The sequence below is a fragment of the Oreochromis niloticus genome, linkage group LG10 (genome assembly GCF_001858045.2).
Source record: "Oreochromis niloticus isolate F11D_XX linkage group LG10, O_niloticus_UMD_NMBU, whole genome shotgun sequence".
Lineage (NCBI taxonomy): Eukaryota > Metazoa > Chordata > Actinopteri > Cichliformes > Cichlidae > Oreochromis > Oreochromis niloticus.
The window spans coordinates 8,158,453-8,302,631 of NC_031975.2; the positions used below are offsets into that span (position 1 = coordinate 8,158,453).

Below are 144,179 nucleotides of genomic sequence, written 5' to 3' on the forward strand. Positions count from 1 at the left end.
CTCCTTTGGTACCTAAAATGCACTGTGTAGTTTGAAGAGCGGATTCAGAGGGTGCAGTATTATAGCCTTACAGAGCTGTTGGCATTACTATGAACTATTTGGAGCTTTTCACTGTCTCATCTTTAGGGCAGTCTCTTGTCATTCTATATCATCCAACCCCTCTGGTAAATTCAGTGATTTTGTAGGATGTGGGCTTTCTGTTTTCAGGTGAAAAACCCCCCCAGAAGAGTAACTAAACAAACAAAACAGGAATTTTTTGCTGTGCTGTTAGACACAATACTGTGTTAAACCTTTCTCGATTAAATTAATTATTAACTAATATGTATCAGATCAGCAATTGTATGGAAGTAACATACACTGTAGGTACGCATAAAGCAAAATAAAAATAGGATAGTATATTTTTTTTCTATTCTCTCTGACTTCAAGCCATGGCATATAAATGTCTTTCAGTCACATGCATATTAAAAACACAGCAGCAACCTTGTTATCCTTGCACTAAATGTGTAGCAACAAGCAATTTGAATGAATGTTCCTTGCTAAGTGCATGACTGGGTCTGTGTACTTCTGGCACGTTGTTTTTCTAGTTGAAGTAGTGAACACAGGTCCTGAGACTTTCCTACTTCAACCTCCGAAATCCTTCCCTCTCAACATTCAGGGGCTTCCTGACTGAGAAATAAGGCGCCTGTTCCCGCATGACAAGAATACTAGTTCTTCTTAATGAGCCCAGGTCCTGGAGTGAGATGCATTTTACACAATGTATCTCTAAGGCTGCAAAACCTTTTACAAAAAAGCAAAAAAAAAAAAAAAAACCCCTAACATCCAAACACTTGTTTAGTTATCGGAAGTGATGAATAATGACGACAAACAAAGAAAACACTGACAGTGTTCATTTTTCCCTGAAGTGATTTTATTACAAAGTTCATGAGGACTTACAGTATTACAAGAGAATTTGTCAACATGCTGAAACAGAACAAAGCAGAACACAGGATTTAACAAACTGGTAAGATAAGACAATCCACTGTTCACGATAAACATAAAAACTGATTAAGTCCTCAGGAGGTGGGAGCCGGTGAATGACTACAGTGCAGGCATAGAACGGCCACATTCACACTGACTCAGCAAAGGTCAATCCAACCAAGGCAAGATGTGCACATCTCAAGAAAACATGTTACAATTTTTATATGCCATCGGCTTTTCTCAGTACTTTTAGAAAGCTTCACTTGTATGTACATAAAACTGTACAAAAACATGGCATCACAAGCATTTTATCCTATATAAATATACCAACAATTAGGATAACAACTAGATTCTCTCTTGCAAAGACGTATTTTCAAGGCAATTGTCTTTGTTCTAGATGAACAGTGAAAAAATGAAATGTTCAGATAATTTCAGTTCGTTTGGGAGAGGGCCTTCTGAATATGAACCAGCACTGACATTTCAGAAAGTTAAAAAAAAAAAAAAGAGTAAACAGTATCTACCAATTATCTTTGGAATTCATGCTAAAATCATTGCCTGCCTGACAGCAGGCACAGCGTTGTGGAGATCTATGTACACTACACCACCAACAGACTTCTTTATTTTTTTCACACAACCAGTTTGCTAAGAGTCTTTGATCAGTAAGAAAAAGAAAAAAATCTCTTGCCAATTTCAGAACGGTAATTTGTCCATCTGTCCACAGAAATGATCACCATACAATACACACTACAGATAGGCAAAAGATACTCAAGTGAATTCAACATTAAATCAATGTTAAGTACAAATTAAACATTATTCAACATAGTTTCGAGTGTATTTAGGTGCTCCGTGATGTCCTCTTACTTGGATCAAGGAGAACTGTTCTGTGTTTGAGAAAGAAGTAACCACAGTTCATTCAGCATGAGTTCAAAAGAAAGGTCAAACCTGGTGATGTATTGTTCCAGAAGTGAGTAGCAGGAGGTCATTATTGGCTGGAGCAAGAGAGTCCAACTTATCAAGAGAGTGGGAAAAGAAACCCAGGCTTGTTTTTGTTTTGGACTTAAATCAAACTCTCGCCATCCATTTGGATCAGGAACCGACAGTTCTGACACATCTGCTAAAAACCTATTTATTCCATATATATAGATATTTTTTGTGATCAAAGACACAAATCAAAACATGTATTCCAAATTTACATCGTGACACATAGGCTGGAGCTGAATCTGAATCCAGTCAAAGCATTTAGACAGATCGAGTTTTGACTGAAGCTATGTGACACTGATTTTATCCCTCATTGGTATCTTTCTCACTTGTTATTAATTCCAGGTCAGTGATCTTACCCGCTGTTTTCAGTTCATGGAGCAGCTAGCCACAGCTATGAGAGGGGAGCTCGGGAGAGCCGTGGGGGTTTAATCACAGTGTATCATGGCTGTTGTTTGAATTTTACGTAAGTCGCTAAATGGCTTTGAAAACAGCATAATGTGCTTTCTCCCCCTCAAGGCAGGATAATCGCCCACCTTATTTAATCATGGCCATGTCCAGTAATTTCCATATGTTTTCGCGTTAATTATTCTAAACGTGGCTTTCAATGGCAGCATGATGAGGTAAGTGCTGATAAAAAATACCCCCTTTAACTGATTGTAGCTCTGTGGGTGGATTTGCATTATCTCGTGGGTGCCGTGTCCTGGGGTACGCTCACGCATGCCCCAGCTCAGGACTTATTACTCACCCTAATTAGGAAATGTCCATTCTAGGCTCTTCCGCCCTTATTCAGAGACACAGTCTTACTGTGGAAATACTATACAGAGGTGAAAGGTATCTACAAATCGAATCAAATCAATGTTTAAATCAAAGACAACGACTAGCTCTTCGATGTTGTAAGGCAGGCTAGTGGAGTCATCATTAACATCCAATTACTGACTAATACATGGTGTCCTTCAGACACACAGTATCCTTCAGATTCACTTGGAAAATCTTTGTGAAGATAAATGAAGCCCATGGGCATGCCCTGTTTTTATTCTCTGCTCAATAGCCAGAGGAGGATAAATGCCTAATAACTTATTAAGCATGTTGTCCTCAATACAAGGAAATATATAATTAACAGGCAGTTGCGGCAAAATTGAGCCTTACTCCTACCACTGTCACTGTATTTGCAGGTATTCATTTACTGAAATGGATCAAATATTTATTTCAGCTTTTATTGTTGGAATCTTTCATGTCAGACCAACATTGTTAAATCACTCATTTCAGTGTGTATTGAATTCACCTCTGGAGAAGCATGTGTCCAGTGAGAGCTGATAATTAACATTGAAAATAGCACATACCACCTATCCAGTTCACATCATATTCACGCTCAATAAGTGCTCTATCTCTCTAGTGTCTCTCAACACTCAAGTGCCCTTTCCTGTAAATAATTCCTTAGGCCTTCATTAGATCAACACAAGTTCTCTACTAAGCCGTGAGCGGAAAGCAGTATGAGTTTTAGAAAAAATGGACTGTGAATTACACAGAGAGCCCATCTGATTGTCACAACAGAGAAGAGCTTTCTCAACCGATACACTGGTATACTGTCATCAGCAGAGTAAAAAGCCAATCAGAACGTGTCTCGCGAGTACTCTGCGTTTGGTCATTGTGACTCTGGGGTACTGTGGCCAAGTCAACCGTTTTCATGATGAACGATAGGTCACAGTGCTGCGAGTCAGTGGGACATAATGTCAGTTTAAATGCTGCCACACAGCTCTCTCCACCAAGTGGAAGAGCTCTACAGGGAGCAGAGGTAAAGGCCATTCTACTATGATTAGGGGTCGAAGGGTGTGTGTGTGTGTGATTGTGTGAAGCGGATAAATGCCTTCCACAATATTGAGCTCCACTCCGGGAGATGGTTTTTAATCAAGTTTAAACAGCAGCATAAAGAAAAGCTTAAATATGCTAAAACTCTGAGGCATTTTTTTTTCAGCTTATGCCAGACAAAAATATATGTAGAACACACCATTCAAATGTATTTACAGCACTGTACATTAAGATAGACCATTTTATTTGATTGTTAGTCAAAAGTGTTAAGCCTTTTGATATGGCCTGACTGGCTGTCTATTAAATTAGATGTAGCAATGGCACAAGAGCACTGATCACAACTTTCAGTTTCAAGAGATCACTTCACAGAATGGGACTTTGCTAACTACAGTAATGATTAGTTTCAATCTGTGTTTCCTACTCATCTGACTGAATTGTATCCCATCAAGATTTCCAATAAATAAATGACTGAGTGCATCAATTAACTTTGTGGAGTCACTCATAAATATGCTAATAAATTAATATTTTAAGGAGAAAATGAGAAAAGCAGTGATCGAATGGGTCACAGCCTATATTGTTAACTTCAGATTGGGCATTGGCTTCAATGTGTGGACAGCCTGTTTCTCCTTCTCGAGTGGGGTGTGTATTTTCTTTAATTGTGTATTGATCAGATGAATATGTTCCTCACAGGTAAATTTCTCTTTTTGGAGTGTGAGCAGAAGGAGAGGTGGGTGGAAACTCAGAGGCTACGCTCAGGGGCATCTCCTCTAAGGGGCAGTCCTGATTGGCATCATGACCACTGCTGGAATAGGCACTGCGGGAGGGCGGAAGGCGCGGCCGATGCTCCTCACCACCCAGCCTGGCGTTCCCATTAGCCAGGCGTCCCAGGCTCCCTCTCTCCTGGTAAGGCACGAAGGTGGAGAGTTTCGGGGGGTTCCTGGTCTTGCGTACAGGGGAGGGATGCCCAGGCATCCAGCAGGCGTCTGAATGGCCCAGTTCACTGCACTCGGTTGTGCAGTTTCCAGTCATTGCCACATCAGGGAGGGAGCGGATATCTATGGGCAGGAGAGAGCAAAAAAGCACCATCAGAGGGAGTTTCACAGCGACAAACACTGGAGCAATTTTCATTTAAAAAAAAAAGTTGTAAAAAGGCATTTGTGAACAGAAATGGTGTCATTTGAAACACCCCATGAAACCCACCCCCCTCCTTGAGATCTTTGCAGCTGTTGCTAAGCAGTAAGCAGCAGTTGCTATGTAGCTGTTGCTATGCACTGTGTAATGAGCACTACTGTGTGTGTGTAGCCCACGAGCTGATGTGATACATTCAAGAGACGGCATGCTGTGTCTATGTCATTTAGAAGTATCCAACAGCAGTTTGTCTGCTATGTTTGTAATATATCATCGTGTTGTTAACATGTTCAACAGCAGTGAGTTAATTTCTATTAGTTGTGATTTGCATGCTGTAACTGATGCTCCAAGCATGTGTCAACATGAAAAAAAAATACTACAGGAATGGACATAATGGAACAGCCAAGCATACTGGGGAAGTACAGTGTTTGGTTACAGAGAGAATAGCTGGATCCCTCTGGGCAAAACCATTGCCGAATGAGTTATTGATTGACAGTACTGAAATGAGTTCCCCTGCCCTTGATTCTCATCAATTTTTTATTCAACTGTTCCTAATTAAATAAATGGGTCCACGACCCAGTGACCTCGTTTTACTGTGGAAGCTGTGAAATCTTCCAAAATAAGTTTGCTTCAGCTAGCTCTCACAACTCACATGTTTCTCTCATGCTTGTAAAAGCGACAAAGGCCCCATTTATTTATTCATCGCTAATGTTCAGCTGCCAGGCAGCAGACTGGTTAAGCAGACCACCTGTTGACAAACTAAACATACAGCCCGTATTAAATTTAAATACCACTCAATTTATCTTTGTTATCCCTTCAGACTCAGCCTGAGATGGCCAGATCAATGTCTGAAGAGCAGACAGCTGAGATCCGCGTGTGCGTGCAATGTCGCTGATGTGTAAAGTTTTGATTGCCGTGATAAATGCATTACTGTAAATGCCACAATAGTGACCACACCATTGAACAAGACATACGTCGTGGGAGAGCTGTCTTGTTTTGCGGCTACAGGACGGTGTGCGAATGAAAGTAAATGTTCTTGTTGAGAAAGCAGAAAGCCCGCCACTGAAAGGAGCTGGTGCATGTGAATGATGTAACCACAAGAGGTGACGTATTAGAGGCAGCGGTTCACAGCTAACAGAGAAAATGCCAGCTTGACTGTAAGCCTGTGAGACACAACATCAGTATTGTGCTCATGACCAGTGGCAAGATAATTATCTCACAAAAATGCCAGATCTCTGAGGCTACGAAAAAAAAAAACAGAAAAGAGCACAGCATCTGGTTCAACGAGGATTCAGTCAATCAAAACCGAAAGTGGGAAAAGCTTGTGTGCTAAAGATGTTAAAAGCTCTGATGTTTACTAAAAATAAAAGCATGGCATTTAGCTTAATTCATTGTCCCTATTTGTGTCTAAAACATTCATTTCCCCTGGGTAAGCTATATACAATTACCTCTTTGTTTATTAAAATAATAATAATACTAATAATCGGGCATCTATTGTTGCAGTTAATCTCATTGTTCCTGTAATCCTAAACAGCTAGATGTTTAGGCTATTTAATACTTTCACTTCACAACTGAGCAATGTTCATATTCATGCTTAATTACATCATTATGCTTAAGTGGCAAATTCCTATATCTGTTTAGTAGGTCAGTGTCAGCAAACTAATATTATTTTCATAAGAATGAACAACACTTTTATGGTTGATTAAGAACAAGGAGACTGAATTTGGAGCTACAGGAAATGAGGAATGCGAGTGTGTACACGTTGAGGTGTGTGTGTGTGTGTGTGTGTGTGTGTTTATTGCCTCATGCAAGATGACTGGGGTTTCATTTTCTCAGTTCTGCTAAGAGCATTGTCTGTATGCATCGCTGCAGCAAAGTGGAGTCTTGCTACAAAAAGATGTTCATGGGAAGAGAGCTGGAGAGAAGGTTGAGGGGTACGTTTCTAAGCGCAGGAACAGTCGTGTAGGAATCTACCCCAAAAGGATTTCACACTTGATTAAAACCTCTCCACAGCTTCCAGGAGGTTTATGCCACACCAAGAGGGCCTCGTGTTAAAATCAGCACAGCTCCACATCTACGAATCACTGTACAGGAAAAAGGAAAGACTTCACTGTACAGGTTTCCGAGAGACTTCACATGCCACAACTGGGCATGTTCCTTATAAATTAGGCATTGCCATTATGTGTCTGCATATAGGACCGCAAACTCACAGTAAGCTCCTGAAATTCACAAATGTCCTGTTGGTCTGTTTAATTTATGATTTCTCTTTGAACTCAGTAGAGATAAGTGCCATATAGGGGAACACTGAATACTGTGACATCTTCGCTCACTGTCGGGTTGGTAATTGACTTCAGGTCGGCTGTATTTTTCATTTTTTATTTTTTTACAAAATATAATGTGGAATTATTTAATGAAATGCCAACTAAAAGAAAACATGTAATGCGATATGATGCCATGCACCACTGACAGGAATTAGAGCACATTCTGAACCACGCTCATCATCATCAAGGGCCAGAAAATCAGCAGTGACAGCTAAATACACGACTAGCTTGCCAAAGTCTGCCATTTTCTTCCGACGGTGCCAAAGTACATATCACACGTCATTAAGCGAGAACATACAGCAGATACTCTAATGTCAGATATTTTAGTAGGCCATTACCTTGACTGTTAGTGCTTTATCTAAATTTCATATGGTTTTATTTATAATCTAGCTTTGACATACAAGCTGTTCTTAATGCACAATTTAGCGAATAGCAGGGGTATATTCAACTTCAGCTCGCTGTGCTGCTGCATGCTGTCATTAGCACTCTGCAGTACGTGTCATTCCCAGCCACCCATGTCAGCTCAAAACAGTTTTTAACGTGCAATAATAATGGATTAGTTATTGTGTAGTGATGACAGAATGTTATGATAGTGTGTCTCATTTGTGAAAGCACAAATTTTTACATTTGCTTCTACTGACCTTTCTGTCACACTCAAATCCATTTTCACACACACACACAAAAAAATCAATATTGGTAATTATACTTTTGTGTCCGCCTTTTGCTGTGGCCATTAGCCATCTGTAGCTGTACTACAGTCCACTTACAGTGTGGCACAAAACTGTCCACTCTGTGCATCAAAACACACTCCCACGCTTAGCTGAAATGATCATTGTTTGAATATTTGGTGGACACAATGAAGCAAATGGGTCAACCACAGGTTGAAGGAGCAGCCAAAGGCGCAGTGGGAAAATAGGTATTTTCTCACCCACTCAACCCTGTTTTCTGCTGTACCTATACCTGAAATAAATCTGCTCACAGTCTGGAACAAACCCTTTAGAGTTTATAGTCGTGTATGTCATGGATGGCGAGCCAAGGTGGACAATGGAGAACAGATGGGCAAACCACAGCACTATTATGCCAGTGGCTGAAACAGGCTGACTGGATTTAGAGAGCTTGCGATTTGGTTTTGAAGAGCAGTGACTCAATGACATTGCTTCCTTTCTGCACAGCAGAATCCTTTTCCTCTAGACTCACAGATAGATTGCACCTGTAGCGTTCTCCTTTTATAGTGGGTCAGTCCCATCTGCTTGCTTAAAGCAATATCATGGAAAAGAAAAACAGCAATTTCTACCTTCTCCCACCTTCAGAACCACATCAGCGACTCGCAGTGAACCTTAGCCAAGCTTCTAAAAGCACCTCAGCTGCAGTAGCATAACATGTACTCCACAGTGCAGTTACAGAGTGGGGGTACACACAGAGCTTAACCCCCTGGCTGACAGATACATGTGAGGGGTGGGTTTGCATGCTGCTTGCATCAGGGTGCCAGTGGGAGGTGTTGAGTGTCTGAGGCAGGCTTCCTCATCGTCTGATCCCCTGCCCACGGGTATGGGGGAAGCTGCCTCTTCCTGAGATTTCACACTGCTCCTCTCTGTTTGATTGCAAATGCTGCCTCTCCCCACCGGCTGCTTTCCAGCATACGCGCCAGACCGCTATGATCGATGGTGAACAAATATGAGAGACCTACAGCTCACGGAGGGATAACAGGGGAAAAAAACCCAGCTACTATCGTTTGGGAGTGTGCGAGAGATATTAATGGTATATTTGTGGTACCTGCAAACGGTTTATGAGGTAAATGACTACAGAAGTTCCAACAAACAAAAGGAAGAAGAAGAAATATCCCAGATCTGAGCAGACGTTAGTGTGTGTGTGTGTGGTGGCTATCGGTATAATAACTGGGTGTGAATGCATAGTGTGGCTGTCATCCTCTGCGAAGAAAAACAAGAAACCAGGATTTTGTATTTCTTTAGCTATGACATGTCAAGCCTTGTTATTCAAGTGTTCTCAGTAAGCACAGTAAGCAGAAGCTACCAAAAACATTTTTTTTTCTCTCCAGAGGAGTACATTTTTAAAGGACTGAAACTTGCTACAAGTGCACAAACATAGTGTTGACATGCACATTTTCCTTGCTCATTGTAATGGAATCCAGAAGAACAATAACAGAGTTTGTAACCTCAGACGTGCACTTTCACATCTTGCCAGCCTAACTAGAACATGCAGGCTTGTAAGCTTTGTCACCTTAACTACACAGAAACTGATGGGTGAGATAAAGCACAGTAAAACTCTTTTTGTTATAATACTGTGGCGGCGCTCTTAACATGATGCAGATTTCTTAAAGCATCGTTTTTTGTGGAACAACCCCTGCTTTCAAGATCACTATGTTTTTCTTTCATACGGGTGCATGAAATGATGCTCTAAAGATGATGATGTTAAGCATAGTTTAGTTTCTGTTAATGAAAAACTTCAGTCTGTTTGAACTCTTAATGGTTGATTGTTTTGGTGGAGACAGGTTCAGCAATTCTCAGTCACACTGTACAGAACGTGATGGCAGGATAAGAATGTGTATTGAGTTTTAAAACACATGTCAGAACCTCCTTCAAAGACTCTTTAAGATCTGAATTCTCAGCTTGCTGAGCGGGCCGGCCTCTCGCTGACAGAGGCTGATGAGTGGACATGTCGGCCAGCCGCACGTCAGGAAAATATGCTGTAGATGGTTCATTGGGTGATGGTACACCTCCTGTCAGTTCTCTCACCATCCACCATTTTGTCTTAGAGTTCCTTTATTTGAAAACTGCCTTTTGTGTCACTGCGTCTGACAAAGCCTTAGCACCTGCTGACAGATCACGCTATGCACCAGCTCCTCCAATTGAGAAGTTGATATGTGGTGTGATATGTCAACCAATACTAAGGCTTTGTCAAACTGTGACACATACGCAAGGCGTCTTCAGATAAAATAGATTCAAAACACAGGTGAAAGGCTGGGCGAGATAGCAATACGCTTTGTTTCGTGAGTGATATAATTGTTTCTCTGTTAGTGCACAAACATGTATTTGAAATATGTGTGTGGAGAAAAGCTTCATGCTTCTGCTGACAGCTGTATGTTTGCCTTGCCGGCCAATTACGGACTGGAGATTGCATCCTGAAACTTGACAGCAAAAGTATTGATCTGTAACACCTGGGGCCTGAACTACCGAGTAAGTTCAACATATCGTTTCGTTATCATGAAACTTAAATTCAAGCTATTGCATTCCTGTAACCAGCAACAAGGTCACCAGAGACTGGGGAATCTGTTTAATGTCAAAATATTATTTGCAACTAAGGTCAAATGGATTTTGGAAGAAAGAAATAATGTAAAAAAAAATGCTTAATCACCATGTTAACCAATCTCAATAAAGAGCTTGCAGAGAGTGACTCTGGGGGCATATTGTTAGGACAAAAGGATTATTATTATACCTTTATCTATGAGACATATTCAAAAGAGTAGCATGATATAGCATCTGAAGCAAATTTTGCCTCGTTGGACATTGGAGTCTCTCATTTTCCTCCACAGTCCAAAAGCATCACTTAACAGATGATTTTAAGTTGGCTGTGAATGTGGATTTAAACATGAATGGCTATTTGTATCTCGGTGTTATCCCTGTGATAGATTATTTCTTTAGGCCACGGTAAGCTAATGTTTCACTACAACTTCTCAATATTAAAAGGTTGACAGGGATTGTTTAAAAAAAGGATTCTTGAAATTTTTTATTTTATTTTAACATTATAAATAACCTTTGATTTAATTATTGTGCTTCATATGATAACACTGTAGACAATAGCCCTAACCTCAGTCCTACTGAAGAGTTGCTGAATATGCTTAAAAGACAGGTCTGTGCCGAATAAATAAATAAATTAACTCTACCAATTCTGCGAGAAAGAGCGGTCAGACATCCAGCCAGAAGTTTTGCCAGAAGCTTGCTGATGGCTACCACAAGCATCTGACTGAGGTGAAACTTGCTAAGGGACATTCAAACAAATATTAGTGGGGGTGAAAAAAGAAATGAAAAAAATCCTTAAAAGCCCAAATTTAGCATAACGTTCATGTCCATATATATGTGGATGTATCATGCTTGTTACTCTGCATGTTTTACGCTATTAAAGTAAAAAATTCTACCTATATCACTTCATCTAAATCTTTTATTAAGGCAGTCAGCTTGGAAGCTTGGAGACTATAAACAGTATTACTCTGTATGCTGTATTCACTCTCATATTCATTCAGAGAGAGCTTCGGGGACAGAGTTGAATGTGCGCATTGAGTTTGAATCACATTAGTTAGACATCAGTGATCTACTGTAAATCTCGAAATTTGCATATGTTCTTCAGGCCAATACAGGTATTTTATTAATGCTGTTCATTTAAATCTTTACTGTGGGCTGTGCCACATTTGATGAAGGATGTAATGCTAACCAGGGAGACACTGATTGTGATTAAAATATACAGTTTCAGAAATATGTTAACTACGATGCTAAACACAGTTAAGTACAATATAAAGGGACATGAATTATTTGTCACTGTCAATACAGTCCAAGAACATCTTAAATTAAATAAGAATTAAAATGATTACATACACATTTTAGCTTCGCAGGTTTTTTTGGCAGTGCTTTTTGCAGTCTTATAATATATTTATACTTGCATAATTATATTTAAACCCACTTTGCTTCTTCCGTGCTGTGGTTCTCTTACTCCTGAAATAGGAAACCTCAAATTTCCCCATTCAGTTTTCCTTATAATTTAATTAGAAATACTCCTAGAGATGCAGACGAAATCCCTGTGGTGTGGGGTTGTGACTGAATGCTCAATAATCAAATGTTTTTCTTTTTTTTTCCTTGATACAACTATATAACATTGTGACTGTCATCAGCATATAATAACGTGATTTCTAGCTAATAATCTGATCAACTGCTATCCTTTGTGCTCCTATGTGTCTGTCTGAAGTCAGTTGCTGGAGCAAATTAATTGATTATTAAAAGAAAAATGGTTTAATGACTGGTGACAGTGCTGAGGTTAGAAGAGAAGATGAAGCCAAGATATGTGAACACCAAAAATACCTTTTATGTGAAGTTTACGGTTGGGAAATATTGTCATGATAATTAAGCGGAGCGTTTCATCACCCAAGCCATTCTCTGATTACTGTGTGACATTTACTTCAAGAGTCACTTGTCTATTCCTGTCTCATACCCAAACGTTCTTTCTTCCTCTTGTCTGAATGTCTCTTTCTTGGTTCCTGCCTTTGAAGCTTTCCTTTCCTGCTTTAGGCCCTTTCTATGGCCCCTTTCAGAGTGGCAGCCCTTCATGGCCTCATACTAGCAGGTAGAAGATGTTTCATTTTGTAAATGCTGAAAAGAAAATCTAAACATTGAGTCCCCAGCCTGCTAGTGTTTGTTGAATTCAAGTTCCAAGAAGCACAATATACTTAATAAATATTAATGTTCTGCTTTTCAAATGACAGCAAAAAAAAAAAAAAAAGCGGTTGCACTGGAAACATTTTTTTCCTCATCAATAAGAAAATCAAAGCCTTCCTTACATGTGATGTCCATGTCTAATTATCAAAGAGGAATTATTTTCTTCTCAGGATTTTCCCCTGGAGTATATTTCTATGCAGAACTTTGATGCTCACTATCTTTCGCTCATTGATCTTATTGACATGCAACACGGATGTATTCCATAATCCATTTGTTGTTCTTCCTCACCTTTCGATCAAGATGGTATCGCTTTGCTAATTCTGCCTTTGATCTCAGCAGTCTGCAGTGTGAGACATGGTTAACTTGGGAGCGCTAACATTAGCTGCTAATTAGCCTACACCTGCACAGGGCTTTGAATAAAAAGAATAGAAATGATAAAGTCACACACAGAGACTGTATCCAATCTGAGGTGATATATTTTTAGTAGGTTACAGAACCTCGCCTACGGGCATGTTCCATGATGACTTTTAACACCTAATCTTAATTCATATCCTTTAACCAGAAACCAATGTGCCAGACTTGGATTTATAGCAGGGTATCTTTTCATCTACATGTATTGAAGGCCATGTATCGACAAGTGATATAAAGCTACTACGAAAAAATTTAAATAAAACATTCACAGGAGGTACATAATTTCCACCACCAGTATGGACAAACATTGATATAATCTCACAAAATCCGATCTTTAGAATCGCATAAGCCGCCCATGTGGCAGATAAATAATGACCCAGGAGAGGCAAAGCTTTTTTCGACTATTTACTGTAGATAGAGTGTTGCTGCATGACTGACAATTCTCTGGAAAGTCAGCATACTAACGCAGTGAGATGGAAAGCTCTGTTACCACAATGCTCTCAACAATACAGCTATGTGTTTGGAGCAGGACAATTCAAATTTGTAACACAGCGGAATATGAAAATTGCCTTTTGTATAGCAGAAATGCTACAGGAAAAGAACAGCGGCAATCTCCCAGTGCTTCTCCACCAATTTATCCTCTTTTTTTTTTTTGACAAGGCTTTGATTAGGGAAAGGGGAAAAATAACACATGGAATCAAAAACATGATTGAATATGTAATTATTAAAGGAAAATGGAAATTTCAGTCTTTAAATATGGATTTAAAGAGAAGTGCAAAACAGAAGACGGCAGGGGGTCATCAAGCTTTTAACACTAGCTTGATTCGGCCTTCCCCTGTTGTTCTGATCTGTTGCATTTAGCTGCTACTGTTTGATTGACTTTTATGAAGCTTTTGTTTGGTGAAGAATAGTCAACTTTGATGTTTTTTTGACATTACTGAAGTAATCATCTAATACAATAACAAAATTAACTTAATATTTTCTCAGTGGAGAATCAGGAGTACTTGTAATGTGGCCTGTCTGGGAGACTGAGTATTTTGGTTATTAGAATGAGGACCACACCTTCACTTAAGTAACATCTTATGTATTAAAGGCACTTTAAAGAAGCGCCATAAATGTTTTATCATCTTAAAATGTCATAAATGGCCAGGGCATACACTTCATTATGAGATAATAAAATGAAAATTTAATGCACTGATGGGCAAATTGGGTCATGTACACAGCAGTCGTCTGGGTCTGTCTGTGACCCTGGGTGTGCATGGCATACAGTCCCTGTTTGGCTAAAATATGTCAATTTTTTTTTAGTATTATATTTTAACTACCATGTAATTATGCTTAGTGGGAGGCAATCAAGTGTCATGGTAATAAAAATAACTAAGTGGGAAATCAATACCTGAAGGAAAAAAACAAATACCAAAGGCACAACATGAGTAAACATCTGAAGTTTTTTTTTTTTTTCATTAAAGTGTCTTCTCTCGCCATCTGTTTTCTCAGGGCCTGTGGCGGCTGTATGTTTGATGGGTACCTCATCTCCAGGCTAGATACTGTTTCAGTAGACAGCTCATCAAGATGAGTGACAAGTGTTGGGGCCTTGCACATGGCATGACCATCCAAGAGGAAGTTACCCAAAGGGAAATTGAAAAGAAAAAGAAAAAGATATAATTTCTAAAGTAAAAAGAGGTTGCATGAAGACCAACAGTACATGTCTCTGTTCCAGCTCTGTAGTTGGGAACTAGAAAATATCAGTCACGATTAAACAGCAGAGTCAATACACGCTCTAATTAGACCCAAGATCTAACAGGAATGCATGGTGAGACCGAGCTGCGTAGTCATGCAATATTCTGTCAGAATTACTTTGCCTTGAAACAAGGACTATTTAGGGATTGTTTAAAGCCACTATATAATGTAGCTTTAAACAGAGTTTTGAAATATCCAAAGAATTTAAGAATTGATTAAATAATCAGTGAGGTGCAACATGGATCAAAAACACAGGCAGGGCCCTGGAAATATCCTGATGATTTAGTTCCGTATGGAAGTAAAATGTCAGTGATGTCACCTTAAATGCAAAACTGTATTATATTTGGCCATGAGGGTAAGCAAGACTAATTCAGGTCATTTTATTTAGCTCGAGGCATGTATGCTATTGACTGCCTGATATACCATGTTAACATAAAACTGCAAATTAAGAATTGATTCTTCCACCAGAGGAAAAAGCGAGAGATATAAAAAAATGCACTGTTCCTTTTCATTCTGTGTTCAGCGGACAGTTTCAGTTTCACTGGATGCAGGCCTCATTGAGTTTGTATGGTCCCTGAACTGTAGTGAATTCTGCGATATCTGTGAGAAAGCCTTAAAGCGAGAGTGACTCTGTCCCTGTGAGACTCACTGGAAATAAGGAAATGCATGTCAGACCCATACAGTACAATTCCAGTCCCTCAAGTGCCATCCATCATTGAAGGGCAGAACACTAGTTAGAGGGAGGTTCAGCGGCTCTCGGTCCCCATCACACTATGATGGAAAGATGACCCCCGGGCTTACTCTGATGCCGGCCTGAGCTGCCCAACCAACTGAGGTTGAAGTGGAACTGGCCCCCAGCCAGCCTCTCCTCCCCCCCGATGCATAGCACTCTACCTGCTCTATGAATCACATAGACTGGGTAAGACCCAGTGAGAGCAACAGAGCTCTACCACCACTTTCTATTTCTGCCTCCATAACGATCCCTGAAGTTTCAAGTCAAGATCCCCTGGATCTGCCGGTGGACACTCAGCTGAGAAGAAGCCACAAGCGACACCAAGCTAATTAAGAAAACTTTCTTTATGTGCGTTTATAAACTTGTAGTTTTAAGCACAAATTTACACACACATCACCACCTCCAAACCTGCTGCTTCAGCACTCTGTTGCCCAGACTCACTGGCACAGCAAGAGCAGGCAGCGTGCTATCCAATTTTTGCCTAAGTATAGGGAGCTATCCACTTTTGTTAGAGTAATACATGAGCACATCTAAAGCTTAGGGATAGTGGCTTAGGCACACTGGCTCACTCATTCATTTTACAAGCTTAGTGCTAAAACCGGACAATTTCAGTGGCAGCATGGTGTAAAAAGCACTATTTATGGAGCCTAATGTGCGCTTATATGCATGTCCTTTCCTTTCAGCACATAATTCTGAACACTTATCTGGGTTTTCAGCCATGTTATATACATGTGGATAAGAGTTGAGTGGCTTGTGTAAATCATACTGAAGAGGGCAAGGGACCTGTCCCTATAAAGCAGGGACCTTCCACAAATTCTCAAATTTATTTGCTTTCCTCTTTTGTTTTTGCAAAACAAGCAATAAAACTAGACAAATATTACAATTTTAAGAACTAAAGCCCAAATAAATTCCAGGTCCTGATAAAAACATGCCATTATAAGGGATGTTACCACAGCCTTTGAGTCAGCTGGTCACAATGATGAAACTGCAGAGAAATCACTTTTATGTGTAAAAGAAGGTAGTCTGAAATCAAATGCAAGGGCTAGATTTATTGGGATAATGGGACTTCTGTTCGGGTTCCATCTATTTCACATGTGGCTGCAATCTCTGGCACACAATAAGTCAGTTCACTCGAAGAGACAATAAGCCAACTCTGTACTTTGCTACAGTTAATGGTCTGAGATGTAATAACATGTCCCTTCTGTCACAAAGCCCCTTTCAAAGGTCTGCAGTCATTTGACAAATAGTCTAATATGTGTGGCCAAAGTTTGGGATGAGAGCACGGGGCTCATTGTTAGTGATCACACAAGCGAGAGCACATTTTCATTTTCAAATTGGGCAAAGGAAAATCTAGACACATTCAAAACTGTGACGTGTTGACACATCATCAGTGCCATTTTGGATTCAGCTGTATTGTCCCATGAAGTCATTTGTAAAAGGGTTATAGTTTACCATTGTCCATGGTGTCAAAGCCACATTCAGGTTATTGAGTTTAATTCTGCTCCAGTTAGGCTCTTCCAGTGACCTATTTGCTCTGAAATAAACCTACAAACAATCAGGGGGTAACAAAACAGCAGCAGCTGATGTGAGCATAGTGTAATGCGTGTGCTAGAATGAGCTCAGGATTATAAGCGTATTACTCATGACAACATGCCTCAGGGGACCACTTGTAAGGACTTTTTTTCTGCAGAAGCCTCCACAAAACTGCCAGTCCCATGACCTGCCCCTTCTCTGCGTGGTGGCAGTTCCAGCAGTGGCTGGCATAGGCCACAGTGATGTTGTAGGCTGGCATACTCTAGTCCACTCAATAGTACAAACAGGCAGAGACACCGACAAGGCATAATGGCATCTGTTGGAAGAAACCCACACCCCTGCATCAGCACGCTTTACTGGCACCCAGGCAGGAGCCCAAGCAGGCACTCATGGACAAACAGGCTCAGTTATTCCATCTTTCAGTTTGTTTGTTTTTTCCGTACATCTTCATTTGCTAAATAATAATTTCCTAATATATATATGTTTCGATGTCCTGAGTGGAGACTAGCAAAAACAGTAGTGCTGCCTGTGTGATAGTGATATGGAAAGCAGAGGAAAGCAAAGGAAAGCCCCATGACAAGAGTTCAAACGGAACAAATATATGACGCTTCATGCATTATCTGTGAGATCTAAGGCAGGGAAAATCAGACAGCATTTCTAAAGAGCCTTATTATCATGCAAATGCCATTTTTTGCCCATTTTATCTCAACCTTCTCAATAGCCCATATGGCAGTGAGTCCGCACAGAGGAAGACACAGGGAGACCTCATGCTGGGCAAGCGGCCACATCAAAATTCCTCCATCTGTGGTCAATTGGGTTTGTGTGTATGTGTGTGTGTGTGGGCGCATGTTAGTACCTGTCTGCAATCTACCTATGTCTGTGCTAGCCCTCATATCACAGCCAAGATCCCCATCCACTGATCCCTGGAAGAGTGATTATTGTCTAGGCTGGAGTGAACATGGCGGGACTGATGGTCAAACCAGTGTCCCAAAAAGAGAGAAGGGCTTATTGTGGGTCCTGGGACTTATTACTCAGAGGTCTGGGATAGGTGAACGTTTTTTATATGTTGTATTATGTGACTCCAGCTGAAACACAATATATTTGCTTTGCTTAAGCTAATGTTGGCAAAAATGTACAAAAACTCCAGTCATGTTTTTCCCCCTTATAGTATAAGTGATTGAAAGCAACTGAAGAAAAAACTTGTAAATTAAATCGAGTGAACTCAGGATTAAAGATGATTAAAGTTGCCTGATGCTATCTCGTGTAACTGAGAGTTTTTTGATACTGATGTCTGTTTATTTATCAAATCCCCAAAACGATGCATTTTCTTTTTGAGCCAATCAGTAATAAATACTGTAAATCACTCTGACATTACCACTAATCAAAATCTAATCAGTGGTGTCTGATATACAGTGGATAGACAGATGGGACAAACAGAGACCAGTCGTCGCTCTATCTGTGATTTCACTGTGGATGACAAATCATGCATCTTGACAGCAACCAGACATACAAGATAAGCAGTTTTCATGCTGTCTGAAGCAATCAATTTAAATGGAATTACAGAGCTCAGTGATTATGATGAGAGTCTATTAAAGTAAAATAGCACTGTAATCAAAATGATTTAGAGATTTAGAGTACGATGCAACACCCGCCACTGCAAACAAATACATCCATGTACTGTATTCAGGTGCACACGCACACGCACACGCGCCAACCCATGCCCCCACATGAGCACATGCATCCAATGGACAAACATTTCTGATTAGATTAACAGTTGAGCAATGTGCATGCTACACCGTGAAGGTAAGAGTGGAAAATGCACATGGGGAAACTGAAATGGAGTGCACTCTAACACAGCCGGAAGACAAGAATTAGAAAAAGTGGGAGGAGGGAGCAGCTGCTAAGGCATGGGGGGGAAAAAAAGGAACTCCAGAAATTAATTTCTGCAGATCAGACAGCATAGATGTCATATAGCGGAATTTTTTATTACTCGACTTTGAATGAACTCTTAATACCAAAGCCAAGAATCATAACGGAATATGTTTATGCCCACTTGAGCGAAGCTGTTACAGACTACATACACACTTTCCTTTGAGCTACTCAGCCCAGTAAACCAAGGTCGTATTACTTTGGTCTGCAAGAATCTTAGCAGACAGGGGAAAAAAAACCCATTTTGTTCATTTTAACTTTCAAAAGGCTTTTGATTGTATTTACTGAGACACCTCTTTTAAAACTTTGGAAAACTGAGCTAGATTAAAGATTTTTTTTCTTCTTAAGTATTACATGGCTATGCAGCTGTTATGTTCCCCATGTACAAACTGATTACTCAGTACTCACATTGCTGTTAACCAATTAAATTATATACAGATTAGGCTCTTGAAAGTAAGAAACCTTAAGTACACATTTGACAATTTAAGTCTTGCCATTTTGCTATATGCAGATGATATTGTGCTTCCGTCAGAGGGAATGTGTTTAAATTCTGTTTAAGATGATGGAAAAATGTCAGTCAAAGGTAAATTATTTATTTTAGGGAAAAAATGTATTCAATGTGTTTTTTAATACGATGGGACTTCGGGACTGCAGCATGGGAATATACCTAGAAACTAGCAGGATTAGTTTAGAGATCATTAGAGTTGGGTGCCAACACGATAGAAGGGTGTGAAAATCTTGGGCATTTCCACAACATTATGATGCATGTGTCAGCACCATATTAAATTATGTTTTAGTGATAAGGGAATTCAAAAATCAGCCTAAAAGCAACATGTCTTGGTTAACTCGCAAGCATTTAATCAATCAATCAATAAAAAAGCACCACTAATTATAGATAAACCGAAAAGCTAATATACTTACCTCATAAATTATTTACAACTTTAATAGCAGTGTTGAAATTAATAGTGACAAGCATAATAGTAATTTTCCTATGTGTAATTTTATTAGTAATAAAAGTGATTCTGTATTTCCAGTTTATTATAGGAATGAAAAGCCTGACTACAATCTGAATTTCACTGAATTCCCAAACTGAAATGGACTTTTGAACTACACAGTCTCTAAAAATTTAGATTCGCCAGTGTCAGAGTTCAACTTGTATAACAAAACACACATCCATGTCAATATTTTCCAAGCCCGGTGATGCAAAGGCTGACAGTCTGGGGTTCATATATTGCGTTTTATCCAACTTAAATGGAGTGACACATCGTCCTCACCTCCCCATTTTTTGCCTGTCAGTCATCTTTACTGCAATGAATAAAGCTCTGTACCAGTACAGCCTGTCACTCTGTCACTCAAAATGCTTAAAAAAAGACTTCATGTCACTATTCAGGTGAAGCTTGGGAGGAATTCCTCTGTCTCATTTGATTTTTCTGTCTAATCTTTCATTTTATGTAGGCTCCCTGTTATCTCCCTGGAGTGGGAATCACATTTTAATTAGGTCTTTCCTTGGTTAGCAGTTCATCTTCGCATCTCCCTGTCCTATGTGTTCATCCTGTGGGCTTTGCATCCTTGTCAGAGATTCCCTACACCCTGTCACAATCTAACGTCGTCCCTATCCTGTGCCACCTTTTCATTCTTTAACTGCTCTGTCTCCACTTGCAATCTTGCTCCCTTGCTGCTAAGAACAAAGGCAACCCTTTTTTTCCCTCACAAAAAAAATGTGTTTTCCAGATGGCAAAAATGCAACAAAGCCACAACAATCTAAAAAAGAAATCATACATATCCCATAACATAATTACATGGACAAGACAGAAATGTGCTAGTTGACTGCTGGCTCCTGAACCCGCAAGAGCGAGACTGTATATGGGCTGATTTAATCTGATGTTTAGTAAACTTAGACTCAGACCTGTGTAGAGGCAGAAGGAAGTGCAACATTTGGGAGACTTATCCTTTTTTGCACAACCACTACTCCAGTCTTGAATTCCAGGGTCACTAATTCACACCAACATTTGCAGCAGAGATGAATAAACTAACTAATGTGATCCAGCACAAGAAGAGGCAATGCATCACAATGCAAGATGCTTTACTAAAAATGGAACTTTATCATCTGCTGCTTTCAGGTGACAGTGACACATTTTAGCCTTTGATCCTGCAATGTTTTGTAACTTGGGAACGCTTGAGACTGAAATAGTCTTCCTTTTTTTTCCCCTCTCATCACTTAATCTTTTTCCAACCGTGATGTATACTTGCACTGACAAAAGATGCATCTGGGTCTGTTTCACCCACAGTGTGACACCTTAACTGTCAGTGTTGATCAGCAATTCATCAAGTCCTCAATGATGTATTTGCCTTTTATGGGGCAGTCAAAGGTCTACCTTTAAAATCTATATGCTAACAGAGCTGAGCCCTCACTGCTTTTGAGATAAGACCACATTAATGAAGAAAGTTAACATTCTAGAAATGCAAGCAGGAGGGCGAGGTGTTGTAGGTCAGAAGTGAAATATCAGAATTTACAAGTGTATAGACCAGGCAGCACTGCAACACAAAATGCTACAATGATTGGAAATGCACCATATGTATCACTTATCATAGACATGTAATGGATTGTGTTTGGCAGCTTAAGGCAGCAAAATTGTTATTTTGATGCACTGCTCACAGATTTGCAGATTTGCAGCTATGGCCTTAGCTACCAGTCTTTTTTTTATGTTTGTTTTTGGGGGGTTCTTTGCAATATGAACCTATAGTGAGGCCATCAGTGTTCTGCTGGTGGATTGATTATTAAACCAAGAAATTATGGCACCTGCACGCCTTAGCTGCTGTGTAACTCGTGTCGGACTAGGAGCAAGGAACTGCTATGAGTAAACATAGTGTAGTCTGCACAGATGTCATGGTTCAGATTTATTTAGAGGGCAAATGCTTCATTAGTTGGGCTTTTTAATTAGCACACTTGTGAGAGAGGGTCATTAAGGATGTCTGACAGAGGACCTGCTGATGAGGGGGATGGAGACACTGCTTACTCCAGCCTTGGTACCCCCCCCCCCTTAAACACACACACACACACACACACCCACGCAGCACAGATCTGCTCAAAAACCAATAACATTTCCACACAGTCATCAACAACCACAGCAAGTCAACGTCAAGCGTGCCACAACATTTTTGGGCTGAAATGGCCAGGGAGCACAAACAAATCTTCTACATAATGCATGTCTCAACCAAAGCCTGTTAGAGCCATCAACATTCAAATGCATATTCATAAAGAATATGCCAGAATAAAGAAGCTTGTCAGTGTACCATTTTCTGGGTGTTCAGTCTCTCCAATACTGCCATCTGGAGTGGTTCTCTCATAGTGGTCCTCAGGCAGGGTCAGGGGTCCAATGCGAGGACCAGACGATGACTTGCTGCTTGGAGTCTCAGATTCCTCCAGGCCGCTGTCATAGTAGCTGTGCTGAGAGGCATCCTGCAGGTCCTGCACAGGGTTGGTGGTGGAAAAGGTCACTCGCCGATGGGGATGCTAAAACACAGAGAGAAAACAAATGAATTTGTTCAGTATAAAGACACTTCCCCCCCCCAGAACCCTTTTTTTCTTTTTGTTTCCTTTTTGGTCTGCACAGTTACATTCACAGCTCAAAACACATCCATATAGAACTATTCTCTAGATTGTGCTGGCCATATAAAGTTCACTAATAAAAAGCCAGAAAATAGTATTAAATATTAAAGACCTTTAAATATTAAATAGTTTTTTGGTCTATTATTATTCTGAAGATTGAATAGGTCAGAATTATATGAAAGGAGTGAAGATGGACTTCAATAATAAGGAACAGAAATGAATTAACTACCACAACATTCCAATATATTCTACAGTAGATTAATAGATGCATCAAAGTGTGAAGGGGGGCATGCATTTATATATTCTGACTGTTTATGGAAAGTGATTGAAATTAGTTTGCAACAAATAAGTGCCAATTTTCTTTTCTTTTTTTTTTTTTTTAAACAAAGCATCCTTGTAGTGCAAACTGTCAAAGTTTGATTTTCCTTGATATCCATGGACATGAAAGTAAACATTTTAAACAAACATCACATGGTGTCATAGAAATTGTAGCCATGATATGTAGGATTATTGCTGTCACTGTCATTATTAGTCAGACAAAAGTTTCATTTTCTAAATCTGCCACTGCCAAATGAATTTCTGATGACAATGATTGGTACACTAATCAGTAGCCCCAGTGAGCTACTTTCTATCTCCATATTTTAATATTTCTCTTTTCCCAGCTTTTGATGTTTAACTGAGTGGAAAGCTAGACAATATTTCCACAATCTAACTAAAAAGGAATCCAAAGAAGATCTAAATAAGGCTAACAACAAAAAGGGCACTGCAAATAAAGTTTGTGACAGACATCAATTTGCCAGCGCTAGAATATTTCATTAAATTTGCTTTCAGTGGTTTATGCTGATAAGATTTGATGAAAGATTGTAAAAAGTAAATGAATGAATGAAAATACTGATAGCTTGAAGAGGAGCAGAGCAACAAATGATAAATCATTTGAGATCACACCCTTTATCAAATTGAATGGCTTGTAAATAGAGTTAGGAGACCATTAAATTTCCTCTTCCAAAGATCAGTTTACTAATGGCTACCTACCCGCCGATCCACAACAGAAAGATGACTCCTTGCAGTGCACATGCAATCTTCCCCCACCCCCACACATGAGCACCTCTCGTAAAAGTCAGGAAAGCACTGATACAGCAGAACAGGCCTGCCAGTGCTGCACGAGTCAGCCCCGATCAATACCACGGGTCTGCGCTTTCTACCGTTCAACCACTTTTCTGGCAAACAAATCCATGCTAGAAATCATTCGAACCATCAGCTTTTAGTACATACACACACCAGATATTGAGAAATGCTTTTAGGGCTTAGGTAAGTGCTATCAACAGCATGTTAGCGTGCTCCAAAATGTTTCCAGAAACCTGTTCATCTCTCCATCATCCTAACCCATCATATTTTTTTTCTCAGTGCACTGATGCATCTCTTAGACTTTTATCTGAATAATGACTATGTGAGTTCTATGATGCCTTATAGTTTTTTTTTCTCTTTTCCCTCTCAAGAAAGCTACAACAACACTACATCAATAAATGATAGTCTCATCTTGGATTCTATAGATTTATGTATATTATTAAGTACATAAGAAACATAAAAAGACTTCTATGTCTTTTTTTGTCTCAGATATAGTGTAAACAAATGAAGGAAAGGGGGGGTGGAGTTAGGGGGTGTTTGGGTTCTATTAAACATGCTCTTTGATTGTACATTGACAGAAAAAACAGCTGTAAAAATGTGCGTGCAAGCTACATTTGAAATTAAACATACAGAGCAAGAATATGCTGTTTACTATACTCAAACCAATTTTAATTTGCCTCAGCTGATCTAATTCAGTTCTGAAAATATTACTTGTATGAATAGTGGAAAGATCCCACACATTACAAACACACACAAATTCCAAATAGAGACTCCTCCATCACCCTAGCTGCCACTTCTATGGTATTTTACAAACGTGACTAGACAAACTATATATTCCAGTGGTGCATTCTTAAAATCCGATTGGTCATCTCTTCGGCTCCTTATATGTTTAAAGTGAGGGGGCGTTTAGTTGTTCAAATATGGATTCTTGCTTACACGTCTCCTCAAGGCATCACTCCAGAGAGTCAGCATGTTTCCTGAGTATGATAACCAGCAAAGACTGCAGAGATGGGAAATAGATTCCCCTTTTAGTCAGAACAAAAATCCTTTGCCAGGCCTTGGGGGCTGCAGGGATGCGGCAAGACGGAAGGATGGAAGGGGAGGCTGAGCAGGAGTGGGGAGTTGGTCAGGCAGACACGGGCGGCGCTTTGGCTAGAGGGGACAAGCAGAAGGATTAGATTCTGGGAGACTGGAGGCGGGAGAGTACGATTGTTTGGGCATTGTTGTAGGAGTAAGAAGCTACAGGGCTGAGAATGAGGGAGGGGACATTTATGATGACATCTAGAATTCATAACCCTATTTAGCTTTTGCTAAAATGGCCTTGTTCATAATAATGTAGTCCCAAAGCAGATGGAAAGATATTGCATGATTCTGTCTTTATAAGAGGACCAAGATACATTTTTACATAAACAGCAATTGTCCACTGCTTAACTGCACCCCCCGGCATTCGTAGTCAGGCTGTCACAGAACAATTTCGAGCTAAACATGGTTATAGCTGAATGAGTTTTAGCTGAACGTACATACTGATTACTAGTAAGATGATGATGTTATTTCTTAATTTCTTTACAGTTTGCTGACATGGCCATGTTCCACTCTTGTGAAAGCAGGCTGCTGTGTGCTTTCTTAAATAGGCTATTTAATTATACATTCATACAGTGCTCCTTTGCAAATACCATAATAACCAAGTGCTTTGTGATAAACACATAACAGATTAATAGTCTTTTCAGTGCATATATGACCTGACTGTAATGCCTTGGACTACAGCTGAAGACTGCACTCCTTGTTCTTCTCTGCACAGAGTTGGTACTAAATATGAGCAACAGTGAGCTAAATGGCAGGAAAACACAAAACAGACATGGACTGTCTCATTAGCAGCAAATGAACTTTCAAAATAAAAGCCAGGAAATTGTCCACAGGTAAACTGACTGTGAATGGCACCATTCCCTTGACAAAATATGGATTTGCTGCTAAAAGGGAGTTTTTCCTTCCATCTGATTATTGGGGTTTTCTCTGTATTATTGTAGGATCTTTACCTGAGGTGACTGCTGTTGTGATTTGAAGCTATATAAATAAAACCAAAAACTGAATGCTAGAATGGTCATGTGATTTGAGGCTAACTTTTACCATCTAAAGTTTTTGAAAAAATGTATGACAAAGTGGCAAATAAATAAGGATTGTCACAGAAAAAAAAGCTATTTTCAAAAGAGTTTTGATGTGATTGCATCTGGAGTTTTTATGCAAGCTGGAACTACTTATTTTTAATTTACTATCTATTCAAGTAATAAAAAAATTAATGAGGACTGCACCTTCTCTTTATCTCATCCGTTCATTGGTTTGTAGAAGCAAACATATAACCCAGTGGGGACAAATCTATGAAGTTGAATTGCAAGGACCACACTTTTATCTAAAACACATCAAAATATCAAATCAACGGAACAACACAACATTATGCGATGACTTGCCTGAAACAAGAACTGGTTACGGTCGAATTGATAAGGAGTGAAATAGTCTGGTGCAGATAATCACAAGTGATGATCTATGTGAGTTAAATCTTGAGTGTGAGGTTAAGGGAAGAGAAGCCTGCTGGTCTGAACTGAAGAGTGCATTTTAGGTTATGTTGAAACTGGCAGCCCATATTAAATTTTTGGCACACTGAGATATCAGAACAAATATTTCATTTTTCAAATCAGATTTAAACCAAATTCCCGAGCGGGTTGCTATGTGATTTAAAAGCTGGCTTTCAAACGATCCTTTACATCACTTTGTATTTGACACACAGCAGTGACGTCACACCCAGAGAACTGCTAGCTCGGTGCGGGCTGTCACTAATGTTTTCTGGCGTGATCGAAGACTTGTGCACTGTGACTAGATATTGCTACAGTGTGAAGACCGAGAGAATACATCTCCATTATTCACCCAGCTTGTGGCCTGCTGTTTTGTGTCTGCATTGGGAAAAGGCACTACCAGTTTGTGAATGTATTTACGCCTATGCCGTTTCCACAGCAACTGACGCAGATGGGTTATCGTCAATGGTTATATTGGAATAGCGTGGACAGTTTGTCCCAAGGATTGGTTTCGAAATAAAAAAAATAATAATGTAGGTGCCTGCAGCTTGAATGGAAGTATAGAAAGACATTGTGGTGGTGTACAGCTGTGCTTTATCAAAAAGGATAGCATTTTAGATCATCTCTAATGTTACTGCTGATTTGCACTACTGTTCCCTGGTGGGACCGCAGACCCCAATACTGCTGTGCTCTTGTGCTGGAGGTCTCAGTTCACTGTAAATGTCCTAGGGCTACCCAACACCATGTTGTCAGGTGCCCTGTCATTCAGCCAGGCTTCCCTGGTCATCACTGCTAGTGCTTATGCAGATGTGCAAATTCTCCATGCTCTCAAACACTTTTTAAGCAAACTCTCAGAAGAATCTCAGGTGAGGTACACTGAGTTTTTGAATGCCCATCTGCTCCAAAGTTTGTATTTGTCTTTTCATTCATCTATGAGTGAACATATGGCGATCAAGCTGTTGACTGAATTGTATGTGCTTCAAAACTTATACAGTTAGGGCTATATATACTGGATGACCAAATCTGTTGTTTCATATTATGCACTGTTGTTTAATTTGCGGTGTCACGATTGTTTACAACAATATATTTCAGCATTTAAATGCCATGTTAATCTTACACGGTACTTCATGGATGCAGATGGACACGCAAATAACAGCATGGTTGGTGAGGGTGAGACGGAACTGGGTTCTACCTCTGTAGCATGGATGTGGTTTGACTGTGAAAATCTGATACCAACCAGAAAACTGTATTCTGCCAGTCATGACAACAGGCTCAAACACCACGAACCTCTTCTACCACCTACACAAGAACTATCAGAGAGTACGGACAGAGTTTTACAAATGACAAGCACAAAAGAACCATCAAGTGCTTATATAAAAATAATTTATGTTGGGCTTGTAATCATTTGTTTTAAAAAAACTGTTTTGTTTATTATGAATTAATATTTTAACATTTTGAATTAATAATCTGAGCAGACGTTATAAATAAAAAGATAAAAAATAATCACATATCAACATGTATGATTCTTTTTTGAGCAGATCATCTAAAATGTTACAAAAAATAAACTTTTCCATTTTATAAACTTGTGTATGTACTATGTCATGATGTATTGTTATTGGGATATGGGATGACTTATACTGGGATATGAGATTTTGGTCATATCACACAGCCCTATATACAATATGGAATTAATCCATTCTCTTCTACCTATTCAGTTCAGGGTCACAGTGAGTCTTACCGTGAACAGATCGCTAGTCTGTCTCAGGTCTCACAGAGTGACAGGCAAACATTCACTGCTATATTCAGACCTATGGCCAGTTTAGAACCACCGTTTAACCTAACCTACCAAATATTTAAGATTTAGCCTGAGACTAGCATTTAATATAAGCCACATCAAAGTCTGAATTTGAAACCAAAGTGGTTTCAAAATTCTGACAATTATGCCATTCTGCATCTGACTACTACCTCTATTTAGACTACTCTGTAAGCTTGCTAAAACCTGTCTGGCTCATAGTCCCTTATTGTCTTTTAAAAAAAATTAATTTATGATAAACATAATCCTTTGAATCACTCTAGTTTTCATTTAATCCCAGGGATGACAGCAACTTGTACTAAATCAGTGTAGAACAGTGAAAATAGATATGCCAAATGCAAGAAAAAGAATCAAAATTTGCCACTACAATTCACTGCCACATTGCAACAATGCTAAAAAAAACAAAAAAGTTCAATCTCTTCTTCGCTTCCAAGTCCAGTGGCTAACACTGTATTTGTCACAGTTAGTTTGATGCCAAATGTTTTTATTTAAATTTTTTATTACACAGTGGTATTGTTCAAGCTGAGTCACTGTGGCCAGAAAAACATGCTGAATATTCAGAATTTCACTTGGAGAAGCAGAGCACAACAAGAGCCCAAGTTTCATAACTTTGAACAAGACACATGAATGGGGATAATAATGAACTAAACACAATCATTACTGGTTAATAGCATCTCGGGTGCAATTTGAAAGTGGAAAATATAGCTTTTGGAAAGATAATTAGGGAACAAGAAGAAGCACTTGTAATAAAAGTAAACTGGTTTAATAGGAGACTTCAGAAGGTAAAGAATGTGGACTATGTTTCACAAAAAGAGAGACGGAGAAAAAAACAAGGATGTTCTTTAGTTTACTGTGGCATGCTTTTAACCGGCTGTGAGGCCAAACAGCAATACTATACTCCACTAGAATACTCTCAACTTTTCAAGCTGCAGTAAACCTACAGTATGTGGCTCTGTTTATCAATCCTGAGTTGAGGTATATCGTGTGTGTACTGGTGCTGGCAGCCAGACTTTTCCTATTGAATCACAGTTATGTGTCTCTCTGATATTATGAAATGGGTTTTCTGCCCATGTTAAAGGAAACGGCTGATGTCTCAGTGCCCCTGTGATATGAAAAATTCAATTTAAAAGGATGAGAGAAAGAATGGTGCACGGCCTATTTTCATTCCCTCACACTGAGAGATATGAGAATGATGTTCTATTGTGTGGAGGAAATGATGCCAATCGTACTGCGGAGAAATTCCTTCATAATTCAATTCAATTTCTTCTAAATCCCAATGGCAAGCTCCTCTGCCAAAGAGAGGCAGAATGACAGAGACAAAAAGGGAGGGTTGGAGACTAAGATGGAAAAAGAAGCACTAAAGACTGAGACTGAAACAATGAAGAAATGGAGACGAGTCAGAGAGAGCAGCCATACTTAGTGGAAGGTAAGAGGAGAAGACAGTAATACAAAGTGGAGAGGGAAGTGGATAGAAGGGACATGTTTTAGTAATGATTTATTTTGATCACTGCGGCATTTAAAGTAAAGCCAACTAATTTTCTCTAATTACCTCTCAGCAGCATCTGACAGAAGCAGAAAAAGTCATTTTCTGTTGCGATCCAACAGGACAAACTTCTAATTTTGGTGAAGTGGTGTTCGGGGTGGTTCACAGTAAGCCTGTCGTATATGCGCATCTGATTCTAAGTGTACCATTAGCTACAGAACGTGCATCATTGATAGCCCGGGAGAGCTCTCCCGGTGCGGGACCAAGAATTTTCATTTTGTTACTGTGTTTGTGAGTACATCCTGGCTCTGGCATTTTGGGCGTGTATGCAGGAATCAATGAGCTGCTGCCTCTGAAGGCACAGAAAAAATGAGCTGCACCAACAAATATGACAATGAAGAAGTGCACCTCTCAGTGTATGCAGCAAGCATAAAACCATAAAGACAGAAGCAGTTGCAAAGCAAATGCATATGGAACTGTTTTTATTTTCCATTCCTCCATTATGTCCTCCATTCTCATCCCATCTACTGCTCTCTCTCGCTCTCTTCCTCTCTCTTTCTGTCTCTCTTTACACACACACTCACACACACCCACACACACACAGTTGTTTTTGTAGGTGCAATAGCTCCGAGGCAAGCAGCGTGGAATTGGAGTCTTCAAAGAGTCTTGGATTATCAAAGAGACACAGCTACCAGAAAACTAGGGGACACGCTAGAGAGGGGGAGGGAAGAACATAAGCATGAGGCAGGGAGGGGGGGGAAGAGTGCAGAGGAGTCAGCATGGGTTTGGGTGGAGGATGAAGTGATCAGACAGGGTATGGGTGGGGGTGAGGGGTGGTTAAAGACCAGAAGTCCCTTTGTTCACATACTGTAAGTGGAGAGGGGGGAAAAAAAAGCTGAGTGAATGCATTAAAAAACAATCACATAGTCCTTAATGGTCTTGATAGGCAAGACTGGATTTGCATTCTTCACTGTCTGTGCTGCTGCCTATTCTCTAGTAGTTTCTTTTCTTTTTTTTTCTTTTTAATCCAACACAGAATTACATTTCAATGGGAGCACTGGCCTTGAAATACCATAATGTTGTCACAGTAAAACCAAGTATTACTGCAGCAGGACCCACCAAGTGTGAATATAGCTGCCACATCTAATGACAAATCTGACTGTTCATGCCATTCCATATGACAGGATGTGGGAGTGCTGGTGTGAATGCATCACCCTTTGACAAAAAGCTCTCCGTCAGCCTCTCTGTCCCACAATGAGCTATGGACGTCTTTTTTTTTTCAAATACAAGAACACTTCTTACTACTGAACACATTTCAAGTGAACCTACAAACCTGATTCTGGTAGCTTCGCTGCTGTCAGCCGCACGGCATCATCCAGCAATGATCTTGTCCAAGTGCCACAGCTAACATAAATACACACAAATACAAACCTCCCACCGTCTCTGACCTTATTTGAAGTTAATTACAACCATTTAGCAACTGGTAGGAACATGAAAGACGCAAAATGCTGATAAACAAGTCAATTTTAAAAAGTAATCTTTTCTCGTGAAACTGGGAACAGAAGTCTTCCCCCTGCTTGCACTCATTTGGTAATTTTGGAGCATGCTAAGACTGCTTCGGTGGTGCAGTCATTTGTTCTGACTGGAAGAGGAGAGCAGTAGAGAGCTGTGTCAATGCAGAATACGTTGTTGAACTCCTCCTCTCCACACGCCGCATGTATAGATGCTCTGCGCCGGTTTATTGCAGTCTATAAATAAATACACGCATTGTGTATGTGTTGGGCTTTCTTATGTGAGCATAGACCCTAAACTGCATAAAGATGGTCCAAAAAATGAAAACTTGACTTTTCCTAAGCCACAGTTACAGATAAAATGATATTACTGTACAATACCAGCACGTTTGACTATTATATTCAATCTTAACCTTCATCTTACCAATATATTTTACACAGAGGAACTGCCAGCTGGACCCTCAAGACTAAACTACCGTAGGAACTAATCATAATAACAAAGTACCACCACCACTAGCAATAATAAAAATAATAATAATGATAATAGCAAAACCTAATATCTTTAAGAATTATTAATCTTGTAATTATCTAACATCCATTAATTTCCTTCTCATCCAATTCAGGGTCATGGGAGGACTGGAGCTTATCCCAGCTACCGTAGGGTGAGAGGTGGGGTGCACACTGGACAGGTCCCTAGCCTGTTGCAGAAAAATGTTTTTTCATTAATATTATTTTTTGCAATGTTACAATTAGTTTGATAATTTTATACAATTGAAATCTATACTTGTCTTTAATACAATTTGCAACTTTTATCCCAAGTATGCTCCATATTGTTACTTATCTTTTATCTCCCAGGTACTATACAGGCTGCCTGGAGTTATTTTGTCATTTTGAATGTAAAATTAAAAAATAATTTTCATCTTTTGCGCACTATTTGAATTTTCTCTCATACACCAAAATGGTTGAGGAGTTATGAAAATGTGGCGCTCACATGGTAAAATCTAGGCAGAGCTGATTTTTCTGTCTGTATTCAAACAACAGTACCTTGTGAATGCTTTGTGCTACCATGATGTACTAAACATCCCTGTAGAGCTCGTCCTCTCTCCTTTTCAAGAGAATACTCATGTATCTAGCACAAACAGCAATGGTGTTACCATTATTTAAATAATAAAATCAGCCAGATGAAATGAATCTGCATCATTTCTGACCCATGTATAAAATCACTGAAATAAAGACATAACCGGTATGTCCTGGATTTGCCCTGGGGCCTCCTCATCTCCTCCTCCTAGGACATGCCCAAAACACCTCACCTAGAAGAAGCCCAGGGGCATTCTGATCAACTGCCTGTACCACCTCAACTGGCTACTTTGGATGTGAAGGCATAGCAGCTCTTCTGTGAGTCCTTCCCAAATGACTGAGCTCCTCACCTTATTTCTAAGGGAGAGCCCAGACACGCTACGCAGGAAGCTAATTTCTGCTCATATCCACAATCTCATTTTTTTTTCAATCACTACCCAGAGCTTGTTACCATACGTGAGGGGCAGAACATAGACCGACCTGTAAATCGACAGCTGCTGGGTCAGCTCTCTCTCCATCACAGCAGACTGGTATAGAGTCCACATTACTATAGATGCTGCACCAATCCATCTGTCATCTTCCCGCTCCATTTTCCAGTCACTCGTGAACAAGATCCCCAGATACTCTAGAAGAAGCCCAGGGGGATTCTGATCAACTGCGTGTACCACCTCAGCTGGCTACTTTGGATGTGAAGGCATACCAGCTCTTCTGTGAGTGGGCCACTAACTCCTCCCTGACCTCAAGTGGGCACTCTACCCTTTTTCTGGCTGAGAACCACAGCGTCAGATTTGTAGGTGCTCATTCTCATCGTATCAGCTCAACTGTGAGTGGCCCAAGTGCAAGCTGAAGATATCCCTCAAAGGATCCAGCAGAACCACATTATCTGCATAAAGCATAGATGAGATCCTGAGTCATCAGACACAAAAGGCAATTATAGGATGTTGACATGTTAGCGGAGTAACAAACAGCTACTGCCTTCCTGTCTATGATTCAGGAGTAAAGGTAACATCTTTGTTGAGCAGATCTTTCAGCTGAGCATTAGACAGTCAGCAGGTGGAGTTTTCCCCACTCCCAGGAGGGGTATTGCTGCTCAGACTGGGACATGTACTATAGCAGTATCAGGTCTCCTTTTCATGTGCGGCATGGTCAGTGCATAAAGCCATACTCTGAGCAGCAGGTATACCATTGCCTCGAAATCATCCTTTGTTGTGCCGTTCATGTAGCATACAAATGACCTTACGAGACTTTCAGTTGTTTTCCCATGCAACTTATATGGTACTTGATTTCAATAAAAAATGACCAAAACCGAGTCGAAACGAGCCAAGTAGGTGTTACTGGAAAAGGGCTATATGTGTTACTTTAATGTAGGACCCATGGCAAGCAATTGCATAAAAAGTTGGACTGACAGAAAAAACATCTGTGAGATATATACCTTTGAAGAATTCATCGAACCCTTTAAGTATGATGATGGTTAATCAAATATTCAAACAATCCCTTTATTTGTAATTCAAGTCACATGGCAAACAATTTCTTTAACTTTGGGTGAGTCTAATGTGAATATTAACGTTGATATTGATATATAAAAATCACAGTCAAAGCTTTGAACTGCAAGTTCTGACTATCACATAGTCAGACCTAGTTTAAAATGCATATTATATTTGGTTAATTAGTATTTTTCTGACATAATGCCATAAGATGATGGAATGGGAAAGCACAAGTGGAATATTCTTTGGTGTCAGATTTGGAGACGGGGGGGATAAGCTTTGGGGAAACCAGAGAAAGGATCAGTGCTGAAACTTAATTGGGAAGGGCACGGGATTAAAATTTTGATTGGTTTAGGGTTTAGATGGTGTTGTCTGACACACTCATTGTCTTAAACTTCGGAGATTAAATATGCTAATATTATATGCTAATATGATTGAGCTAATAGGCAATATAATGAAGGCAGCCTTTAGTGTTGCACTTTTGCAAGGAAAATGCTACTATGCACTGGAAAAAAAATGCTCATAAAGGATGAAAAACCCGAAACAAGCGGACAGGTTAAAGCACAGGGCACAGCGTAGAAAAGACAAGAGTAAAACATAGAGATGTAAAGAGAGTCCAGAAGCTCTACCTTGCCATGATTTTTTTTTTCAAAATCTTGTACGTTTTTATATTTAATTTTTCTTCCACATTGTAATCTTTTTTTCTAAATATCTGTTTAATGAGTCACGAGCTTGTGATCTCAAATGTGCCTTTATTCATTTGTCCATTGTTTGTGTTTTATTATCCAATACACCATAAGAAAGTGTTATATAACTTAAACACACTGATTTATTTCCCTCATGTAAAGTTCTCATGGTCACACTGACTGTTCTATTTAGATTTAAACTTTAATCAGTTTCTCTTTGAGTGATTAAGCTCAGCAAGACTGTCTGTTTTCTTGGACCCAGACATCAACACTCTTGAAGTACACTTGCAACCTAAGTAATTTCCTCTAACCACCACTAATTTTGCATTTAGCCAAGAGCTGTTGTATTAAAGTGACTATATTGAGGCTAACTTGGAAGTCAGGAGAGCATGCGGGTAAGTAAGCAGCAGGGATCGGGTAGATAAATGATAGAAGCCTGCACTATTTGCAGCTCGGCTTATCTTGGTAATAAATAAAGTGAGGACATGGATGTAGACTCTTTAAAGAAGATTAGCTAAATTTGTTTTACATATGCATATATGATATAATGCAAACTGTATGGCATTTATAATGACTTCACTTTACAATGGGAATACATTATATTTTGAATTGTGAAAATTATTGACTCTTCCCATTATAACTATGGATTCACACCCTCATGCATGAAACACAGGATGGCAGTGATTTTAATGATTACAGAATGATTCATCTTTAAGCTTGACACCATCTGACCTCAACTGGATATTTTAGGAGGCATATATTTCCAGTCTCTGACTCCACAACTCTGAAAAAAAAATCACTTCATTTTGTGATGCTCATTTAGAGTAATAGCCAGTGCTCTGTTGGTATAGAGTACACTGATTTTTATGGCAGTAAGAGAAGCTGACTTTGTTTACTAGAATAAAAGTTTGACTATATTAATGTATGCAATTTATCTATACTTTGCCCCAAATCAAAAAATTGCAGGTAGACAATGTAATCAGTTGTTGTAAACATCATCCAGCACTTGTGCATTTTAATATATTATGATCTATAGTGTCAAATGCCTTTTTTAAATCTATGTATAACCCAGCTACAAATTGCTTTTTGTCTAGAGAATTTGTGATATATTGTATTGAATCTAATAGTGCCAATGATGCTGATCAGCTTGATCTGAACCTATACTGACTCTCAGTGAGTAGTTTATGTTTATCTATACATTTTTCCAGTCGGCTGTTAAACAGTTTTTCCAGAATTTTTACGAATTGAGGTGCTAAAGACACAGGCCTGTAGTTTGTGAAATGGTGTTTGTTGTAAGATTTGTACAGAGGTGTAACTTTTGCTATTTTAATTCTGTCTGGAAATAGACCAGTTTGAAATAATAAATTACAGATGTATGTAAATTGTTTTAAAATAGTCACAATGACTATTTTAACCACCATCATATCAATATCATTACAATCCAAAGATTTCAAATTTTTACATTTTATGACAATTTTAGAAACTTAATTTTCATTAACAGCTGTGAGAAACATTTAATAAGTGCTTCCATCAGTGTATCCAGTTTTTCCTGTGCTTTCCCAGGGTCAGTGATTGTTCTTGCTAAATTTGGTCCAGTAGTTACAAAAAATTCATTAAGGCTGCTTGCCACAACATCCATAATATATTCTTTATTTTATCAATGAAATACATCAGATAGTTGCTTAGTCTAGACCCCCATGTTTTATAACACTGTTCAGTATTTCCCGTAATCTTTTAATATTATTTCTATGTTATCTAATTGGTCCTTATAGTATTCTTTTTTTACTATATTTTAGTATATTTATTAACTTATTTTTATATCTTTTGTATGTCATTTCAGTATCTTCAGTTCTCTTTCTTAAGAAACCTCTGTATAGTGCATATTTCTTTTTACTTGCAGACCTTTTCTTATCCATGGACAGTCCATATATTTATGTTTGCTACTATATTGCTTTATTGGAAGGTTTGTATTCCACAATAATGATTAATTCATTATACGTGCCATTAATGTCTTGTTTCTGATATATTTCATCCCAGTTCTGTTTCATTAAAAATGTTTTAAATGCATTTATTCTTTCCTCTGTTCTTACTCGTCTGTACTCTTATTTACTCTCCACTTTATTAATCTTGTAATTCCTATCGTAGACTGTAAAAATTGGGAGATGGTCACTGATGTCGTTAATCACATCTACAATGTCATTTGTAAAAATGTTGTCTATGAGAGTTGCACAATAATAGTGTGATCCTGGTAGGTCTAGTAATATTAGGGAATAGGTTCATACAGTACATTGTGTTACTAAATTCCTCAGTGATTTTTATTTTATGGGGGTTTAGCAAATGATTATTGAGATCTCCACAAATGAAAAGTTTTTCGTGAGGTCTTTCTAAAAAGGTTTCTTTTTCCAGTCTACTACTACCTGGAGCGCTGTATAAACAGCTAATTGTATATACAGCTAATGATTACATTTTTACTTTTTTCTTTAAGAATTTCAACTGTTATACATTACAGTACCTTATCAATTGCTATCATCATCTTATCCACCACATTAAATTTCAGGGATTTTTCCACATTCAAGGCCACTCTTCCTCCACCTTGGTTTTGCCAAGTTATAAATGTGAATTCATAACCTCCCAGTTCAAAGTCTATTCCTTTTTCCATATTAATCAAGTTTCCAATGAGGCAATGACACTAAGTGGATGTGAAAACAAGACACAACAACTTGCAAACAACTGGCAAACAGGAAATGACAACAGGTTACTTGCTATATTATAGAACTATAGGAAATAGAGATGCAGGATACCCAGGTGGAAGCTGTGGCTGAATATAGTACTCAGGAAATAGGAATGTAACATCTAAAAGGTCTGCGCTCATCTGAGCCTTACAGGTACCTGAATTAAATGTCGCGGCATGCAGTATGCTTACCACTTTTAAGATGACCTAACTAGTTCACCATTGATGAGGTTTCAAGAAGAAAATAAAAGACAGATCTGAATGTTTGAAAATATTTTGTAAAAATCCTGTAAAGATTAGATACAAAATACTCAAAGGATCAATTAAGGTTGGTTTATTATTTTGTTAGATAAGTTGAAAAACAGTGAACAGAGGTGGAGGAAGACGAGGCTACATCAAGTATGGAAGCAGCAGAGTCCCTTCTCCGGAGCAAGCGGAAGCATTTTTTCTTCTTTTTCATGCATTTTTTTACAAGTGCTTTTTTTTTCCAGAATGAGAGTTTTCAATTTGTTTGTTTGTTTGTTGTCTGATTGTTTCTCCGTTTTGCTTCTCAGGTTTCTTGCATCTTTGTTCCACTTCTTCTAAAGTTACTTGTTTTTCTTCAAGCTTTTCTTTCAGTTCTTTGGATGTTGTCTCCTGTGTTAACTTTGCCTTGTGCAGGTCTGCATTTCTCTGTTGTACTTCGTTGTGCATGTCTTCTAACTGCTGAGTTCTTCTCTGGATTTCTTGGAGCATACACTGCAGGTCTTCATGTATTTTGTCTTGTTGTTTCTTTTGCGCCTGCATTTCAGTATGTTCGCGCTTCAAATTGTTGAAGGACAATAATACCCCATTAATGAGCTCTGAGTTGTTTCTCGCCATTTGATTGGCATTGCTGGCATTGCTGTCTTTCTTCCAGGTGTTTATTTTGTGGTTCCATTCGTCTGCACTTCTCCTCCAGTTGAAGTTTTTCTTCTTCAGTCTGTTTAATTTTGTTCTGGAGATGGTAGTTTTCCTTCCTACTTTTCTGCATTGCCATTTGGAGGGATAAGACGCCATTTGGGGAAACTGGCCGGCCATGCGAGGAAGGAGAGGTGGCGTAATCTTTTTGTCTTCGTTGGTGTTTTCTTGAATACATGTTGGAGTTGAACGTTTGAAGGCTGCAAACAACTGCTGCGAAGAAACAAACTAAAAATTGCTGCTTCTCACTCCTCTTTATGCAAAAACTTTAGACACCTTTAAATTTAAGATTCTAAAGGTGTCCTTATGACATCATCACTGCGTAAGCCAATGAGATTGTCACATGACATTTTGGAATGGGGGATATTTCTTTTAAAACCATTTTCAAATTGAACTTAATATTTGAGTGCTTCTTAGTTTTAGACTAGTTGGTTAGTCCCCCCCCCCCTTTAGTCAATTAAAAAATTAATTGCCACGAACATCCCTAAAGTTATTTTTGGAAAAAAAAGTGTTATTGCATATATATATATATGTTTTTTTTTAATTATTGTACTTATACTGTTTGTTTGTTTGTTAATTTATTTTGATTATGTAAACGATACACAAAGTTCATTTAGCAAAGAAAAGAAGATGTAAAATTTCTTTACAAAATAAAGCTAATACATTTCAACATTGCTTCAACTGTTGTGATTCAGTTACATATCGAAAAGGAAGGTGGGAAGAAGCAATATTTAGCTTCCTTACTGATATAATGCGGTAATAAAAAAGCACCTATTTCTGATATAATATACACATTACATCATAAAATGTGCTAAACAGAGACATTCACTGAATTTCTGCATTTTCCCTTTCTTCATATTTCATGAAGATCATATCTTTATAACCCTTTTTGAACTGCTTTATGGTTGAACATTGCTTTAACTCCATCTTCAAACTGTTCCAGAGCTTCACTGCATCCACAGAAACACAAAAGCTTTCTTCTGGTACGTACCTTCACAGCTTTGAAGTTACAAAAACCCCTTAAATTATAGCTTCCTCCTCTAAATAATAATAATAATAAAAAACATACTCTGAATATTACTTGGTAGTTCATTATTTTTTGTTTTGAACAGAATTTGTGCAGTTTGGAATTTCATTAGATCAGCAATTTTCAATATTTCAGTGTGCAAGAATAGTGAGTTTGTATGATCCCTATAACCTGCATTGTGGATGATTCAAACTGCTTCTTTTGAAGAGCAAAAAGTGAATGTAATGTACTTTTATAGTTATTGCCCCAGACCTTTGCCCAATAGCTTAAAAAGAGTGAAACCAGTGAACAGTGGAGAATATAAAGTAATATCTCATCTAATACCTTCTTTGCCTTGTTTAGGATTGCAATGCTTCTTGATACTTTGAAATGAATATATCTTATGTGAGCTGTCCAGTTAAGTTTTTCATCTATTATTACCCCCAGAAATGTATTTTCACTGACTCTTTCAATATCAACACCATTTATTTGAATCTTAGCATTAGTACATAAACTACTATTTCCAAATACCATTATTTTAGTTTTATTCAAATTCAGTGATAATTTGTTTTTATGAAGCCAGAACTTTACTTTACTTATTTTATTAGTAATCTCATCCAGTAAATGTTGCAGATCATCCCCAGAGCAGGACATGTTTGTATCGTCAGCAAAGAGTACCATTTTTAATACTTTGGACACTTTACAAATGTCATTGATGTATACGTTAAAGAATTTTGGGCCTAAAACTGACCCCTGGGGTACACCACAAGCAGTGTCCATACATAAGCAACAACCATTTAATTTCACAAACTGCTTCCTGTCACTTAAATAACTTTAAAACTACCCCCCTGAGCAAAAATGAACCCAAATTTTACATAACTATCTGGAATTGGCCCGAAAGTTTGTCAGATCACATCTGGTCATGCACTATAATGTTGCTGAGCAGAAACCCTGGCAGCATTGCAAATTGTAGTATCTGTGTGTGATTGGCTGTGGGTTCAGAGCCCTGTAATGGTCAACTGTAGCTGTATTTTTCATCTAAATAAATGTCCCTAGGGCAAGTTTCCAATTCAATCTCAAAGAGCTGTGGTGCTAAACAAAACTGAATTAAAGGCAAACAGAATTTAAAGGCAATACTTTAACAGAAAGACATGGAATGGAGTAAAGTCAAAGGCCTATTTTCCACCAAGTGAGGGTATACATATATACCCTCACTTGGTGGAAAATATATATATATGTGTGTGTGTGTGTGTAGAGAGAGAGAGAGCGAGAGAGAGAGAGAGGGTATTTGAACACTTTTAATTTGTGCCTTACCTATAATATACTGTAAAATATAAGTAACTTCCAAAGTGTCTCTGTGAAAGAAATGTAGTTAATAATGCCGGAAAGTAAAGACAGACACTGAAGAGGATGGACTGATGACAGAAGTAAAGTCAGAGAGAATCAGACATGAGAGAAATTAATCCTCAATATCCAGTCTCTGCTGGGTACCTTATTGCCTCTCAAACTTCCCATCTTCAGAGTTCATATCTCTATTGCTGCAGCATCTGGCTGAAAACCATGCACACACTTCCATTTGTTTGAACTGGAACATAATTGGATTTGGGAGTGGGATAAAAAAGCCTTCAACCATACTTAAAACTTCCTCTAATATGTGCACAAGGGGTGTGCAAGTCGGTATTTCAGCATGTGCAAGCTTGTGCATGGGCATCTATGTATTGCTATAAATAGCATCTCTCATGGTCTCGCTTGTCTTGATTTGTTACCCCGCATCCAAGATGTGCCGATTGGCAATACATTCCAAGTGCTAGGCGATTTCAGAAGTGTGTCTGCATCTCATTCTTGCACTAAAAGTAATCCTTCCAGTGCAACTGGATGGGGAGCCCTCATGTTCTGCCATCTTATCAGGGAACTGAAAAATCATGGTTAATTAGATTCATAGTGACCTTTTTCATCTCTGGCTACAAACGCCCAGTCACTGCTGAAGCAGAATGTGTTCTCAACATTGATCTTTCTGCAGACTTGGGGATTGAGAAGACCATGGCGCAGTGAAACGAGGCAGAAAAACAACATATCAAAAATCATCAGATGAAGAGATTACTCTGTTTGAGTGAGCTGCACTCTTTTGAGGCCTTTAGGAGTTAGCACGTTTTTGTGAGAAGAGCTCTGTAATCCACCTACTGCATCTCAATCACTGTGCAAACAAACTCACACAAGTCCTGCCCTCTGTCTCACGGCCCATTTGCCAGACATGCACATGTAATCCCACAGCATTTCTCATTATCAAATCCTATGTTCAATCTCTCCTCCTTTTGTATCCCTGCTCTCCGCTATCCACAACAACAGTCTGCAACTGAGCATTGATCTTCCTGGAGGCTTCAAACAAAAGATGACTTACAACTTTCATCCAGACAAAAAAGCCCTTTTGATGATGCCCTGCTGATTTCCAGGCACAGGAGAATGCTTGAGCTGTTCCAAAATTTCAACATACATACATCCAGGCAACAAATATTACCAAAGCTTGGTAAAGTTTGCAGTTATAAGAACAAACAAACAAAAAAAAAAACTGTTGAAAAGAGAGCTGCTAAAATAAATGCCTCAACTACAGCAAAGTAGAAATCACATTTTAAAATCCTGAAAAATATAAACATATTTGTGTCACACCTTCTTTACAGTTTTGGTAACACTGAGGGAGAACCCACTAGACTCTGTTGATACAGATATGGTATGATATTGATGACAGATTTGATTAATCTACTGATGAAATTTTGGTGGAGTGCTCCACAATGGGGTTTAGACAGGGCCTCAAAGCAGAATATCTAGTATGAATACTCTATTGCCATATCCTTTCAGAGCTCATTTGAGTCATATCTGACATATTTATGGCTCATCATGTCATATCGTAGCCATCAGAGTACAAGCACCATGAACCACTTAAATACTGTGGGCCATGCTGTCATCTCCTGTTAGTAACATATGTCTGATAGATGCATAAGAAGAGGCACTCAACTTGATTCTTTCACTGTGCTGCCGAGGAGCTGGAGCCCAGGCTTGGCAAATTTACAGGCAGGAATGATTTCTGCAAGGAAGCCTATTTAGCTGAATATTTAAAAAAAAGAGAGAGAAAAAAAGAAAAAGAAAGAGGGAACCCGACTGCTTTATATTGAACCGTATGCGAGAAGTGCACTGAAAGCATGGGGAAATGCAACAGAAGCCTTATCAGGATACAGAATGGTACAGTATATTTTAAAAGGAGTACAAGTTAACAGTTGCACCCCAGAAATCTATAATGATCCTTTGTGTGCACCTTAACAGAGTTGCCTGGCAACAGAACTAGAGCTCTGCAGTGAATTAAAGTGTCAAACGAAATACATTTGTAATCCAAAGGCAACATGGATTAAATTTTAGACAGTAGGAGTGCCTCTTGGACAAGATTTCAATAGGTAAGGTGGGCAAAGTGAATTGGGAAAGGCAAATAATTTTCTGCACTTTAATAACTTTCTGAGCACTGACTGCTACCTGATATGGATGGCTGAATGAGCACAAAATAAGCACAACTAATTAACTGTACAGTTTTTAAATGGACCGTCTTAATGGAAGCTGTTATTCATCTGCCTTCGGCTAGAATCTATGAACAATCATGAGGGTGGGCGTGAAGCTGATAAATCAAAATAGCATATAGATCACTGTCACATATTTTTCTATGAAATTATTGATTAACTCATACGCATAGCTGCTGTTTGAATAACACATTTCCTGTTTGCATCTGGCATTTGGCTTGATAAATATCATATCAAGAACTGGTTTATGAAAAACAACGCGTCTAAAATGCTTTATGTATAAGCAAGATGAAAAATCTGAGAAACACTTTCTACCCCCCGCACTCCGCTTCTCCTTCTCTCAAATGCAACACACACAAATAAGCAGAGTGCTTATTTTCCAACAATGTTAAGCATTTAAACAAAGGGACCCAAATGAGCCACTGATTGAAGATAGAATCAGCGCCCAAGCAACCCATCACAGAGCCTCTCAATCCCACATATGCATGATTAATACATCAAACAACATCAATTCTCCTTCCTTTTCCACTTGTCAATGAGTGCGCACGCACATACACGCCCACGTACACATTATAGGGGCAAACTTACGCACACATACATGCATATACACTCTCCCGCGTGCACAGACACAGTGTACCCAAATCCTTACAGGACTGCGCGCGAACACACAGACACTGCCCCCTCCATCATGGTTAATACATCAAACAGCATTAGCTTCCTGGATTCCTGAAGCTTAGACAGACACGGTTCTGACAGCCCATGATTCCTCACTGGCTGCCTCCCCCTTCAGCTTCCCCACTTTCTTTATTCCCTATGAAGTCTGTTTGGGTGGTTACAGAACATGCTGCCAAAATAGATTCACTTACATATTACCTTTGCTTTTTGTAAGCTTGTATAATGTCATGTTTGAAAGCCATCTCTACAATAAGATGACACTGCTGAGGAGCTTTAGAAGCTTGGGAGACGTAATAATAATAACCACAAGCCCTGATCAACAAAATCTTTATTTTATAAGAGTTCCATATAGGCTTCTGACATCAGCAGGTATTTATAACTACACATATCCAAAAGCTGCTTCTGTACCAGCATTGGCTCATGAATGTCTTAGAACAGCACCTAAACCAACAGGCCATCAAATACAATCAAATCTAACCTTAATAATTCAAATATGTCCCGTTTTTAGCTGGTAATAGCCTAAAGTCAGGGAATAGTCCTTAAATGGAGATAGCAGGTGGCTTATTGGCTCATAGTCTAATAAAATGGACATTCATTATTATATCTTTAGCAAAGAGTACTGTGTAATTATTGTGAGAGGCCTGCACACAGTGCAGTTCTGCATATGATCTCCATTTGATTTTATAGTGCTTTTAGTGGGTTATTGATTTAAACTTGATTTTAGAGATCTAAGCTTTAGTCTTTGCATAAATAAGTAAACAAGAGTCTTTTTTAAGTATCTCTTAATGAACCTCAACCACAAAGGAAGCAATGGAGATAGTTTGTCTCACCAAATACAATAAAGAAACTGTCAGATTTTGTGATGCTTTCAACATCAAATGAATACACCTTCTGTTCTCTTTAGTCTCCATCTGTTTTCATTCCCCTCTATACTAACACAAACACTATAGCAGTTTTCGTATTTCTGAGGAGAAGCCTTTAAATTTAAAGCTCAGTGTGTACCTCATTACTGTACAAACTAAAGCTTCTTTTCATCTAATTTGTTTTTTTTCTTTTTCTAAAGTGAACAAGTTATTTATGAATTATTTTTTTTATGTACAAAAGGCAGATGCAGCTCTGATACTTCTTCCACAATACTTCCACTGGCCCGAAGTAGTAATGCTAGGGCACTTAGTAGATTGCTTTATAAATTTGAATGGTATCCAATGAGCATAGCTCCTCCATAAATGCAAAGAAAGGAAAAAAGAAATAAACAAACAAAAAAAATGAAAAGGGAAAGTGTTTTTATGGATACCCTACCAGGCTGCTGATAGTGTAGCTTAAGTGCAGGGAGACTATGTGATCTGCTATACTGCAAATCCTCAAAAAGAGGATAAAGAGGCTTTAAAATCACATTTACAGCATAGGAGCAGTATCCTGCTGATAAATACAGATCATGGTATTTGACCCTGTCCATCAGCACATGGAAAGACTCGTGGCTTCTACACTACAGAGTCAGAACCTTTGTCACTAATAGATAAAGGGCCACACTTCAATAACTCTAAATAATAGCTAGCGGTTTGTGAGACCTAAAGAGCAACAGGGGTGAAATTAACTATGAGTCCAGAATTTCCCGGTATCTCGCTCAGTTATCTGACCTTTTATTTGATCTATTAAATGAAAGCATGTTCTTCATTTTAACTCTCAGGCTTGCTTTCGAATTGACCAGAGGCCTGTTATGAAATATTTTGTATGTTACACAGATCAATAGGCTTCCTAAAAGCCAGCATGCCATATTTATTTGTTCCTTCATAACATTCAACAACAACCTTAAATGTCAATACTGATCACCATCTGCTAGCATTTTCAGTACTACCTGAAAGGAATTAACTTCACAAGATTACAGGAATCCAGTAGTTACAAAACAAGGATATTACTTATCTAGCCATGAACATATTGTTAATGCTTAAGCCAACGACCTTCAGTATGTTCCTTTGACATTGCAGTATGACCTTTAGTGAGTCAATCCATCACTTTTAGCTTTTAGTTAATGCTGCAAACAAGTCACATCTTTTTAGATAAAAAATCTTTAATGACAGCTGGTGGAAAACATTTTTTTTTCTTTCTGAATGATAATTTTAGCTCCATTTTCCGGGGGACAAACACACAAAGCCACAGTGACTAAAGTTAATGGGTTTAAAAGTGGTTTGGCTTTCGTCAGACTTGACTTAGATTGGAACTATTTTATTGTCCTCACAATTTGATGTGAGTCAAGCTGTTGGCTGTCTATAAACCCACTTACTGAAGACATAAATTTGTCTGATTTTGGCAAAAGAAACAGTGTTAAATAATCAATGCCACAACTCGAAGCATTTTCAGAATGAAGACATCAATGTGGGATAAAGTTTTTAGTATGGACAATAATCAAATTTTGGCTTCCTGCAATTAAATGAACATGACTGAGCAATATTTAAAATTCTTGGTCAACTATTTAAAACACAAAGCAATAGCAAATCAAGCACTTCCTAAATCATTGTCTCACATGCTTGCAGGAGCCAGATGTTCCCTGCACCGGATAGCTTGAAGCTTCCTGAACTAATGTGGATGAGTAATAGACAGATATTAAAAGACAGATACATAAAAAAAATCTAATCTGACAAAACAGAAAGTGAAGAGCTTGTCCTTCAAAACAAATCATCATCTGTTTTTTTTTTAATACTTTGGATTTAACACAAATGTTAACTATAAGCAAATCAGATCCAAAGAGTGCTGTCTGTACTGTAAAGCAACCACCTGAAAAGACACTGCAACCAGAGTCGGGGTCGGGAAAAACAGTGCAGTGTTTGCCATCATGTCCATAACAGCAAGCCTCTGGATCTGCCAACGTGTCCGTCCAGCTTACAAAGACACAATGAAATGACCAACACAATCGCATTCAATTTGGCCAAAGATGTGTCCACCAAACAAAGTAATGAATATTTTAGGAAAATGGACAACATGCTGGACAAAAGATTTTTGATCCTATTGCAATTACTTTCACAAAGTGGCAAAACCTCTGCTGGATTCTAAACACTGCAAAGGAAATGCAGAGGAATCGCAGACCTCTATTTAGTTCTATTTATATCTATTGCATCTATTTGATTTTTTTTTACCATTTTTTTTTTTTTTTTTTGCAAAGACTAATTTGAAAAAGATTAATTAGCACAATGTAAAAGCGAAAGCAGTGTCCATTTTTGTTTAGTGTTGTGTTAGACTTCGGTACAACTTTTTTTATCTTCTAAGAGAATGGAGGCCAATTTTATTTTGAAGTCTTTGAAAGTCTTTCACACATTCAAAAGGAATGTCCTATTTGTACAACAGTGCAAAAAACCCCTCACTAAAATCAATTAATAATCATGAAAAAAACTTCATGAATAATCATGAAAAATTCTCCCTGGATTGAATGAAATAATTGTTTTGGCCACAATTGTGCAGCCCTAGATTTGAAATCTCTTCACAGGACACAGCTCCTGCAGTTCATATGACAGAGCTTGTCATGCAAGAATTAGGTAATTAAAGCGAATGGAGAAACATCATGCATAAGCTGACACTTTATATTTATTCGTTTATTCTTATTTTTTTATGTGACAGAGAACATTCACTGACCTGATGTCTAACTGTAGCGTTTATAGGCTATAGTTTGCAACTACAAAAAAATCATCTCTAATTTGAGTAGAGCTTGAAATGGAAGTGCCTGAAAGTGGTGTACTAAACTTCAAAACTTCAGAAACAGTTTTAGATTTCTTTTGAATGTGAAAGCAAGCAGTGTTGGGACTAACGCGTTATTAAGTAACGCGTTACAGTAACTACGTTATTATTGTGGTAACGAGCACGGTAACTAGTTATTATGCCAAAACCAGGAACGCGTTACTCGTTACTGAGATTTAGATAGGCTCGTTACTCGTTACTTCGTGTGGTGGATATCGCGGAGCTTCCACAGATTCAATAACATTAGCAAGTGGTGGAAGCCAGCAGGTGGATGAAGGAAACGGGAGGCAAGAGGAGAGACCCGAAGCGGCCGCCGGTCCGTGTGTCAGGTGAACTGAACTTCAGGTAAGAAGTTATGACCTGCAGTCTATCGGAGTCAGATATAAACCAAGTTTAGGTGGAGTTTATTTTCGGTATGCTGACATTTTCGTATTGCGTAATAGCTAGCATGACGGAGTTTCTATACAGCTGTGTGGGTGCTATGTTACTGATGTTGAACTTTATTTTGTTCATACGGTTAATTATTAGAGTTGCCAACCGTCCAGTAAAAAACAGAATCGTCTCGTATTCAGAGAAAATATTACGCGTTTCGTACTGAGGTGAAAAGGAACACAGTTTGTCCCGGACTTCAGCTACAATGAAAAAGACACAAAGCTGAAGCTGCACAGCTGCCTCTTCTTCTCTCATTCTCTCCTCTCCTGTTTCTACTTCAATCACGAAACTGATCAATGATCAGCTGATCGGCTTTTCTCTCTTGTTTATTTATCGCCCACTTTGCGCCAGAAAGAGGAAACCAGCGGATGTCGCGTTAAACAACAGCAGCACGTTTAAGCTTGATCAGCTGTTGTTACAATTTATTTAATATTAATTTCTAGTATCAGCTGATGTTTGCTGGAGCCACAGCTGTAAAGCTGCTGGTCATGATATCGGTTTGGTTATCTGGTGAGAGGGAAACATGCAGATGAAACCAGGAGATGTCCTTACTGAATCATCAGAGCTGAACAGGTGATGGAGAAACAGGTTTACCTTTTAGGTGACATGGATGAGTTGAAGGGAAGTTATGAACTGTTTCTGAGAGACAAATAACACCAGGATCCTTTTCTAAGTAGCTGACAGCTGGTAACTGTGCAGGGGTGGATCTAGCAAAGTGTTGCCCGGGGGCCAGGTAGGGCATTAACAGGGAAAGGGGGGCACAAGGAAATACTTTTCTTTATTATTCTCATTTAAAATGTCTCGCTTTAAAAAAAAATAATTATCTGAGTCTTACAACAAACAATTGATAGATTGATACATATATACCATCAGAACAGTGTACATCACTGTCACAACAGTGTTTATTTTCATTCAAAGGCTTTATGATTTTTCCTGTAATGGCGGGCCGGTCTCTAGTCAAAATGCCCGGGACGATTTTTTTGTCCCAGTCCAGCTCTGTATGCAGCTCATCTGCAGTCTGGTGTTACCTACATCTTCCTATTCAGAAGGCAGAATTTCCAAGTTCTGAGTACAATCAAAAGCACCACGACTGCAGTTTTTGTGTTGGATGTAAAAAGCAGGCTAGAATCATGGCGGCGGTCAACGACGGTCCAGGCGTGGGATTTCTCTCGTGGAAATGTGCACATTATTTTTTCCTTTCTATTGGTAGGTGGCACAGTGCACTTGTGGCATGTAAGCAAGATAGAAGACTGGCAATCTTGCTGGGTATCCAGTTACGGAAGCAACACATTAACAAGAGAATTCTGAGTAAAACCAAAGTTACTTTCCCTAGTAACTAGTTACTTTGAAAGTAACGAGTAACTTGAAGTAACTGAGTTACTTTTTTAGAGAAGTAACTAGTAATGTAACTAAGTTACTAATTTAAAGTAACTTACCCAACACTGAAAGCAAGTAATGTACTAACAAATATAACTACTGTTTAATTGCAGATTTTACATGTTTGTCTCCAAAAGAGGAGAACATGTGTGCCCACACAAGAGTTGATGTATACTCATCTTTGGGTATTAATGTGACTAAAAACTACAAACACATTGCTCACTATAAAAGCATAGCCACATTGAAATCACCCACTGCTTTTAGATTCTGCAGTTACCTTACATGGATAAAAGGATGGAGTGCAACTAACTGTTAGTAAGCTTTATTCTTAAAAACTACAGATGCAGAAGACACACACATACTGGCTAATTAGCGCTAAGTAAGAGACCAATAAAACACTACCTTTGTGGTCTGTACCATTCAGTCATCCATCGTATTACTCAAATATAAATCAGAAATGCTCCAACAGACACCAATATTCCACAAACACACAGTGAAGAGGTCCCATCTGCCAGTAGCTGTAGATGAGCACAGTGGCCCTGAGAAGCCAAACGCACTGCATCCAAAGAAAACACAAACAAAAAGGAAAGTTCTAAACTTTTGTTGTGTCTTGTGTGCCCTTGCAGAATTTTCCTCTTTGCTGGTGTTTCCTTAGGTTGCAGTTTCTTTGAATCCTAGCACACACCAAATGAGTCGAGGTGCTATTATCAGGATAACTGTCAATCAAGGCAGTTAGCCACGCTAACTACAGTATCCAGGTGAAAAAGTTGCAAAAACAATTCACCCCTGTCAGTTCGGTGTTGATGGAGAAAACAATCCACTGAAAGCAAAACCATAAAAAAATAATCTAAATCAACTTTTAACTTTGTGAAGTTGGACATTTGATAGGGATTGACTCCCTTGTAGATTCAGCCTCAACTGGCACATGGAGAACCTGCAGTGTTTTTTCTATGTTGGCTTAATTTTTCAGCTCCTGTTGGATGCCCCTTAAATAAGACATACTTTTTTTTCTGCAATTTGCAGTAAATTGTGTGCCGTAAATCACATTTGTTTGATTAATTTATATACCCTCCTCCCACTCTGAAAGGGAAACGCATATGCAAATACATATGCAATAAGGCCAGCTGTAAAAGTAACTGTCCGTGCCTTTCAGTTACGAAGCTGACTCTGCACCTCTTCAGTAAAGACCGACAGTAGGTTTTTGAATGCTTGGTGCAGTGTAACAAATCCAGTCCTCAGCTTTTATAGACCAGTTTGTATAGTTTCTTGCTCTTATACATGACAACAGGTATATAAAATAGCTCTTTTACATACAATAACATGTTGTTTCAGTTAAACTGAGAATTTACATTATTTTTGCTGCAAATCTAAACAGTTTTTAAAGAGTCTTACTGCCATTAAAGACCAAATCCCGTGCATTACCATTGCCATTTTATCCGATAGAGATAAACAACTCTTTTTCCCTCAGATATTAGAGGTATTTGAGAAAAATATTTCTGTTTCCCTCGTGGCATTTTAGTGACATTTCGATGTGAAGTACCTCTGGTGAGTACTTCACATCATAGTAGGCTACACACACACATATATATATTCAAAATGTTTTTTTAAAGTGTTCGATTGCTACATCCAAAATCCACATGAACACCCTCAATCAATAAAAGGAAACCTAATGTGTTTTTTGTGTCATTTTAATAGAGTTCCTCTCATAACTACAGTGTGTTTTCACATTCTGGCATTGGTGGCTAATACAACTCCTGGGCTGATGGAAACGACGGCAGTGAGGTTAAGTTTTCGAGTAAATACAGTCATGGCCAGTTTTCATGAGTGTTCGAGGTGGTTTGTTGTGCTTTTCCCCTTTCCAAAACTGAATGAGAACAGACCTGGATGACTCATTGGCACTACAGTAGTAGGTTCCTGCTTTATTTATGAGAGCTGGTGGTTTTCTCCAGTGTGTCTCCTAGGCCCAGTGATTCATGAATGGACTAGACAGCCTGAGCCTGCAATTGTGGAGGTGCATTGGGAGCAGTGGGTATTGAGGATTAATTTCTTTCGTGTCAGACTGTTATTCCCAACCCCCATCAAATCCATCTCTCTTTTGCTCTCTATCTACAATGACTCACATTTCTTAGTTAAACGGGTGAAGCACAATTATTTGTCCTCAATCTGACAAATGGTCTGAATATTACGATAGAGCAGCCCTCTAATATACTGTAGGCTATATTGTGTTGTTGGTGGTGGTAATGATTCAGACAGCACCAGTCAAATTCTAGCTTGTTTTTAAGCACATATAAGGTTTCATTACTTACACTGGGGACCAACACAAAAGGAATAGTAGGCCTATTATCCTGCAGGGTGATGCAATCAAGGGTTCAAAGAGTGAGTGAAACAGTATATCTGGCAGTGCTTAATGCAACAAAGCTCAATTATGTTCTATTGCATGCTCTGCCCCCCCCCCCCTTTTTTTTTATTCTTTTTGCCAATTAAACTGTTTAGTCCTGGTGGAAGAATGGGAATGCCCATTCCTTCCATTGGCTTAAAGGACAAAGATCAACCACATTCTGTCACAGCTGGAGATATTAGATAGATCACTTGAAATATAGCCTGTGTCTCCACTTTCAGTGACACAGTAGGTGTCCAGAGAAATTTTTTGAAATAGATGAATATGTCCTGGTTTCAACAGTGTGTGTGTCCCAAGATATTCAGTTTTTGGCAGATTGTTAAATATTCCTTTCTAAGTAATGTTCTTCTGCATCCTGACCCACAAAAATCAAACCATAAAACAAACAGCTATAACCCCATGTGGGGTTATTTCTGCAGCTGTTGATGGTTGCTCAGCTGCTGGCATGCCAGTCAATCACAACAGAAATAGTTTGAACCGTCCTCCCGACATAGATTCAGTGGGAGCTCGTACTGTCTGACAGGAGAGACTGCTGACATTTTGCATTTCACCTCACCAAAGACAAAACAATTTAACTAGGGTCTCTGGTGTGAATACCTTTGTCATTTGCTCATACTTAGTAATCTTAAGAAAGGCAAAAAGAAAAACAAAAGTGTATTTTCAAATACAGTGCGTTGCCAGTTTATTTCTTTGCTTGCTAGTTAATGCGTTTACTTGAATATGCTCCGTTTCAAAAATTGTAGAGTGTATTTTAGCGTGTTTTTTAAAGAATAACAACATGCAGTTAGTCTACAGTTAGTCTTCTGTAGTTTTGAAATCCACCAGCAAAAACAATTTCAATAAGGTCAAATGTGTATTTGCATTAATTATGAAAGAAGCAAGTGCTGCAGACTTCAAATACTGAGGAGACTACTTTCTCCTGGCCCCTTTTCTGTTGTTATTAGGCAGCTTCCTGGCTGATCAATGTGTTAATTTGATTTATAAAGAACAAGATGTATTGAACTTAGCAATTACTAAGGGTGGTACAAAATGACTGCAGATACGTTCTATGCACGCCCACAAAAACCCATTTTGTGCTTCAGTATAGCTTTGATCTATGAGAAAACATATGCAGATCTGCAAACATCCTTTACATTCTAATCCAGTTTCGTGGTATAATCTGTTCTCTCTCTTCACCGTTTCATAGTTCAGCTGTAATTGTTGAACCTCACTATTTTAACTCATGCCATATCATGGGTCTGTCTCAAATTTCAGCAGTTCAAGGTTGTTCTCCTCAGCTTCAACACATGATTTTTTGGGATCTTTGAAATGTCAAAAATTATTAACTGGAAAAATTAATTTCACAACACTATAGGATTTGAAACTCAGTTATGAAATGGAGTATTCAATCTTTCTGATACATTTCTCTTGGAGAGTAAATATTACAAGATAAGGTAGAGCCTTGCAGGAGGCTGTAGGTAACAATCCTCCATAACAGCACATTAGGATGTGCTTCTTTTGTTATGATATCCTGGTGGAAATGAATTCAAAAGGGCTTTTTTGCTGGGATGCTTATTGCTCAGAATCGCAGAATATTTCTATAACAGAGACTTAACCACTTAACCTTGTGATTGCTGCTATATTACACAACAACTTTTGATAGACAGGTTTAATTTTCACAGTCACCACATTGAAAAAAAACCAAGCTGTGTCTGGGCAATATGTAGGCAATATTGCTAACAGACAAAGGGACTATGAGAAAGAGCTCTTAAGAGCAATGCCACCTTGGAAATGTTATATCTCTGACTTAATATGAAAACTGGGACTGGTGAATATTGGTTATTATTAAATGGATCACAGCTGTCTAGACTACTTTTATAAAAATTTATATTTTGTATAATTATGAGAGCAAGAGAAAGAGAGACAGAGAGACAGACGAACTGTCTGTCTCTCTGTCTTTATCTCTCTACCTTATTTATTCAGATCCTGGGGCCTTTCTATATAGAGTCTCCATGTTCTCCCAATGTCCAGTTAAAAACATGTGTGGATTAGGTTAAATGGTGTTGACTCTAGGTGTGAATGAGAGAGTGAATGATTGTAAATCTCTCTCTGTTGGCCCTGTGACAGATTGGCAACCTGTCCGGGGTGTAGCCTACCTCTCGCCCTATAACAGCTGGGATAGGGTACAGCCCTGTAAGGCCATTCCCAAAGCCCTGTCCTCAAGCCTAAAATTTGCAGACGATGCTTAAAACCTTGGTCCATGTCAGGAAACCAACCAGTTTAAATGAAGTATTTCAGAAGCGAATGTATACTTCTGTCCCTGTATGTGTAGTTTTTTCATTGCTAACTGAAGGTATGTGTACTTGTATGGCAATGTAACATTTCCACATAACATCCATGCTCAGCTTTTAATAGTGTCATTTTTGTCTTTTTACAGCCAAGTTGCAAATAATAAACCTAATGCCTTCCTTGGAGTCCCTGATTTGTTGTCATCTTATGGAATTTCTGGAATAGCTTCCCTGATAACTTTGTTTTCTTTTTTTGCATGCAAGTATTCAAATTAAAACTTAATGTTACAGTTATGTTAGTTGTCCAATTAAATGTATGAAAACTGAAGGACTGTGTAAAAAAATGGAATTCTGAGAGTTGATGTGATTATTCTTGTTGAACTCTTAAAGCTAAAGGTCTAGAATTCAATCAAATTTTGATTGATTCTCAAATCCATTGTGGTGGTGTGGGGAAGGAAAATTGTAAAAACGGTGTCCTTGTCCAAATACTTAAGCTTGACTGTGTATGGTAGTCATTCTGTAGCCCTGGGCACAGTTGTTAAGTCTTACTCAGTTCAAACCAACGCCTTTTATGACATGGCAATTTGCAGTGTTGTAGTTCCCAAAGATTCAGACTGACATATATTGACAATAGTTCAGCTAAAACAAATTCAAACTTTCCTAAGTATCTTGAAAAAGTATTTTTCATGTGGGTAAGATAACTCCTGAGAGAAAGAATAGATTTTTTTTATTTTCATTTTTTCTTAGTCGGCAGTAGGACCTAACTAAATAGCCAGGAGGGTTATGATGAGAACAAAACCAACAGGACTTGGGTAGCCCTGGAGCTAACAGTGGGTTTATCATAAGATAAATATTAGAAGAAAGAGATGGAATAATTCCAAGCTTGATGGCAGCAGAACAATATGACCTAGCCACTCTTTCTCATCATGACATCGTCTTCTCTACAGCCAAGCAAATAATAAGACAGCAGACATTTCCTTTCTTTTCCTTTCTTTGCCTCACTTTCCTGCCCTGGTGCTCCGTCACTCACTGTCTGCGGTCTGTTGGATGTAAGAGCATGTCTGACACATTTCCATTAGTGGGGAGACTATTCAATTACTATAGCTCAAGATATTTAAACTTTGCCAATTACTGAACATCTCCCCTTTAAATTATGCATACACAGAGCTGATAAGGTTGTGTGTAGTGATTTCTCCTTTTGACACGTTGCAGAGTGTTCTGCTGTGTCAGACTTGTTTCTTCAGAGAGAAATCTACCCATTTGTCTCAGTAACATGTCCATTCAGTGCTAGTGTATCGCAATGATATCGGCCATCTGTGTGTACCAAAGTGAGTCCAAAAATGTTATACCTCTTACCTTAAAAAGAGTTTTCTGTATAAAGTGTGTGAATGATCCAATGTGATAAACTTGGCAATAAACATGTTTTTCTCCATGTTTTTAGGTGGTAAAATGCTGATTTTGCAATGGGCTTTGAGATAGTCTAAAATCTAGTAGTCTTCTCCTGAATAAGTACTAATCATTGGCTCTATTTTTTATGCCAAATCCAGTCGACAAATTGCGTATGCTCTCCAAGACCATCTAATCTCTTTCCTTGTATCCTAGCAACCCCCCTCCATTTCAAACAATACTGCAAAACTCACACATACTCCTACATAATCCCACGTACCTCTTGCTGCCTACTGTCTCTGCTCTTTGTACCTGACCCCATCCCCAGGTGAGCAGCTTCCTACGATTTCTTACTAGACTATTTCTTCACCTTTACCCTAACCCACTCATTTCAACAGAAACACATCTATGAAAGAATAAACAGAAACCTCAGTGCTCTCTTTTCTTTAATGCTACTATATGCATAAACTGTACAGTTTTGCTTTATATCTTCTGTGCAATTCAACAGTTAGAATGCATTATGGTATGTTCCTCTTAAGCTACCTCCCACTTACAGTAAATGGAGCCACTGTGGACATCTCTGCTTCAGAAACATGTCTTTCTTTTTTACAACTAAAATTAGGGATCTCCATCATTTCTATCAATCATCTGTCATCTATCAAAATGACGACACTGGTTTATAGGATAATGTGCCTAAAAAATGTAGTGAAACAAAAAGTTAGTATGCGAAAGTTGTGTGGAAGTGAAACTGAAAAAGAAAATATAATAAAATTAAATAATAAAATATAAAGAGCAAAATAAAAAAAAATCTGCTTTAAATTCAGTTAATAAATATGAACAGATTTTTAAGCTTTAGGGAAGCTGAATGATTATATGGTTTATCTTAAAACATGAATTGAAATCTCTGAAATATATATATATAGTCAAAATTATATACCCTTGATTTTATCCCAAATAAATTATATATCAAAAGACCATTTAGCAAGGATTACGTTGATGAAATGTTTTGTCTTGCATCAAATATTGTCATAAAGCCCTGACATCATTTTCACAGATTCTTTGAAAATATTCAACTAGTGGTGAAGTCTTTACATAAGAGTGATGTTCATCAAGATGCAGATTAGAAGTGTCAAGATGTCTGGAACAGGGCTGTGGCATATTATTAAATAGATGTCAAATTCACACTGAAAGTGTGAAGTGAATTCTCCTTCCCAAACTATTCAGTTGTCCTCATTGTGACTGGCAGGAGGAAAACACTATAAAGGGGTTAAAAGGAAGCAAAATTGCAGTGCACCTATTTTGTTGTCCTACAAATTACTGGACATTTTGTTAAAGAAACTAAAATCTCACCACAAACTCATAAATAATCTCATATGACTTTCATTGAACGACGTCTCAGAGAAAGCAGAAAATATGATAACATTACCCTTTTCTGAAAACCCTATGTCTTTTATAGAAACTGGGAAAATGAACTCCGTTATGCATTATTACATGTGAAATGAAGGAAATTAATTGAATTATATTCAAGTCATAAGGGTAATTGTTTCTGAGTCAATAACTGTTTCCGACAGTGAAGCAGACAAGCTGAAAGACACAAACAAGCTCCCAGCTGGAGAGATACATGCACAAAATCATAGAATCAAGCAAACTGCAAATGGCTAAAATCAAATACATATTCTAACACTATAAAACCTCACTGAGCTATACCTCTCTCTTTTATCTGACAGATTTTTATCAGAAGCATAAACCAAATGGCTCTATTATTACAACCAGACAGTGTGTCAATCTGTGAAACAAGTTGACATTTAGTCTACAAATACATTAAGAACTGAAAGGATAAGTTATCATTATAACCCTTGCTGTACCTTTCAATAAACAAAAATGGACTTTGTAAGTCCAAGCAAACAGCATAGCATACAGAGAAAAATTTAATTAAGGTGGCTTATCGATAGGTGTTACACTACATATAGAGTCAGTATTCCCTGAGTTTAGAAATAATGATATTTTATGACCATATGGCTGTAATCTTTGGTCAGACACAAATTTATCTGACCAAATACAATCGGCACAAAGATATAAGCACAATTGTACTTCACTGATTGTAACAAAATCTCTCTTCATAATATACTCAACTCAGTATAATGCTGCAGACAGATATCCTTAAGCTTCAAGTTAAATGTGCAGCGTCAGGATCAAAAACATCCTGTTAAATTCAAGAACACAAACTAAAAGGGATGGGCTTTAACTCAAGTCTATAGTTTTTTTCTTTACTATAGCCCTCAATAATACTTTGAAGCACATAGGTTAAATACATATGCTATTTCTAACATATTTCTGAGGCTTTCACAAACAGATCTGTATATCAGAATCAGGTTTCTGATATATTACCAGTGTTGCGGCAGGCCTAAAAAAAACTATCTGTAGTAGATTAACAGTGTCAAACCCTGAATAAAATGATGAAAAAATTCTACTAATGCAGGACCTTAGAGATGCATCTAGCCCAAGCTGATCCATCTACTGTTCATGGAACATGATGAAAAATGGTCTCAGAAGAAGCCTGGCTCTTGAAAAGCCTTCTTAAGGAAAGAAAACAAAAACAGCTGAAAATGAGTGGAAAAAAGTCTTACAGAGTGATGAACTCAAATGTGAAATTCTTCGTTCAACTCATTGCCAGTATGTAGGGAGGAGGTGAGGAGACAGTGCAAGTCTATAGTCATCTGTAAAAGATGGTGGAGGCTCTGTCATGTGTTTGGGCCTGCATTTCAGCGAGTAGTGTAAAGGATCTTATCTGTTGGAATTGATGAAGTCATAAAAGCAGAAAAGAACTGCAAGATTTTGGTCCACCATGTACTACCCATTTGGAAACATGTGATTAATGCAGTAAATGCAAACGTGGATAGAAAAAAAACACACAATAGAGCACTATCAGTCATGGATTGTCCTCCCCAAAGCCTGGACCCAAACATTACTGAAGCAGTGTGGGATCGTCTTGACAGAGAATGAAACAGATGGCAGCCAACATCCAGTGAAGAGCTTGGGAACGTCATTCAAGAAGCCTATTCCTGTAGACTATATAAAGTTGTAATCTTCAAGAACTGTGGTAGGCAAGAAAATTTCCCTAAGGCAATTTGGATTGTGTTGAAGAGTAAAGGTGATCCTGCCAAATATTAAATTTGAAGGTTTGAATAATTGAATATTTCTATATATATATATATATATATACAGATATGTGAATAAATTGCTGTATCTAATTCCAATTTTTTCCAAGCAAAAAAAATACTTTTTTCCCCCATATCTTCATATATTCATATCCTGGGAAAGCATTTCTGGCTTCAGCAAAGTGCATGGGGAGAACAGCAAAGCCTGCTTATTTGTTCCTCTAGCCCGTGGAACCGTTCGATAACTTACCACCTGATGGTTGCTAAAACCTTCATGCCTTTGGTAATAACTACTGTGTGGGCCGTAGGCAGTCAGAATAGTCACAAAACTGCAATTGATAAAAAAGAATGTGGACCTGGTACGATGTGTTATGTCTAAGTTTGCTGTTTTCTGCTTCCTAAATCGTAAATGTCTTACATCACTGGTATTTTTGGAGATAACAGGTTTCAAAGCAGATGATGAAATGGCATGTTCCTTGGTTTTTCAGAGCTGTGCTGTTACATTTTCAGTGAATTTAGTGTCTGAAGCATCACATTTTTCAGATTTTTTTTTAACTCAAAAGAATTGTTGAATTGTTGAAGCCATACACATCAATTGTAGTTGTTGATTGAATTGTATGGTCTAAATTTGAAATATGTAACAAATTAAATGAAGAAACATGTTATTTTATTTTATTTTTTGCTAATTGAACCTTATTTATATATACAAGACGCAATTGAAAACCCTTTAGTCAAAAAAGACCACTTGAACAAAGACTACTGGAAATTTTGATGTTAAATGAAACTTTTTATACACCAAACACTTCATTTCATTCAGTGAATGGTTGGCTTTAAGCTACATCTTTGCAACACAATAAGCAAGAAGCAAAAAATGCTGCTGCTGCAACCCTTTTTGTGATAGATTTTCCTTCTCCTGGTTCATCTCTCCTGTACTTGATTTTCTGGAAATATAAAATGCCTTCTGTGAGTCTTAATATGTTTTGCTGGAGTTATAGGAATGGTATGCTTATTATGTTAACTCTTCAACAGACACTGTCTGCATTTGACAACATGAGATGCATTTTCCTGTGACTGTATTGACAAAATCGTATCTTTTAGTATGCAACAGTGAATACAGCTGCAATGGATGCATAGTGTCTGAACTGAAGTGGAAGCTGGACAATTGTCCTACTGTAGGATGCCCTGGAGCGTAAACTGTGCAGCAATGGAAATATCAAAGTGATGTGCAAAAGAAGCTTTAGACAGAAACCTAATCCAGCTGTGCTACTGAACTGTTCAGCAGCTGGAACCCTGCATTCAAGACCTGTTTTCTCGGTTTTCTCAGGCAAAGCAAGGATAGTTTGTGAATGCATGAATTATACATTATAATTTGAAAAATGAAAAATGAAAAATGAAAAACAAAACAAAAAGATAGGGATTTGAACACCTACTGATCTCCAGTCTATGAACTAAGAGAATTCTACAGATATATTTATCACAGAAACATATCTGATCAGTACTGTGATCAGAGGATTTTCTCTTCATTGTCATACAGTGCAACTGTGAGCAACACTTCAAAGGGAAAAAAGGAAACATTTCACCATTCTGGATGCTCACTAACTCTAATGACATTGAACTCTTATAATCAGGTCAGTAAAAGTTACAAAGGACAAGTGCCTAAGGGAATGCTCTAAAAATGATATTAAAAAATAAAATAAAACAGCACAGGTTTGCTAACATCTTATAATGAGAATATAGAGATAATAAAAAAACAAGCTTGGAATTTGCTTGGCTCTGATATCAACACTGTGTTTAAATTCTTGGCCAGTGACATGGTATAATCAGTTTAATAGTATAAGAAGGCTGCCAGTTATTCTGACCTCGAGACAGCAGAGCCTACAATAATTCTTCTGGCAAATAATTAGTTTTATCACACAATGACATGGGTCAGCCGTAAGGGCCTGATTTTAACAAGAGAACAATACAAGAAAATGTGCAGTTCAGTGAAGCTCTCAAAGGGGATTGCTTCTTCATATCTTGTCAAATTCCAGATGACATTTCATATGACTGCAAACCAGAAACAATCCTTCCCTGTATGAGCTGCTGCAGCCTCTGAGAGTCATTATGTTGAGAGCTGAAATTCCACACTGCAATGCTTTAGTCCTCAGTCTAAGTGTTTTGTTTGTACTGACACTTAGCACAAAGCAAGAAGAGGCAGAAATCAGTTTTGAAAATCAATACTGTACGTTAGGTTTGCTTGAGTAGCACATGCAAAAGTATATAAATGTGAAAACAAAGTACTGAAATTGTATGACAGTGTTAAGGCCAGCTTTGTTTATTATTAATTTTTACCACTAACTGATTGACAGCATTTATGTGAGGTTGTATTATTCATCACACTTTCCATTAACCGTGGTGAGCTGTTCTCTTAATAGCATTGCAAATTGTGCTTGCCCAAAGGAAATGGTATGGCAAACATGCACATTTTGCTATTTTATTTACTCTGTCTCCAATCTGTATGGTATTGACCATATGTTGAATAATATAGCCTACTATTTGTTATTCCAATTACATTCAGTGCACTATTTTTTAGCTCTGCCTGATGGATTTGCACTCATCTAACGTGTGCAGTGTACTGCTGCTTAACAGACTCAGAATTTGCATTATAATGATTTAGAACACCAATGCATTTTTAATGCTCATAAACAAGAGTGTGTACTGTGGCTTTTTTTTCACAGAATATGTTTACGCCACCATTTAACTGTGTGCATGGTCGTAGTATTTTGTACCAACTCCTTGGTATGAAATTGCTCTTGCTTGTGCATAAGACTAATCACGATGAAAAATGTATTCTAGCAGAAATAAAAAGACGTCTGAGAAGTGAGCTGCAGCACTAAATTATATGGACTTTGGTCATAGCCATGTAGAAAATGTGATATGTTTGTAAGCTTGCCTTTGAGAGAAATTAATAGTGTGTCTCTTATCACTGTCGAGCGGAACTGTTGTTTAGAAACTGATCAGCTTTCGACAGAACTTGAGGAAATTATCCGTGTCACTGCTTTAAATTAGGTCAAGGGGGCGCTAGAGTACAGCACTTCTTCATTCCTCTAGGATCACACATAATATCTCAGTTACTAGGAAATGAATTTTTTAAAATTAGAGAAATTATGCCTGGCAAAACTGTGTTTGAGAATTTTTTAGATGTAAACAGATTTGCCTAAAAGAAGTATCAGGCTTGCCATGTGATTATCCCTATATTAATAACCTGCCACTGACGTACGCTACAGTTCCACAAATTGCACAAGGACGTAGTATGCACGATGCGTTTATCTTGCTATTAGTTAGTATGCTATATCATTCATCAATACTTTAATAGAACAACAATATAATTAATGTTGGGTACCTTACTACAATAGCAACGTGGCCACAATATGCTCAGTACGAGTCAGTCAAACTGTTATTCAATCAGTCAGGAGATTATTCAGTTTATATAAGAAGCAGCAAATCATATAATAGAATGTTTTGACAAGGTGCAGTCCACGGTGTCAAACAGCACCGTGGGGCAACTTAACTCACACAATGCAACCACAATATTGCAAGACAGAAGAGTCTCTTAAGGTACTAGGGTGGCCCTAAGCCTTTATCTTATCAAGTTTCAGTCCAATACACATGGGATGGGGGCGGGGACAAAAGGAAACCAAGCAATTAATTGTCTTCTCTGCTTGGCATCTCATTTCAACACCCCAGAAGGTCTATTACAGGAGCAGGACAGTCATTAAATCTCAACAATAATCACTGCTGAGCTATGCCTTCATCCATTGTGCTACTTCAGTGTTTCTTCGTTAATGGCACTCAGCTATGACAATTCCACTCAAACTAAGTCACATTTTAATACATGAAATGCAATTTATAGTATATAAATGCTATGTTAGTTGGTGACATGAAACTGAAGCAGGAAAGTAATTATGGTGCACTAGAATCAGTCTATCAATTATATGAACTAAATAATGCAGTAAGATTACTGCATAATAGAAGGCAGCAGGACCTCTTCAGATGCAAAAACCTCCAATACTTCTCAAGCAACAGAGCAAAAAGAGAATGGGGAAGGTAATGGTGGGAGAAGTGAAAGAGCATCACTGGGAGAACAAAAGAAAAGTAAAAATGTAGGCCAGGGGAAAGTGAGGCAGAAAAAAAGAGCATGGTAGGTGAGAATGAATAGAATAGGGGTTGAGGGCGCTCAAGAAGAAAATGGTGGTGGTGGTGGAGGGGGGGGTACAGGGAAGAGACTGAGGGTGAGAAAGGAGTTTCAGAGGCATAAAACTGGCAGTTGGGGAAGCGGAGATGGTTCATTTGTCACTGTCAGATCAGTTTGTTTCTCCTTCATAACTGCAAGGACGAGATCTGGCCCACAACCCAGCCCCGATCTTCCCCGTTCTTAAGCCAACCACCCATCACCATCTATCCTCCAACCTCTGCCAGCACCTGCCCTCTCTCCTATTACTGGTTGGAGGATATAAACTATGCTGCAGTGCACGCAATACACACACAATTGTGTCTGCCTGTATGGACAAGCTCACTGAGCTTAATCAGTAGCAGTAACAACCTATAGCCTGCAGTAAAATCCTCAATCCATTGGCATGTCTAAAATATATGAGCCCTTCAGATCTTAATAAGTCATGAGGTATAGCCATGCAACTGTAGTCTTCTATAAAAGTCACGCTGTCTATAGTAGATGATTGTTTATATTAAATGCAACATAATGCAAACGCAGAAGAGCCACTTGCAGCTCTTTTTGACCACAGTCCCTTTTTCTTCTTTATATGTACCTCCTGCAGTGCAATCGAGGCAGCATGCTGATATAGCACTCCTGGATGCATCACAGGCAGAATTCGACAACCCTTTATTGGCTGAGTGTCTACACCAACCTGGGCCTTGTAATGAGCACCATGGTGGTGCTTCCTCAGTAAAAATCTCTCAGTCGGAGGTTAAAAAACACTTTTCTTGGCTCAGAAAGCGTGATGTATTTGGCAATCATATTGCATGTTTAGTCCCCTGTGGGTAATGTGTCTACGCATCTTTCACCGGGTGTAATTAACCTGAACTGTTTGTGGCGTGTAGGTAACTCTGCAATTACTGCACCTAACTGTGAGATGTTTCTGCTGCTCATGTAGTTTCCTGACAAGCAGTTGAGTTTTAGAGGTAAAAAAAAAAAGTTCATGGTTGTTTCCATACGGATTCCATTTCTTACTTTTGACTCTTTATTTATTTATTTATTAAAAGTTTCCTTCCAGCCCTCTATGGCTTACCATAAACAACTTGTTTTTTTCCCATTTGTTGTTTGGCTTTTCATCTTTCATATATATAATTACTTTAAAATCAGTAGTTGAATGCTGTGTACCTTTATATATACCACATTAAAATGCTGAATTAGTAAAGCTACATATAACAATTTCAATCCATGTCTATGAGAAGATATTAGGTATGTAAAGGAATACAAAACATGTACATTTGCTCAGTTATCAATAATTGTATTGGAGGATCAATAAAATTGGAGGATGTATTCTGTTTGATCAATACAGAGTATTATAAAATTGCGTACCACTGAACTTATTCACTGCTTGTTCTACAACCAACCCTGTAGATCTTGGCATATATAGTATTATTCAGGACTGTAATAATCGTAATTTGCTTTCATGACTGACAACTGCCGAGTAGTTAAATGAATATTTTTAGTTCTACAAATTGTACTGCATTGTTTGACTGATGGAGGAATTGTGATCATAAACGCCAAGCAGCTACAGCTTTGAAGGTTTAAATAGTTGCTATACTATGCTATATTTACATACCAGCATGGTCAGGTTGGTTGTGCATTGCTGAAATTGCTGAGATATACTCACAGTATATCAGTTTTTTCCACAAATGTCAGTAGGAAGGGAAAGTTCTTGCAACAGTTAAGTGAAAACTTTTTAGAAATGATCATGTGATAATTTTATTTACAGTAATAATATGCACATCAAAATGAATGAGAATAGTTTATGAGTGAATCAAGCAGCAAAGTCTCTGAATGCTAACAGAAATTGCATTGTCATAATCTTGATTTTTGTCTCTAGATTACAGAAATTTGTGAACTACTACTGACTGTTTATAAGAAACTTTGGATCCCTCAAGTAGACTTGTAGAGGTACATTAAAGCTGTTTTATCAACCAATAGTAAAATCTCATCTAGCTATTAGAAAATCAACAGATTAATAAATAAAAATAAATAAATAAATAAAATGTTTCCTGTTATCGCATTTATGGGATCTGCTCTTACACTTCTCATGGCTTTTACAAAAGTTACTAACTAAATGGGACTGGAACTACTTACACCACTATCTAAATCTAAAATGAATAACTAATTACTTAATAGCTGTCAAAATATTCTCCAGTTAAAGTAAAAGATTGACATAATCAGACAGGACACACAGATTCACAAATGTTAATTGGAAAGGCAAACTTGTTCCACTAATTAAGTAAAACCTTTATGAGAAATTCTGATGTAACATTGTTATTCATATTTAAATTCTGCACACATCAAAATTAATGAGACTCTTTCCTTTTGTAAATGTTCATTCTCTGTCTTTTCTCCTTTCTGTTAAGAACCATATGAGCAGTAAGGTGTCTAAGCACATAAATGGCATTGTTAGATTAGCCCTATTAACTGTATTGATAATCACAAATCATGCTCGTGGATTACATGTTACATGAGTTACAGACTATTCAGTACAATATTTCTAGAGGTAGTCCTCATTATTCTTATATCAAAGGCTAAATACACATAAAAAATTGTATTTTCTTAAAACTCGTCAGCAGGTTTTTCCCCAATCAAATATGTACTATAAGTTACAACATGAATAAAGGTGTTGTAAATGCAAAGCAATAAGGCAGATAAAAAAGGTTTGAAAATATATATTACTTGCAAAAGACATTTTAAAAGACATATCGGGTGTGCAGGAAAAGAAGTGAAACACCAGAAGAATATAGCATGCCACTTGTAATGTGTAAAGAGAAATTTGCTCAGTGGGATACTTTAGGCAGAGAAGTAATTTCCCTTATTATGCTGCTTATCTCAATTTCTCTGGCACCAATGTAGAAATAAAACAACAATAACAAAAACTCTCAAATATATAACTATATACATAAAAGATGATGGATCTTTTATGATGAATTTTCTTTTCATAGCAAACTCCATAGTATCTTGCCCCAACCCCACCTATATTAGGATTATCCTCCTGTGATCATCACTTTAAATAAGATTTTTGTGAGATTTTCATTAAATACAGGCACACCCAACAATAACCAATACTGCATAGCAGAAAAAATAGTTGATTCATCGATTATAAGAGTGACAGAATTAACTGCCAACAATTTTAATTCTTGATGGATCATTTAAGTCACTAGTGCCCTACCTGTTCAGAACACGCCTGTTCAGATCAGGCTGATTGCGAATTGCAGTGAGTGATTGAAGTCATTTGGAGAAATAGGAAGTGTCAGCAAATGCACAGCTGCCAACATTTAACTGCAATGATTTAATAACGTTGGTCTTATCCGAACTGCATTGCAGATATATGACATTATCTAGATTGACATTATGTGCCTAGACACCATTTCATGTTACCTTGCAGAGTTTGTCTTGTGTGTGTTATTATGGTTATAAGGCACATGACAGAGCATGCATGTGTCTCTGTTAAAAGCTAAATTAATTACATAAATTATAATATTATAATATTATAATGCTAACTACTCTTAACCAAACAGAAAATCACAAAAAATATGTAAAGAGTGTCTCAGAACACAACCAAAATATGGAAACCTCTCACCAGTGACTTCATACTTGACATATGAAGCTCTAATACCCCACATAAGAGATAAGCAGATTAGACCCCAGTCATATACGCCTAGAGACTGGTTGGCAACTGCCTGGCAAACTCTGGTTGCTTGGGAAAAATTAGCTTTCTTCAACTGATCGTGAGCGTTTGTTGGCAGTTGCTAGCAGTAGTTGTGAAATCAAGATCCAGTCGGTGCTTGGTGTTGGGGGGGGGGTGTCTACATACTAAGAAGTTTAATTATCAGAAAAAAATATAAACTAGTTGCAGCTTTACATGTATTCTAAGTACCTTGGTCTAAGCAAAGTTACAAAGGACTTGTATAAAACAATGAAGGTCTTAAAAATACAATTAAACAACAGTCTATAGCAGATGGCACAGAAAATAGTTGTAAACCTGAGCATTTCTGGGGGACCCTGGGTAGTTGGCTTCTCTTCCCATTTGGTAATCAAACTGTGCCTCTAGGCTACAGTACACACTCAAAGCTGCAGCCATGCAATGGAAATCTAAGCAAGAAAAGTGCAATGAGGAGCTATACACTCTTGGATGTATAAAAAATCATATTAATTAACTTAAAAGAATACATTTTCCTTCATGCTTCCATGTCAGATCTATGAGTTAGCAAACAAAGCACGAAAAACACACAATTAATCATGACTCCACAACAGTTTGTCACAAAGAGAAACACTCCTGACGCTAGAGAAAAAAAACATTCATTAGGCAATGCTCCATATGGCAAACTTTAATGGTTAATGAGGTTGTAATACATCACATTGCTTTAAAATTAGTATACTTATTTGTGGGTGCTGATAACATTTATTAAATGTCATGAAACCCTTCGTAAAAGCGAAGTGGTAGACAGCATGTCATGGCGAACCTTTTATGCCCAATTCTATCCCGAAAGGTGTCAGAAATGGCTATTTGTGGCCCAGCAAAGGATTCAACTTTGACTTGATCTAGGATTTAAAATTTCAAACTCACTTTGGAAAATGTGTCTGCCTCTGGAAGATTTGGGTCAGGCTCATCAAATGTAATAAGCAGCGCTCTAATCACAAGAGAGGCAGTATGCTGGAACCTCACAGCTGTATGCAATTGTTCCAATCGGAGCAGGGTGAAAGAGCTGCCATTTGCTGGAGAGCTTGTTCAAGCAGTTACAAAAGAGTGAGTGAAATCTCAGCTGGGATCTGCTTGGGCTCAATAATGCTTATGCTAATTTATATTTATAGCTATACTTTGCATAGTGTACTGGTTTGCTAACTGGAAAAATAAAACACTATATATTTAACTATATTTTTAAACCAAGTGTCATCAAACATCACTGCACTTTAGGATGGTTAGAATTATTGAGAAATGAGTCTTTCAATACGATTTCTGAAACTATGTCAGAATCTTGTGGAAAAATACACAACTTTTACCACATTGCCATATGGACTGATGCTTTTATGCAACCTTATCTGACACTTGGCTTCGAGTAAATATCCTAAGGAACACATGGCATTCCAGTGACAAATCAAATTTTACACCATCTGTAACTGTGCACCTTTGTGGCTGACTGGCCTTAAAGGTGTCTGTGGACCAGAGCACTTCCCTAATGGATCTTAATGGGTTTTATGGTGAACTCCAGGCTTCTAATGGGGTAGTATGTCTGATGGGGATGCTGCTCCCTGGCCCTCTTGGGCCCTGTCTAGTTTCCTAATGTGACCTGAAGAGAAGAATACATAATGTATTGCTGTTTGTCTAAGTCAGAGGGTAATCCTTAGACCTATAGAAGAATTTTTGGGAGAAAGGAAGGTAGGTTGAAAATAAGGAAATGTGAGAATATGAGAATGTGTAAGTGCAAAATACTTTTAAAAAGAACCCCAGGAGTTAAAGCAGCGGGAGAAAAAACATGGCATATTATTGAGGGACACTTTGGTGCTAAGCTGCTTATTGATAAAAGCACTAATCTGCCTGGCAGAAGGTAAGGAGGCTGGGTTGTGTGGTGATATAATATCTCAGCTAAAGGCAATGCCATCAGGGAGCTGAGCCTCCACACAGCTTTACCTAAAGAAGAACTCATTTTATTTTATTTTTTTTATTTTTTACATAAAAGATGGAATCTGACCATGTGCCACTCACAGAAAGCATTTGAGCCTGAGGAAAAATGACAGCAACCAATAGCTTTTCATCAGATATTTCATTAAACTTGATCAATAGGGAGACCATCACATTTTAATGCGCACATGGATCACCAGCATCACTTTAATCAGGTCTATTTTCCCTCTACATCAAAGAGCAAGTCAGCACTGCTAAGCATCTTGATGACATCAAGAGAGCTGATGGCTGGCAGTCAGGATTTGCTGCACAAAAAGTTGCAATTGCCATCCATCAGGAAGAATTTGGCAATTGCTCATTCTACATAAATCAAGAACTTGTTACATTATTAGAAATGTTTTTAATGAATAATTACTACATGAAAGCTGACATAACAAATACAACAGTGTTTGTGAGAGGTATAAAAGGTTAGAATCTTGCTATGTTCTCATTTAGCTGAGATTCATAATGTTGTCGTTTTTATGTTGGCGTGCTACAAAAGCAGTGTTATAACATTTGCCTTTGTTGAAAACACTCCACATGGGGCAATGAAAATGTTGAGCTTACTCGCCATGTTGTCAGTGTACAATCCAGTATAATTTGGAAAACAAATGTAAAAGTAATATATATCACTCTCACAGATAGTATAAGGTTTAAAAGATGGACACAACCACCAAGAGATCACCTGATGGTTTTAGGCCACCACCATGGTGGTATAACATGAGTGAAAGTTACTTTATCTGCTAAAACTAGTTACCTTGGTTGTATATAGTTGTAACACACATATATCAGCTAGTTAGTGTTACAACTAACTAGCTGAAAAGTAGTAGAATTTAACTGACCAAAAGTGAAGCTCAGACTTTTTGGATGGTCTGTACCCCTCAGCAAGCCATCGATAATTTACTAAAAATACTCCAAAATGCTCCAACAGCACACACAGCAATGAGATAAGGTTAAATGCCTCAAAGTACTGGATGGGACCTAGGGCTATAGCTACCTGTGTTGGGACACCTGTCAGTTACAGTGACCACCTGACTGACGCACCTAATTCAATTATTCTGGTCCATGAGTTACAGAAATGCAAAACAAAACTAAAAACATGCAAGCTAGTCAGCATTATTGTGAAGGCAGAAACTATCTACAGAGGCCAAAACAAATTTTTACACCAGGCTGTAAATATGATTTTAGAACCAGCCTCATTTTTCATTTTGCAGCTCCCGAGGTTGCCCTATTGTTCACATTATGTACTTTGTTGGCACATTTTCCATCTTTTGTAAAACCTTGATTAAGGAAGACAGACTACCTCAGAAAAGGAGATCCCCAGGTAGCATTTTACAAATAAGTTTATCATCCTTTGCAAACTGAAATATTTACTTCTATCCAACCCACAAATGAAGTTTGCCTATTACCCACACCTGTCATTTCTGCCGCGTCATACTTCAGGCAAACCGTTTCAAAGGGCTAACACTAATAATTCAGTATAGGAAATGCAAATAAAATCAATCCCTATGTCCTTGTTGAAGTGATGGTTGTTCATTAGGACAAGCCTGCTAATTGAATGCCTCTCTGCTGTCTCACTTGCCCTTAAAGGGTTTCATGCAGAGCCTTTGGAATAAATGACTCCTTTGTAACCTACTGGGAAACTTTTATTATAATATAATTATATTACATTGAGCTCAGAGTATAATATTATCTACTCACAAGAGTGTTCGTAAAGAATTTCTCATTTCCATCACTTTTAACTCTGGTGATATGATTCACGAGTTCATGCTACATTAAGTACATCTTTTCAAACTTGTTATATTTTCTAAAGTATATTTTGTGAACAAGCAGAAGATCATTGTTTACAAAACAGTGGATGTTTTTTTTTTTTGTTTACCTCTTTCTCAATCCATCAATCAATTTAGCACATTTAAAAAACAACACAGGTCCACTAAAGTGTTTTACAATGTAAAAAAAAAGTACAGTTTAGGTGCAGAATATGTTTGATAAGTGATGTCCATCTTTACATCAACATACATGATATACAGTAATATTGTCAACGATCTGGAGCCCACTAACAAGCCCAAAATTCAATGCAAAGACAAAAATATGCATATTAAGGAGCACTGTACACAATAAAAAGTTTTCAAATAAGATTTCACCTTAGCTTACTTATAGAAACTTAAAGAAACAATGTAGCTCCGAGGTTTGACAGCTGATTGGCTAATAATTAGGATGTATCCTGGACTTTAAGTCAGCCTATAACGGTACATGAAACAGAAAGCATCAGAACGGTACATGGAGGGTGCCAAGAAACTGTAAATGTGCTCAATATGACAGGCAGCCTATACATCAGTGTTTCCACATAAACCTTGATTATTGAGGTGTGCCATCTTTTTTGCTGTGCTGAGCCAGATCGCACAGCTGACATCCATCTCCGTCTACAGTAACTCAAGGTAACACACCTTCTCTATCTTGGCAAGACACTTCAAAGGATGTCTGAGGATGTTATGTGAATATTATTGGCATGTATTTCAGCCTGCCTAGCACAATTTTTTAACATTAATTAGCAGACACATCAAAGAAGATTGTCATGGGTGAAGTTTAACGATTTTAGGCAACTGCCCACGAGCTCCATACAGTGAAATGATTGCTGGAAATAAGAAGAATAATGTAATAGTCGACACAGATCAAATTGTAGTGAGTTATTTATGTTATTAAGGTTTATTTAGATCATCAGCTAAAGCATTTGAGCCATCTTGTCAGCCGCCCTGCTTGTGCACATTTTACAGAACAAAGTATATAATTGAGACTGCACAACTTTTGTTTTTTTAGACTTCCAGTAGGCAAAAGCACCCCACTTTCACTCCCTACTATTTAGAATAGATTTTTCTCCGGTCACTGCATGCAGCCATCAAATGTGCATGCATTCACTGCAACCAATATCTTAGTCTTAGTGTTATCTATCTTAAATGTTATATTTTTTAGATGTTTAAATGTTATATTAGATCAGTTTAGGATGACTATTAACATCTATACATTTGTAAACTGCTGAGACATAATGATTCTAACCATGTTTTATTCCCATAAATCATATCATACATTGTAAAAATAAAAAAGAGAGCATACTTATTTTAATTGTAGTAGAGGAACACATTTTTTTCACCATGACTCTTTCAAAAGTGCACATAAAGGTAGATTACAAACAAAAAACACCTTATAATCTTTGTCATGGTGACAGATTGTGTTGCACTGCTTAAATTGTATTAGCCCCTAATTATTTCAAGTATTACCATCTTCATATTCACAATACTTTATTATTTTTTCATTTCTTCCATCCATTCATCAGCTTCTTGGAAGAACTGGCAACTCGTGGTGGATTCAATATCATGGCACTAATCTCAAACAATGGAAACTGACAGCTAAACATATCTGGTGGCCTTAGCTGCTGCAGTTTTCTCAACATTAGATTTTCTTCTGATTGCTATTCATTAACTTGTTTTTTTCAGGGTTTTTTGTTTGTTTGATTGTTTGTTTTACAGCTCAATCAAAAACAAGCACTTTGTTCCAAATAAAGAGGATTTCAAAGAAAAAACAAGTTGGGAACTTACTGAAAGTGTAGATGCTAGTTTAATGAACAATCAAATGGTCATGCAAGGGAACTTGCATGAGAACACAGATGTATTCCTAATAATTTGGCATTGATTTACCAATTATATCACAAAGGTTTAATCACCACATCCCAAAGGTGCTCTATTGGATTGTGTTATGTGACTGTGGAAGCCTTTTGAGTCCATCCCTCAGATCATTACATCATCCGCCTGAACCACTGATACAACAAAGGGTTGATCCATGTTATCATGTTGTTTATGCAAGATTCTGACTCTACCATCCAAGTGTCAGAGAAGAAATCAAGTCAGCCTAGCTGTTCAATTTTAATGGGTCTGTGTGAATTGTAGCTCCAGTTTCATTTTCTTAGCTGACAGTAGTGGGACCCAATGTGGTTTTCTGAAACCCACCTGCCTCAAAGTTCAGCATGTCTTGTGTTTGGAGATGTGCTTCTGCATACCTTGGCTGTAACAAGCACTTAACTGAGCTACTTCTGACATCCTATGAGCTCAAAGCAGTCTGGCCATTCCCTTCTGACCTCTGGCATCCACCAGGCATTTTCAGCACAGAAAACTGCTGCTTGCTGGATATTTTCTCTTTTTCTAATCATTCTCTATAGATGAGATGATTGTGAATGAAAATCCCAGGAGATCAGCAGTTTCTGAAATATTCACACCAGCCCATCTGGCACCAACAACCATGCCACATTCAAACTCGCTTAAAATCCCCTTTCTTTCCCATTCTGATGCTCACTTGAATCTTCAGCAGGTTGTCTTAACCATGTCTACATGCTTAAATGCACTGGGTTGCTGCCATGTGGTTGACTGATTAGATAGTTTCGCTAATGAGTAGTTGAACAGTTGTACCTAATATGCAGGCCAGTGACTGTATTCTCTTCATACTGCAGAAAATGCAATAAAGTTCTGAGATTTGACGCTTATCATTTCACTTTTGTACAGCAAACATGCAGTAATACAGAATGGTTGCAGTCCAAACCCCACATTTTGTGGCAGTAAGTTGAACTGCTGAAAAACTGCAATGTAGAAAAGTGAAAAGCAGTTGATTAAAATGTCAGGTTGTTATGTGCTGGTTTTTAAATTATTTTTTGGCAAAACAGTTATATGAAGTTTTGGTGTGAATATTCTTTTTTATGCGTACAATAGCCCTAACCATTTTTGGGATGCATGAAGAAAGTTTTATTATGCTTTAATTTAATTATCATCCCAAGGGAGGTTGCCAGTTGAGTCTTTGTGTTCACCCATCCTAAACAAAATGAAATTAAAAGCACACTGTCTCTTAAAGCAATGCTTCAGCAAAAAATAATGAACAGGCTCTGATGTCTCTGAATTCCTTCTCTAACAGCAAAGACAGTATGGCAGTAGCTCGAGTGCTTACAAAAGAACTGCTGTATGTATCTAGCCAAAAAAAACTGCAGGGAATGTGGTATTTTCTGTTTTCCTACACTAAACTGGAGTGCAACACTTTGCTTATTATTGTGCTCATTGAAATGCCAAATTCACATTCAGTCAAAACTCAGTATTTTTGTCTCCTCTGTAATACAGTAAGACCGGTGAGTCCTTACCTAGCAGTTACATAGGCTTAGAGATATATTTAATACACAGCCTTTATATATCCTATAAAGTTGTCTCACTCATACACCCACAGCTTAGCTACACATAGGAAAAGTCATAGCACCTTTTGCATCATCTCATTCTCTTTTCAGCTTCAGAGAGACATATTCAGACAAAGCCTCTGTTTCTTGCTTTTCCCAAAATTCTCCTATGTTTGTCAATTCCAACTGTACATCGCCTGATGCTGTCACCTGTTTGCCAGGCTGTTTCTCATCAGCACTTAGTCACAGAAGGCTGCTTGTTACCTTCCATGTTACCTTCCTGCCTTTGACCATTTTTATTGTTGCGTGTTTGCCTTACAGTAACTGCCCATTGAGTTGGGCGATTGGACGAATATATAGACTATCCCTATCGTCGATCATTTTTACAAGGGCGATTTATTTATTGATTTGACCGTGAGTACGTTTGCTAATAATAATGGTGCTAATAGAAGCAGTCAACAGAAGAAAAAAAATAATAGCGCTGTTTTAACAGCACCCTCTTTTATCTGCGAGCAAATGCACAGAGTGCGCCCAAATGCAGCGATTCATTTACTCAAACTCATAACAGAAACAAAGAAAGGCAGTACCCTATGTTCAGAATAAAACATTTGGATGGTGGACACGTACATGCTCATGCAAGTTATGTTTGAGTCCTTTGCTCTCACTATACCTCTGCACAAGCAGCACACTGCTTTGGTTACAACCTTAGGTTGACTTCATTCATCCGGTTTAAAGGAAAAGAAATCCCAAATTGGCGACTTTATATAGCTTTTGGTAATTAGTTCGTCCAGCTTTGAACTTCTTCTGTGTTGTAAATGCACAAATCAGTCCATGCATGATTACATTGCTCCGGCCCTCAAAAAGTTTAAGCATGCACGAATATATCACCCATCGTCGGTTGGAAAATTTTTACATATCGCCCAACCCTACTACCTGTACCTGTTACAGTGAATAGATATCTGCAACTTAGCTGATCTCAAGTTGATTTCCTATACAGGTTCTACTGCGAATGTATAAACCACTCTCCTTGTTGAGGAGTACAAGCCTCAAATTATTTTACCCAATGGTGTCAGTATTTTAGTCAAACTTACTATGTGGATTCAAACACAGAAATGTATTGAACAAAGAGAATAACAAGGGAGATGATGTCCAGTGTGGTTATTGTTAGGCACACTTAGCTGATTTAAAGTTTAAAATGAGTTCAGGTTTTTTTTGGACACGTACATGTACATGTAGTACAACCCCCCCATCCCCCACCCCCCTAAAAAAACAACCCACAGGAAAAACTATGCTTTATGAAAAGGTAGGTGCAAAATGATATACTACTGCATTTCTTAAATAATAAACTGCTCTGAACTAAGATCACTTTGGCATATTTTTTCCTTTTTGTTATCTGGCTGTATTAAGTTGTGAAGGAGCAGCATCAAATGTGCAGTGCTTTCACTACAATGCAATACTGATGCAGTGTATTGAATCATGCATTGACACTATAAAACAGTAAGAAAACATGCAGTGCAGGCAGGGCAAATTACTCCACCATTACCTCACTTTCCTTCTAGCCTTCTTTTTCTGAGTAATCAGCCAGGGCAAATATGTGGTGCACAAAGAGCTGTTTGTGTGTTTGTGTATTTGTGTGTTTGTGTGCGTGCCTGTGTGTGTATGTGAAAGAGAGAGTTGGTCTGTGGGTGAGTATGTCTGTGTGTGTGGCTGTGTCTGTTTGTAAAATACTGGGAGGCAGATTGGAAAGTGAGATAGGAAAAGATAATTTAGCAGCATGCCATGCTATCCCAACTATTCAGTAAAATGCAGATGACATATTTTCAGTGATTTCAAGGTTCCACTGGTCTTCAGTAAAAATAAGCATAAGACAAATCTGCAGAATTGTTGCATACGAACATATCACATACAAATCTGTGATTTATCACTATTTTTGCACCTTCATTTGTCTGTGCTTTACAAACAAATTGAAAACTGCCCCTAGCCATGTATATGGGGAAAAAAGGGGGAAAGAGGCCTGGCTGTTTTAGGAAACATACAAACAACTCTTTAAAATGAATACATCCACTACTACTACTACTATGATTACTATAACTACTACTATGATGAATAATAATGACTATTATTCTCATTAATATTTATAAAACTTGGATTCCCATTAGCTTCTCCATTGTGGTTGCTAGTCTCCTTGGGGCCTGAAAATGTTCCTATGTGAAATTATGTATTTCGTAAAGTTACAGTGAAGTCAGTAAATCGCAGACTCCAGTCAACTGAATTCTGTTTTCTTACCCTCCCCAATTCAAGTGCACAATCCTAGCTACGGTGACTGCTGTAGGACAAACATGTTTTAGTCAGCCTGCTGAGATCAAGGCATTAAATAACATTCAACTATACCCCATAATGCAATTGCCAGCCTATTAAACGTATATGATTTCATTATATTATTAATCTATTGCCTCTTTTTGTTATAACTCAGTTTAGTTGTCATATTTCTTAATCTACACTAGCATCTTCTGTCAGAAATACATCCTCATTTCTAAGAAATCTCTTAAGCCTTATCTCAGTATAGCATTGCTAATCTTAATTTATCATCAAGGCAGGGTTCCTTCACTGAGCGTTTCCTAAGTGGAGCATGTTTGTTTAACAAATACATTAGGTTATCTATAAACAGGGTTACACCACTATTTGCATGATTTCTCCAACATAATTCTGACCAATTTAATTTCATTCAAAATTAAATCCACATCAAATTTCTGTAAGTTCTACAAAGGACAATTCTAATTTACAGGTTTTGAAAATTTTGCTTTCCAAGTTACAACTATCACATTATGAATGCTGGACCCAACTACCACCAATACAGCCCCTGATCATAATATTTTATTATTTAAGAGATATAACTGTTGGCCGTGTCACAATTTGAGGAAAGTTTAGACATCCCTGTAACTTAGATAAGGTTTATTTCTTAATGAACAGTAGTTATTAAGAAATTCATTAAGATTGATTGAAACGAATCAATGTTCAGGTAACCAGGAAAAAAAATGTCAAAATTCTATTGTTACTTCCTCCATCACTATACTTAAATTTTCAAAATACTGTACATTAGAATTAGGTGGTCTGTAGCAACAGCCTATAAAATAGGCATAAATGTTGAAAACAAATCTTTAACCAAAAATTCTCAATCTCTGAACTCATTAAACATTTTTTTATCACTGTTCCTGGAGATAAAAAGCAACGCCTACACCAAATTTATTTCTGTCTGCCCTGTACAACTTGTAACCACTTACAGCCAGCTCAGAGTCATTGCAGCTTGAATCAAGATTAATTTCAGGCAGAGCCACGATGTGAATATTATTTCACTGATACCAGTGACTTCATCAGTCATATTTCTTCAAATGTGCAATAATCAAGCCCTTTTCAGACAGGCTTGTTGAAAAATAGACATTATTAACTTTAACTAAAATAAGAATGGTAATATATGATGATATGAAGACACCATCCTATTGTTGTTTGTAGACAGAATGATTAATTTTGGCTAAATGCTATTAGCATTGCATCTAAAGGAAGAAATCAAAGATCCATGAGTAATTTGGCCAGTACTTACTGTTTTCTAAAACACCATAAGATACAAAATGTTCAGAATTGTAATAAAAAAAACATTGTAAAAAGTTTTAAATAAAACATTAAAAAAAACCCCTGAATTCCATTTAAGCAAAACAAAATACTAAATGGAAAACTGTAGGCTTCAACGGTTTTATTAAAAATGCCATATCATTCCTGGATGACATCATTACAGTCATTTTCTTAAGTCAGTTTCTTGGCACTATCACAATTTCTTAATTAATTAATTAATTTAATTTTTCATTGCAGTGAGTTTCTCATCTTGAGCTGACAGATTACGTGCTCCTTCCCCTTCACTGTTTTCTTCTTTTTTTTTATATAATGTTTGATAGCCAAACTTTTTTTTTTCCCTGAGTCACAGTGCCTGTCTCAGGGGGACAAAACATTCAGAACTCCCATTATTTCAGCCACAGACTTTTTTTCAACAATCCTCAGTCTGGGGGAAACATTTGTGGGACAAAAATGTTTCAGTTTCTTCATTTGGAATTTCTCTTGCTTTCTTGCTTCAGTGAAGCATACAGGTTTTTCTCTTTCAGCATTGCCACTTATTTCCCCACTTAACCAAGAGGTAAATGCATTTTCTTATATAGATAATGCTGTGTGCAGATGGTATGCATATATACAGATTGTACCAGTCTGTTAGTTCAGAATGACTCTGTTTTGCTAACATGCCTATAGTGATGAGGGGAAAAACGGGCAGTGCACTTACTCGATTAATCTGATAGTAATTTTACGAACTTGTTTTTTGTGCACGGTAAGAAGATTTCCAAACACACCTAAGTAATTGAGGGCCAGTGTGTCACAGTCTCAAAGAACAAGTGCAAATTGTGCTTCCAGCCTCATCTGTAATATACCTCGGCTGACTTCAAATACCCGCACTGGACTAAATCGGGCTAATCCCAGCTCAAAGGGATGCCTAAAGTTCACAAAGTGTGGGCCCTTCTTAACAAAGAAGCAGGTTAATTAAGACTCACACTGACTCACTCTTCTACCCTCTACCACAGACGGGCATGGAGATGAACGAGTAAGCCAGAGCTGGACAAAATTCCTCCTCATTGAATGAATAGAACATTTTATCAGCATGCGTTGATGCATAAAAAATACAGTGATGCAGTAATGATTGTTGTGTAACAGATGATTTTCAGTCCTTCATAGTCCTTGTTCATATGTAAGATTCTCATTAAATGAAGTGTGAAAAAAGGTGCCAGCTCTTGGACCCAACAGAGCTAATTATCAGGTCTAATGGCTAATGTGAGTCACTGGTTTCTCTAGCAACCATCATGCAATATCACACATTCAAAGGTGATGAAAGGGTAAACTACAAAAGGTGCAACCTTGAGCGTCCTGGATTTAGAAATGTGCAGCTTACAATGTTGTGTTTTCAAAATACAACTATGTACCAACATTTGCTTAGCTATGTTACTTTCGTGACTACTGCTATTGATTTGCTTTATTTTGTCCAAATGGATCGCACTGGGTAAAACACACTTATTTAAAATATTCATATTCTGTTAATAAAATAAAAAGTTTCCTTTTAAATCTTAAGAATCAATGAACCATTATGGATAGTAACTTCACATGCGATACTCAGTACAATATATTGTTTGCCCAAGAATAAAATTGTAGCATATATCTAAAAATGGCTTAACTTGCCAAGACCCTGAGGAAAATTCCCAGTGTCCCTACTTTAATTACAACAATACCCAAACAGGTGCAAGCAGAAACTGTAAGAACCTCTATGCATATTCAGGACAGTGAGGCTATAACACCCCACCATTTGAAGTCTCCCACATGTTTGTTTGAATCTAGTATAGAACCATTTGGGCTGTCTATGATGCTACATTAGCGCTCAGTAATTTTCCTTGATCTAAAACTTTCTAATTTAGCATTTGATGAGTGTTATTCTAAAGGGTGTTGGCAAAGGACCACAGAGGAATGAAGCTGGGCTTCTTTAGTGCCTATCATCCTTTCTTCCACCTCTGATGCAATGGTTCTCAGAAGCTTTGGAGCTAGTTGGCAGCAAAAGCACTGTCCATGTTACTGAATATTATTGGTTGTAGACACATGGAATGCAAAGTTAGAAGTGTGATTAGTAGCGTTGAGTGTCTGTTGCAGTTTCTTTTTTGTGAAACATTACATCCTGGAAACAGCATTTTAGGAATATTTGCAGAAGTGGGTTAATCTAAAACAATTACAGGGCTGAAACATTCTCCACAGAGTCTTGGGAAAAGATCAAAATGTGTCTGAACTGATAGCAGTACTAGCTCCTGGTGTAGGAAACTAAACAAATATTATTTTGCACATATAGCTGGCACATGCTTAGGTAATATGATGATCTAATTAGCACATCTGAAACATCTGTTCGGGTTCTTGAGTAGTATAGTACTTTAATATTCTACTATTCAGCCTTGGGCTGTTCATTAATCTAGCATATTAATGTGGAGATGTTTCTGATAAGTTCAAATAGAGAAGATGAAAAAGTAATCATTTTGTAATGACCAGCTCCACAAATAAGTTCAAAATGAAAGTTAAGTAGGTGCAGCAAACAAGACAATATTTTACCTGCAAATAAATACTAATGCATGTATGACACCCTTTAATTACACTACATCTAATTTTGCATTATCAGTCTATTTGCACCTGCAATCTAAACCTGGGCAAATATTTTCATCTTTTAAATACATCTCTACTATCAACGTCTAATACCACTAACAGACTCACAAACACACTCACACATTTTTATATCAGTTTTTTGATCAATTTGTTTAATATATCCGCTCAGATAACCACCTGACAATAGATTTGCGTTAAGAAGGAAACTGTCTCTAATTAAAGCCTAAAGCATGAAGATACTGCTTGAAACAAAAATATCACTAAATGTTTGTAATATTTCATATGCTCATAATCCCTGAACATGCACGCTGGAAATTTGAGACTTTGAGACTTGACAAATAAAAAAAACTAGACATCTGACCATATTGGGGAAACAAAAAAACAAAACTATTGTTGAGTGCAGCACAGTTAATTAAAACAAGGGCACCACTCTAGATCTGTCACATCACTTGGCAGTTGCTTTAATTATATATTTTGGTCAATCTGTTCTTCCTGATGTGAGAGGGGATGCCATACACGAGACAACATCTGCTGAGGTATGTCACATGAGCTTCAACATCTGTCCATGTTTTTAAACAGCCTGTCACTCACTTGAGTCATGTTGCATATGTATTTATGCGATCATATTGAGAAAGCACACACACAATACTGTCAAATGCTGAGAGCTTACATCTGTGCCAGACACAATTAACACTCTTAGATTAAGGAGCAAATCTACACACAAACAGAGAGATTGGCACTACACACAAACACCCAGACACACCCTGTGGCTTGCAGTCATTTTGGTCCCTTATGTTGTCCATCAAGAAGACAGTGGTGACTGTTCTCTAAACTGACTCCACCCACAAAGGCTTGTGATCACCTAAGCTGTCAACTAACATCTGCTGAAACTACCAACAAGCCAACTGTGAGACTGGCTCTGAAGATATCTCCACAGAAAATGTGTCACCTACACATGTTCAGAACTCAGCGGCATGTTTTCCCCTTCTATTTTTGCTAATTTTTATGTGGCAAACGTTATCTGCAAAGCCTTGGAGAATGTCAAACTGTTTTGTATGTGTGACACTGAAATGTAGGAAGTGTCTTGAAAGCTCATGTCAACTCGTCCTGGTTGAAAATAAATTGTTTACATCAATGTCAAATATTTTCAGTACTAAATAATGGCCATCCTTTGAATGCCACAGTAGCGACATGAATAAAGTATTGTTAGATCTAGTTGGTGTGTGTTTCACAAATATATCACTTTTCACTCAGTGTAGTTCAGAGGAATCAGTCATGTTAGGTTGCTAATCATACCCTGAGTTTTTGAATTTGTGGTTGTTTGTGATGGAATGCCCCTGTGCAAGGCTGTCTTTGGTGCTGGGTATTCTTTGAAGTTGTGTGATCAGCATCTTACCTCTCACTGACACTAGCTGTTTTTTTTCCATGTTAAATGTGAGTTCAGCACATATTTAACTAAAAAAGTAAATAAATAAAAACCACAGATCTGTTTCAGTGGCTCAAGCATGGCTGTGTAACTGGTGGGATCAAGACATCTGGACATTTTTCTGTATAATAAGGAATGTTCTACTATATAAGGATAATGATAATCTGCCTTATCCCCTCCTGCACACACATTTATATTTGTGTAGTCCAAGACACACATTTACACAGTTGCAGATGACACAGAAACCCAGAGACACACTAGCTTTCTAGCCTTACTCTCTAAAATCTTTCTGTTCGTAATCCCTTCTGACTCTATTAATATTTCTGTTTCCATGGTGATTCAAGCCCAAATGTTGTACAGATAAGAGGAGATAAGAGCATAAGGAGCAGGGAGATAAGAGCAAGTGACCTGCTGAGATCACTACAGAGCACTAGAGGTCAAGCAGAAGAGCAGAAGTAAGTAAGTGAGAACAGACCATCCCTGCTCAACTCTTCTGCCAACCTACCCGAAAAGTAAAAACACATATGTGACAAAATCTCATTTTTTAGCAGTGCCACAATACTTGCAGCAACTTTCTTTCTGTCTATGCAATTTTAAGAAGCAAAACAAACAGTTATTAGTAAGAGAAAGAATGGATAATATAATTTTGAAAATTATTTGGTCTGTTCTTCGTATATCATCACACACAATTTACAGTTATGCACTGAGTAAAACAGCCAGTAACAAATTTGTACTAAATTTTTAACTATCATTTTACATTTTTACAATCCAGATAGATGGCACAATGACAAAAATGCCATTCACATAATTCAAATTTGGGACTGTTATTGTCAAAGTAAATCATATCAAATTACTAGAGCTGCCAAAGTAGTCATGAATGAGAGTTGTTGAATGTGTGATATGTTTCAGGACTGTAGATGATAAGAATAAAATATTGCAAGTATATAATGAAATCAGTGCTCTTCAACATTCTCACAAAATGCACCAAACCAATCACCCATTCCTCAGACAGACCTTACTATGCGCTTGAGATGACTGTACCTGTTTGTTGTTATACTTCGGTTGGCTCGTCTTGTAGCTGTAATCTGAGTACTGGTCTGAGCCAGTGGAATTGTCATCTCCTCCTGTTCCTACGAAGGTGTTGGTGGCAGGGAGGTCCTGGACCACCTGGTGCTTCTGTGAGGCAGAAGGCGATTGAGCTTGCAGCTGGATGGAGGGTAAAGGGGAGTTGGAACGGTAGTGTCTGCCTATATCAGGGCTTCCTGGTGAATATGTTAAAGGCAGATGTATCCTGGGGCTATCATTGACTCCATCAAGGTTGAACTTGAGACTTTTTTGAAGGCTGACCTCTTCTTCTTCCCCGAGTGGTTTTGGAGACTTCTGAGGTTTGCCTTTCCGTCCACGTTTGCCTTTGGTGTTTTTTGGTGCCTGTTTGGGTGCATATAAGTCCTTGGTTTCCTTTTTGCCAGCTTGATATCCACTCTTGGTTTCTCTTTGGATGCGGTGGCGAATAAATACCACCACCAAGATCAACATTACAACACCTGCTACACCAGCAAGGCTTCCAAACAATATATTACTACGCTGAGCAGCAAAACCATTGTCGGGATCACCAGCAATGTCCCTGTCCAGTGGAGTGTAAAGACTGTGTCCCACTAAGGCTTCCACTAAGCTGACATTTGAAATGGTTTCATTGACATAGATGTGGACCAGGGCAGTAGCGTGGCGTGCAGGCTTCCCCTTGTCACTTACTCGCACCACTAGGCGATGTAATCCGCCATGTTTGCGTGTCATCTCCTTTGCTAGAGTGATCTCTCCACTTGAGGGGGAGATGCGAAATAACTGGTAAGGGTTTCCACCAGCGATACTGAACACCAGCTCTGCATTAGGGCCATTGTCCAGGTCCTCAGCTTCCACTACTTCAACGTGGCTATCTGGGGAGGCTAGAGGTGATAAGCGTCTGAAGGAGGAGTTGGAGGGCTTAGTTATCACGGGATCATTGTCATTTTCATCCAGTACATTGATTGTAACACCCACATATGAAGACCTGGGTGGCTCTCCTCCATCCACTGCTTTTAGACGGAAATTATAGCTGCTTTCTTTCTCCCTGTCAAACGAGATGCTTGAGAGAATAGTTCCTGTTCCATTTTGAACAACAAACTTCCCTTCATCAGGCTCTACAGAGAGGTGAACGCGGGCATTCTCGCCTTTGTCCATATCTAGGACTGTCACCATACCAACTGGACTCAGAGGTGGCATGTTTTCCAAAACTGAAAAACTGTAGCCACTAAGCATGAATTTGGGATCATTGTCATTGCGGTCTATTACTTTTATTACAACAGTTGCTGTTCCTTTATGGACAGGAGACCCTTTATCTGCTGCAGTGACCCGAAACTCATATTGTTCTTTGTGTTCACGATCAAGAGAGCTTTTGGCTCTTACTTCGCCTGTATTTGGGTCAATCTCAAACAAGCCTTTGATGGATGAATCTGGCAAAATATTATAGAGAAGTTCGGCATTAGTGCCGCTGTCAGCATCTGTGGCTATAACATCTAAAATTTTTTCCCCTGGTTGGTTTTCTTCAGCAAAATCAACCTCAAACAAGGTAGGGGAAAATACTGGAGAGTTATCGTTCACATCAGTCACTTGCACCTTCAAAGAGTTTGTACTAGAGAGTGCTGGGTTTCCAGAATCTACAGCCACAATCTCTACTCGGTAATCTCTAACTCTTTCATAGTCGAGAGGCGTGGTGGTCTGTAGGAAATACTTCCTCTTGTTGTCACTGGTTGAGTCACTGGCAGGGCGAAGTTGAAATGGCACATCACCTGCTACCACACAAGTGACCACAGCATTTTCTCCCTCATCTTTGTCAGAAACTTGAACTAAAGCAACAGCTGTTCCCACTGGCATGTCTTCGGAAATATTTGCCACTCCTTCACTGTGAGTCACAAGGCCAATCCCACGAATCTCCACAGCTGGAGCATTGTCATTTTGGTCAGTCACCTCAATGGTTACAAATGTCTTAGAGCTTTTAGGCTGAGGCCCTTTATCCCTTGCTATCACATAGAAGGACAAGCTGCTGATTTCCTCCCTGTCCAGTGGTCCTTTGACATAGATGATGCCAGTGGACCGATCAATTCGTAAGAGTTTCGGCACTGGGTCTACTGCCTGGTGAAGGGTGTACTCAATTTCTCCATTCGGGCCCATGTCAAAGTCGTTTGCTTTAACCTGTAATCAAAACATATTCAATGGTTAAAGGCATTAAATATGTGCAACAGTTTAGTGTTGTAACTAATGAATCATTGGTCACTGAATAAATTAATCCAGGAATCTGTGTGAGTCTGATCACTTTAAATCACAGCATGTAGATAACTTTGTTTTGGCTATTGCTTTTCCTCTGTTTTTTGATAGTTACATCACTAGCCTTCTTTTCCCTTTTTTCTAGGATTCAATGAAAGGTTGTAAATTATTAGGCCTGACATTTCCTTCATAATAATCAGTGTAAATTCACAGCAGCATGCTGTGAAAATCCTGCACAGAGCAATTTATACTCCAAAAATAATATCTCACACTGTTCTGCAACTATATTGTCAATACAAGCTATAAGCATTTATTACCTGTACAAGGATAATGAGCTAATGCTCTCTTCAAAAATATATATAAAATGTCAAATCCAAAATTTAAAACTATACATTTACTTAGAAAAACATTGCTGGTTGCAATTTAACTTTGCAATCCAGATTACAACATTATACAAAAAAAGTTTATAAATTACCTGCAACACAGAGTGTCCGACAGGGCTATTTTCTGAAACCTCTGCCTCATAGGTGGACGTTTCAAACTTGGGAGCGTTATCATTGGCATCAGTCACCACCACTCTCAGTAATGCACTGCTGTAGCGCTGAGGGTTTCCTCCGTCCACTGCCTTTATGGTGAGGTCATAAGAATCCTTTAACTCACGATCTAGGTTGCCCAGGACAATGAGCTGTGGGAGCTTCCCTCCCCTGTCATCAGCCACTTGTAAACCAAACAGGGTTGCAGCATCTGGCCCTGCAGTCAGCGCATAGTCAGCTACCCCATTCCTGTCAGAGTCCCTGTCTGTAGCTAGAGGTATGGAGAATAACGCTCCCATGATCGTGTTCTCGGGGACTGAGATGGTGAGCACAGAAGAAGGAAATTGGGGGGTGTTGTCATTGATGTCCTGTACTTCAATGCGTCCTTCAATAAGCCGTGGGCTCTGGTTTTGTATCAGATCTGTCACTGATACTTCAAATTCCAGGTAGCAGGGTTTACCCTTAGCCAGGGAGCGACAGTCCCTCAGGGTTTCTCTGTCTATAGGAATCTCTGTGGTGTAAATGGCCCCTGTCTTTCCTTCGACACGAAGATAAGGGGCACCCACCTCTAGCTTGTAAAGGTGACCTGAGTCTGGCAGTCCCTGGTCTGCTGCCAGGCTACCTATGACAGTATTTGGAGGTTGCTCCTCCTGGACCCGGTACAGGATACTGCCTTCAGCAGAGCCACAGTGCAGCACCACGACCCAACACAATATCACTTGTAAATTCAGTTCCATTAGGTCATCAGACGATCTGCCTGTAAAATGAAAAAACACAGTATGGGTCAAAAAGCTGGTTCCCTTTCTGCTGAAACCTAGCTCCATAAAGCAATATGTACATAGCTGTTACTTTTAATTTAATTATTCAAAAATGAAAAAAACAAAACAACAGAAGGTCAAAGTGAAACATTAGACAGGGGAAGCAAGCAGCACTGTGTTTTTGAATTATGACTCTACAGCTATAAAATTAATAGTTTTTTTTTCAGTAACTTGCAGTAAAACATACAGCAAACCTAGAAGCACAACACAATAATTAGACAACAACAATAACAAAGAGAAAATAGGGCATTTAAAAAAAATGCAATCATAGCTATCCCAGCATGGCTTCTTTTCAGTCTCAGAGCTTCAAGAGTTTCAATGAATATCTCAGCTTTATGAAATTCATGGAAAAATGAATGTAGGAACAAGAAATTATATCTTGTGAGCTTACATCCAAAACAAACTTGAGGGCCAGTGTGGATTGTTTCAGCTGAATAATCAAATAAAAATGTAATACAAAAACTCACAGCCTAAGAGACTCATTATTTCTGTATTACACAGCTAGACATTGAGTAGGGAAGCAATGTAGCTCTAAAATAACCTATGGTTTGAAACCCACGCTCAAGAATACACCCTTACAAGTGAGCCAAGATTTTGCTTGCTGAGAGAAATGAAATATTTGACCAATTTGTTTACCCAAGAGGCGTCTAACAATGAACACTTGCATACTATAGGTCATAGAGTCAAATTTCTTTCTCATGCCGATTATGCAACTTTGCCACTATCATCACATCCAGCTTCCACCCGACACTGCACAATGCAGACATTTCCACACTCCATTGCCACTGGCTAGCTCAAACACTGTAATCATTGTGTTTGATTTTGAACCTTTCAACTCTGCAATTACGACCCATTATTTTAGTGTCTTCTTTGATCTTTACTCCCTCTAGCAAAAGAATTCTGTTTTTTTTCATGCTGCAATGATTTTAGAGTATAATTATTTCCCCTCTCTCTCTTTCTTTCTGTGTGTGTGTATATGCATGTGTGTGTGTTTGAGTCCTATTGGTAATTGAAATAGGAGCAATCATTGGGGTTAAGTATCAAGGTCTCATGCTCTGGAAAACTTCATCGTGAAAACAGTTAAAAAAATTCTGTGTGTGCTGAATCAGTGAGTGTCCACTTACTAATCAAATAGAGTTCATTTCAGTGCATCCGATTTTATTGTGCTATGTTTGTGTTACTAATGCAAAACTTCAATATGCTGATCAATACCAGCTTTAATGACTTGGGTTATAATTAGACAACAGCAGTCCATGTCACAGTCACTGTCTCTTCAATACTGCACTGTTTTAAAGCATTTCTTTATTTCACAGGCTTTTAGAGAAAGTTACAGCGAAAACAAAATGCTACTTCTAGTTTGAAAAGTTATGTAGAAGTAAATCATTATGTTAATCCAAACACAGGTGAATAGTTCCAATTATTTCCACAATAGTTTTTCAACTGAAAAAGAAAAGAACACAGGTGCTCAGTGTAGTGTGGGTCTATGTCGTGGTTTAGGGATTAGGAAAAGAACAAGAGGAATCAATGCTTCCCTAGTTAGTGTGGGTGAGAGCTGATAGAAATATACAACAGCATGCCGTAATGTTCCATACAGGAGTAAGGCAAATGAGTATTAAGCTAGACAGCAAAACACAAATATACAGAAATCCAATAAAAAATCCAATTCCTTTTGAATACATTAAAATTGAAAGTGCTAGTTATTGATGCACTAATTGCTCAAAAATCAATGTCTCCCTTTTTACATTTGCGAGGAGAACCTGTAGTCAATGTGGCATGAACAGTGATTGCACTTTCTCCAGTTCATGTTTGCAGTATAAAAAAGCAGGAAGAAGCAAAAACGCAATCAGCAGATACACTTTTCTTATACCCAAGACTGACATTAACAAGGTAACAGCATCCCATGGGATATAATTTTAAGGGGAATTATAAATCACACTGTAAATGTTTCATACTGCTGCCTACCATTCCATTAAACACATGCTTTCATCAAGATATGTGAACTTATGAGGTGTGCATGTATGTATTGCTTCAATTAAATTGGTATTTGGAGAATTCAGTAAAAATTACTTTAGCTTACTTGATATGTGCATCATCTGTGTTTTCATTTCTATTTTAAAATTCACTGTTAAATTTCAAAGTTTTCAAATGTATTTATACAATGTGGCATCTAAAAATGGCATACCGTAGCTGATTTTATAATGGTTTGGTTGTAACTGCTCCCCTGATATTATAGCCACTTCTGCAATGAATAGCCATGCTTTGATAGTGACATGATTGTTATGGTTGATGACACTCATGACTTAATGTTTTCCAGTTGGCCTCATGCCTGTCTTCCAGATGGCACCATGCCTGACAGTCTAGTGAATTAGTGTCCTTTTTTTCTTTGTTTACATTTACATTAAAATTCATGTTGTTCGTAAAATATGCGTTTTGCTATCACTCAGTGAGAATCTCTTATCAGCTGAATATCATTGACACCACGCCTTTGGGTTTTATCTCACATTCCTCAGCTTTCGCACAAATATTTTTTCAAAAGCTTGACAGTGCCAGATTTCCTTTTCTCATCTCAAAGTGCTGTGAGGTGGTGGCGAAGGGAAACAGGAGATTTTTCCCTACTGGAGGATGTGAAACTTCTTGGACTACTGGATGTCTCACCGAAATTTACTACCTGAGCATCAAAATTGATAAATTAGAAGTGCTGAACACAACTAGGAGTGACATTCCCTGCATCTCAGCTCTTTTTCTCCAAAAAACTTGGTTATCATCTGTCATCCCAGATGGTAGACCCACAAGACTACAAGCTGATTCAGGCAGATCGCGATACATAATTCAGCAGAAAATCAAAGGGAGGAACAAGAGGTTAGTTCTCTCAGAGTGATAAAATGTTTTTGTCATAGCTGAGTCCTGTTGAACTGCTCAAAAAATCAAATACTTTTCCTAGTCATTTCCAAAATTAAGATTTTAACTTCTTTAATGAATGAAATCGGCAATAAAAATGCCAGCTTTGGAGGAAAAATATTGAACTGGATCAGACATTGCAAGACTGCAATATTGAGAAAGTGCGAGGCTGAGAAAATGAAATCTCTTTGGTTATTAAAATTCACCCTGTCAACAACCAAGTATTGTGGCAGCACTGCTGTAATAAACTAAAAAAGAATCACTGAACATAAACTTTTTTTCATTTGTCGTCTGAACAACCAATTATAACTATAAATTATGTTTTGCTAGCTGCTCCACGGGACAACTTTGACATTGCTTGCTTGGGTAACTCCAACTGTAGTACAACTTGTGTTAAGTCCAGGAGGCAGAACTGTGGAGATTGTGTATGGCCTAGGTGACTCTAATTCCCTTGAGCACTGTTTGTTGGAAAATACACTGTGTTCAAATAGACAATCCAATTAGCATACTGAGCCAGAGACATTATGAAGGTGATCCAGAGCAACACATATTCTTAGGAAAAAAACGAAATCCTTCCAAATACAATCAAGGCATCCACTGTTTGACTGAGGAGGGAACTTTAAGTCTACTAGTGAAGCAGCACTCACCACAAAACCTCATGCTGTGATCACGCAATGGTCCAGATGGTTGCTATGTTGAAAAAACTGAAAAATGAATGCTGAAGGCAGCCTGTACCACAGTATGGAGGTGGACTTTCAAAGAGAGCCTCAAATTGCCCGATGGGTCTAGTGTCTGTTGTTTGTTTTGTGTAGATGTTTAACTTTGCAACAGAAAACGCAGTCGAGGCAAAACTGCTAAGCAGTAGAGTTTAAGACCCCAAGGTTTATCTGGATTGACCTGCCACACAGCAAGAACTCTGCCTGGCCAAACCTTAGCTTATTAAGAATATCAGGAGTGCCAACTGTAAGTACAAGTCCAGACAATTGAGTCGATGTTTTATGACTTATGTTCAGTTTGGCCATCATTACACAGACTCACAATTTACTGGAGAAGCTCACCCAAGCATACTTTTTCACCTGTCAACGACCTCTATAGATAAGAGTGTCTCTAAGAGGGGAAGAAAAGTGGTTCTCACTCATGCCCACTTTCACACCTGGGAGGTTGTTGTCACTTATGTTCAAGTTTTACTGAAATGTAGTGTAGAAGTGTAGAGGTTGCTATTTGACTACACAACTCCTTGACCTGAAGGCAAAAAAACAAACCTTGAAAAAAGTGTCTGGTAAAGTACTGTGGTACTTTTTGCTGCATTATTTTTTATAAGAAAAAGAAACAAATAGAATTATTAAATGTGAAATTGTGTTATGGTTTGGTTTGTCTTTTGCACAAACCTTTGCAATAATTAAAAGAAATGACCACTGCTTATTTGACAGAAAAAAAAAACATGCAAAAGGTGTTGTTGGAAAATATGCTGTTTTGATTTGAATTTATATATCTTCCAGCATTATCCTTCTGATGTCTGCGTATCATAGATTGAAGAAGTAATAATCATTGATACGCCCCACCATGTTCTAAAATAAATGAATAAATAAAAATGCAGGACTCCTCCACTACACCGCTGCAATTTTTTGTTCTTCACTGAGGAGAAGGTGAAAAACTTCACAGGCAGCTAAAACATCAGTCAAACTACGAGGTCTGATTGAGTCTCACACTGAGCCCTCACACAGTGCACAACCCAGTTGACCCATCTGTTCAAGAGAACTTTTCAACTTCTGCGTGTCTACAATCAGAGTGCCAGCCTAGGTTGTGTCAGATTGTGCTGCGGTTCCCAAGGAAACAAGTCCCTGCCTCGCTAAGGCTGTGGTTGCTGAACCCAGTCATAACAATGACCTCTGAAAAATTGGTACCATCCAAGCTTATATGACAGATCCAGTCCTGAATCAACTGGAGAGCAGTGCAGAGATATCTTTACCACTCTTTACTGCAATAAAAAATGGTGCTACAATTTTCATTCTGAGGACACACACACTATATATAAATATATATTTACAGAGAAAGAGAGAGACAGATGAGAGACAGAGATAGAATTAGCATTATTTTATTATTTACTGTAAGTAACTCTGATAAATATAGGGAAGGAAATACAAGTAGGAGGGTGAAGTTTGATTAAACAGAAATAATTGGTAAGATAAATGCTAATAAAAAAGTTAATGCAGTACTTCAGCTAACAATAAAATTGTATACAACATGGAGTGATTATGTTGTTTTTCATTTTTTGTAATTGAAAAATAAATAATACATCTTTTACGTGCCAGTATGTAACAATTTATTGTAAAGCAAAAGTAATTTGCATTGTTTGTGAAAGATTGTGAAGTAGATCAAAATTGACTTTTAGAACAATATTTGGCTTAAAATGAAATTGTTTAAAAAATGATAAAGGGGTTTGTGCCTGATTATGTAAGTGTTGGTATTATAGATTAAAAAAAGGTAGTTATAAAAATGAAGAACAATATAATTGTGCTGCGGAGCATGTGCGCCTGCTCTGGTTGCCATGGAGACAGACTATCTTCTGACTGAGTCAACTCAGAGACTGACTGGGTGACATTTGCTCTTTAAGTTGGCCGCTCCACAGGTCCAGCAGAAATGACTCACATGCAGAATTAACTGAGGCATAATAGTAAATTACTCATAAGAAAAAAGGTTAGAGTTGTGCCAGGAAGGGAAAAAAATCATCAGAGGAATTAAATAGGCTATTTTGTAGTAGTTGCTTGTTTTGCAGCAACTGATAAAAGCAGGACCTGAATTTTCACCTGTTACATGCTGGGACTCAAGTTCATGAATTTGTGCTGTACAACGCTGCTCTGTGCTCCTTCCTGCTTTGCCAGAGTGTGGAAAGATAACAGATGATTTAATGATTTTCTCAACTGATGTGATTTGATGTATTGGCTGACTCTGCGCCTTTAGCTAGTATAACAGGTAAAATCCATTACCCTCCCACCGGCATGATTTATGATAGGTAGTATCACAGCCATGGGTCTCTCCTTACACTGCTGATCTACCAATGGAATTTACTGCCAAATGTAAGGTTGCACTTTATACTGACTGCAAACTGTGGGTTTCAGTAATTAGAAAGCAACAGCCTTTGGTTGGAAACACTTTCTAAAGGCGTGAGCACTGGAATTATCCATATGCACGCTGAGACACGCTAATGTGTCACTCCTGTCACAAAAAAAGTAAAATAAAAAGAAAAACAAAACATGAAATACACTGAGATCAAAAAGACCACATTCCGATATTAAAAGCTTCTTTATATAAGGATATAAAGAAACTGGCAGGTCGTATAATTTGGATTCCTCACTGCTCTGTGTAACATGATTAAAACAGAGTTTAATTTCCTTATAGGGGTTATTGTACTGCTTTTGTGCAGTTTTGTAAAGGTTCACTCCCTCAAGCTCAAATACCTGCTGGAGAAGTCAGAAAAAATCCTTTTGTGCCCTTTCCACAATTTGATCGGTTTACCACACACTTACCCTTCCTTCAGCAACCCCATTACATGGCACATTGCATGTTATTGTACAATATTCAGAGGAAAGTTCCCTACTGGTAATAATTTAAAAATAAAATAGGCAGAGGAAATTAGCCTTACAGACTATTCTTATGTGTGATAGATAGATAGATAGATAGATAGATAGATAGATAGATAGATAGATAGATAGATAGATAGATAGATAGATAAAAGTTTCATTCACTGCATGATTTAGATAATAACATTTATCAGGTTCATGTCTTACAGACAGTTTCTCAGATCTGGGCTACAATTAGGTTATGGGCCTGTTTGATCTGCTCTGTTATGACGGCCTTGTAGCCTAAAGTATGTGTGGGAACTTAGACCGACATCATTATGTAGAGCAGACTATTAAAATGTGCCTGGTGGTCGGTGGAGTGGCGAGAAACAACACCCCAGACTCTCACTGGAGAGCACAGGAGATTACCCGTGCCGATGATCTGATCAAAGATTTCCCCCCCCCAGTTATAAGGACGAATCTCTCCATAGAAAAACTGTATAACAGTTATGAACACGACAGGCTGCAGGAGAAGTCCGAATTGTTTGCAAGAAATTTTTCAGAGTAAACAACGCCAAATCAAGATGCACGAATAAAGGCAATTAGTATGATGTTTGCAGCTAGTATGGGATAAATGGCGAAAGAAGGATGATACAAATGGTTCACATTTTCTGCTTCACAGACTCATAATGGTGCAATAAAATGCAATTAGCCGATCGCCGGTACAGATCAGATTGAAGCGCACGCACTCATATTGTCGCTGAAGTGCAATGATATGCAGAGTTAATGACTTAATACCAACCCCGACGCAGGCTGGAACTCGTGTCTACTCGGATAGGTTTTAATTAAAATGCATCGTCTAATTTATCATGCAGCGGATCCTTATTGCGGGTGGCACATCTAGCCTTTGTACCGCCTATCAACCTGTAACACCGAACAGCCAGCTGTTTTGTGCTCTGTGTGTGTCTATTATAAAGTGCAACTTGTTGTATAAACGATCTGTTTGAGCCACGGCCTGTGTTAAGCGACAGCACTTCAGACAAGTCCGTAATGCATTCCTATAAACTTCATAGGAATTGCATCATGAATCACGCACAGTGGCCACCGGTCAAACCAACTTTCTTGATTATTTCTGCAGTAATTTCAGTACCTGAGCCAGAGACTTTTTACGTGAGCGCTTGTCGCGTAGCCAATTCTTCCCGCAGCTGATATGTCCAGCGGTGCTCCCAGAGGCAGGTGTCTAACCCTCAAACCTCCGTCACAGTGCTGAGATCAAAAATCACTTCAGCAGCCACAAAATCCATACACAGTATTCAGAACTTTCCGCATGAAAATTCAGAATCCTTCGTCCACCGCCGTCCGACAGTGTGAAGAACAGAAACAGTTTTCAGTCCGTGGGAATATGCGGCTGTAACTTATGAGCAATTATATTATATATACTGTTTTATGATAGAGATGGGAAACCAAGAATCTCATTCCATAAAGATGCCCTACTGTGTGCCATTTTCAATCCTCAGTAACTGATCCTTGGGAAGATTTGCACTCGCTGTCGCATCCCTTTGGTCCAAGTTTCTCCAGCCCTGATCTAAGTAGCTTAGAGCGCACTCTAAGGACGCACTGGATGTCTAAAACACAGCAAAAGAAATGTCATTTTCGCAACGTGCAAAAAGAAACAGCTAACCGGTCCTAAACAAGAAGCCCATCTGAAGCATTTCCAGACAGCAAGTGGTGAGATACAGTGGGTACGTTAGTTGCTCCCCTAGCTCCCTCTCTCTTTTCTCTCTCTACTCATCAGAGCGTGGGAGGAGGTGGGGCTCCCATCCACCGCAGCACACAGCAACTTCATACTCTACATTGCATTATGCCAAGGCTGCCTACCAGGAAATTATGTGATGCCTACAGTTTAAGAGGATCTTATTAAACTGGGTCAGCTCAAACAGGAGGATGCACCTTATTAAATAATCTTATCAAGAAATCACTCCGCTTGCCTTGCACTATTTTAATTCGTGTCAGTCTTTCCTTTCCCCTCAAAACTGCTCACTAATCGCACAACGTGTCCAAAATTGATGTAACAGGTAGCCAGTGCCGGCCGTTTACTTGTTGATATGCATTACATGTAGCAAAATGAGCGGCCTAAAATGGAAGCTGTTTGGCCACTATTTATTCATTTGGCGCCACCCTCAGGCGGTTATGATAGGGAAGAAGAGAAGCAGCACAGTCTATATCTGCTGAGGAAACTGCGGGGATTAATGTTAATAATGCTTGATGTAGGAGTAATATGCGCTACACTGTCTTGTTCTTGGAGACAATGACTATCAACTGCACGTGAAACAAACTGTGCTGTTGGTGTACAATGGAATAAACTAGTAATGTGTGGCATCATCTGTTAAAACTGCAGCAGTGTAATTAAAAAAACAATGCTTTTGCTCAGGGCTATAAATCAGCATGGCTCAGCAGGGAGAGAAATTCATCCCACGCCACAGTTACTCTCTTCCTTTCTTCCTGAACACTGATGCCAGTGATCATAACTGCTTAGGCATAAAGCAATGGACCAGGGGTAATGAGTCAAATGCAGGGTTTTGTCACAAAGGAAAGCCTTAAGCAATGTCCTCCGGAGAAAACTTGATTTCCTATCTTCCCAAGCCATTCAGAAGCAAGAGTTTATCAGAGTGTTTCCAGTCTGTGATCCTTTACTCCTCCCCCATCTCTCATTAGCTGCAAACACACAGCTGTTGGGTTACCTCTCCAGGGCTCCCATTAAGGGCTGCCACTCAGGCTTACAGTGTCCCTGAGCCAATCATATTAGAGCTCCCGCCCACGCATCGCCACCGCTATGCTGCTTTTCAACAGCCATACTAATAACATTTAAGTAATTTCACAGGTGGCCCAGAAGGCGCCTGAGAACACTGCGAGGTAGCCTACAAAATGAAAGGGTAAATGTTGGAGGAAAAGAAATGAACATTTTATGCATACAAATTAAAATCAATTACGAAATAATTAGGAGATTATGAGTCAGCGTTCCGACAAAGTGACCAACCCAGTTGAGCGAAATCATTATATTTCATTATAGATGTGTTAAAGCATCATTTATGTGATTTGGTTGTTTGCTGATCTTTTCCTGTCTAATTAAATAGACAACTGGAAATTGAAGGCAGTGTTTCAAGACAGTTAAAGTGAAACAACTGATTACATGTATGGTGACCTTGTTAAAGCTTCACTCAAAACGATTTTATAAGGATATCTGGCATTCATATTCATTCTTTTATTTAACCAGAGAGCTGAGACAGACCAAGGCCATGATTTAACATTTCTATTGTCTGTTTCACGTATAACTGGTTCAGTGTGGCCTAAAACACTGCATTTGATGTCTTTATTAGCCAGTTTAAAGAGCACAGGCAGGTTTGATTCCCATTCTCTTTTTCCTGGTGGCCATAATATGATGTGAGGGAAAAACGAGGACAAGGGAAGGGTAATAGGTGCATCAGAAGAAAGGCAGATTATGCCCTCAAACTCTTTCAAATTTCCCAAAAGGGCCTGCCCACCATGCACAATCTAGCCAGCACATTGTCTGTGGCCAGCACCCTGAATACTACAGTCTCATACTTGGCTTTATCTGATTTATTTCAAAGCTGACCTAGTCCAGCCAGCACATTCAACAAACATCAATTAAGAACTTGGCAAGTACTCCAGAAAATATGTTTTCAGGACCCATTTCCAATTACGTCAACTGATGCTGAAAAACTTGGAAGCTTTGGTAGGCTTGAATACTCTTAGGCAGACGGAATGTTAGAATTCTGAGCTCGTGGTTTTTTTGCTCTCACAAGCACACAGCAACACAGCATGTGAATGTGATCTGTATACATTTACATCTATTCTCTTATCATAAACCACACCTGGAGCACCGTCCCTCCTCCCACAAACACATACTTTCGGAGGAGGCATACACAGAGAAACGACAACTACAGACTCAACAACATACAGAAGCAAGGTGACACACACGCAACACAAATGGACATCAAAAGCAGAAAAAATGAGGTAAAAATGCTGTCAGTATATACTTTGAAGAGCAAATCCATACTGAATGATAATGGGCAAAAAAGGGAAAAAAAACACACTTTTTCCACAATGTTCTCTATAGATACAAATGTTCAAAGTTGAGGAAACTCTTGTCACATCCCAGTCAGTTTTTCCTTTTGACAGATGATTGAGCAGACCCGCTGTGCCATCATAGGGTGTGGCCAGACATACTACAAGATTTAAGCCCATAGGCATCAGTGCAGCAGCAGTTCTCTGCCATATGTGATCTGGAGCGACTTTACTCTCTAAATGTCACTGCAATAAAAATAAAGTGAGATATGTCAGCTGTAGGGAAGAGCATCCTTTATCTTTCTTATATTTCTTTTCTTTTCCTTCTTGTGCTGACTCAGTTGAAGAGTATGATGCATTCAAATATTTAGAAAATCTACTTGTGGAGCCAAAGCATATGGGTCAACTGACAGATAGAGGGAGCACTGATGCGAAGAGAAAAATTCACTGTTCTTTAGCCATTCAGCCCAGAGAGACAGACAAGCAACAAACTTATAAGGCAAGATTTGACCAAAAGAGACAAGTTTCTGATTTTCTTTGAATAGTTTCATAGTTTTATACAAATAAGAGATAAATGTTAAAACAATTTAGCAGTAATGCTGCAGGGATGTCTTGAGAATATTTACCAAGTAAATAAACAAGTACCAACCTCAAGTAATAGATACTTGGTTTCAATAATAAAATGGTGAAACAGCTAAAAGTAATGAATAAATAGCAAAATTGATCAATTGAAGCAGGTGTCTAATAAAATGAATATATAAGAAAAAATGGTAAATGATTATGCTGATGGATGTAAAAAAGGTTGACACAATAATTAGTTGTGGAGAAATGGTTAAAATGTTCAATTGCAATAAATATGTCATTGAATACCAAAACGAACAAATATATCGAAAAGAATTTACATGAACATATTTTCATTTGTTGAAGGTGAACTTTAACAAATTAAAATATGTTTGGCTAAGATCATAAATAAATAAACACATTTTTTACTTCTGTGCACATCAGTTGTTGGAATGAAAGAAACCGTTCATCATTTCCATCAATTTGCTGTAACAGTAACAGGTTGATCATAGCAGCAACTTTATTAACATCCCAAGTATAAAAATGATGGGGTTTATGTTGTTGTTGTTTCTTAACATATTGCTAATCCATTATATTCCTTTATTCTTTAGTTCCATAATCTTGTGAACATTATATGAAGATCCCTAATGATGTAATTCTGCATGGTCTAATCCATTTTTTTTTTCCAGTTTAGCCGAGAAAACAGTTTTAGAATATCAGAAAATATCACATATTTGATTTTGACATTACTGATTCATTACACCTTTAAATCCCTCCTTTGTGATGAGTGAAAAGTGAGGATTATCTATAATATAATGTTCCTATATCATTGTAGATATATTAATACCTCTGCAAACACACAATACAAGCCACAGTTTGTGGTAAAACTCTAAATTTGATGCTTTTCATGTCAATAGGAAAGACAGCTCAAAAAATGAAATAAATAAAAGAAACAATATTAGTCACGTAAGGTGGAAATGATCTAACAAGTAAAATGTGGTAATGGACAGCTGATTTCCTAATGGCAGACAGGCATCAGAAGAGGCTTAAAAGATGTGTGTTTATAAAGCTGTCAGCACTACATGAACAACTCACCGTCACTCCTGTCAAGATTTACCTTGGTGTCTGAGTGTGTGGTAGGCGTTGGGTGTGGGAGAGAAAGTGTTTGTGTGTATGTGTGCATTTAAGATCTGCAGTTAAAAAGACTGAACAATTTAGCAGTAATATTTCCACCAGCAGCTCCTGATTCTGTTCTGTTGTCGTTACATATAATGCATAATTCCTTCCCCCCCACACACAGTGACATACATGAAACCAGCGAGGAGCTTAGCATTAACACTGGCACTATATATTCTTGAGGGGGGAGGGAAATACAGAGATTGTCAGCTCAGTGACAAAACCAAAGCATCAGTAAAAAGTCAAGACTGGCTGCAGTCATAGGTTAAGGCTTTGCTTATTCTTCTGCATTTATTCCTTTTGTATGAGGTCTGACCCTCACCTCACCTTTATAGCATACCACAGACAGTATATGTTGGTAGAAAAATAACATGCAGACTATGCTGCTAGGTTTTATTCAGTGAGGAGACTCTACAGTTAGAGAAGACACTTGGACTTATGTTTAGACCCATGTGGTTTGGTTAATTAACAGAAAGAGCTCTCTTGTAAGCAGAGTATTGAGAGGCAGGAAGATCCACATAACCCTTCCCTTGTGTAAATGAAATATATGAAAACAAGGTGCTATGGAAATAGCGCTCTCATTTTCACCAGACTGGACTCAAAACAACCAACGAATGGGGAGATGTTTGAAAATTAATTAACACTTTAGTGAATATGATGAGTATATAGCACTGTGGGAGTGAGTAATCCTGTCATGAAAGCATGTCTTCATGTGTTATCCTAAGGCTTTCTTATCATATTCAGTAGGCTACATTTATTCCAGGTGCTATATGGATGTCACTGTTCCTCTTATTGGAGCATGCTGGTTTGCTTTGTGTTAAGGAATTCCAAGAGCTAGAGCAGTTTGCATTTCTTCTTCGTGTTCATTGTTTTTGTTTGCCACAGGGTTTGGATTATATTCACATGATTAAAAAAGCAGCAAAAATAACACTTCTGATAGTGAAACAGTAGGCTTTAAACATCCCTCCAGCCATTTGTCACACGGCACAGTTCCTAACCCTAAACCATCTACAAAAACTGGGAAGGAGATAGTGAGATTAAATTAAGCTACTTAGCATTTTGAATTTGTTTTTTTATAAAGATTCAAATTATGTAGAAAATCGTAAATAAAGACTGTCAACTTGAATTGGTGAGCAAATGGTATCATTCATTTACTTACGTTTTACAATCTAAATCAGAGACCAACAAGCTGGACTTAGGATAAAGTTATTTTGCCTCAGTCTTCAAACCTGTATTTGTGTGTGTGTGTGTGTGTGTGTGTCTGTATGTGTCATCCTAACACAGTAAGAAATGACTGATTAACAGAAGAAGAAGAGTCAAAATTATGGTATAAAACAGTCAAGAGCAAAGATATCTTGCTTTAAAAATCTAGTTAGTCATAGAGGTGTAAAGTGAATGAAATAGACACAAGAAGCTAGGCAGTGCTGTTACTACTAATAAAACAACACAATAGAAGATACAGGTTGGTATTTAGTTAGTCTACTTTAACCTGTTAGCATGGCTTCAGAAGAGAAATCTGAGAAAAAATGCTTGTAAAAAAGACTTATTGCAAAAATACTTCCTAAATTTTGATTTGGGTATTCATTATCTCCCTTTAACATTTTAAATTAGCTGTTCAACTTGAATTCCTATTCCTGTTGCCAGTTGGTTCAAACATTAGCGTGAGGCACTTAAGCAAATTAGACTATGATGACGTACACGTATTATCATGTATGGCTCTTGGGGATCATTGTTGTGTATTTTCACATGGAAAAAGATCCATACCCCTTAAATAAATAGTGGAAATTGAAGGCATGGCTTCAACTTAAATAACTATATTTTCAGGGATAAAAGAATTAAATGTCTTAACACAAAATAAAATACTGAAAATCTGTAAAACTTCCAAAAGGTCCAAAACATAAAACTTTATAAAATATAATAATAATTGGAAATATGTGGGAGTTACACTGAGAAAGACAGTGGACTATATTGTTGTTTTGATTATGTGATGTTGGTAAAGTGGTGTCTAAATTCCACATTTTGATACTGGTCAAAATCACATTTTTTTTGTTATCACGCTTAAAATGTGGAAGTCTACTTAACAAACACCATATTTGCAACAAACATGAGATAAAAAGACAGTAGTGTTTGTGTGTACCTGACTACACAAACCACTGTTGCTCACCTTGTCATACAATATTCTTCCATATGATGGTAGATGGGCTGTTTCCTTAGAAACAGACACATTTAGACCTCAGTTACCAATGAAATCAACTGAACCATTTACTGATTATTTTGTTTTGTGTTGTTTTTTGCCTTCGCTTTTTTAGCGGTGGTAGATGTTGGTTGAAATAATCTTTAGAATCAATTATTAGAACATATCAGAACTCGCACACACAACTTTATTTAAAGGCACTTTATTTACTATATCCTGACATTACTTTTCTAGTTTTAAAAAAATCCAACTTGATATTGCTTTTGCCATCATAACAAATAAGTGAAGTTAATTTTACTGGTTTTGCAAAGTGTTTGTTGTTGACTATACATTAGTCCATTAAAGCAAAGCTAAGCCTGTGCCAGCTGAGCTACCACTGCCTGAAAACAAAAGTAAATGTGCAACCTAGTTAATGTTTTTGAAATAGCATCATATTTAACTTCAAGAGTAACAAATTAAATTAAGAAGCACATTACTTAAGCATTTTTTTCCAAAATCATAGACAGTAAAATCCAATATATGCAGTAAAACGTCATTTACTAAGCTTTACATACTCAGTTATTTATTTTATTAGCAATTATATGACTGCATCACAATCGTAAAAATAACTCAAAAACACTGAATGAATAGCAACAGTTTCTAAATTCCTCATCAGTGGTTGAGTAGCTTAAGTTTATGTCTAGACACAACTCAAGGTTTTTAACAGGTGTTCAAGAGTTCAATGTCTAAATTTTTCACAAATGAGTAAATTCTAGTTACTGAAAATGCTAAAAAACGCTCTTTAAACTATCTGACATGAAATGACCCAACAAGTTAATTTTTTAACAGGTTTATAACAGTAACATATACCAAGAAATTTACTGCTTGACACAATAGCTTATGTAGCCAAATTTCTTTGCCACAAACACTGTCTTGATACAGATGCTATTTTCTTCTACAAGAGACAGGATGCTATATTGGATTTGGGGTTTTATAAAATATTTGTTGTATTTTATCCAAAACCTGTAAATTGGGCTGATCATGTATTTATTTTTTTTATTTTTCATAATATTTTTGTGTTGCAAAATTAATGAAACCATGAACTCTTCTTTCTACCGCAAAGTGCTGAAGAACAATGCCCTGACATCAGATCATGTCCTGAAGCTCAAAAATAATCAGCTTATGGAGCAAGACAACAACTCAAGATACACCAATAAGTCCACCTTTGAATCCTTCAAAAAAAAGAACCAAAAATTAAACAAAGGTTTTGGGGTGGCAAAGTCAAAGTCTGGACTCAAATTTGATTAAATGCTTTAAGATACACTTGTTGTCTTCATATGTTTTTCTGTAAAATCAGTTCTACCTCAAAAGAAAACAGCACAGGTTAGTTCTGTTTAAATGATCAGTGCTTAATTAGGGGACCTATTGCAGTCATGTGAACAAGTATAGCTAAAATATCTACTGTCCTCATCAGTTGTAGTTCTTCAGTTGGAGTGTGATACTCCACCAAGACACAGCAGAAGTTTACTTTCAAGTCCTTCTGCCAAGAAGGCGCACTAACATGTGGTAAATGTTATGAAAGGGTCTATTTTAAACCCAGACCATAATGTTTTCCTAAAACTAAGCAAGCATTTTTTGTATGTGCCTAAACCTTCACAATCAACACCTAAAAACAAAACAAGAAATTCACATATAAGTAAACCTGAAAACTATAAATCAACAATCTAAAGATAAGGATGAAGAAAGAATGAGAGAAAGGGATACATTTGACTGTGCTGCCAGTACAGGTTTCAAAAGCAAACTTTGTTGCATTTCAGTCTGCAAACACTAGTGTTGTTCTGTGAGTCATCTCCATTTGGGTTATGCTGTCATTTAGGAATGAAAGAATGTCCAAAATATAGAAAAATAAGATAAGATAATCCTCATCTTTAAAGTGCTGAGAATGAAAAAAATAATAATATGATAAAACATAAGTGTTTCAGAATTACCTATAAAAATCTCATGGGTCAATGAACAAAAGCCTTGGCATGCTATATTGGATCAGCAGTGGTGAAACAATTGTAAATGAAGAAATAATGATAAAAATAGTGTTTGCATTTTTTTTTAATGTGAGGCAATATGGCATATAAAGAAGACACACAAATCCAGTGTCTTAAAGTCTTCACTGTGCTGGTAATAAAGTAGAAAATGATATTAAGAGATCAGGCAAGTAAAACACACATTGTGGTCTTACAGGGCATTTTTGGTTGAAATATTCAGCAAACACCATCTATATATGAATACCTACTGGCTGAAAATAAAAGAAATGTTTCTTGCTTTATTGTTCATCCAAACAGCTTCTTGAAAAATACAGAGATTCCTGCTGCCAATATAATACTTTGGGGAAAAGACTGTAGCAAAACATCTGGCCTCCAGTTTTTAATTAGAATTACAATTGGGATTTCTTTCATTTTGCATACTGTACTGGGGTATTTCTTTTCCTTGAGGAATACTTGACAACATGATATGAAATCAAATATAAAGCATTTGTTTCAAGTGGGTTACCATTTATTTAAGAAATAATGTTAGTTTAGCTTTAATATTATACTGTGAAGAATTTTCTAGAACAGAAATTCTAAAAATAGTCATATGCAGTAACAGAATTTGCAAAGACTGGAGTATTAGACTAGTAGATGTTATAAGTGGCCTGGTTTTGTGAGCCTGCTGTATGTTTTGAGTAACAGCTGCCATCTTCTACCCCGTTGGGGTGGAGCTGGAGTTTCTCTCTCCACCTCTGATCACCTGCAAGCCATCAAACCCGTTCAAAATTACCAGCACGGCCATTTAGTCTTTGCCAGATTATCAGAACACCAGCCTGGTAAACAACCCAGCTAAGACACTTTCTAGCAAAGTACTACTTGCAAATTAACAGATTTCTCCTTGTTTCCAGTGTCACTTGGATGAGTGATGAAACGTTTCGCCTACTGAAAACGTTAAGTCCAGATGAACAGAATCAACCTTTTGGGATTTACTTACCTAGATGATTGAGCATGCATCAAGACATACCTTGCTAAATTTGACAGCGTAATCTGATCTAAACCTATGGACTCATCAAACCTGGTCAAAAGAGCCGTGGATAAGTAGGGAGCCTTTTTGTGGGAATGCATGCCCGCACTTCAATTCCTTGGTGCCCAACATAAACTCACAACTCAGTGGCTAGACCATGTAACCCAGTTTATTGGATAAACTGTGTCAAAGTTATCCAAAGTTTTTTCCCTTCGCATTGCACCGTCTCTTCCACTAGAGCTCCAGAGGGAGCGGCATCACCGGCTGTTTTCGCTATGCCGTTTTTCCTCCACTTGAGCCATTTTCGGGAGAGGTCGGTTGCTGTGGATGGTTTCTGCTCTGGTGCTCTCTGGCTTTTGTGCGCTCTCCTCTCTCTTTCTGAGATGATAGTTCTAAGGTTTCTTTTGTGAAGGCTTTTATGTGGGCAGAGGCTTACCTGCTATCCAGAACAGCTGCTACTTGTTCTTATGAAACACTTATTAAAGAGCTTAAGGGACATTTGACCATCCTCTTAGTGATGGCATGGTGCCTATGCATCTATTAGCTCTTAGAGTAACAAAAGTGTGGTGGAACACATAATTGAATCTCGCACTCTCATCACAAGTTCAGGTTGGCCAGCTAATGTGCTGGTGTGTTTCTGAACTCTCTGAATGATCATATGATGGATCAGTTAACATCCAGGGATGAGCCCTCCTCTTTTGAGGATCTCATTTCCCTCACTTTACAATTAGATAATTGGCTTTGCAAGAGAAACAAGGAAAGAAACTACAGGTCAGTGCTTCCGGTCTGCCATCATTGAGTTTCCGGTCCGTGCTTGCACTGACGCCCTCCACTTCTGGGCCTCCCAGCTTCAAGTATTAGTGGATTCAGGGGCAGAGCAAGATTTGCTAGATAGCAGTTTTGTCAAGTAATTAGACATCCCTCCCTTGCCTCTACAGCACTCTGTATCAGCCTCTGCTTTAAATGGTCAGGTAATTGCCATCATACTCAGTGCTTGAACCAGTACATTTAATAGTTTCAGGTAACCATCATGAGCATGTAGCCTCTTATCTGTTGACTGCTCCACTTGCTAAATTTGCTTATAGATTGGGACTTTGGTTATTATTTTGGTGCCTGAAGCTACACTGTAAACGTAATTTTGTCAGTTTCATTATTTGATTCATGACTGTAAATAAGCAAATTAGACTAGTTCAAATGAAAGGCAACAGTAAAAACCTTGAGTTGTGTATAAAAAATATCCTAGACTGAGTTTAGTTTCACTACTACTTCACTGCTGTAAATGGGTTCAAAGATTCTTCAGTCTTTACCTATTTTTGGGCACTCCTTTTTTTTTTTTTACTATGGATTGTCAGACTGCCCTAACTTGAGCTCAAGAAGGATATACTTTTTACTTTTTAAAATGAAGTCACTGTTTTTTCTCGACACTTGGTTGTTCTTGCCTTTATTCATGGAAAAATGTAAAGCTTGACAGTTACAAGTTTTTTCCCCCTTTTTTTAACTCCTTAGCTTGGACACACAATAAAATATTCCTTGTTTCTGCCCACTGTGTCATGACCAGTAAGAACATTAAGTACACTGTAGAACTTTAGGGTTTGTTAAAAGAACTTAGGGTTGTGAATCACACACACACAGAGGTGAAATTAAAGATGCATTTAAAAAGTTAGTTCCTAGGTGTTTGTTTGTTTGACTTTGAAATTCCCGTAGTTATATTAATTTTTCTTCAAAGATTGTATTTCTCCACAGCGTTTATTTGTGGTCTGACAATGCTGTTGATTGCTATTTCAGTGGTGCAATACCAGTAAGTGGGTTGGTACTAAAAATAGTTTGTTATATCATTTTATTTCCAACAGCCACACTGGCAGGTAATCAGTTGGGGGCCGAACATTGCTAGCAGTTTCTTAGTTCCATCTGTGATTTGAGCCCTCCCTGTGTTAGTCTATGTTGTGATTGAAATTGCAGGGTAACATACGCTATGCTGAGGATTCAGTGCAACTTCTTGCAGTGAGTTTTGACAGTATCATAATTTACAATCACTTCTACCACCAAAAAGAGAAATGTAACACTAGTTAATACAAGACAAATGAAAGCCACTTAAAGAAACCAAGAGATACATACATTTCACCATCTGAAATACCCCATACAATATGTTTTAGCCGATACTGCAGAATTGCCAGGGGGATCCTGAAGTTGCTTATATACTTGTTTGTGTTAAAAGATTAAAGCTAGTATCCAGCTTGCCAGTGTTGTAGATGATAACTACTGCCTTACCACAAAAAAATACAAAGTTAGAGAAACTAAAATGTGGTCTGCCATGTGTGTAGTTTAATTCCAACTTTTTATCTCCAATCTAAAAGCATACAGCACTCTTTTGACACACTACCATTTCTGTGCATTACATTGTAATTGGCAAAGATATAGATATAAGCATTTACAACAAGTACAGTTCCACCTTATTTAATTAAATAAGGTGGGCCTGGAAGTCCTGTGTGCTGGACTGGGAAAAACATTCTCCCCTTTTGCATAGCGATCCCACAGTCACACCATATGTCAGATGGGTTCTTTTATACCTTGTTCCAATAGGTGACAGGGAAAAATCTAGGCGACGATTTTCTGAAGGTGTAATTTATTATGCCACCTCTCAAAGTGCACAAAAGGACTATTTGTAAACAAACAAACAAACAAAAAAGAAAAAAAATACACTATTTACAAATTCAAATCCTCTAAACTCAGTTCTTCTATAACTCAGCCAGCCTAAAACTTATTGTGACGGCTTGACCACAAGTTACCCTAACTGTAATCGCGTTTAGTCTAATGATATAGGCCTCCTTTACCCGTTTGCTCCTCCCACTGGGCATCTTGTCTATCCATCAGGGTATCTTTCCCCACTAGGTAGTATGTCGCCTTGCTCCACTAAAAGGGATAAAGGGGTAGCACGGTGTGTACTCGAAATGACGGATTAACTGGCAAGACACAGAAGTTTGAGATCAACCTGCAAGAAGCTCCGAAAAAACAAAAGACCTGGTATGACCAGCAGGCACAACACCATGAATACCAGCCCGGCTGGCCCATCTGGTATCATCCTTACTGGGTTCCACAACAACTGGTGAGAAAAACTGCAACAGGAGGTTGAGAAGATGTTACAGCTTTGGGTTGATTGAGCCTTCCTGCACAGAGTGGTGCATTCCAGTAGTCATCATCTTCAAGAAGGACGAGTTGCTATGAATATGCATTGAGGATTTGTTGGAAAAGATTGGAACCACCAGGTACATTGCCACTCTGGATTTGTGTAAGGGATACTGGATAGTGCAAATGAAATAGTCCTCTCAAACATACACAGCCTTCCAAACACCAGCTGGACTCTCCCAATTTACTGTGCACAGGGTAACCCCCACCTTCAGGAGGGTGATGGAGCAAGTACTGCAGCGCAGGCGATCATCTGCAATACATGGGAAGAGCACCTGCAGCACCTGTCAGAGGTCCTTGGAAGGATACCAAAGGGCGTGACTGACACTCTTCTAAATTTGAGTGGGCACAGCAGGAGACACGCTACCTTGACTAACAAGTGGGGTGATGCGAAGTGTGTCCACAGGTGGATAAGGTAGAAGCCATCCAGGAATTCCTCTTAGCTTCGCACAAAAAGGGAGGTACGTTCTGTTCTAGGACTGGTTGGCTGGTACAGAAGATTTGCCCCAGTCCTGACAAGATAGGACCAAAAGAACCCACTAACATGGACAATTTAATAAATGCCTTCAATACTCTGAAAGCCTACTTGTGTTCCCTCTCCAGTCCTCAGGAGCCCTGACTTCAGCAGAAGATTTCTGCTGCCAGTAGATGCTTCCTCAGTCAGCCTTGGAGCAGTCCTGGCCCAAGGAAATCCTGGAGAAGAACATTTCCAGTTGCCACTTGAAATGACATATTTCACTGTGGAGAAGGAAGACTTAGCCAGCAAGAGGGCACTGAAGAAACACCAGTATCATTTATTTGGATGGGAATTTGATTTGGAAGCCCACTGAGCCTTCAACTACACCATTTCCATTGAGGGACAGCCAGTCGAGAGGATTTTCTGCAGAAGGCATTTGGCCTACTCATGTATATAGCTGCAAATTTCACTTGAGCTATTCTAGCAGTTTCCAGTTCATGGTAGTCTTCACCCTTGGTGGTTCCTGGATAGTTCATTTTTTCTCAGATCTGAGGGTGACAGTGCAGGTCTTCAAACTGACCTTGGCGAAGTGGTGACATCTGAATAGCTTGTACTTCTGCACAGCTGTTTCTGCACAGCTATATATATATGAGCCTGTATATATATAATTTTTACCCTGTGTCGATTACAGAAAGTCCAAAAGAAATTCAGACTTGTGCACCCACCTCTTGTTTTTCCAAATTAATTAAAGATGTAATCTGCACAATCATTCCACCATAGAAAAAGATAAATAATTTAAAGCCTAAAATTACCGTGACATCCATTGCCATAATAAGTGTACCTAAACTTCTGACCACAGCTGTATCTATTGCTAGTTTGAAATTGTTTTGATGTACATTTGGCAAAATATCTACTGGATGGATGACCAATAGGCAATGAAAAAGACAGTTACCAGAAGAGTGTGCCAAGCATGGAAAGTGTTTGGAGCATGTGTGTGTTCAGCAGCTATAATGCTTGCATTTCCTTTTGTTTGCTACTTCACAACTCTTTATTTTGCTGCCACCTTCTACACCGCTACCTCATTTGTTGCCAACTTTTTGCGGTACAAACACATAAATGTATTTTGGATAATGTGGCTTCTGTTGTGAACAGCAACACAATTTGTGTTTTTTCTTTTCTTTTCCTCTGTCACTGTCATATAAGCCTAAACACGTGTATTTTGCGTAACGTTAAAATTAGATTTTTTTTTTTGCCCGCAATGACCCAATAACGGCTTTAGACATTACATCTAAAGATATTATGTTTGCATCCCAATCCTCAAAATAACTATTTGCTAATATGTTGCCTCATTAATGTTACAACCCAAAACTGTGCAAAATAAATGAATCAATAAATAAATAGTGTTACAATAGTGATGCATGGTAAAGTGGGGTTGAAGCATTTCTTGATTGTGTTGCCAAACTTGCATCTGCTTCTTTGTATTATTATTCATCTATTTGTATATTTATTTGTTTATTTTTTAAATTTAATATAATATGGGGTTTAATTTACAATAATGCGATAAGATAATTTAAAGTTTTTCATTCTCATCATGTGGTAATAAGTTGTATTTAATCTGCACTAACTGAAACCAAGGCCAGACTCTGCCAGTATGCCAGATGGCCTCTACAATTGTGACTCTACATGATTTAGAGGTGACAGAGAAAGAGAATTAAGATGGTTTTAAAAGGCTTTTCTTTGAAATGGTAAGGATGACAGTGCTTCGGCTTTGGACTGAAAATGAATAGTTGTGAATTTCACAGCCTTCCTGGGTGAACCTAGGGGATACAGATCAACAGTTTTGTGAGCAGCAGGTTCAACCACATATTGTGATGCTTTTTATTATAATGTTTTAAAGCACTAGTGTGTTCCACAGGGTCACATTGGGCTAGAAGTTCACACAGGTAGTTATTTTGAATATTATGAATGAACATTTCGGAAAAGCTGACCTTACAACTCAGTCATGAGTCATATTATGAGCTGATATTTTGTATGGTTCAAGTCCTAGAATGAAACGATTTTGTGACATAGTTATCACTTATCATGATGGAGATTTTTATGACCATGAGAACTGTCACTCTATGCTGTTTTGAAGTAGACGCCAAGATACAGAGGAAATGAGAAGCTTTTCATGTTTAATTAATAATGCTAATGAAACTTAATTAGAGCAGCTTATGAAAAATGCATTCAAATGAGAGATGAGCTTTATCCTTAAATAACAAGCCTCCTGTGCTGGATTTAGTGTCCTATTACATGCTAATTAGACTGCACGAGGGACTGTTAATGAGCATAGATCATCTCAATCTTTAGCACAGCAAGGCCTTCATCAACTGCTTTTGACCATATATGTGGAAATGTTTTTTTCATAAGAATGTGTACAGATTGTGGTATAACTGTTTACTTGTGTGCAATAATGGCTGGAAATATGTCTGTGCGACTGTCATTATACAGACGAGTGTTAGATTCCAAAAAAGATTAAAACTGTTATTTACTATGTAAATAGGATTCCTTTTTTTTTTTTTACTTGTCTTTGTGACTGATCTAAAATCTTTTGTGAAGCAACATGTTAATTGTAATAGTTTGTTTTTGTTACCAGAAATTTTGAGAGTGGCAAGTGCATTATAAATCATACAATGAATATTCCTGCCATTCTTTGAGATTGCTTATTAAAAATGCTTTTGCAGATTGCTGGGTATCAGTTCACAGTTTACAGATCCCAGAAAAAAAAAGTCTTTTGAAGGTTGCCCTGTTCATTTTGTGTTCACGGAATCCAATCCAAAATCACACTGCCAGATATATATTTTAGAATTTTTGCATGCAATTTTATACGTTAGTCATGGCAGTTACTCACATCTGTGTTCTGCTCTTTTATCAAAATTCAAAATGTCAAAAATAATGGATTTGGAATGCTAAAAAGCATATCTATTGGTGCATGCTGTGTGCTGAAAGTACATAGATGGTCTTTATGTAGAGAGACAGGAGTGAACTGTCACAGCATGTGTCATCTCCAGCTTTATAACAGCTTACTAACATCACAGCTCAATTGCTGAAAATGCCTGTATACCCTGCAGGTAAGGGTCTATTAAATCCTCCTACACTCTGATCCTGCTCCTACGCCTGATTCTATCTCAACCTGTAAGGCTTTTGGTCAGTAACACCTATTGCAATTTGCTTCTCTTGAATTCCAACAAATTAACCCTTGGAAAAGGAAAAAAAACAACCATTGATTTTATAAACAACCTATGGTAATTTGTATCAAGAAATAAATCACCTCTATGATACATATATGTAAACTAATTAACTATATATGCACTATCTCTGTGCCAAAGAAAGAAAGGGGGTTGGATGAATGGGTGGATGTGTGCGCTCTGTTTTACACTGTCAATTTGGCAGACGCCTGCAGGGGCTGGTGTGTTGCTATGGTGATATGAGCAAGGCATGAAAGAGCAGCAAGGTTTGCCTAACAGAACCAGTCTTATAAGGACTGATAAAATAAGAACCTTTCTTTAAGACGCTTGCATACACTCTCGCATATGTCTATTCAAGACAGCCTAGAGCATAACTCCTAACCACAGCACAGTTTTAAAAAAAGTGACTGCTGCCCATGTTTCAATTATAAAACATTTTCTTTTGTGAAGATAAAAATTTGCTTTCACTTCAGTAATCTACAGAAGTTGATATTTTTATTCTCAAATTACAAGAGGTTATGTCATTGGCCAAGTATTGTCATTAGAAAACAGACCACGTTTTAAATAGGAAAAACTAATGTTCACAAAACCCTGAAAATGAGGATTTCCACATTTAAAATATACAATATTGCCTTCAGTTCCTTAAAGACAAAGGTTTAAAACAAGAAGTTTGTATTTGAATGTCTTTTGTTCATATTAATTGAGATAGATAAATAGATAAATAAATACTTTAACAGAATTAATTATTAATTGTTAGTAAGCAAAATGCTACTTACTTTCAGGCCCTAAACAGTCAAATAGTGTCTGCTTTATCAAGTGCCACAGAGGTTCTCAAGAAGAAATGGTTTTGGAAAAATGAAGGAAACGCAGCAACACAGAAAATCACACGTTTGGTCTGTTGCAATATGTACTTTAAGGCATTCCGGCAAAGAGGCCTGATTTATTAATGCAGACTGACCACTGTGAGAGAGGAAATTGTGTCTGACATTTTGTGTCAGGGAAAAGCAGGTGTAAAAACTGAAACATCGTGTCAGCCACACTTGTACAAAAAGACAAGCTAGATCGAAAGAAACAGTGAGATGGACAGTGGAAGCCCACACAACATATAATGCATGCATACTTTTGCATTCTTCTGACTCTGTACAATTAAACTTGCACACTTTTCAGGTAGTTTGACAGAAGTGATGCACAACCATTTTTTAAAAATAAAAAAAGTATGATGTTTTAAGAAACTCTAAAGTAGTTGGAGAATCTAAAATAATTTTAACATAATTTTCTTCTCTTGAGTAGTTCCACCAGGCCCTTGCTGAATGCCACCTTTCTGCCTTCAGTTTTTGCTTTCCAAAAAAGCATCCATTATTGAGTAACTCAGTATCCCATTTCTTTTCTTTGAGAAACTTACACTTCAATATGTATGCTGCTACTTCAATCAACAGTCACATCATTATACACTCACAACCCAGTTCCACTGGCATCCTTACTAGCTCATAACATAAGTTTGTTTCAAGGATGATGTGGCGTGCTTAGTAACATGAGACACAGTAATAAAAATGTAAATACTAAAATCGATATAGCAAATTCAAATATACCAAAAAAATAAATCAATCTCCCTTATCATTTTTGAGAGCTACTGTATGTCATAAAGCTCCTGCCCTGTTTGGATACATCTTTATATTATTGCCCTCTAGTGGCTACAGTTGGCTACAAGTGCTGCTTGTTTCATGATCCCAGGAAACTGTAGCTCTCTCCAGCTGAGATGCCAGCACTTTATTTTTCTGATGGTTTGTGTATGCATATTGTGGATAAACCTCTTATCTTTTATGGTGAAGTGATGGGAGACTACTGTACTAGACAAGCTGATGCTGGCTCTGCATTCACTGCTCTGAGATTAGTTATGATTTGCACTTGCACAGCTAGGATTAGCAAGTAAACGACCTTCAGTGATTGATCTTCGTAACAGATTACTTGACTAACCACTCTGGCCAGCATGTGTTATGTAGAGAAGATGGAATGTGAAAAAAAGTCCTGAAAACTCATTTATTACTTTACCAAGGAAAGCTTTGATTGTGATGGAGAGGGCAGCTCTTACCAGGTCTAATAAAAAAGGCAAGCTGGCCAGATGCTGGCTCAACCAGAACTTTCTGATAAGCATCTATGAGAATGTCTTAAGGTAATACATTTAACCAGTTGGTTTGCCAACATTCCACCTTAATTTTTTATTAATATTTTATTAATCTCCCCTGTAGGTATTGGCATTTACCTGCACTATCAGTACCTACATTCCTTCACTTTTCAAGCCTTTAATTTAGCTGATCTTTTGGTATTAATATATTTTAATGTTTTTTTTTTAAATCAAGATTTAAACCTGTGCTTCTGAGCTCATGAACAACTTGTCTCCCCCCCACTACAAACATATGATTTATACAATATGATGCAGGACAGTAAAGAGACTGATAACGATGTACTCTCCCTTTTGTTGTTATGGCGACTTTGTTTGTGCTGTTTCCCTAATCACTTTATTTCTTGGTTTTTCAGCCTCCTTCACTTCCATCAACATGTCTTTTCACCTCATATTGGGAGTTTCATCAACCAGCTACCAAATGCAACTTAAACACATTATGTCCAGATCTTCTTAACTACTTAATTTGTCATGATAATTGAACACTTGGCCGTGAAATTGCTTATCAGTCAATTGTCAATTACTTTTCTTCTTTTAACAGTGCAAGATTGTGTACAACATGGCTATATGTCCTAAACACTTAACCTAGAATGTTTGTGATTGACTTGAATTAAGGTCTATTCTCCAATCATATTATCACTGTTTAATTTAAAATCCACTGTGGTGGTACAGAGACAACAATGCAAAAATTACAGATATTTATAGTCTTAAATGCATGAGTTGGCATATATTCTCAGGAGTTATCATTTGGTTGTGCAGGATAACAATCAATCTAAAAATAAGTTAAAGACATTTGACAAGTTGGGATTTCATCTATAATACATCCAACGAAAAAAATACACAAGATGACCCACACCACGTGTGAGTTCAAGAAGACGACCATTAATTTAATATAAATATAAAATGAAAAAATATAATTGTTTGAGTGCACCTCCAAGTCCAACAGAGTGAGTGTGCCTTGGCTAAGTAACACATGAAACAATGAAGAAGCAATTCAACACTAGGATAAATTGAATATAAGAAAAGCAAACACACACATGGTGACAGAAAAAAAAGATATTCACATAGAGCAGATAAAAGTTGTGAGTGCAGGGATCATTTTTGGGCTCCGGAGCAAACATGCCTTGGAAAGGACATTTGTCTGATATCATAACCACTGTCTCTCAAAAATCATTCTACAAATAAGTTAAAGACATTTGACAAGTTGGGATTTCATCTCCAAAATGAAAAATTAGAAGTGACTGAAAGTCGTATTTCTTTTTTCACACAACACACAGCCTGTGTGTGAGTAACAAACCATAAGAACAACGCTGCGCATGTGCAGACAATTAATTCAAGGGGCCGGCTTCTCCCTCCTGTCTGCACAACTGTCTCCACTGAACAAAGTAGATGGAAAGATAAAGAAGTGAGAGCTTACACTCACAGACTGCAATCACCAATCTAAAAAGATTTCTGTAGTTGAAGTGAAGCAAATATTCATATCTCAAATCTAACTCAATCCCTACACAACTAACAAAGAACTGAATATTGACAAACTATACCACCACTGTTTGCATTATCTTTTGCTTTTTGATATAGAATGAGTGAACTAATAGTCAATTAAGCCTCAAGTAATAGCTATTTACCATTTAAATATGACATGAAAATAACTAGTGATAATGTAAAGTTAGAATTTATGCTTAGGCATTTTTCAAAATGGCTAATAAATGCTGTGTAGTAAGTGCATATTATTTGTGTGTCTATTTAAAAATAGAAATTCTAGAAATATTAAAGAGCTTTTAAGTGTGGCATGTGGAGTGCTGTAAATCACAAGACTGTGAACCAGTCGTGTTTTTTCTCATTTTTTCATATTAAATTGCCATTTACTGCAATTTGCTTTGAGCTGTTTGGTTTAGGCTTCGGCATCAAAATAACTCCTTGACATCATTGTTTGTCTTAGAATATACCTGCTCACACTGATAACATTGTATGCAAAACAAATAGTGCTTCAAGGTACAAAATTAACAATAGGCGTTCATTTGAATTCTCATATGTTGACCTCCTGGGAATTACAAATCAGCTACAACACATTAATTATAAAATGACAACAGCATTTAGTAATCATTAACAAATACAACAGTAATAACATGATATGTGTGTCAATCATGAGAAAATGTCATAAAACCAGTGACAACTGTCAGTTTTCTGATATCAGTAATAGTTATTAAGAGTTATTCATTTGGGTAAAGCATGTAAAGGGTAAGTCTGTTACATACGTCATTATATTAATTTCTGAAAAGTACCTTTTAAATTACTAAATTACTCTTTTTCTTGTTGTAGCAAAGACAACATACAGTACAGTGTCATAAGTTTAATTGGAATTCTTCTGAATAACATTCTGAATGATCAACAATATGATAACTGCTGTTCTGCTGTTATAACCTTGTGTTCTTCACTTTTTACTGCGTTGCAGTTTAACCAGGATGTTGTACAACTTCTTCTATCTTCTGGCCATGCTATAGAACAATTGACTGTTTACTGTTCTCATTAGTGATCCGCTACAATCCAGTCATTATTCCAGCTGACAGGTCAGTGTACCCTTTGGGCGAGACTAATTCGTTTTCATGCGTGAGCCCAATCATTAATTCAGCCAACAGACATGGCCTAGAGCTTAGAGAAGACAGAACAGTGAATACTTTATGCTGCCTTTCAGCAACCTCAGCCAAATCCGTAATTAAGAACTTCCAACCAGGACAGATGCACTGGAGTGGTCTGCAAAACTGAGTAACAACCACTGACAAAGCGTCTGATAACATGATCATGGCAAGGTTTTACAAGCTTTCAACCTGTTCATTACATGTAGGAAACACCTACAAAAGCAACTACAAATAAGGACTGGATATTCTGGGTTTAGTAAATATGTATCGAGAGGTGCATTTAAATGATGGATCCAATAATCCTAAGCAGATCGTACCAATTAATACTTCCACAGATTTTGTGCTTGAACAGTACCAGAATTAAGACCCAGTTAGCACTGATACTCTGTGAGTGTACATCAAAAGCAAGCTCTATCATCTTCCAGAAGGAGCTGCACTGTGCTCAACCACCTCCTTGTAACAGCTATTTTCAGCTATGTGCATCTAATCAAACCAACTGTCACAAAAGTGGAAGAAATGGTCTGGGCTTATAAGACCCAAATGCTCCATTTTTTTTTAAATTATTCATTTTTCAAAAAAAAAGAAAAGAAAATGAAGACAACACCAGTGCCTCAGATACAAGTTGTTTTCACTGGTGCTCAAATTACTTGACTAAAATTACTTAAGCAGAGTTTAGGAATCACTCCTCCACAGGCTAAAGGAGCATGTTTTGGCCTTTCGGTGACAGGTGTTGTTGATATATCATCATCATTTATCTGTGATCAATTGGGAAAAAAATGTTCATAAATCTTGCCAGTAAAGCAGTGGCAACTTTAGAGATACACATTTTTATCACAGATATTTAAAAAAAAATCTTTTCTGCTCCATGTTGGTCATTATAAATTCCCTTGGGTGTTTGACCTTCAGTGTGTAGATTGATGTATGTGTAAAGTTTGTCACTAGAAGACTATTTTCTGATTCCTGTGATGAAGTGGGAAAGTTTCTTTGTGCTATCATAAAATTACAGATAAATATATATGCTGATGAAGGAAATATATCCGTATTAGGTATCCAATAAGTGAAAACAACTTTAAACATCCACTCTGGCAATACTTTTTTTTTTCAAGACGTTCACTCGACGATCCTAAATCTATCCCAGGTTATATGATAGTTTCAGAAAAGTGATCCAGTCGATGCCTAGAGACATTTATTTTCCTACTTATTACACTGACTACTCTTGTGCGATTTAAAATTACTTTTTTTCATGTTGACTTATCCCATTCAGGTTTTAACTTATGCTGTAGCCTTGTTTTTATTGTTTGATTTTTTTTTTTATATCCATACTTTCGATACAATTTGTATATGCCTATAGTAATCTTCCACCCACCCAATTTTATGCATCTTTACACTTTTTCAGCTTTCTTTTGTTTCTTCCTATTTTATTATTCACCTTGTATCTTTCGTTTGACTCTTCTCTTGCAACTCTCTTTCCTATTTTGTGATTCTTTTGTGATTCTTTCCTACTCTCATTTATTCCTGTCCTCTAGCTCCCTTTGTGTTCATTACCGTGCGCCTAATCCTTTATTTCCTCTGCCCATCTTTTCAGCTCTTTATGTCTCATTTTTAGTGCCAACTATATAATCTTGTACACTTAAATTAACACAATTAAAATAAGCAATAGCAGTGTAACAGCTGCACTGGCTTTTAAGCCTGTTTTCTTGGCCAGTAGCACTGCAGGTAAGGCTTGACTGAGAATTAGCTAAGCAAACACAGCGGCTCCTCTCTCAGATGCTGAACACAATCTGATTCCAGAATCTTTTAGTAAACAGTTGAGAAACGCAGACTCTGTTACTGCTTACTGCGAAATAGCTCCAATAATATGGTAGAAATTTAAAGTCAGGTTTAGTACATTGAACTCTAACTATTTTGAAAAGTGAAATACAAAGGGTTAGGGCAGTTTGTTCAACTTAAATGTCATTTTGCAATGTTAACATGCAGTATTATGTAGCATGAAGGATACACACATTTTCTTTAATTGTGTATAAAAAGGTAATTTATACTTATTAATCTTTGCTTTCACTGATTTTGCAAATTTGCAGTCTGATGTCAATTTTATTGTCAAAGCACAATAATGTTAATGCTTAATAGTTCTGTCACTACAATTAGGTCTGCCACAGTTGACAGGGATTCACTGTAATGATGTATGGTTTGAAACAGTTTACCTATGATATTGTTTTAACTTCAGATAAAACTCCCTCCTTTCTTGTGATAATATGTAAACTCCTACTGGACTTCTATCAAGGTAAAATTACTTATTTTCAGGCACTTTCATACGATAGTTACCTGCAGTGATCTGGATTGCCAGCAAGCATTTTAGAGGTAATAAAAAAACAACTTTGCCTCATATTATGACAACTTGAAAATCTCAGCAGGAGCATTAAGATTTCTGAAAAAGAAAGTCTTTTCATGTTGTCAGAGATGTTTCAGTGACAGCAAAGCAAGTGATTTCATGTCTAGGTGAGTTAGTGCAGGCTGGAAAATTTTTGGATTACTGAAAGACATTTCCACATGCCAGAAAATACAGCCTATCTTGATGTTTAATATAACTTATAATATAACTTAACTTTAATATAAATTAACTCTACAGATGCATTGAAACTGTATCAGGAGTCATGTTAAACAGAATGGATTGTAAAAGATTAATAGGGGTATTGAACATTCATGGTAATACAAAGTCACTGACTTGACCTTGTGTTTTTTGTATTTTATGGATTACAAAAATTGACCAACTTAGAGGTCAAATTCAAAAACACTTTCATTTATGGATAATAAGCAACCACCACAGCTGCAGGCTGAAGACACTACAAGTCACAGTTTCTGTAGAAACAGAGAACCCATCAAGTCCTGAGGGAAGACTGAAAGAGAAATGTCGCAATGAGCAAACATTTAGAAAACAACTTAGATCCAGAAATAGATTTCTGGATGGTTTTCTGGATCTAGCTGAAGAGACTGGCTGGGAGAAAAAGGCTCTTTGGGGTGCGTTTGTACATGGTTTGAGTGATATATGCAAGATGAACTAGCTGGCAAGGAATTTCTTGTGTCTCTCAACTCTCGTTTCCCTGCTTCCAGATAAGACTGCTCAAATGACCTACTCCTGGAGCTCCTTACTAGTTGCCTCTACGGCCTAGCGAAGCCTAAATATGAGAAAAACAGCTGCAATAATTCCTGTTTGTGAATTTTTAAATAAAGTACTTTAAGACAGCCTTAGCTCTCACCAGTCCCAGTTCTCACAGGGTGTTGTTCCAGTGGAATTAAGAAGCACAGCAAACATTTGACATTCTACAAAAGGAATTTGTCTAACCATCAGTCCCGATCTAGCCAGACAACTGTTCACCAAAGAGGACAACACCATGGAATTAGGGCTAGGACAAGTTCTCTCATAACACAGCAAAATTGTGATGTTCATGATCAAGAGAGGTCAAGATGGCATTTTATGAATGGAGGCACTGGCTGGAAGGCTCAGAACAGTCACACATCATCCGGAACAGTCATAAGACTCTGGCCCACCTCCAGTCAGCCAAAGGACTGAATGCACGGCAAGCAAGGTGAGCCCTTTTCTTTGCACAGTTCTGTACCTCCAAAGCATTCATTATACGTGCCTTCAACCTGCATTACCTGTGCCACCTCCTGGACAGAACTCAGTCTCAGAGAAGGACCCACCCATTAGACTATATTCCCTCATCTGTAAGATCACAAGGATTCCACTGGGCATACACAGCCAGACTCAACTGTTATCCTGGTCTCCCTGGTTCAGGACATGCAAGAGTATGTTTCTGTCTATTCTGTTTGTGCTAGAGCTGGGCGATATAAGATTTTTTGATATCACGATATGTTTTTTTCATTTCAGGCGATAACGATATACATCACGATATAAGCCAAATAACTATATTTGTAAGATTTAAATGTGCCGTTGCTCACAAGTAAAATGTGAAATAATCAGCAGCTTGTTTTGATTTAAATATTTATTTCCCATAATAAGTTCAACAGGGTAGATGTACTTAAGGAACATGAGACTTCAGTTTCAGATAAATAAAGGCAAATATCGCAAACTACACAAAAGGCAGCCGCTAAAGCGTTTAAGTTTCAAAATAGAACAAACAAAACAGACTACTAAATTGTCAATTCCACTTAGAAACAAAATATTAATTCTAAAAATAAATCTTAGTTTGTTTTACAGAAGAACAGACAAAATTGACTAACTTTTGTCAATATCAAATAAACTGAGAACTAAAAGGAAATTCTCAATCTCTCCTTGTTGTATAGCTTAGCTATTACCTCAATTAGCTGCTTGAATCCTTCATTTTCGAACGTGTTTATTGGTAGCATGTCTTTAGCATGACGGTAGGCTATGGCATTCCTTATGTCGCTATGTCTCTTAGCTTTTTTGTCATATGGTAAGACGCTGGAGAAAGCCGACTCAATTGACTGTTGTTGCTTCACAGGGATTCTCCTGGTTGTTTTCGATGACGAATTAGCGCTTTTAGTCTACGGAACTTCTCTGGCCCTTCCTTTCGACAATCTCTCCGGCATTGGAACCGTCATCTGTGTTCTCTTCGGTAGCCTGATCACCCAAGCTCTCGGTTGATTTTTCTCTAGTGGGCACACTCACTTTCTCCATTACCCGGCCACCACGGGGGCTGGCTGCTTCCCAAACAAATACACATGTGCGGCTTGGCACTTGTGCTGTACGTAACAAGTCACGTGATGTGACGCTGCGGCTGTGATTGGTTCGGCTCTGCGCTACTTAATTTGGATTGGCTGTGCTTTCTTTTTTTTTAAGACAGGAAGAGAGAGAGATGAGGTCTATCGCACTAGTTTCATTTTTCTATCGAGAAAAAGTTATTTCGCAATACATATCGTTATCGTTCTATCGCCCAGCTCTAGTTTGTGCCCAGAGTAAATCTTCCTGCTCACCCCCTGCTGGTCTTCTTCAGCCTTTACCCAATGCTGAATGACCTTGGTCACACTTTTCTGTGAATTTCGTCATACACATGATAAAAAATAAAGTTAAAACACATTTCAAAGTACAGTTATATGCATATTTTTTTCTCTCCTTTCTAGAACAACTGAAGTACCAACAAAATCCTCAAAATGATTTCAACAGTGATGCTGCTTTTCCAGATGTGCAAGCTGCCTGTTCCATAAGTGGTAATGCACCCCATGTACCATAGAATTGCAGGTCTTTCAACTGCAAAGTGAAATTTGCACTTTTGTGCAATAAAAATTAAAAAATGGCTGAAATCAGCTGATTGTAGCACACGTGCAAGTAGAACTGATAAGCAGGATCAATAGGCAAAAAGACTACCAATTCCAAGCAATTGGATTACTGAGAACCGGTTCTTGATTCACATATATGTATGTATGTATAGATGAGGACATATTTAAAGTCTTCACAATTTCACTTTGACAAACATTACTCTGTGATTTTTCCACAATTTGCATAAATTATGTTCTACATATAGGTGAACCTCTGCCAGCGTTACTTCTGAGAAACTCCGCTTCTCTAAGATGCTCTTGTTAAACCCAACAGTGTTACTGACCGATTAACCTAATTAGTTCCTCCAGCCATTTCTTTTTATTACCATTTACTATTCCAGCCTTTTGTTGCCCCAACCATAGATTTGAGACGTGTTGTTCCATCAAATTAAAGATGAGCTACATTTTTTTTTTTACAAAATTATACTAGTGTCTCAGTTCAGTTGCAAAACAAAAGGGAAATAAAGGCTACCACATTTCTTTGGATCTTATAAGGCTAGAAAAAGTCTCAACAGTAAAAGAGCATTACAAATTAAAACATCCTCCATGATGTGCCGTAAATGTGGAAGTCCTTCAGCCATATCAGGACCTGTTCTATCTGTTAAACCTGTTGGGGCAGTGAGCAGCACAATGTCAATATTGTATTCTGGCTGTTAAATCGTTGGGAAGAATATCTTTCACTGGATCTTTATTTTGTTTTGTGCGTATACTTGCACATGACAGGTATTTTGTTTTTATAATTTCACAGTAGTATAAGATAAAACCCCTCCATGAAATGTCATGGAATATATAATCCCGATAGAAGAAATATATTTTCAGCACTCAGATTTAAATCAAATATACAGTCTTTAGCAAATATGCATTTAACTTAATTCAAATTTAATTTAATTTTCTAGTTTCTCCATAACTATTGATAACATTCTACCTTTATCTAAATAATATCTGAGTTGCCACTGAGTTGTCAAAGTAAACATAACTAAATTAAATTGAGAGTGAAAGAAGTAAAAACGCAATGCCACAACCAATCACATAGACATTTCTCCCATAACTCTGCTGTTAGCATTACTTTAGCAGTACAGACACACACACACACACACACGCTTACACACACAACACACGGCAGTTGGGGGGGGGGGGGAGTTCTAACAGCACCAATGTGCTTCAGGGTGATTGTCCTATAACTATACCAGTGATGTCTGATAAAATAATAGTAGATAATAGTCTAGAGTTTTGTAGAAGCTATAAGCATCCCACTCTGTCTAAAGGGGAGGTGAGCATACAAGCTGGGATGTCAGCTAACAAGCCTGTAAGTAAGTGGTAGGAGTGCTGTGGAGCAATCCATAGACTCAATAGCAAACAATCAGATCAGTTAAGTAGAATTTGTCTGTCCTTTTTGCAGTTTTCAGCAATAAAGCTTGCTTTTTTACAGAGCCAATAACAGATATCTAATTTTATCCATTTGACCTCCACATGCTTTCCATTTCTTCTTGGTGAAATTTCTACATTATTTTCCATTGTAGCATGTTGAATTAAATGTAAGTTAGTAATACTTCACTTTGTAACTTAAATAACAAAACAAAATCTGAATGGACATCACAAAATGGGATGTTTTCTCCCTCGAGATGTTCTGCCAGGCTTTTACTGCCACCACTTTCAGTTGCTGCTTGTTTGTCTCTCTGCCTTCAGTTTTGTATTAAGTAACTGAAAAGCATGCTCTATTGGGCTGACATCTGGTGACCAACACAGTCATTGAAGAATATTCAATTTCTTTGCTTTGAAAAATTCCTGGGTTACATTTGCAGTATGCTTTGGATCATTATCTATTTGCACTGTGAAAAGTAACTATCAGCAGTGACACTAATAAACACTAATGGCCTAGTTCCAGTAGCAGCCTTACACACTCATGCTATAACATTGCCACCACCATGTTTGATAGGCGTATGTACATAATCATGAGCTGTTCCCTTGCTTCGTTCTGCTAAAAGTTCATCCTGGTTTCATTTGTCTATTTTATTACTCTATTTTGTTTTTATTTATTTATCTTTTTTTCAGAATTAGTCATGTGAAAAGGAAAGTTTCCAATAACTCTATGCAGTCATATAAAAAAACTGTGTACACCAAATGATTAATTAGGTTGTACAACCACTTTTAAGCAGCAATAACTTAAAATATGACTCTATGGCTTTATCTGTGTCTTGCATTTAATTTTCACACCTTCTTCTTCTTCCACTCTTTTTCAATTCATTGGGGTTTGCAGGCATTGTTTATGCACAGCTCTCTTAAAGGCGTGCCACATCGGGTTTAGAGGTGAACTGCACCTGGGCTATAGCAACACCTTGATTCATTTCTTTTTCAGATTTGCTGATGTTCTTGAGATCACTGTCCTGCTGCATGGCCTGATTTGGAATAAGCTTTAGTTGTTAGAAAAAAAGACCTCACATTTGATTTTAGAATAATTTGATATAAAGATGAGTTTATGGTCAAATCACTGCCTGCAAGGTTCCAAATCATCACTCCTCCATCAAACATAACAAACATAACATGTCTCATTAAAACTGCTTGAGAGTTGTTAAATGGTGCTATGCACATTTAGAACTATATTTCCAGAGAAATGCAGCCACAGTTCTAAAAGTGCAAAAATTGCAGAGGCAAAGCAGGAGACAAACAGTAGAGATATTTCCTTTAGGTGAAGAAGTGGCTCAGTGAACTCACCACACACTAGGGCAGTTGACTGAGACCGCACAATATCCTCCACACATTTCCATTTGTTTTGCAATTTTCGAGTAGGGTCATGCTTTAAAACTAAATGCACAAACTAATGAATGACCTCTTTTCTGACCTGCATTGGCCCAGTACCTTCCTCAGGCATGCTGGTTACCATGATTGCTGCAGTCAAGTACTAAACTACTGTGAACAGAACAACTAAACTGAGTTTGCACTACATTAACTTATGTTTTATGTTTTTCATTGCCAAACCGATGAATTAGTCTAACTTAGAGTTAATGAGTATCAGAAGAATTCAGCTGAGGCCCACAGTGACTGTATTGGGTGAGCCTAGACCCCGTGACCCATCTGTAATGCTGATACTGCGTGAATGGAGCAGTGACATTATCTTTTATTTTTATTACACAAAAGGACAAGAGCACAATGGTAAAGTGAAAACTGCATTCAGGACAGAATAGCTGAATTATACTGTTAGCACAACTTCCACTTTTTGCAAACATTTGCACAAACAGCACACTAATGCAAAGCTAGCCAAGAACCCAGAGTGATATTAAAGCTGAGTACATGCCGACTCTGAACTTCCCTTGTATTGTCTTTTTCATACATATAAACTAAAAGAAAGATCATATGTGTGTCCTCATTAGGATAGGGATTTGTGTTGTTGTATGGCACTGTAGCCTAAGATTTATATTGTTAACTGGTGTTTTTAAGACAGTGTGTTTCAGGTCATTTTGCAGAGTAATAGAAGTAAGTAATTTAGTTTACTTAGCTTTGAAACAAATAGATATGGAATCAGTTTGCTTTGACTAGCCAGTGGTGTGTATACCATACTAAAGTCTGGAACCATCAAGGAAAATAAAAACAAAGAGATGTGAGGATTTATTAAAAAAGTGTAAACATGCATGCAATTATAGAATACAAGGGGAAAACAACACAGTTTGTACAATTCTAACAAGTTTGGAATAGCTGTGAGGTGACAATTTAGGAAGCAAAAAACATCAGTTACAGTTGTGTGACCATTTATTTTGACTCCCCATAGACCACACGGTAGATACACCACAAACATGAAGGTTTTAGCAGCCGTCAGGTGGTAAGTTATTGAAAAGTTTCACAGGTTAGGAGAGCAAACAGGCTTTGCTGTTCTCCCCATGCAGTTTGCTGAAGCCGTAAATGCTTTCCCCGATTGTGAAGCAAGTATTCTAAACTTTGAGTGAACATTAAGTACAAAAACAAAAATACAGTACCATATACAATATTAATTCTAACATTTTTAAAAGCTGTAAGGGCAATATAAAAAACATACCTTGTTAAGCAAGTATCTCTCTTCTCTAAGCATTACACAGTCACAAAGCTGGACTTCCAATGAACAAAAGACGCATGCGGCACACACAGAACTCACTTGTTTGCAGCACTGAAAAACATACGGCTGGACCTACAACACTATAGGTTCTTAAGGTATCTTTATGTCAAAAAAATTAACTGTGTGATTGTGATTTTAAATAAGGGAAAGGACAACAAAATATAAAAATCTTGCATATTAAAATATTAAACTCATTCATCTTTGGTGTTTTTTTGGTATTTTGTATGAATGTATGCTGCCTTCCAGCGTCAAGACCGGCAAGGGGGCAGTTATAATCTGTCAAAAGTATGCTGAAAGTTAGAAGACAAGTAAGGTACAAAGTAAGTGTTTAGTGGTTAATTAGTTGTTTGGGTTAGAAAATTAATTGGGGGCAAGTGTGGCTCAGGTTGCAGAGCAGGTTGTCTACCAATCAGAAGGTCAGTGGATTGATCCGTGTCCATGTCTTGAAGTATCCTTGGGCAAGATGCTGAACTCCAAGTTGCCCTTGTCACATTCGCTGGGTTTGAGTGTGTGAATGTTAGATAAAAGTGCTTAGGTATAGGTCAAAACACCCAGTGTGTGTGACTGGGTGAATTAGACTTGTAGTAGAAAATGGTTTAAGTGCTCAAAATTCATTAGAAATGTAAGCAGTGTTGGGAAGGTTACTTTTAAAATGTATTCCACTACAGATTACAGAATACATGGCCCAAAATGTAGTTAAAGTATTCCGTTAAGTTACTTAATGTGAGTAATGTATTCTGAATACTTTGGATTACTTGATATATTATCCTGCTTTTTACAACTACATGAATGTACTATTGCTTTGTGATTTATTACTATTACTGAAAGCTACTTGCCCCAGAGCTAACATTGGTAGCTGGTGTTGGTTGAAGTTAGTTAACTTGATGGATAGCATTAACAACCTGCAAATAATCATGTGCAGTTCTGAAAGCAGTACCAACTAGATTTTTAAATCTTAATATAAAATGAGTAACAGTAGGGTGGACATTAAGTAAGGCTGCACTTTTTGCAGTTATCTTGTATAGAAAACTATTTCTGTATCAGTAATATGTTTTCTTTCTGTCTGCTTTCAGAACTGCACATGATTATTTGCAGCTAGCAGGTTGTAATGCAGCCTTCATTAATACCAATAAAATCACACTGCAATAGTACGTCGAAGATAGTGAACTGGCACATAACCCAGGTAGCTACCACAACTAAAAGAAGGTAGTTGCAGTAGGCTAACATTAGTTTTAAAAAAAGAACTTACTTCCAGATGTTTCTTTAGGTTGCAGGTGGATTCTTGCTTGCTGCTTGGAGAGCAGCTTGGTTGCTGGCAAACAGAGTTTGCATTGCACGGTCAGATTTCCAGTTGGAACCTCTTATTGCTATAGTTGCTATAGTTACTCATATTTGGTATTTTAAATATGTAACGCTGGTACGTGTATTCCATTACTCTCCAACACTGTATGTATCAGTACATTTACTAATAGTCTAAATAATATAGCAGCAGCTTTTCCAGAGTTTCTCTGGTAAGACCAAAAAATATATTGATGTCCTATGACAAACCATGGGACATCACAACTTACTTGTAAATTAATACAGTATCGCAACTGTGTTACAGAGGTTTGAGCTTTGCATCAAATCAAAATTATGGAACATATAAGATACTGAGCCAAAGTGTTCTTTAGCTGGATAAGCTGAATGTCTCAGAGTAAAGTGAAGTCAGTATGCCAGTACTGACACACCTACTGGACAGAAATAGAGATTGATCCAGTGAGAGCAGCCAGTAGCTGAAGTGGAAATGACCTCAGCACACCGTAGGGTCAAGTAGGTGTCCCATTGCCGTGTGCTTCATTCACTGAAGAGCAGTTCAGTAGTTTCCAAAATATGCATCCATAAACTGAAGCTTGAAGTTAGTGTGAAAGCTGTGAAGACTTTGTCCATCTGCAACTCATCCAGGAAGTCTGTGGTATAGAGTCAACTTTTTACAGCAGATCCCTCTCACAGATTTCAGGCAATTCATTAAATGTCTCAGTCTGTCAAAAGATTGAATGTTTTTAAAAAGACTGTTACATCTACGTCAAATCATTTTAGGCCAGCAATAATTTTTTAACTGTGTCTTTATTCAGATTTACAGATCAAGGAGAAAGAAATTGAATGTAAAAAAATAATTCATCCTAAACTTAAACATAGGTAAGATTGACTATAAGTGCAGTTCCTATGAGATTTTTTAATTAGTATTTTTTTGTGATTACTTTTTTTGTGTTAAGCTATTATTACTAGTGGAAGTGGGTTGCATGTGGAAGATGTTGGCCCATCCTTGTAAGAAATGTATGACTTTCTCTTGTAAGTGTGTGAGACACACAGATATCCAGACATCAGACAAAGGTTTTAGTATAACAGCTTTCTAAGTGTAGCAGCTTTCTGTGCATAGTGTTTGCTGTCCCACAAAATGTAATGAAGGTCAGATCCATGCAACATTAACTACAGTATATCGCTGCCTCCCCTTATTCCTGCAGCCTCTTTATGGATTTATTATAGACTGCAGTAGCTGCATCACCTTGTCTGCATGAACTTTTACAGTGGCTGTGGCTATGTTGTGGTAAAGTAAAAACCCTACATTAGCTTGTTCAACAGTTAAATCACTTGTTACATGGTTACCTGTTACCTGGTCTGTTAGTGATGTCTCCACGTCTTAACTCCCACGATTGTTTATAATTACAAATTTGATTATCACATCATTTAATAACGAGTTAATCAGTTAATGTTTTAACAAAATGGAGGACAGTGTAGTCCTTTCTCCTCCTTTCCAAGTGGCAGTCTTCAGGAGAAAACACGACTACTTTCTTTTATTTCAACATGATTTATTCTAATATACTTGGAGAATATAAAGGTATAAGACTCAATTATGTTTAGATGAGAAATTTAAATTAGTCATCTGTGAAGTCAATTTGCAGATTTAAAAACTACCTAATTGCTTTTTTTGTTCAGTATTGCTTGCTGGACTGAAATGTAATTTTAGTTTTCTGTTTGTAATTAAATTACTTTTAACAAGATCCCCAATGTTACCCAGTGTTTTTGTTTAACAGCTCTTTGGGAATCTCCTTGTTGGTGCAAAAATATTATTTTCTGCCTGTCAAAATGTTATCATTTGGCATTTTTTATAGATTTACCTCAAGAAGGTTGAACAAATTTAGTGCTTTTGTGAAATGCTGGTAGTAAGAAAGTGTCTAAAGATAGATTTTCAATTTTCTGTTATTCATAAACACAAGACTGGTTCACCCTTTGAGTTTAGTGCCTTTTTTATGCTAGAATGAGTCATTGGTCATTGTTAAATTTTCTAACAAAAAGAAAGAAAGAAAGGAAATAGTCATGTACAAGGACTGGACTAGAAGTGAATGAAACAAAACTATCCAAAATATAAAAAAAAAACTAGGGTAAGTTTTCAAGACAGAGGTTTAAAACAGTGGTCCCCACACTTTTTTGTGCCACGGACCGGTTTATGTCCGACAATACTTTCATGGACCGGCCTTTAAGGTGCCGCGCATAAATACAACAAAATAAAACCAGTACCGGTACCAAAAAAAAAAGAAAATGTATTCATAACACACGGGAAAAGACCCAGGGAAACCGAGTTAACGAAAAAACCCTGAAAGCCATAAATTTCACACCCGGGCCTCAACTCTCGTGGCCCGGTACCAAACGACTCCGGTCCGTGGCCTGGGGGTTGGTTTAAAGCACGTTAATGTTTAAAAAAAAAAAAAGTTTAGCAGATCTTCAAGCAGAATCAGGTAAAGAAGGACACACCAAATGAACGGAAATGCCAACTGAAAAAAACATGAAAACAAAAAATCCCAAGTCGTTTTCTAAAAATGTCATTCTTCACACTTAAGCAATGTCACATATTCACACCTGACAGTTGGCAAGTACAGCTGCGGCTGTGTGGTGACTAATTGGCACAAAAAGAGCATGGATATAGTAAGAGCTCTGTGACAGGACACTTGTTAAGAAAATATTTCTGAGTTTCTTTACATTTCAAATGATTCAAACAGTTACCTGCTAATGACTAACTCAGTTAAAACTAAGTTAAAACCTAAAATATTGTTCTGGGCGTCCCTGTAATTTCTTCTTTTCCAGTGTTTTGTATTATTATCTTGCTATAAGATGAACCACTCAATCTGTGTTGCTTCAACACTGTCTTTAGATTTACAGTGTGTCTATATCATCAGCAGAAGTTGTTCCACTTTAAACCAAATTAATATTTTATTTCATTTCATTTGTTTGTATTATGAAGTTTACAAACTCACTCCCATTTCTTCTTGTTGCATGTTGAAACCTTACTTGGAACCTTCTTAAGATCCAACCATGCAAAATATGATTTTTTACCATTTTTCAGGTGGTCTTAATCTTTTGATTGGGACTGTATTATTGTGCTTGCTTTGGTACCAAGTTATTCACTGGCATTTACATTCTTACATAAAAATTGGAGAAATGAGTTTGTACTAAGAGTTTTGACTGATAGTGTGTGTACGTTATGTCTATATATGTATAGTAATTACTGTAGGTCTGTATACACACATATGTAAATAGGTATATGTACACACACGCTTCACAAGCACTTACTACAAACTAATCTTCCCCTTTTGTTTTCTGTCAAATTAAATGGCTTCCTCTAAATATTGAACCAACCAGCATTACAAAGCAGAGTGAGGAAATGAGCGCTAATCACTGCATTTGTCAGTCAAGCCTAATGCTATTTATGAGCACGGCTTTACATGTCCTCCCTGTGGGGGTATCATATCAGGGCATGCATTCTGTGTATTTTCACAGTGTAAGGCTATGTGCCCTCACTGGTGGGGATATGTCTGTCACTGGCTCTCTTGAGGCTATATCAGGAAGGAGACCATCTGTTTATTTTGTCCTGGCATCACCTCTGCTTACAATATGTCATAAGCTTATATTTTCTGAAAAGGTATAAAATGATGTTTGGAAACATTATTTGTTGTTCCTTTTTTTTTTAATATCATGCCTTTTTAAAAAAATCCTGTTTATGTTTTATGAAGGATATTTGTTACAGTATTGTTGCATCAGCTGGTTCATGCTCTATGCATTCATGGCGTGGAGAGGTTAGCCTATCCTGTGGGACGACGGCAGTGTTAAGTTAAAAGCAGTGAAATAAATTCCTCATTCATCTAATGTCTTCTTTCATTTTCCTGGAAAGTTGGACTAACATGGGTCACTGTCGTTTCTCATTAAGACAATATTGTTTTTAATTCCGGGATTATGATTCTGACTTTGATGGCTACTTAAAATCACTCATGGATATATTGTGCATATTTAATATAAATGTGGAAAGATAGTTATTTCATTGAACAGTATACAATTACAGTCTCGTTTGCCTCTAGTGCTGACCTGCCTGTTCCTTTCTAACTTTCTGCATGCGCTCTGTTTGTGTGCACTGTTTGTCTCTGCAAAGGCGTGGCCACTTTCTGGTTTCCTGGCTGGTGCACCTGTCTGCACTCTACTCATCACCCACCTGCCGCATTTAAATACAAATTATAGAAATAAACTCACACTCTTAACGGAAAACTTAGCTCCTTTGATTGTGTGCTTTTTCTTCAATGGCTAACCATGGGTCTCGTCTGTGATCTAGATCCCTTCTTGTTCAAAAGCTATGCATAGTCCCTGATCTGGATTCACTGCTTGCCCACTCTCTAACCATTTTCTCACAGACCTCCATTTCCCCCTCCCCCAGGCCCCTCATTGCACATTCTGAACTTCATTAAAATAAGGCTGTTAACCTGATTCCTAGTGTTCCTGCTTTAGAGTCCTCCAGTCCTGTTTAAATATAACATATGGAATTAGGAAAAACGAGGAAATTTGGCTGCATCAAAAGCTAAAAGTGTCTGTCAGATTATTGTAACCTGCCCCGTTATTTTTATATGCCAGGAATATTTTATTTCACAGATGAAAGACACAGTGTTAAACCCTCTGTTTGTGGTACCTTACAAAGTAGTTGTTTTCCACAACTGTCAGTGGCTTGTAACTAATAAAAATTTCTTCCAAAGGAACAGAAGACAAAAAAAAAGAAAACATCTCTGCAAGTCACATGCGAGAGCCGTTATGTGACACAAGTGGTTATCTTGAGAATTTGAAATGGATGATGTCCTTATTCTTAGAAGACCTCTATTAGACTGCTAAAAGTACAAAGATTGCCAAAGATGATGGAAAATGAATATTAAGTGCAATACATCATTCTTGTCTGGCTAGTGATATGGCAATCCTGGATGGAAAATTAATTTGATTTCCACTTGCAGACTGACATTGTGAGATGAGGAGTGGTAGCAGAGTGATTTTAAATACACACACACATATCTATCTATCTATGTATATATATATATATATATATATATATATGTATATAGACAGATATATATAATTTATGGTTTTTGCCTCAGTTAAATGTGAAAATCTGGGCAATTACAGATTTTGTTTGTACTTGTGTGTATGTGTGTATTTCATTTTCTATTTTTTATTTTAGTGAGAGGAAGCAAAACTTATACTGAAAAATCATGGCACATGCAAAGATTTGTGCGCCGTGTTAAGTCAACACTAATAATTACACTTCTGAGTTATTAAAGCATTTAAATGCTTTTAGTAGCCGAGTAAGACTCTTTTTTAGATATTTCTCCACACTTTAATTTGCAATTAACTTTAGGTTCTGAGATACTACCTGACATTATCCTCTCCATCTGCATGAAGAAGCTAGCACCTCTTCATGATTGTCTCACTGCACAAATTAGTGCACTGCTAATAACAAACTGTCCAACACAGGGCAAAATAATCCTGATGATGAAGGATCCCCTCAAGCAACAATTTCAAACTTACAATGACCTGCCCCACTACAGCATGGAAGTTTCTGTCAAGTTTTAACACTTAAGTAAGCACATAGGTCAACAAATGTTATTCATCACTTGCAGGCTATACCAAATCTGCACAGGCCTCAACCCCCTCTTCTAGCTCATCATAACAAGTGGATAATAATATAGATCCAATAGTGGAGCAACCATCACTGACCTTGAGTTGATGACACCAAGCTATAAACCGGGAGTGAATGAGCTATTAGTTCATGTTTCCACCTCATCAGATTTTTACAGTGAAGAAAACAATGTTATGTCATTTGAAGTGGAAAAGTGTACAAGTATGCTGGTAAAGACAGTGAAGGTGATCAGGACCAAAGGGGTGGAATTACCAGAAAGCTGGATAGCATACAGGAAAGATAAAAGTAGCTGGGTATTTCACAGAACAACAGGAACTGTGGTCAGGAAGGAGCATAGCAATAGCTAAATACTATTAAAGAGTAGGAGAGGTGCTAAGAAACCAGCTCAGTTTTAGAAATAAGATCCACAATATCAACAAGTAAGTCCTACCAGTCATCAAATACCCATCTGGGATAGTTAGGTGATTAAATGAGGAGATTCACGCTGCTCATGCAAAAACATGAAAACTCGACAGCACACAGGGTCTCACGCAAAGTCCACACTCTGAGACTCTTCAAGGAATGAAAAAAGGGAGGAGGAGGATATGTGAGTCAGAGTCACACTCTGGGAAGAAACAAGGAGCATCCATGAATGCATCAGGAAGACGCACCCCTGAGATGAACTGCTACAAGAGCGCTTCAGGCAACCGAAAACAGGCAATGATGAAGAGGAAATATCATGGAAGACTGGGCCTCTTCAAAATTTTTAAATTAATTATACATTTAAAAATTTGAGGTTAACTGAGGCCTGGTCTGCCATCAGCTTTGCAATCTGCTGGCATAAACCCTGTGATTGCTGCGTTCACTGAAACTTGTCAGACATTTCAGGCAGTGAGAGTTGCTGTACTGTGATGTATAAATTTTGATATGTTTTTAGCCTTTATGTTCTTTGTAGGTATTGGCTTCATTTCAGTTGCCTGGAGGAAGAGCCTGTGATTACTGAGTGCAACAAGGTTTAAAAAGTCAGAGTATTTACCAGGCTCTGAGTTATCTTTAGCTGACAATTTCTTCCGTGACCTACTGCAGTTCAAATTATTCTACTGAATTAATAAAATTCTACAGCTTTATAAATTAAATGGGTACCAAAAGTTTTGTAGATACAAGTACTAGTTATTTTTTCATGTGTTTAGAAGTAATTTATACGTTAAATAAATAAAAAGTAACAATAACAGTTAAACATTACCAAGAGTATGCCAAAGGGGAACAAATAAATATCTGGATTTATGGTAATGACCTGCCAACTAACAAAAATGCTTTCAGTTTGGCACATGTTGCCTTTAGTTTCAAAGTGTAAATCTAATTGTCAGGATTTTTTTTTCTATAATCCAGAGACTTTCTGACTACCAAATGGCTGAATATACTGTTGCATCTGTACACTTAGGATCCGTATCAAGTGTTATGAATCTCATCCACAGTGTGGATTATGAACATATGTAACCTAGTTATTTATAATTAAATTCTGCAAAGTGTGCATCAGTCTGCAGTAGAGTGCTTCTTGACAAAATAAGTGTTAAGTGCTGAGCGGGAAGTGAGTGTTAGTTACATTTAGAGATGCATAAGAACTTGTTAACTTGCCATGGCAGTTTGGAGTTTTAACTTGTGTCTTTCAGCCTTGAGATACAAGTTACGTGTTAATGTTATACGTGCTAATGTTAATGTTATCAAAAGGATATTAGAAGTACTTGTGCAAAGTGTAGTTTACACTGTTCTAAAAGAATTTCCTTGAATAATGAGGACAATAAACAAGACTGTTAACTGGCGCTTATCTTTCATACTAGGTGCTTGCTCAGATTTAAAGTGGAATTTTTTGCTGTAGAAAGAAGTTTTCTTCCCATGCAGAGTGTACAGCGGACACTAATTTTTTTTGTCAAACTCAAAGTAATGTCAGCTTTAATTGCTGCATGGTCGTACTCTCTCCTGCACTTCATATTATTCATTGTTGATCTACACACGTCTGTTGCTGCCACGGACGTCGCACGCTCGTAAATATCATTGTCATGAGACACTCTCACAAACAAAATCACAGTTTAGTAACGCAATAACGCAGCATGCTTACGAGAAAGTAACAGTAATCTAATTAGTTATATTGTTACTTGTTACAGTTATTTGATATTATATTTTGGACTATCCTACTGTATATTACTGTATACTTGTATTCTATTGTACATATTGTATATCTTATTCCTCTGCTCCTCTGTCTCTCTTGCTGCATTGAGCATGTGTATGACAAAAGAATTTCCCTCGGGATAAATAAAGTTCTCCTTACCTTATCTTATCTTATCTTACCTTATTTTACTTTTTTGCAATAGTAATCCCTTACTTTACTCGTTACAGTTAAAAGTAATTGGATTACAGTAATGCTGCCCATTTCTGCTCAAGGCTGATAGGTAACTGGTAGTGAAACGAGAAAAACATAACTAATTAAGGTAAGAACAATCAGGGAATCAGAGCAGGACATGATTCAAACGATAAGTACTCTTAAAAGTAAAACAAGAAGTAACGAAAATACAAATACTGAGGACAAATAGTGCACACTGAAACAACAATACTCACATCAAACATGGAGTGTGAAAGCATAACTCAGGAATATGAGACAGAGGGGGAATCGATAGAGAAATAAACTGAAAAAACAAAAAAATACAACTTGAGCTGAATGAAAAGCATGAAAATGAAATTCAACCTCAGTTATATTAGGACCATGACAGCTCTAAGTTGCCTTTTTGGGGAGGTGGGTGGTTCTGGCATTGATTCCCTTCCCCCAGTTTGGAGTTAGCAAGCTTCTGTGCATCTTTAATTTACACTAATTAATACTTGTTGGAGAGATTGTGTTGCAGGCTAATGAGCTCTCATCAGTTTGAGTAACCCTATCTTCTCTTTTCCAGTACTGCACTCAGTGCTTTGTTGTGCTGTTGTCTCATGCACATGATGACAATCATAAACTGAAGTCTGGTGACAGCAGCAGAGAAAAATGATGACAGAAGCTAGCATGACCATAGATTTTATCAACCTGCAAAAGAGACACTGCTGAAATAAAAGAAAGGCTCAGAAATTAAGTTAAAAAAAATCTTAAGTAAAGTTGTCCAGAGTTTGCTTATCAGCTGTGCTTCACTCAGCAGCAGGGTCAGTAGGGTCTTTATTGCAACAGTCTAGTTTGCATATTTGATGCCAGGGACAGGCTTCAATTAATTTCAAAGAATTACTCTCTCCTTATTGCACTATTTGTGGAATACTAGGACACAGCCAAGCTTACCAATGCCTGGAAACAACTGTGGTTTCACATCACTATTCTGTCCATCAACAATGCTGATTCCAAGTCTATTATATAGGTACTGCAAAAACAACTAATAATGCAGATCTTAATTATGATTTCAGTTGCAGTTGGTTATTACATCTGTTGTGCAGCAAAAATATAGAATCATAGGAAGCAATGTGTCTGTGTGTGAGAGCCATAAAGAGTGGACAATTAAAATGCTAAAAATGTATCTAAAATTAGCCTCAATAAGAGCACACATTACTGACGAATAAGTGTGCTTTTTTGCGGCAAGCTAAAATGCACGATGAAAGGGACAATTAGTGCTTACACAATCAAAGGGAAACATATCAGCAAACCCAAAAGAGCAGAGACTGATTGCAGAAATTATGTTTATTGTCATTAGAGGTTGGTAAATTAAATTACTTCTTTAGACCAGTCCTTCTGAGCACCTCAGAACCCAGTTCTCATTCAACAAAAAAACATCTAAAGGTCTAATCATGCCAGACCCACAGCCTGCAGTCAGGGAGAGCCACTCCATTCACATGGTTCTTAAACTGCATCTGTGACACTAGAATCCCCAGGGCGTGCTCTCCACAGATGCTGCTGCCAGACTAGCTCTCTCGTCTACATTCCCTATTTGGAAGGAAGAGATATGCAAAGAAAAAAGAACACCCTTCTTTATATCCTTGACAGCTCATTACCACGGAAACAACCCTGGGCTGGCATCACTGGCCAGCCCTTCTCACTGGAGGAAACAGACAATAAAAAAGGGAGTGCTGAGGAGAAATGAGAGCGCAATATTATATACGATAACTGGACCTTTAATTAAAAAATGCTGAGTGCAGTCGTCTGCTATATTTTAAGCTAAATCAGCTTCACTCGTGTGGCATTAACCGTACATTTTAGTAAAGGGCAATACCACGTGTCACAAAGAGTTTCTGACATATCAGAATAAACAAAATTTTCATGAGGAGTATCGCTTTCTGTGTCCTATTATGGTTTGGTACACTCAGTGTGTTAAATGCTTTTGTTCAGGTGTGGAAATAAAATAACGAGGGGGAATAAGGGATAAGACAGACGGGTGGGGAAGCCATGCATTGGATTTATTCCTATTAGACTGGGAGGATGGGCTTTTCTGCATCCAAGGAACTTTAACCTTGATTATGTTTGGGCAAACAATGAAAAATCTGTTTAATTATCTATGTTCAAGTCATGCCCAAAGGTATAGGAAGCATTAGCAGAAACAACTGTAATCCCTCCTGTTTGTGGTAACCACCCAAGAAGTTCTTCTCTTTGTTTTGTTTTGTTTTTTGAATGAATGAGGTCAGACTCATACACATTAAGTTAGGAACTGGTTTTCACATTTTACATGAATTCTCGCATTTTAGTAATATCAAAATGGGACATGTAATACGGCATAAGGAAACGACATACATGTTTGCACTGCTGTTGTTTACAGTTGATTAATTTAGTGCCTATAGAAAACTTTTGAAAGTTCTTTTAATTTCCTGAACCTTCTTTACAGTTTGAATGATAGTTAGGTGTCAAGTTTAATGGTAAGCACATGTTTTAGTTCAGCTTTAGCTGAACTTGGACTAAACCTCTGAGACTAGCTTAGCTCTGAGTACATTTCTAGAAAGACCAAAAGACTTAGAGATGGATGGTTTCTCAGTCTGGAGTTTCACACCTGGCATTAGCGGTTTTAAGGATGAGATACTGTCATGTGGAATTCATAAAACCTGTCAAAAATTATTTTTGGTTGAACACTGGAAGATTCAGAAAGAATATTTGTTTCTCAGTGGTCTCTGGTTTTAGCATTTAGACTTTAGAAAACAGTCATGTCTGGTACTTGTGGAAGTAGGTCAGTATTTTAAAATCAAGACACACATTTCTCTTTATAGCTCTGAGCAAGGAACCATGGATATACAGTTTTTCAGTTACATTTTAAATGACACTCCCTCAGTGACTTCTCTAATTGCTCCTATTTTTAAGATGAGTGAGACCAGAATGTGACTTCACGGAATGGGTGAATTATCCTTAGTCCATGCACTGAGACAATCAATCGATCAGTTGCATAAAGAGATGCCTGCACTCATATATAAATTTAAAAAAGGAGAAAACATGCAATGAAGAAATTTCATTTCAGTGGAATTTTTAACAAGTGATACTTGGAGATATATGCCGGTGTTTTCAGGTGCTTTTTATTAAACTTCTTGGGATGGAAATTTTTTTTAAACTGATTCAATATCGAGGGAGAACAATGCAAACACACTGTATTCAATTTTTAACTAAGGCAGTATCAGATTGCTGTGTGATCAAAAGTATAGAAAAATGAGTGATATGACATGGCTGTCTTGCTAACTTTATTAAAGATCTCTTTCTAGGGTACTTTACAAACCTAATTACACATGTCGTCATGTAGGTTTGATGATTCATTTCCATGTAGAATTGTGGATCGTTCAGAGACAGTAACAAACCATCTACTCTACTGGTAGATATTTCCAATTTATTTTTCTAACCAAATTTTTAAAAAGCGATGTGCTGATTTGGCACTTCACGCTTTCTGAAAAAGAAAAAATGTCTTGTGAAAACAGTTTTCATGGAGTCCTGTGAAAAATTAAATACACCTCACAATTCAGTAGCTTGCAGAACCAACTTTAGGAGCAATAACTTGAAGTATGTCTGTATGACTTTATCAGTCTTTCACATTGTTGTGGAGAACTTTTGGCCTACTCTTCTTTACAACATTGCTTTAGTCCACTGAGGTTTGCTGACCTTAATTTATGCACATCTCGTAAGGTCTCGTAAGGAGCTGACAAGTAAATAAATTGATGCACCAACTATTATCATATTACATATCCTCACAAACAAATATGTGGTCCGACACAGGAAAGTCCAATAAATTTGGTAAGAGCATGTGGCAAAGTATCCTAAAGATCTCCTAAAGAAAAGAAACACGCTGCTCTATAAGTTGTAAGTAAAAAAGATGGCCTGGCCAGTTTCACACTGAAGTCAATTAGTATTTAACTAACTTTAAGACACATGCTGAACTGTTGCGTATAATTTGAATTGGTTTTAAGCTCTTCCACATCAATTTGCTATTAGCCTAACAAGCACCAGATGTCTGTGTAAAACATGCCGGCTGTAAGATGCGAGGAAGCAGCAGGTTGACTGCTGGGGAACAGTCGAAGATGACGCATTTCTGCAAATTTACGCTGTGCTTGTTTAACAGGTGCTGATAAATTGCTCATATTTTACACTTACAGGGATAACAAGCCTCACCATTGTCAGTCTCAGCAAGACTCTGAGGTCTTTATCATAATCTTGGCTTTGTGTCCTCGTGTTCAACTCTGTTTGAAAAGTGTGACAGCAGAAAAGACAACATAAAGGATTGTGAAAGAAAGGCAAACGATCCCCAGAAATAGCCAGGTATGTACAGAATGATGATCTTAGAATATTCAATATTCAGTTTTATTTGTATAGCGCCAAATCACAACAACAGGCACCCCAAGGATGCAGGGTTCATATTATTTGGTTATTGTGTCAAATTCTGTCATCTTAACTTTATTTCCTTGTTTACCATTCATATGCCAATCTATTGTATATGTGTAATTCAAAGAGAACTGAAAGAACTGCAAAAGATTGCTAACGATCTCATAATTTAAACATCTTAAACTTGTCAGTATGTTATTTGATTTCACACTGACTCAAAATGTTGCCCCCTGCTACACAGCTATAATAGTAATGCCCTCAAACAAAATGAGCTACTCCTCGGTAACATTAGTATGGTGTATTTTCGCTCTTTCTTTCCACTGTCTAACCATATTGCAAAACAGACATAAGGAGCACGCATAAAAAGTTGTTGCTATTTTATTTTTATTTTGCTTTCCCCTAAACTGTACACATCTTAAAGTGCATCAGTTAGCCTGAGGGGGTTGTCTGAAAACACGGAGAGGAGATTTCTCCAGGTAGGTGAGCAGGAAACAAGACAGGAAAACAAGACCACAGCAGGCTATCACACACTGCTTTAGAGTGAAGCGGCACAGCACACACACTATAAGTAAGATCACCACTCTGACAGAGAAGCCAAATCTTCTTTCAGCCTCTGCTCGATCACCCTGCCACCTGTGACTGAATTGCATGTGCTCACTGTTGCAGAGTAATATAGCTCGCATGCTCAAGAAATGTGAACAGACTATCATTTTGCCTTTATTAACCGTAGGTACACTAAAACATGCAAAAATGATAAATATGATGTAACACACCTTTTTTCAGAGGACACCGAGGAGATGAAGAGCAATTGGTCGGGTTGCAGAGTGCTGAAGAAGCATCAGCATGGATAACCTAAGGGTTGTTCTGAAGTTTCTGGTGCAGCAGACGATCTAGTAATGGAGCAGAGTTAATTCAAATGCTGGGAAGGTAGATCAGAAAATTCACAGAAGAAAGGGCAGAGGTGAGTACCAACGAGGCTGGGTCAAACTGAAGCTGATGGGGTAACAACACTATGAGTGTGACAGTGCAGGTAAGGGAGCTAACTGGAGAGAGGTGTTGCAATGAAAATATGGCTACATTTTTTTTCTTTCTTTCCTTTTTTTCGCACAGAGAGACTTTTGTTCCCTGACATTTGATTGTAAGTAAATCGGAAACAATGCAAAATATTTGGGGGACAGTGATGGGATGCATTTATATGAAAATATGATGGCTTTCTACAAGCAAGATTCTCCGTGTACTTAAGTACTGTAGCGGCTTCTGAATTTCTATAATGTCTCATTTTTTGCTGCTGTTGACTAGTATTGTCAGCAATGTGACACACACAGAAGTGTGTGGGAGCAGTACATTTACTCAGTTGCATTTTCTTGAATTACTTTTGTTTCACAAAATTGCACTTCATTTGTATGGCAGGATGCTTTAAACAAATAAAAGAGATAAATGTTTTATTTTTATTCATTCAGCCAGACTTTTGTTTGACTCCAACCATTTGATTCAGTGCACCTCTAGTTGTTCTCTCTCTATTTTTCTCTCTGTGTGCTCTGCTCTGGGTGCAACCCAGTCACAGTGTATTCAACTGCCAGCAGCCAATCACACTGGAAGGTCATTGTTGTTTCCTTTCCAGCCTACAAAATTCCATGGCAACAAAATGCACTGCTGTCTTTGTTTACCTAAACATTTGGACCCTTAAGTGTAATAATAATAATAATAATAATAATAATAATAATAATAATAATAATAGGGCAATAAGTTACAATTTATTAAGTAACAGTTAATAAGCTATTGCAATGGAAGATGGTTTTATAACCAGTTGTATTAAATCAATCAAACAAAATATGAATGAACAAAAAAAAAAAAGTAAAGTGGTAGGTTTTAAATGAGATTTAAAGTTTATTAGATTCCCCGATTTCTTCTTGCAGGTCATTTTACAACTGAGGGACCCAGTCAATGCAGAAGTCAGGCATGGATTTATCAGTATGGCATCCTGCCAAGACTTCTCTAGCCACTGCTGTTATATGAAGTTCTAATAACCACTGTGAAAGGCTTTGAGCTAGACATCAGCCATTGGCCAATTCCCCCGCAAGTAGCTGGGCATACAAACCCAAGCAGCACTGGACTTTTTAGGCACACCAACAATATGCAGTTTCCTTTCACTGTCTTGACAGAGGAATTGGAGGTCACCCATGTCATTTAGCCGCTTCTTTATATAGAGACCCATCAAATTTTCCTCTGCAGTAACTAAATTTTAAACTTGGAGGAAGTGGGCAGAGAGTGCAGTGAAGTAGGCAGAAGCAAGGGTGAGAGACGGCATTCTGTTCTGTCTCTGTGGCACATAGATGAGCTTGGTAACTACACAAGAATTTACAATGATAAAGCCTCGGGAAGGGGTAAATGCCAGTTGATCCATAAGGACTGAAGATGCTACAGTTTCTTCAACTGCTCTGCTTCTGGACTAACTGGTTGAGCCATTGAGCAGGTCAGCGCTTGGATAGAAGCCTGAGACTTATCAATCTCACTTAGGTTGCTGAGTGAGCTAAGATCCAAAAATACTAAATGATCCTTGGTTCATCAGTGATTATATGTCCAAGTTGCATCATCTGGGTGTTAAGAAACTTGCTCTAACCTGAGTAATTATTTTGGCAAGGATTTTTCACTTACACTTAAATCACAGTTGTCTAAAAGCAATTATGCTTTTACTTGAGTACAGCTGGCATCTGTACCCGTCTCTACAGGGATGGGATGTGTACAAGCAAAATAGCCTTCCATTTTATAAAATGTCACGTAATTATGTCTAAATTCAAAAATCTCATTCAGAATCTTTGGCATGAAGATATACATGTCAAAGGGATATGCTAAGTAAATAGCAGCAAACATCTGGCTCTCTAATTTTAATTAGTCCAGGCTTATAGCTGGGCTCTGCTCTATGTTGTCACAAGGAATTTTCTTTCTAAAAGTTCTTCTTAAAAAAGCCAAGAAATACCTTGGATAAGAAAAAAACATCAGATTAAATTTTGAAACAGGTGCAGAAACTAGTAAGAAGTTCACTGTTAAATATGTTTTATGTGTTCAAGGTGCACTATAAAACTTTGTCGTTGATGATAAAGTACTTTCTCCTGTCACTCACCTGAGTCAGTGTATAAAATTATTCCAGTGCAAGTTTCGTTCCTTGTGGGCCTCAAAGACAACAAAGCATTACTTGGTTACTACAGACACTAAGGCCAAGGAAAAGCTTTTACATAAAAAAAGCAAAACTAAAATCAAAAACAATCTGCTCTTGAATTGTTGTGTAAGACTTCTTAGTCTTTAGTCACCAACCAGAACAGTTTTTTGGCCATTACGAGTCAAAATCACTTCTGATATATCAGGAGCAGAAGGCAGGTTCATTACCTACTACTGGGAAAGAAGGTGTGTTATCCTTTCTGATAAGCAATAGACAAAGTAATCAACATTATGTAGGTGAAATCTTGCAATTGTACTTGAATGTAAAATCTCTGATAGATAATGATGAATAATGATTGTTTCTTAACTTAAACCAAGAAGTTTTATAGAAAATTTTTATAAAAGGTCGATATATCACAGGTTATACCAGCAAACACTTAGTATTTCCAGTTGGCCTGCAGATTCATAACAACCCTCCTTTGGTTTTCTGTTAAATATATTCGACTACCATGGAAACATGACAAAATGTGTATCTTTGTGCTGATTTCTGAAGACGTCCTGTATTCTTTTTATTTCAAATCTTACCTTGTAGGCTCATGCATCACAATACTAGTTATGGGGTTAGAAAACCAGCATCTCCATGGTATTCCAGTGATCCATTTTGCCAGTGTAAACAGCCTGACTGCTCCTTCACCTACCTATCTTTACCTCTTATCTGCTTCTACCCTTTCCTTCTCGCTACGTCTATCTTGGTCTGACTTCGTCTGCCTCTGTCTCTTCAACCTGTCACACACAACTGCACACCTCACCAAAAAAATAGAAAAAAACCCCACTCTAAGCTACTCACTTAACCATTTATCCCTCACTTTCTCTTACTATCACTCTCTATTGAGTACTTTCCAGTACTGTAGTCATGAGATAGCAAGCCAGGAAGAGTTTAAAAAGAGTTTGACTTATTTATTTGTTAAATTTGTTTGTAATTTAAGGAATTTGATTAAATAAAGTGTGACATGAGCCCAGAAAACCTATCAACACAATGGCTACCTGGTCTATCAACTGCTCAGCAGTTTGGGGCATAGTAGGAATGCTTTACTACAGGGGTCGGCAACCCTAGGCACGCGTGCCACCTTTGGCACGCGAAGGGTTAACTGATGGCACGCACGACCATAGCTGGACTGGCCATTGGGCATACCGGGCATTTGCTCGGTGGCCCGATGATTTTTCTTTTTCTTTTTTTTTTTTGTAACGGTACAAACAATGAAAGGTGGTGGATTGTCCAGATGCTGGTCGGTGTGTAAAATAACTCAGTTGTTTGGTGGTGGCTATGGCGGAGCTTCCACAGATTCAGTAAAATTAAGTGGTGGAGGCCAGCAGGTGGATGAGAGAGAGGGGAGGCAGGAGGAGGAGAGACCCGAGGCAGCTGCCGGTCCGAGTGTCAGGTGAACTGAACTTCAGGTAAGAAGTTATGACTGCAGTCTATCTGGGTCAGATATAAACCAAGTTTAGGTGGAGTTTATTTTCGATGTGCTGACTTTTTACAGTCAGTTACAATAACTCGTACTGCGTGCTAGCTATGACGGAGTTTCTATACAGCTGGGTGGGTGCTATGATGTTATTGATAGTGAACTTTATTTTATTCATAAGGTTAGTTAGTAGAGTTGCCAACCGTCCCGTACAAACGGAATCGTCCCGTATTCAGAGAAAATATTACGCGTTTCGTGTTGAGCTGAGAAGGAACACAGTTTGTCCCGTACTTCAGCCAGGATGGAAAAGACACAAAGCTGGAGTTATTCTGTCGTTACGCTGCACAGCTGCATCTTCTTCTCCTCTCATTCTCTCCCCTCCCTCTCCTGTTTCTACATTAATCATGAAACTGATCAATAATCAGCTGATCGTCTCTCTTGTTTGTTTATCGCCCACTTTGCGCCAGAAAGAGGAAACCGCCGGATGTTGCACTAAACAACAGCAGCACGTTTAAGCTTGATCAGCTGTTGTTAGAATTTATTTAATATTAATTTCTAGTATCAGCTGATGTTTGCTGGAGCCACAGCTGTAAAGCTGCTGGTCATGATATCGGTTTGTATATCTGGTGAGAGGGAAACATGAAGATGAAACCAGGAGATGTCCTTACTGAATCATCAGAGCTGAACAGGTGATGTAGAAACAGGTTTACCTTTTAGATGACATGAATGAGTTGAAGGGAAGTTATGAACTGTTTCTGAGAGACAAATAACACCAGGATCCTTTTCTAAGTAGCTGACAGCTGGTAACTGTGCAGGGGCGGATCTAGCAAAGTTTTGCCAGGGGGCCAGGTAGGGCATTAACAGGGAAAGGGGGGCACAAAGAAATACTTTTCTTCCTTATTCTCATTTAAAATGTCTCGCTGTTATTAAATAATTATCTGAAGCTTACAAACAAAGTTTTTATCTGACGTAAAATGAATAGAAATCATACATATACCAACAAGACTGTACATCACTGTCACAACAGCGTTTGTTTTCATTCAAAGGCTTTATGGCTTTAATATCTGGTGGGCCGGTCTTTAGTCAAAATGCCCGGGCCGTTTTTTTTGTCCCAGTCCAGCCCTGGGCACGACACGCAGTGAGTTAATCTGAGAAGGTGCATCAAAAAATAAATGGCTGCGCCAGCAGTGCACATGGCAAATCAGCTCGCATGGACACATTAGTTGTGCCTCTTCTTAATGACGGTATCTTAGCTAACAACTCCAGCTATCAGATTAAACTTGTAATTGGCTAAAAATAACTTAGCCTACTGGTAAGAGGGTCGTTGTTAGCTTTCCACATTCCGACACTTCAAAAGCTTCAGGAGCTGTCCACTCATCACAGCATCAGCACCATGGAAATACACGGATACATCCGAAGACTCGAGACACATTGCATTTTTGGGACTTTCAGGTGTATGGACCAATGTTTTAATTTCTGATCAAACCAGAAATCTTTAATGAGCAGCTGGATTTGTCTTGCATTAACTGGCTGAGTTAATGCCAGTTAATGCGACATCGAAGCAGCTGGAATCAGCTGTGCGTGTTCATGGAGCTTGCATTTTCACCTGCTGGACATCACTACCTGACAAGTTTAACTGTCTTCAGAACATTGCAGAGGCCTTATTGACAGTATTTGACTCTACATATGTGTGAGCAGATTTTCTCTCACATGAGTGTCCTCAGGTAGCCATTTGAATGCTGGACACTCGGAGACCTGTGTCTCTGAGTGGGAGACCAGAGATCACATTAACATGTGTGTCTCTGTATTAACAAACATGCCATA

The 144,179-nt window shown here is 37.9% G+C and overlaps 1 protein-coding gene across 1 annotated transcript; it reads right to left on the reverse strand.

The window, feature by feature from the left end:
* Nucleotides 1-885: 885 nt before the first annotated feature.
* On the reverse strand, nt 886-93,847 carry pcdh1a (protocadherin 1a). Its single transcript, XM_005471930.4, has 5 exons — nt 93,019-93,847; nt 84,535-85,349; nt 81,801-83,987; nt 22,272-22,491; nt 886-4,799 (listed from the first exon to the last, which is right to left on the reverse strand). The coding sequence occupies exons 2-5, from the start codon at nt 85,327-85,329 to the stop codon at nt 4,429-4,431; spliced, it is 3,573 nt and encodes a 1,190-aa protein (XP_005471987.1). The 5' UTR covers nt 85,330-85,349; nt 93,019-93,847; the 3' UTR covers nt 886-4,428.
* Nucleotides 93,848-144,179: the final 50,332 nt, after the last annotated feature.

Coding starts and splice junctions, on each gene's coding strand:
- pcdh1a (XM_005471930.4), bottom strand. CDS start 85,329: ATGGAACTGAATTTACAAGTGATATTGTGTTGGGTCGTGGTGCTGCAC. Junction 22,492..81,800: donor CGAAGTATAACAACAAACAG/GTACAGTCATCT, acceptor TCTGTGTTTTAG/CATCCCCATCGGCGAGTGAC. Junction 4,800..22,271: donor GACTGAACACCCAGAAAATG/GTACACTGACAA, acceptor TCCTGCCCATAG/ATATCCGCTCCCTCCCTGAT.